General features: G+C 39.3%; 5 protein-coding genes across 19 annotated transcripts in view; 3 read left to right on the top strand and 2 right to left on the bottom strand.

The window, feature by feature from the left end:
* Positions 1-4,785: 4,785 nt before the first annotated feature.
* Positions 4,786-6,618, bottom strand: cldn10e (claudin 10e). Its single transcript, XM_058403758.1, has 5 exons — positions 6,209-6,618; positions 5,895-6,056; positions 5,715-5,793; positions 5,415-5,525; positions 4,786-5,269 (listed from the first exon to the last, which is right to left on the bottom strand). The coding sequence occupies exons 1-5, from the start codon at positions 6,438-6,440 to the stop codon at positions 5,086-5,088; spliced, it is 768 nt and encodes a 255-aa protein (XP_058259741.1). The 5' UTR covers positions 6,441-6,618; the 3' UTR covers positions 4,786-5,085.
* Positions 6,619-18,401: 11,783 nt separating this feature from the next.
* On the bottom strand, positions 18,402-23,812 carry cldn10a (claudin 10a). The gene is made up of 5 exons (XM_058403772.1): positions 23,483-23,812; positions 21,103-21,264; positions 19,599-19,680; positions 19,390-19,494; positions 18,402-19,243 (listed from the first exon to the last, which is right to left on the bottom strand). The coding sequence occupies exons 1-5, from the start codon at positions 23,700-23,702 to the stop codon at positions 19,108-19,110; spliced, it is 705 nt and encodes a 234-aa protein (XP_058259755.1). The 5' UTR covers positions 23,703-23,812; the 3' UTR covers positions 18,402-19,107.
* Positions 23,813-42,900: 19,088 nt separating this feature from the next.
* On the top strand, positions 42,901-102,202 carry LOC131362278 (probable ubiquitin carboxyl-terminal hydrolase FAF-X). 7 transcript variants are annotated; one of them, XM_058404201.1, is made up of 45 exons: positions 42,902-43,494; positions 58,234-58,511; positions 63,772-63,914; positions 66,386-66,465; positions 66,581-66,693; positions 66,850-67,068; positions 67,239-67,354; positions 67,451-67,702; positions 68,188-68,326; positions 69,069-69,221; positions 70,234-70,338; positions 70,914-71,120; positions 71,283-71,419; positions 73,282-73,415; positions 73,546-73,633; positions 75,573-75,915; positions 76,026-76,121; positions 76,197-76,408; positions 82,871-83,111; positions 83,205-83,354; positions 83,772-83,892; positions 84,008-84,138; positions 84,500-84,778; positions 84,879-85,004; positions 85,136-85,261; positions 85,421-85,587; positions 85,830-85,938; positions 87,079-87,225; positions 87,343-87,489; positions 88,235-88,442; positions 88,643-88,863; positions 89,105-89,295; positions 89,388-89,561; positions 89,644-89,785; positions 90,750-91,509; positions 91,624-91,747; positions 91,831-92,056; positions 94,855-94,984; positions 95,087-95,272; positions 95,473-95,693; positions 97,712-97,800; positions 98,503-98,659; positions 98,876-99,088; positions 99,217-99,312; positions 99,545-102,202. In XM_058404201.1, the coding sequence occupies exons 2-45, from the start codon at positions 58,389-58,391 to the stop codon at positions 99,680-99,682; spliced, it is 7,680 nt and encodes a 2,559-aa protein (XP_058260184.1). In that variant the 5' UTR covers positions 42,902-43,494; positions 58,234-58,388; the 3' UTR covers positions 99,683-102,202. The 7 variants fall into 7 exon arrangements, 4 of the variants coding, with proteins under 4 accessions (XP_058260184.1, XP_058260185.1, XP_058260183.1 ...); XM_058404202.1 differs by having other exon boundaries at positions 42,903-43,494; positions 85,124-85,261; positions 89,177-89,295; positions 99,545-102,200; XM_058404200.1 differs by having other exon boundaries at positions 42,903-43,494; positions 85,124-85,261; positions 99,545-102,199.
* Positions 102,203-102,547: 345 nt separating this feature from the next.
* Positions 102,548-116,016, top strand: ddx3xb (DEAD-box helicase 3 X-linked b). 3 transcript variants are annotated; one of them, XM_058404214.1, is made up of 20 exons: positions 102,548-102,680; positions 102,784-102,935; positions 104,691-104,739; positions 105,086-105,133; positions 107,112-107,303; positions 107,431-107,557; positions 107,663-107,770; positions 108,812-108,911; positions 109,025-109,160; positions 109,248-109,345; positions 109,446-109,544; positions 109,642-109,802; positions 109,989-110,133; positions 110,376-110,520; positions 110,784-110,834; positions 112,253-112,434; positions 112,554-112,671; positions 112,792-112,945; positions 113,085-113,215; positions 113,381-116,016. In XM_058404214.1, exons 2-20 carry the CDS (start codon positions 102,891-102,893, stop codon positions 113,452-113,454), a joined length of 2,163 nt encoding a protein of 720 aa, XP_058260197.1. In that variant the 5' UTR covers positions 102,548-102,680; positions 102,784-102,890; the 3' UTR covers positions 113,455-116,016. The 3 variants fall into 3 exon arrangements, with proteins under 3 accessions (XP_058260197.1, XP_058260196.1, XP_058260198.1); XM_058404213.1 differs by having other exon boundaries at positions 102,622-102,935; XM_058404215.1 differs by lacking the exon at positions 110,784-110,834 and having other exon boundaries at positions 102,622-102,935.
* Positions 116,017-122,436: 6,420 nt separating this feature from the next.
* The window catches only part of LOC131362280 (histone demethylase UTY-like), an 87,688-nt gene continuing 86,752 nt past the window's right edge, over positions 122,437-123,372 (top strand). For 3 of the 7 annotated variants that reach the window (XM_058404204.1, XM_058404211.1, XM_058404210.1), the window contains exons 1-2: positions 122,438-122,887; positions 123,022-123,085. In XM_058404204.1, coding sequence (XP_058260187.1) covers positions 122,718-122,887; positions 123,022-123,085 — 234 coding nt within the window. In that variant the 5' untranslated portion in view covers positions 122,438-122,717. Of the gene's footprint in view, positions 122,888-123,021; positions 123,086-123,372 lie in introns of all 7 variants that reach the window. The other 4 variants (XM_058404209.1, XM_058404207.1, XM_058404205.1 and 1 more) reach the window with 3 other exon arrangements.

The raw sequence follows: 123,372 nt of genomic DNA, 5'->3' as shown, positions 1-123,372 counted from the left end.
TGTCCAGTGTCACCCAAATGAGGATGGGTTCCCTTCTGAGCCTGGTTCTGCTCAAGGTTTCTTCTTCATATCATCAGAGGCAGTTTTTCCTTGCCGCCTGCTAGCTCATTAGAGATAAAATAGGGATAAAATAGTTACTTTGCTACAAACTTTATATTTTTTTTTTCCCTATAATAACATCTGTTGTTATAAAGCTGCTTTGAGACAATGTCCATTGTTAAAAGCACTATACAAATAAATTGAATTGAAATATAAGCCATCTAGCTTGCAGATGTCTGGGGATTTGACAAAGAACTGAAAAGACTTTTATGCAGAGTTTGAGAACTTTGTGGTAGTGTTGGGAAAATCAAATGAAGTTAAGGCAGAAAATAAAGGTATAAAATGTCACTCCTCTGTCATGAATGCCTGGGTCTCATGTCAATCATAAATCATAAATCTCTTTTAAATATCACAATGTCTCATAAGATTTCTCAAAGATTCCACAGGATAAACTGAAGATTTTTTGACAAGGGGTACCATTCTGTGTGAAATCTAGAGATTGCTGTATGTGTAAATCCCAGATTAGCATCTGGTAGCATCTTCCCATCTGGTACCAATAGCCATGCCATGTTCAAAGTCACACTTTTTCATCATTCTGGTAAACATTACACAAAACTCTTGGCCTGTATCATTACAATTTTCTATTTAACCTCCCTAAATGTCAATAGATTTTTAAATTATATTTTATTGCCTATTAGCTACTATACTGAAAAAAATTGTCAATCAGAACTCTGCACTGTTTTCCATTTCCGTTTGAAAACTACACCATGAGCATAGCAATATTGAGATGACAGCCTAAGAGGTACTGGGAAAAAAAAATTTTAAACCATTTTTAGGGGGACTTTTATTGAAGGTATTCTATGGTAATGCAATACCTTAAATGATTAAATAGCAAAATTATGCCATCATCACTCTTACCACTGTCTGGAATGCACAGATATGTGCATCAGATTTATCAGCGTAATTGAACCAACCACGTGGTGCTATTTAATAATAACCCCAACATCCAAAATAATTTCTAACTGTACTACTGTTGTAAGGGTCCAGGTGAGGTTGCCCATGATGCACTCACTAAGACATGTGAAACTCTTGACTCTATCCACAATCATCCATTTGATGTGCAGCAGAGACTGGAGTTGTTTTATCAACATTAAAAGATTGCTGTCTCTGCACCAGTCTGCAGGCTACTCCACACCCTGGTGACTTGCCATTTTTGCTATAGAGGCCCACATCAGCAAACAAGGTGATATGGTTTTAGCTGTTATGAGTCAGCAGTTGCAGACTAAGCACAGAGCACTTGGGAGCACCACTGTGCTGGTGCTGGAGATTTGGCCAATCCTGACTGCCTGGGTCTCCCAGTCATGAAAAGAAGTCTAGGATCCAGTTGTGGAGGGAGGTGACCAAACCCAACAAGCTTTTCTGTTGTGGATACTAAATTATTATGCCTATGAACAACATTCTCAAATAAGTGTCCTCTTTGTCCAATGGTCAATGACAAAAATATTATGTCCTTAGTCTGTTTGGCAGGCAAACAGAAATGAATTAATTTTAATTTGGGATAAGAAAATCTAAGGAAACCATTAAATGATCTGTTAATTAAATGGAATATATTTCAGGTATTTTAAATACCTAAAGGTAAAATACCTTTAGTTCCACTCATGAGTGGATTATGCCGTTTTGCTTGTGCCTAATTTTATGCTATGTCATATCATAATATGGACTATATGAAGAAAAGGTAATTTCCTGAATTGCCAGATATTTTTGAACCTTTTAAAGAAAATAATGTACATAGCATCTGAAGATGAAAAAGCTGCTTGAGCCTTTGTAAGTGCAGAGAAATATCTGTCAAATGTATGCAATTTTTTAAGGAGACAGAGCGTTATGTGGTCTTTAATTGTGCTGAAATCCAGCTTTGAAATCCAGAAGAGGGGACATTTTTTCCTTAGAGTTATTTTCATTTAAAAAGCATTGACACGTTTATGTCAGCTAATGATCAGCGCATTTCTTTGTTAAGCTTATTTGTCTTACTGAATATGTGTGCAAGATAGCTGAATATAGTGAGCCTAAACAGAAGCTCTCTTTACAGCAAGCATATTTAATTATTTAAATTTTAACCTATTAGTAATTAATAGGTGGCATACATACTATTTTCAAACCATTTGTCAGAGGTTTTATAACTGTGTCTGTGTTTCAACTGTATTGTTATTGTTGTTGTTTTTTTTAATTAAAACCTTTTTGTCTCGAGACATAAAAGTGGCTCTGCCTAAAATCATTTTAAAAAGCTTCAATTAAAGTACACTTAACATGGCAAACATTCAGCTTGTTCTGTGTGTTGAGTGCAGGATGTTTAGTCATTATTCTTCCATCTTTAGTGAAAGCTTTATTTGTGATATTGTGAACCCTTGAAAAAACTCCTGTTATAGGAGATATAAACATATGGCACATAAAGCTAGGCCTTTAGGAGCACCAACAGTACATATTAGGTGTATACCAGGAGCCAGGGCACAAGACATAGGAGGTAATCTTAGGGTTTTAAGAAAGAATAGGTTTTAAAAGAAGATAGACATCTTTGTCAGTCAGGGGTTACTAAGAGCAAAATTGTAGAGCTGTGTAAATTAGCAAAGATGATGTTTGATAGAGTAATATGCTCTGGCCACATCCCATTGCGAGTCTGGGTCATCACTCAGGTTTCACCATATTGAGACTTTCTCTGTACTTTGATTAACAAAAGTGTGGATTCATAATGCAATTATTTACCTAGTCTAACTGGCAGGAGAAAGTGTTGCTGTTATTAATAATAATATTATAGACAACACACAAAAACCTGGACTTGAAAGGAGGGTAGACCCTCATTTTGCTGAAATAAAGGGTTTAATCCTGTTGTGCTTCATACCACTTTATGGGAAAAGTTTGACTTTGACCTAAGACCTTTGTACAATATGTAGTCTGTGTGTATAAAGGAAGACAGGCAGATTTTCAACAGAGATTTAGGCTCACATTTTTTGTGTTTAAACATTCAATAACCACAAACAAACAGAAACACAACTTAGTAAGGTCATCATGAATGTGTGTGGAGGTTGTTGGTGGGGGTATTCTACAAAGCCTTGATAAGATAGGCTTATTCTGTCAATTTTGGGTCCACAAATTTATGAACATATTATGTGTCTAACTCATTCAAGGCTTGTTCAAATAAACCCAGCCTTTAACACTTTATGGATTGCAACCAGTTTCTCTCTCTCTCTCTCTCTCTCTCTCTCTCTCTCCATCAGTGAGTACATATATAACTCTTCCATCTTTATACACTATATTGCCAAAAGTATTCGCTCACCTGCCTTGACTCGCATATGAACTTAAGTGACATCCCATTCCTAATCCATAGGGTTCAATATGACGTCGGTCCACCCTTTGCAGCTATAACAGCTTCAACTCTCCTGGGAAGGCTGTCCACAAGGTTTAGGAGTGTGTTTATGGGAATTTTTGACCATTCTTCCAGAAGCGCATTTGTGAGGTCACACACTGATGTTGGACGAGAAGGCCTGGCTCTCAGTCTCCGCTCTAATTCATCCCAAAGGTGTTCTATCGGGTTGAGGTCAGGACTCTGTGCAGGCCAGTCAAGTTCATCCACACCAGACACCAGTCATCCATGTCTTTATGGACCTTGCTTTGGTCACTGGTGCACAGTCATGTTGGAAGAGGAAGGGGCCAGCTCCAAACTGTTCCCACAAAGTTGGGAGCATGGAATTGTCCAAAATGTCTTGGTATGCTGAAGCATTCAGAGTTCCTTTCACTGGAACTAAGGGGCCAAGCCCAGCTCCTGAAAAACAACCCCACACCATAATCCCCCCTCCACCAAACTTTACACTTGGCACAATGCAGTCAGACAAGTACCGTTCTCCTGGCAACCGCCAAACCCAGACTCGTCCATCAGATTGCCAGATGGAGAAGCGCGATTCGTCACTCCAGAGAACGCGTCTCCACTGCTCTAGAGTCCAGTGGCGGCATGCTTTACACCACTGCATCCGACGCTTTGCATTGCACTTGGTGATGTATGGCTTGGATGCAGCTGCTCGGCCATGGAAACCCATTCCATGAAGCTCTCTGCGCACTGTTCTTGAGCTAATCTGAAGGCCACATGAAGTTTGGAGGTCTGTAGCGATTGACTCTGCAGAAAGTTGGTGACCTCTTCGCACTATGCGCCTCAGCATCCGCTGACCCCGCTCCGTCAGTTTACGTGGACTACCACTTCGTGGCTGAGTTGCTGTCGTTCCCAAACACTTCCACGTTCTTATAATACAGCTGACAGTTGACTGTGGAATATTTAGGAGCGAGGAAATTTCACGACTGGATTTGTTGCACAGGTGGCATCCTATCACAGTTCCACGCTGGAATTCACTGAGCTCCTGAGAGCGACCCATTCTTTCACAAATGTTTGTAAAAACAGTCTGCATGCCTAGGTGCTTGATTTTATACACCTGTGGCCATGGAAGTGATTGGAACACCACTAAAATAGCAATTATTAAACCCTGAAAAAAAAACCCTGACTCCAAGCTCCCCTTTATCTCCAAGATCCTAGAATAGGTTGGAGTACAGCAATGCTCATACCTATATAAAAAATATCATACAACCATGATTCCACTTTCCTACCACTTTTGGGAAAAGTTTACTTAAGACTTTTGTACAATATACAGAACCTAGTCTGTGTGTATGGAGGAAGACAGACAGATTTTCAACAGAGATATAGGCTCACTTTTATTTGTTCAAACATTCAATAACCACAAAACAAACAGAAACACAACTCAATAAGGTCATCATGAGTGTGTTTTGGGGGTTGTTGGTGGGGGGTATTGTACAAAGCAAATTACCTTGATAAGCCAGGCTTATTCTGTCAATTTTAGTTCCACAAATTTATGAACACATTTAAATTAAGCATTGGATTCAGTAAAATGATTCTATTAATTCAATAAAAGTATAGACATAAGAAAACTGAAACCTCTCTAAAACAATATAAACAAAGTACATTAAATAAATATCTGTGTGAGTAAAGAATCAGGCTTTGGAAAGATGGTGAGACTTATGTGAGACACTAGATGCAGGGGAAGTTGACTTTAAGGAGAGCTCAAATACAGAGGACACTTTGGATCTGGAGGTCGGCTCAGAGGAGATGGAGATATTTGTCGGGATGGAAGGCAGGGCTACAGCTTCTTCAGCAGAAACTATATCCTCACTTGTCCTGTACAGATATTGTTTATTAAGTATCATCTGAATTCTGGGGAAATGCTAAATCAAACAGTTTTGATACATTTGAACAATTCAGTAAGATTCTCTTGCTCTGGTCAGTAGATAGAATGCAATACAGTATCTTAATGTAAACTCACCTCCTGTCGAGAGACCAGAGCTTATAAACTGAAACCATATACAAGAGCCCTCCTGTGAATTGAAATATACACCCAGCCCATCCAACAAACAATGGTGTGCCCAGATCAAACCTGATGTTAGACAGACAAACAAAACAAAACTACATTGTTCTTAAACACATTATATAACAATAGATCACAATTTACAAGACAAAAATTAATTTGAAGGATCATAGTAAAACTTCACTCATGATTCTGATTGTTTGGTCGTTTAAGAGGGGCAGGGCCATAGAACTGCCCAGATGCCTATGGAGTACTTACTTTAATTCAAAATTAGGGTTGAAGAATTCTGCTGTAATGTTGCGAGCATAGACTGCATACCCTGCCGCAGCTAATAAACCTTGAAAATGGACAATTTAGAGCAACAAATGAATACATTTAACTTTTCAGGGACTTACTGTCACTGTCAAAAGTATGTTAATAAAAATGTAATCTTAGTACCACTGGTTGTATGACAGAGGCTTCCAATGAAGATGGCTCTGTTCTTCTCCTTCTGCTTGCCTCCTATGTAAGTGCATTCCATCCCTACTAAGCTCAGAACAAACCCCAGCATGCCAATGGATACTGCACCCATTAGTAGTGCCCTCACAATCTGGACATGATCTGGACATATAGACTTATTACCTTATATAGCTTTCTTCATACAGTGTATGTCATTTTTTGAAAACTTTTCAATAAAGCAGGAAAATATATGTACCACTACAGAAGCAATAACTGGAGTAAGTGTTATTGGACAGACTCTTGCCTGTACTTACTTTCCACCGACCAGAGCATAGGAAAGTCATAGCAGTTGGAGACAGCATTAGAGGCAGTGGAGCAGGTCCGCCACAGACTGGACCAATACCATGTAATGTAGACAACAGAGCTGCCACCCTGGCCACCAACAGCAGCCACTTTCCAGCCCTCCATGGCTAAAGAACAAGCAATGAAAATCCAGCCCAGTGCAGTCAGAAAAAATCCCCAGATCTGTGTTACACGGACCTCCATTTTCAGTTCACTACTCTGCTGTCAGATATTGATTTCAGAACGTTGTGCCTTACTGAAATTAGTCCTTTTAGAAATTTTTAAAAAGCTTTAATTAGTCTGCCCTTGATGCAGTCACAATTAGTCTAAACTGCATTTCTGCTAACACACTGTAAAGAACACACTCAAAAGACAATGTGAGTCTTAGTGTACTTTCTCATGTGAAGACCAGAGAACTGAAAGTGCTTACCTAGGCATGTAGCTCAAATTTCTGCTTCCCTAAACACATTGTACCTGTCTTAGGAAAAGTTTGTGTATCAAGAGTCAAAAGGGATTAAAAATTATTACTCAATCTCTCAATCTGTTCTGATTCAGGAGTAATATAAACAGGAAAACAAAAAAAAACTTTGAAAGGGAAAAAAAATTATTTATTTTTGACAACAGCAGCATCTATGTATTTCACAGGTTTGTTGCACTAATGTAAACTGTCTTCACTTGACAGTTTGTCTATTCCTGACAACTGGAAGATAAGAATTAAGGTAATACCTCAGGGATTATGTAAAATAAGTAAAGAAAAAGCCTGAGAATAATTGCAAACAAGAAAAGTGTCTTTTACAAATAAAAATATTACCAGACTTAAAAAATGTATTGCAGTAATAATTTTAGAATATTTGTGTGTATGGATTTTGGACATGGTTTATTGGCAATAAGGTTTGGTAGGCCAGGTTTTAGTTTATTTTGTATGTAAACTAGTAATATCTTCTCTGCCTTTTCTTGGTTTGATATTTTTACCTTTCCAAACCTACACATGGCAGAAGACTGAGAAGGTTTCTTTTGTTTATAATTTACAGATGAGTATGTATTTTTTTTTTCAAGATAAGATTTCATGTCATAATGCTGCAGAAATTACCCAGATTCAAAAACAAAAAAGAAACAACTTGTAATAGTCATCTTTATGAAATGCTAAAAAAAGAAGAAGAAAGAAATTGGTCTGTAATATTACTTTAGCTTTCAATGTTCAAAATAGCTACATGTACATATTTATATACATTACTAAATAATTGTTTCAGTGGCAGTTTTCCCAAAACAGGATTTTAAAGGAAAATATTTTTAGTAATATTATCATATTAGTTCAATGATATTTATTGAATAAAATTGAATTAAAATATTTGACATCTTCATCAAAAACATATAGTGTGTTTCGGTGACCCAAGATATTTTAATCCCTGTATGACAGAGTGGTCTGAGACTTACTCATATAAACAAGTTATTTTTTAATATAATATATTATTATATATTTTAAGGGTGCAGAAGACTTTCTCTTCCTTATGATAAGTCTTTTTCTCATTTGTGCAGATTGTGGTGAATTTATTAGATTCCATACCATTCGCTAAAAAAAGAAAAAAAAATTACAATAATTATGTTGAAAAATTATTAAACAAGCTGATTTGTTTTTCTTAATGCTAATATAACTGTTCAATTAAATTCAAAGTAACAGAGGAAATTAGTTCATAATACATTTGGACAAGTAGTATAATTTTTCAATTTTAACATTCAACATTTCTTAAACATTGACTCAACATTGGTGCAATATTGTATCTGTATCATCATTTAATGTAGAATATGGTGTTTGAATAAGCAGGCAACAGTCAAGTCAGGAGTGGATGATACTCAGTGGTTCTCACATTAATTGCTAATTTATTTAGATTTTGAAAAAGTTCATTTACAAAATATCATAGGCAAATGCCTAAATAAATGTAAAAGATACATCACTGTGTCTAAGAATTGTGATTTTTAATTTTATCACATTTTATCAAGTGTTACTAATGAAGACAGAAAATGCTCAATTAAGCTTTCAATAATCAATGCAGGCGGAATAAAGGAGCTCAGACAAACTACAAAGTGTGTATTTTTTTGTATGGCTCCTATAAATTACTTTCATCTTACCTTTGTCCAGTTATAACCATGCATTTTACTTGGCAAGAGTGAAGCACAATGGAGGATTGGTTCTTTCATTTAAATATTAAAAAAGCAATACGCTGCTGATTTTTCCTTTAAGAGATAACATGATCTAAGATAAATGCAGTAAAGATTTTGCTTTTCAGTGAGGAAAATATTCTGCATGTCATTAACAAAAAGCAATATTGTTTGCTTGCAGAAAACACAGATTTTCTTCATATTCATATACATACTCTATTTTGATAAATGCCTTCTTGCAATAAACACTACATTGCGAACTTTAAAGTGGAAGCTTTTGCTCTGCTTGTTTGATCTGCATAGAATTTTCATAATTTTATAATTTGCATTCATCCTGGTGTCTTTTTTGTTGTCTGTATAAATTCCTTCTTTATGTTTGGCAACTTTGTATGAATAATATGTCAAAATAGCAGACTGGCAGGGGCTTTTTATGAATGGTCAGGTTTTGATACTTTCCTTGGAAATTCCTTTTTCTTCCCTTTCTTTTTCCATTTCTTCCATTCACTAGCAGCTGCTCTGAATGCTTTCTTTAAGTAACTGTGAAATCTTCAGATTTTACCATTACTCATTGGGTAGTATGATGATACGCGTATGTGTTTAATTCCATGTGTTCAGGAAAGACTCTGTCCTGTTGTCTGTCACAACCTGCAGAGGGTATCCAAATCTAGAATTTTTTAATTATTTAATATATTATTATAGTTACATTATAGTTCTTATGACAGTGTTTGAAGAGATATCTGCTCTGGATTGGTAGCAGAGGTGAATGCAAGTACACATTTATTTACAGTGAAACCAACCAGAAATGAGGAATAGTGAGGCATGGTAACAGCCTGAAGAAAACATGAGTAGGAGACAGTAACAATGACAAAAGCTTGACAATGAGTGCTGTTGAAGACATGAATTCTGCTCTTCGCTTTCTGCCAAAGAAAGGCGTGACAACATTTTCATTTAATTTTATAACATTTTAGCATTTGCTACATCATCATCCAAGAACCACGCTACACCTTCCACCCCTCTAAAAAAATTAATCCATAGCCTTCCAGTAAGCCTTAGTTTAATGAGGAAAGACCAAAGGGGACTTTTCTGAATGCCACCTCACAACTGCAAGACTCACACACTGTATCACTGTATTTGTAGAAGGAACAGATTTGAAGGAATACAGTACAGCAGTCCTGGCCTATATAGTCTTCTGCATCTGAGCCTGTTATAACAAAAAAACATCAAAACATTGCCAACCAGAAGCCATGGCTGGACAGTAAAAGTACAATCTCTTAGCCAGCCATGTGCACCCTGACAGAAAGACTGTGCCACTATGTATCTAGCGGGATTTTACATTTTTGTTTCTCCAAGCTAGGACCTGTTCCGGACTGGACGAAGGGACTTCTTATCTGCTGTTCATGCCCCTTCCCCAACCCATTAGGGACGTCACTCCACTTCTGTTCTGGTCAAGGACATCGCTCCATATTATGGTTCCATGGAGTATGCCACTCAGCCATATGCCCTGTGGAGAATGTTACCCTTTTTATCTGCCCCCTATGGACCTCTGCTTCTGTTATAGCTGAGGATGTCACTCCACCTTCTGGATTTGTGGAGGACACTGATCTGTCACCTGTATTCAGCCCCAAGGCATCGCCACATTTCTCATTCTCTTTGGACTTTCAAGCTGGGTTCCCATCTACCATAATGCTTGTTTTTTTTCAGTGTTTTGAGTTTACTCTGGCCATGTGTTTTTCGTGCCTGTTTATTTGGTCTTGTTTATGATGTTTGTGTTGTGTGTTTGTTTTACTCCCTGCATTTGGGTCCAATTTTTGGCATTTGAGCCTTCCCATGGAAGATTTCCCGGGTTTGATCCAAGCTTCCAGCTCACCTTAAATTTTGATACTATGTGCGATATATACATCTCAATATACATTCAAATAATCAAGGCATTTTACTTATGTTCAAGCTTGTATATATGTATCTAATCCTTCTGAATTTATATTTATTGTTTCTTGTAATTTCTATATTTATGTTTAAATGCCCTTCTTGCTGTATGAGAGTTGACAAACCAAATTTTGTTGTATTTTATACAATGACAATACATTACCTTACCTTCCTATAATAAATGGAAAACAGGGCTATGAGAATAGCTAAAACAATTGTAAATAATCTTAATTGCTAAGTCCTAAACATTTTTAACAGAATTGTTGAAGAATGTGAAATGATAATAGACACACCACAGAAAACAGAATATGTATACATATTCAGATAATTTATCTTTAAAGAGCAGAAACACAAAACTGAAGTCCTCTGAGCATGGCTGTAAGTTAGCAAATGATTACTTATTCAAATTATAGTCTGCCAATTGAATTTGTGCTGCACTACTTATTGGTTGCACAGGACTCATGGCTGTATTGACTGCTTTACTAAGGGCAGGAACAGGATGAATGCCTATATGTAGAAGGGTTGACACACAGGATTATTGACACTCTGGAAAGATATGGCCTTTTAAAGATACAAAAGTAATCTAGTAGATCAGTCTTATGATGGGGCTGTAGTCAGTGGTAAGCATTGTGGTGTACAGACACATATAAAGCAGTTGGCAAATTAAGCTTTTATGTACACTTCAATGCTCACTGCCTCAATCTTGTGCTTGTTGACACAGTAAATGCCATCCCAGAAGCTATTTGCTTCTTTTTCTTGTTACAAATGATATACTGTATGTCTTCAGGTCTGGATGATTAGTGCACCCAAAGTGGCTGAAAAGTCAAGGTGAAATGTAAATGCCACCCAGGTTGGGGAAAATTTTAAGAAAGGTCAGTAGATGCCCAAGGATTTCCATTTCAAACTGACATGGTGTTTATTGCGTTTCTAGTAACATTTAAAACTTTTTTGTTTTATGTCTTGATTTGGCAAATGGAGTAGCCCTAGTGGAGGCACTCATTTACACACTTAAAAATTATTTTTTTTAAAAATAAACAGGTATGATATCTAGACAATGGTTTGGGGAATAACTGAGCAGTGTAATATATGTATGGAAACCATTCCCAAATAAAAGAGGAAACTAAGCTCTAAGCTAGAAACAACCAGTGTCATGCACATAGCAGGAATTCAAGCAGCCCAGAATAGTGTTAAAGAGTGTTCCAGAGCAGGGATATTTTACTAGGTTTTGGACATGATTCTAAATGAGCTTTGGACTAGATTTTCTGAACAATATTGTGATATAATGTATGACATAATGGGCTTTAGCTTTTTGTATGAATGTATAGATCAGACATTATATGGCCCAACACAAAGAAGATTCAGAAATATACATTCTAGCAAATGGAAATAAATCATCCTTTTTACAGAATGTTTCACTAATTTGATTCAGAGCTTATTTCCATTTGCTAGAATGTATATTTCTGAATCTTCTTTGTGTTGGGCCATATAAGGATTTTTCACAAGAATTATTTAGGCTGTGTAAAACTGCAGTTGCAATTCCAGTCAGTACTGCTGCATGTTAGTGTAGCTTCTGTTTCCTGGAGGCCATCAAAAGTCATCTCAGAAGTAGCATACCGGAATATCTGTGGATTTTGAGGATAGAAGCAAAATCTGTGTTTGTGGATATGTTTACCAGAAATCACAAGACTAGCTGTAATAATCTAGAGATATGTAAAATGTTAAAGCCCTTGAGTAAACTGATATTGTTTAGGAATGCAATTATTTGTCATCTCATTTGCACAATACACTTTTTGTCTACCCATAGTTTTGCAAAGACTCAAGGTTCTTACTTTTTGGTGGTAAATAAAGTGAATTTTTTTCACCTGTCATTGTCCAGAGATTTAGAACTGTTATGTGATATTTTTGTTTACAAGCTGACATGAGATTATATGAGTTTATTAATTTATTTATTGGGCATTTGGATGCCTATAAAATTTTTTCTTTGTGTTGTTTTAAAGAATTTGGCTAATGGCCCTAATTTCTAACTCCTAATTTCCTAATTTCTTTTTGTAATGTTACTTGATAGATGTTTGCTGTTTTTAGGGCAAAAGCTTGATTGGTCAAACAAAGGGGAAACAATCCATGAAAAGTTTGTGGAATATATGCATTAAAGGATAGGGAAAGTAGGGAAAGAGTGTCTATTTATGTGTGAATTTGTTTAATCTCATATGTATAATCTCAAAAACATTCATGTATGGCGGGAACCAGACCCAGGAGGGGGTCCAGCTGACTGCTTGTTTGTCCCTGTGCGCGCTAAAGTTCTCCACTGGGGTCACTCTTCCCGTCTAACTTGTCACCCTGGCACTAATCGCACCCTTGAATTTCTCCAAAGAAAGTTCTGGTGGCCAACTATCAAGGAGGATACCAAATCCTTTGTAAGCGCCTGTCCCACATGCAATCAGGGAAAAGTCTCCCATCGTTGTCCTCATGCGTTGTCCTCATGCATCCTCTTCCTATACCTAAAAGACCTTGGTCACCTCTCTCCATGGATTTCATCACCGGGCTCCCGCCATCTCAAGGTAATACTGTCATACTGTATGCCCAGAGAGTTTTCCCATACCATTTTAATGGCTGTTTATATTCCGCCATCCGCGAATGCTGCAAGCGCATGTGACCTCATACACTCGGTCACTGGCAGACTTCAGACTCGACACCCAGACGCCCTGTATCTCATCTCTGGCGACTTCAATCATGCGTCCATCACGAAGACATTTCCCACCTTCACGCAGTATGTTGATTGCCACACCAGAGGTGACAGGACCCTTGACTTGATATATTCAAATGTTAAAGGGGCCTATAGCTCTTCAGCCCTTCCCCCTCTAGGAAGGTCAGACCATAACCTGATTCATCTTCTGCCAGAATACACACCACTGGTTAAGCGGCAACCTGCTAATGTCAGAAAGGTGAGGAAATGGTCTGATGAAGCCAATGCTGCCCTGCAGGAGTGCTTTGAGGCTACAAACTGGGAGGTACTCTGTGAGCCACATGGTGAGGACATTGACAAACTGACAGACTGCATCACGGAATATATCAATTTCTGTGTTGACATCTGCATGCCCCTAAAAACTATCCACTGCTTCCCCAACAACAAACCCTGGGTCACCAAAGACATTAAAGCCGCTCTCAATGATAAAAAGAGGGCTTTTAAGTCTGGAGACAGAGAGGAAGTTAAGAGGGCTCAAAGACTGCTGTCTGTCAAAATAAGGGAGGGAAAAGAGATGTACAGGAGGAAACTGGAAAAGAGTCTGCAGCATAACAACATGAGAGAGGTGTGGAGAGGCATGAGGACAATCACTGGCTACAAGACCAGCAGCCAGGTGATGGAAAGTAATATTGATTATGCAAATAAGCTTAATCTATTCTTCAATATCTGCCCCATTACATGTTCACCAGTTCATCCCCCTCAGGTAGTGGCTACTATTCCAGATTCCTCTGGAACCATCACCATCTCAGTAGATCAAGTGAGAAGGGAACTAAACAGGCTTCACCCCTCAAAGGCTGCGGGCCCAGATGGAATCAGTCTGAGAATACTGAAAGCATGTGCCTTGCAACTTTGTGGAGTACCCCAGAACATCTTCAACTTAAGCCTGCATCTGGGGAGGGTTCCAGTTCTATGGAAAACATCATGCCTAGTACCGGTACCTAAGTTTGCACGGCCCTGTGCCCATAATGATTACAGGCCTGTAGCGCTGACCTCTCATTTGAGAGCTTTTGAGAGACTGATCCTCAGTTCCATGCAACCCCTCGTCAAACCCTTCCTTGATCCCCTACAGTTTGCCTACCAGCCTCAACTCGGAGTGGATGATGCATTATACATCTGCTTCACCTCACCTACACCCACCTAGAGAAAGCGGGGAGCTCTGTAAGGTTTATGTTTTTCGACTTCTCAAGTGCTTTCAACACCATCAGGCCCACCCTACTTGGAGAGAAGTTGAAGAACATGAATGTGTACACTCATCTGGTTTCATGGATTATGGACTACCTCACCGGACGTCCCCAGTACGTCCGAATTCAGAACTGTGTGTCTGACACCGGGATCTGCAGCACTGGTGCTCCTCAGGGAACAGTTCTTTCTCCCTTCCTGTTCACCCTGTATACATCGGATTTCACAACTCGGAATCCTGTCATCTTCAGAATTTTTCTGATGACTCTGTGATTGTCGGACGTATCCAAGGAGGTAACACCTTAGAGTATCAGACAGCAGTGGACAACTTTGTCACCTGGTGTGAACTCAACCATCTACAGCTCAATGTTGGGAAAACAAAGGAACTGGTAGTGGACTTTAGAAAATCCAGAACCCCAGCCTCTCCTTTGTCTGTCCTTGGAGAGAAAGTTGAGATTGTTGAGGATTACAAATACCTGGGAGTCCACATTGACAACAAACTGGACTGGACACTAAACTCAACTGCGCTCTACAAGAAAGGACAGAGTAGGCTGTATTTCCTGAGGAGGCTCAGGTCCTTCAACGTCTGCAACACCATACTGCGGATGTTCTACGAGTCTGTGGTGTCTAGTGTCATTTTCTATGCAGCGGTCTGTTGGGGATGTAACATGAAGGTGGCAGAGAAATAAACTGGACAAACTAATCAGGAGGGCTGGCTCTGTACTTGGCATGGAGCTGGACCCAGTTCACGTTGTTGTTGAGAAAAAAATGCTGTCAAAACTCCATTCAATCCTGGACAACCCTTCTCATCCACTACACAGTGTGCTGGTTAATCAGAAGAGCACATTCAGCCAGAGACTGATCACTGCCAAGTGTAGCACTGAGCGCTTTAGGAAATCTTTCATCCCTGTGGCAATAAAACTGTACAATTCCGCCCTTTAAGTGTTGGGACATTTTCTTATTCATGTGCAATTTTATGCGCAATTGTCAGGAACAGCTGGACAGTTCCCTGCCAGGCCCAGAGAGGGCGCTGGCAGGTGAACCTTGGAAGCCTGCTTCTTTGTGTGTCTTTTGTTATGCCCTTCCTATTGTTCCTATCCTGATTGTGTCACCTGTATCCCATTAGCCCTAATGTCTACCCCTATAAATAGGGATCCTTGTGTTTGTGTCCTTGTCCATGATTGTTATCTGTACCGTGGTTTCTGTTGGGGTTTTGTTTGCTAGGTTCCATGTCCAAGCTAAGGTCTAGGTTTTGTTTTGTTTAGTTAACCACGCCATGTCTAGTGTTACGTTTGTTTCCCTATGTCGCGTCTTAAATGTAATAAAAGCAGTGCTTCGCTGAATCCTGCGCATGGGTCTTATTACACCGTGTGCTGGCGTGCGCACACACACCACGGGCGTCTGGGGTCGAGCCCCGCATAGGGCGGGGGTCCCAGACGTTACAGCAATAGTGCTTTAGTAATTATAGGCCTTTTCATGCACATTACAATTTCACCATTTTTTCCAATAATGTACAAACAACTGTACCATTATCACCTAATTACAATCCTTGTGTGCAATATTACAGCTCTACACTAGTATTTGTACAGAATTTGTATTTATTTATTCTTTTTTTACAGTTTATAAAACAGTGTATATATTTCTTTTTCTCTTATTTTATTTTCATATTTTTATATTTCTTTCTTTTTCTTATATTTTTATTTTCATTAGAGCAACTGTAACAAAGGAATTTCCCCCTGGGATTAATAAAGTTCTTTGAATCTTGAATTATGGTCATTGTTGACAGATTTTCTAAGGCTGCCAGATTCATTCCCTTGCCTAAATTACCCACAGCTAAAGAGACTGCAGAGTTGATCATTAATCATGTTTTTCGAGTGTTTGGCATCCCACAGGACATTGTCTCTGATCGAGGCCCTCAGTTCTCCTCTCGATTCTGGCGAGCATTCTGTCAGCTTTTAGGGGCGACGGTGAGCCTATCCTCTGGATTCCATCCTGAATCGAATGGTCAAACGGAGAGGGTAAATCAGGATCTGGAGACTACCCTGAGGTGCATGACAGCCAATAACCTCAGCCTCCTGGTTGTCCTTCATTATGTGGGCAGAGTATGCCCACAACACCCTACGTTGCTCGGCTACAGGCATGTCTCCCTTCGAATGCCAGTTTGGTTATGCCCCTCCACTGTTCCCAGACCTTGAAGTTGAAGTTCCCTCTGCTCAGCAGTTCGTTCGACGTTGTCATCTGATGTGGAAGAAGGCTTGGTGCAAACTTCGTAGAGCCTCACAGCAATACCAAAGACAGGCGAACCGTAGATGCAGACCTGCTCCATCTCTGTGGCCCGGGCAAAGGGTTTGGCTCTCTACTAAGAACCTGCCTTTATGAGTGGAGTCCTGCAAACTCTCCCAGCGCTTCATTGGTCCCTTCAAAGAGGCAAGGAAAGTTAACCCAGTTACTTACCGTTTGTACTTACCAAGAACCTTGAACATTAATCCCACATTTCATGTCTCTCTTCTAAGACCTATTTTTTTCCCGGCAGGTAATCCCCCTCCTCCTCGCATTATCAGAGGCCAGCCAGCTTACACGGTCCATAGAATGCGCTCGTGAACCCGGTCGTCCCAGGAAGAACGTTAGGAGCCGTTCCTGGGGGGGAGGGGGGGGTCCTGTAAGTATTGTGGACTGTTGTTCCTTTCTTTGACCTCTTGAGATCCTATCTTACACTATGTGCACTCTTGTAATTAGTGTTATTGTGTTCACATGTGTCTGTTTTGAGTAGGTGTTCTTAAGTGGCTTTGTTAAGTTTCTTTGCTTGGTGTTTAGTTGCTCTGGAGCCAGCTGTCCAAGTGAGTCTTTAACTCTATGACTTGTTGTCCCATCACTTTGGATTATTTCTTGTGCTCTGCTTTGTTTTGTGATTTCTTTACCTTGCTGGAGTTTTGCTTTTGAGTACTTTGCACTCTTGGTATATTTCTGAGGACTGCCCATTCAGATTTTCTGTTATTGGAGAGTTTTTGTCCCCTTGATTTTTTTACTCTTTGTGGATTTTGTTGCCTCAACTTTTCATTGAAATAAACTGCATCAAAAACTCTACTGAGTGTGTCACCCTATTGGGTTTGTTATTCCCATGTGGCTCAGCGACTGAGAATCAGGCTCTCACATCGGAGACCTAAGTTCAAGTCCTGGCTCTGACATAGTCAAGGTACAAAAAAAGGAAATGCTAGGAATCAGAAAAGCAGAACTGACTTTTGAAAGAATTTGGTGTCATGGAGGAGTGCTGTAATGTTTCTTATTGCACCTACCTAGTTATTGTAAAGACATGTTATGGGTCGTTTGTATTTAATTTATTAATTTATTGTGATTTTAATATATTAAATATATATTTTAATATTTAGTGTAATTGTAATTTTTTAAAAACAAAATGTATGTATGTATAAATTTGTTCTTTGTTCATTCTTTCGGTCAGCAGTTTAAAATGGATAGTGCTTTTTTGAGGTGCCTTCATGCAAAGAATATTACACAAACTTGGTAAAAAAATGGACAGCATAGTTTGAGGCTTTTATTAATAATTAGTGTTTACTTACAACATACATGACAACTCCCTATTAAATTGCTTGCCTCATATTCAATAGGGAAAGTTTGTGATAAATGACTTTGTGGAGATTAATTCTGCACACCCTCTTACTCACTAACTTTATCCTGATCAGGGTCATGGTGGATCTGCAGTCTATTCCAGTAAAACTGCATAAGTGGGAATACACACATTATATTATAATAACCTAAATCATTTAGAGATTCTAAGACATTTAGGCCTATAATTTAATTATTACAAATAGTAAGCTTCTAAATAATAATAATGACATGAAATCCTAAGATTTCCTTAAAAAGAAATAGATGTTCACAATAATGAATTCAAACACACATGCAACTATGCACATACAGTACATCACATATGGAACTTGTATAACTTTACAAACACTAGCAAATTTTAAGAACATGGGCTAAAAGGAGTAATATAACTTTTAGCAATAACTCTTATGTCTTCTATGTGTTTACAAAATGTCAGAAGTAGAGGTTCTTTTTTATTATAATGTACTTTATTAAATTACATGACAAAACACAACAGCAGTGTATTTAATTAGATTATATAACCAAATTCTAAAAGAAAAAAGAAAAACTACAATCAGTACTGAAAATACCCAACACAGAAACATGTGGTTGGAAAAAATGGCATGCTACCAGCCCAGCAGAGCACTGGAACACTCCAGAAATCTTTGAGAAACAGAGGTCAAAGTCTAGGGTTTCCATTGATCATGAGGTGGAGACAGATGCTAGGTCCTGAAGAATAGGTGACTAGGCTGATCTAATTTCCGTATCTAGACAGCATGTTCCAGAGCCAGAAGTATGCAACAGGAACCAACATCATAAATGTCTGTCATCAGTTCACTTGGTTATCAGGTCTCAATTCAGCAAAGGCCACAACCATTAAAGACAGAAGATTAATTCCATCTTCACTATATGCTGCCATTTATCATCCCTGCTCCCAAAAATGACAAAGAGACCTTCAGTAACTCCAGACCTGGCGAACAATGCAAACATTTAATATTTGTAAACATCTAAAAATATACAGGTATGAGAAGTTAGATAGTTACATAGTACTTAGTAAATTACATCACAGAAAGATTAGTTATAAAATACAACATTTTCACTTTACTTTCTACATGCATTAGCGATGGTCTATGGTCTATCTTTGGTGCTTTGCTTTAGTGATTATGGCTGTGCATAAAGCATGTCCATCTTACAATTAATAATATAGGCATTTGCTCTTATTGGCTATATCAGTGCCAGTTTTGTACACAACTTTCCTGTGGATTTATATTAGACATAGGCATTCCTCCCAAACTGCCTCACAGAGTAGCCCCGATCTGCTGCATCCTTTTCAGAACTTACAGGACTGTTGGTGTTTTTGCTTCGAGTTGTCATGAAAGTGGTGACACCAGTGTAGGTGTATTCTCTTTAAAATTGGAAAAGAGTGACCAATTATCATCTGTAACATAAACTTGCAAAATAATCAGTTGAAAGATACTCATTAATGTTAATAGTTCGTATTTAATTAGACTCATTATATTTAATTAACATTTTACATAAATAGTTATATACCTCATGCTGAAGCCCTCTATCATTGAGAAGCAGAAGATACTACCCCCCAGAAAGCAAAGGACAGAACCTGCCCATCCAATAAACAGTGCAGCACCCAGTTCAAACCTGGGCAGATAACAAGGTTTAGGATGCTATAATCTGGTTATAAGTTTATAATAATTTAGCTTTATAATAATAATAAGTTAAATTGCTTTGCTGTATTTACTTACTTTTGTGCCACAAATAATGGGTCAAAAAACTCAGAGGTTATTTTATGAGCATACAGTGAACATGTTGCCAATGAACAGACACCTGTAAGGCAAAAAACAGTAAGAGATTGGCACAAACAAGTTACAACACACCATGCATCATTAATTACACTCAATATAAATGTGGTAGTGATACTTCAGTACATTACTGGATATTTTGGTAAATAAACATTTTCACATTTTCTTTTTTTTAATCACACATTAAAATATTATACTTTGTAATACACTGCACTCTTTGTAGCTTTTAAACAATTTAAATGAAATCTCAAATCAGGGGATGTGCATAATTTTCTAAAACAGCACAACATATATGACATTAATTATAATATACACAAGGTTTGTAGGGCAGATGTTCCACATAATGTAATCTAAGGAAATAATTACTGTTTATAGTTAGTATAACATAAGTAAGAATAGGAACTAACTTGTTTTATGGATGTTCGGCAACATTAAATGTAAGTATAAACAGTTAAAACTATGATATGCCATTCATTAATAAACTAACAGTTTTCATTGTTGGCAAATCTCTGTGAAATTGTCAGAATAACATACTTCAGGCCAGGCTGTTATGCAAAAATTATTCACGTTAGGGTAGAAATGTTACACGGAGTTGATTATTTTCAAATAGTAGTGTGTAATTTCATAACAACTAGAAGTGACCACTGGGTGGCAGCTGGAGATACTGTATGTATGACACACACTATACGAAAAAAGACCCCTAAAAGGCTTATCGGATAACTGCAGAAGATTGTTATTGATTGCTGACAGCACCCTTACTTTAAAAGTACAACCTCTTGCAGATTGAATAAATTATTAATTTAAAAAGTTAGGAATATAATAGATGTCCTCATGTGATTAATATGGATGCTAGCACAGTTTATTTGCTTGATTTTTTTTTTTTTGCCATTGTCTGATATTGTTACCCGAAATGGGTTAACACAATGTTTTGGAGGTTTTATTAGTTTAATATTTTCTTATTTATTTATTTTATTGAGTGTCATTTACAAAGGGCGAATGACACCCCAGTCACAGAATAACCCAAAATCTCACAACATTTTCCCAACTAGGAAAAACCCTTAACTTAGAATTTCTACCCAATTATATGGCATCATATCAGCTTATCAACATAGGTAGAGGAAGGGACATTTATAATTTTCTTTTAATTTTAGCAACATTCTCATTTGAATTAATTTAGAAAGTAAACATTTTTATCTTTTTTTTATTTTGACATTTTGTAGGCCACACTAATTTTTCAATTTTAGCCCTTTTGTTTTATTTTGTGTTTTATCAAATTTATGGTGTAAAGTAATCTATTGTTGTGCTAGATTAAAAGTTTCTCTGATGTCAATGTAAATGAATATAGTCTATAGTTTAATAGTAGTGAGGAATAGATTCCTGACCATGGATCTACTGACTGTAATAAATACAACAGTAGTATAAAGGTAATAGAGGTCTAGACAATTACCACTGAGGATAAAATGTAGTCCAGAGAGGCAGGTAATCCTGGCCTTGGTAGTCTCAGTGCCACCTATCTTTGTGCATTTCATTCCAACTAGGGCTAGAATGGACCCAATGAAACCCAGGCACACTGCAGAGATCATCAGACCACGACACACCTGGATATAAGCTGCAGAAGCAGAATAGCCGATGCTTAAACTCACTACATAAAGTAATAACTGATCAATACATACATACATATACATCGATCAGCCATAACATTATGACCACTGACAGGTGAAGTGAATAAGACTGATTATCTCCTCATCATGGCACCTGTTAGTGGGTGGGAAATATTAGGTAGCAAGTGAACATTTTGTCCTCAAAGTTGATGTGTTAGAAGCAGGAAAAATGGTCAAGCGTAAGGATTTGAGCGAGTTTGACAAGGGCCAAATTGTGATGACTAGACGACTGGATCAGAGCATCACCAAAACTGCAGCTCTTGTGGGGTGTTCCCGGTCTGCAGTGGTCAGTATCTATCAAAAGTGGTCAAAGGGGCACATGGGTGGCCAAGGCTCAATGATGCGTGGGGGGGGCAAAGGCTGGCCCATGTGATCCAATCCAACAGATGAGCTACTGTTACTCAAATTGCTGAAGAAGTTAATGCTTGTTCTGATAGAAAGGTGTCAGAATACACAGTGCATCACAGTTTGTTGTGTACGGAGCTGCATAGCCGTAGACCAGTCAGGGTGCCCATGATGACTCCTGTGCACCTCCAAAAGTGGCAACAATGGGCATGTGAGCATCAGAACTGGACCACGGAGCAATGGAAGAAGTTGGCCTGGTCTAATGAATCACGTTTTCCTTTTAAATCACATGGCTAGAAGGCACGGGAAGAAGGCAAGCCAGCGGAGACAGTGTCATGCTTTGGGCAATGTTCTGCTGGGAAACCTTGGGTCCTGCCATCCATACCCAAGCTTTGTTGCAGACTATGTACACCCATGTATGCCACATGCTTGCTCATGAGGGATAAAATAGGGATAAAATAGTAACTTTAATTTAAACTTTATATATTTTTTCTTTCTCTGTTTCTCTACTTCTGTAAATCTGCTATTGTTAAAAGTGCTATACAAATAAATTGAACTGAATTGAATTTTATGGAAACGGTATTCCCTGATGGCTGTGGCCTCTTTCTGCAGAATAATGTACCGTGCCACAAAGCAAAAATGGTTCAGGAATGGATTGATGAGCACAACAACGAGTTTGAGGTGTTGACTTGGCCTTGAAATTCCCCAGATCTCAATCCAATCGAGCATCTGTGGGTTGTGATCGACAAACAAGTCCGATCCATGGAGGCCCCACCTCACAACTTACTGGACTTAAAGGATCTACTGCTAACATCTTAGCACACCTTCATAGATCTAGTGGAGTCACACCAATCAGCTGATTTATATATATATATATATATATATATATATATATATAGACTAACCCTCATAAGAAAAGGAGGACCAACACAATAAGTGATCTTAATGTTATGGCTGATAAGTGTATATATACACACACACACATATATATATATATATAAAGGGTTGTGTAATATGTATATATATGTGTAATATATATATATATATATATATATATATATATATATATATATATATATATATATATATATATATATGAGTAAAGATCAATCAAGAACAAATTGAGGCATTTAGAAACTGCTAAGTTATATTGCCAAAAGTATATGGGCACCAGACCCTGACCCATGTCTTACTCAACCACATTGAACATCATTGGTATGAACTGGAATGGCAATGTGCCACAGGACTTCATGCCAAACATCATCGTCCAACTGCATTAATGTACTTGTGGCTGAATGACCATGCTCCATTATTATAATAGTAAAGGGAGATTATATTGTGAATAGAATGTCTAAAAAGCACATGAGTGATAGTCAGGTGTCCACAAACCTTTGGCAATATATATATCATGTTTTCTGAGAGAAATAGTCGACACCATGGACTAGAGTCCTTCATATTTTAAACTAGTGTTAGGGTTACTTTAAGTGCATCTGGCAAAATTTAGGCTTGACACAGTGATGACCCTTTCTAAATGAAGCTTTTTGGCCCTGCTTATTTTACTGGGAAAGGATGTTCCTCAAGCCAAAATCACATTAGAGCTACCTGATACTGCACTTCTCTTTTTCATTAACAAATGTTGTCATTTACTTTTCCTGAGAGAAAAACTTAACAAAATTTAATCTAGTCTATCAAGAGGTTAACATCTTACTACAAGACCATAAATTTAAAGTAATTTTATTTACCCACATTATTATAAACTATCTACAATATCATCTTCTCTAGCAGTCATGAGAAAGGCCATTAAAAGAACAAATAACAAACCATCTAAAGCCAGCATAGAAGGGAAGTCCTTGCAGTTTGAGATTCCAGTCGAATCTGTCACACATGTCTTCCAGAGATTGGACCAAAAGGTTGCTGTAGTGATGACAGTTCCATCTATGGAGGACACTTTCCAGTAGTCAGTGGGAAGCGTGGAGGAGATGAGAACCCAGCCTGATATACTAAGCAGCAAAGCAACAATCTCCATAACCATTTTCCCCATACTTTTCTCACACTGAAAAGTTAGAATATGAACAAAGATCACTTGATGTTAAGTAGTCAGTTACTTGATAGTGCCAATCAAAAGTTATTACAGGAAGCAGTGGTCAGGAATGGCTATGGTCACTAGATGTCAGAATAGTAGTGTTTCCAGAAAGGTCTGTTATGGAGTTGTCTAGCACTGGGTCCTCTTTTGGTTGCATTATATACAACAGGGAGGGCTTTGTTCTCAAACCTTTTCAACAACTGACCAATAGCCTTTTTTTATACATATTAACCATCCATTTCACTACAACACAGTCTCACACACACACACACACACACACACACACATCACTCCACAAGAATGATTTGAGGAGGAAGGGTAAGGTTTTAAAGGTCAACAGATGAGTACATTAGAGGTGGATGTTATTGGAAGGGCCTGAAATGACTATGCTTGCAGTGGATATTAAAAAATGTAATCTTTATATAACAATATACCAATCACATTTTACAAAAAGAATTTGGAGCAATTCAATACTTTGTGGGTCTTCTTGTGAAAGCATTTGTAGGTTAAATTTATATCAGCTGGTAATAATATCAAAAGTGGTCTAACTCTACCATTGTGATTTGTTGTGATCAAAATAGTGTAGCAAGAGTGTAAATGGTTCTGTATTTTGACATTTACATTTATTATCAATTAATCTGCATTTTGCAATATTATTCTCCCATGCATTGATACAGTTATGATAAATAACCGGTGCTACACACCCATTACATCACATCCAAACACTCTTTATTTCAGGATTATTTAAGAATAAAACATAAACAAAAGTTAAGTAAAATAAAAATAAAATAATAACAAAAAGAATGTCTATTATATGGTTGCAGACAATTCCTGATGCCATACGTATGGACGCACATTTGTTAATTGTATTTAAAAAAATCAATTAAGGTGCAACCAAAATGCAACCATTTTCTGCAAAAAAAAATTGGATACTGTTGCAGTGTATCTGTACTGTTACAGTGTCTCAATATTGAGGCTGTTTCTGTTCCCCAAGCTAAACAACGCATGATTAGCATAATGAATGCATAGAAAAATTCTTAAGCAGCACCTTTGTTCTAAAGCTTTGACTGTTACATACTAGGTCTCTTACATCTAAAGTATTTATTGTTAATGACACTACTGATCAGGAGTTAAATGTACTATGTTAAACAACAGAAATGTGGAATAAACCAAATGAATATGTAGCAATAAATTAATCCAGATACATTTATATACATTAGCCTCACCTAACAGGCAGGGGAGGAGATGTTGCACATATTTATGATAATCTAGACAAAAATTAAATGTTTTTGAAGTACTTTATACTAACAAAACATAACAGGAAGACCCTCTTGTCATGTTACCATGCCAAATGTACATTTACATCTGCTACCACAGGGAGGTTTATTAATAGTCTCCCAGAGTTATCATATATGAGTGTGTAGCACGTGCTCTACTGCATAAGCTAGATTTCTTAGCCACAGAATACAGTAAGACATATTACGAAGATGAACTACAATAATACACATTTACAGCAATTTAGACCCCAGTTCCGTATTACTGACAACCATTGCTTATTTAAATCCTAACTATGCAAATTCCTAGGCTAGTCTATCCTATAATCACTGCATTTAATTGATCTCCTCCCTTTACTACATGTAATATTTAAATTACAGCAAAAAAATCAGATAAACTACCTTAAAAATAGCAGAGAAAAGAAAAGGAAGGAGGGAAAGAAAGGAAATCAACAGCACAACCAAAATTAGACAGGAGCCATTAATAACAGCAAATCTTAAATGAAATTTTCAATGACACACATTGAAAATGACCAGTAACTTAATTCAGTAACTCACGAGTAACAGTAGCTCAACTCCTAGTTCACGTCTTGGGACTTATGCAAATGCAATGAAATCCTGTTTATTAACTCTGCTTCATTAGAAAAGTTGCCACTGTTAGGAATCTCAACTCATGAATTTTGGTTAATAACTCGATTTATCTCTCAGCGTTAGCATTTTAACTACTTTTTAACTGCTTTCCCTACACATGCTCAAGTCAAGACTGCTCTTCTTCCTGATACGTGCTTCCAGTGATGCAACAATTACCCTCATGCTCTTCCGGTCCATGGCATTTGCTGTTACGACCACTTCATCAATAATCAAACCATAATATACATTTTATTTTATTTATTTACACTACCAGTCAAAGGTTTGGACACATCTTCTAATTCCATGGTCTTTCCTGATATTTATTTCTTTGTAAAACAATGCTGAAGGTGGCCAAAATACACAATAATGTCCTTTGAACAGTTGATGTTGAGATATGTCTGCTACTGATGCTCTGTAAAGCCTTCATAACGGCTCTAATCTGAGGTGCTGTTAATTGGTGATTTCTGAGGCTGGTAACTCTAAATGAACTTCTCCTCTGCAGCAGAGGTAAATTTTGGTCTTGCTTTACTGGGATGGTCTTCATGTGAGCCAGTTTCATCATGGTGCTTGATGGGTTTTGCAAATGCACTTGACAATACTGTTCTTGCAAGAACTATTCCAGAACACCTGACCTTCGTGTCTTAAAATAACAACTGACTGTTTTTTGTTGTTATTACATATGGATTACTTAAGTCCGTGTGTGTTATTTCATAGTTTTGAAATCTCCAGTATTGTTCTAGAATGTAGAAAATAAATCCCTGAACAAAAAACATTGAATTAAAAGGTGTGTCCAAACTTTTGACTGGTAGTGTATATATTCATTTTTAAAACATGAGTTTTAGCAACCTGGGTTACACCCTCCTCTCCAGAATATATGCATGTCCTGAGGGCAACGTTGTCCTCAGATTCAATGCTCCTTATCTGTTCAGTTTGAATGCCTCCAGTGAGATTTGTTTCATTCTTGGCTAGGCCCATCTCTTCATTCCCTGAGCTGGGACTAAGCGGCACTGTTATAACTATTCGGATACGAGATTTATCCAAGGGCTCAAAGGACCATTCTGGCACTAGTCTTTGATCCACTCAGAGATCTGTCTTCAATACATGTTCCCTCTCTAATGGGCTCATCCAAATTTTCCTCCACAGGTTTCTATTCAGGTAAGAAATCCCTCAGTTCTTCTGAATTATCAGGTTCTTCTGAATTATCATCCAAAGATTTCTGTCCAGGTAAGTTCTCCCCCATAAGATTAAAGACAGGTAAATTGGCTGCAACTCATAGAATACAAGGCAATTGGTCAAGGTCTGCAATAATTTGAGTTTCAAATCCTAATGATCATCAGATTTATGACATGGAATTTGCTCATCCTCAGACTCCAGGCATTGGGAAACAGATTCTGACTCCTGCATCCCCTCCTTACCAGGAGAAACTGTTGTTCGAGGACTTCTAACTACTTTCTGCTTGGGTCTTTCTACAAGTTTGCTTGGCTGCAGAAACCCATAGACCAGCAATAAGTCACGGTGCAACATACGTAGAGGACCACTTTTTCCCTCCAGTTGAACAGTATATACTGCCAGGTCACAACATTTTTTGACAACAACATAAACATCTTGTTCCCGTTTGTCAGGTAGCTTCTGCTTACCTCGTAGTCGCACACTCCTTATGAGAACTCTATCACCCTCCTCCATGGTTGAAGCAGTCACACACTCGTCAAATCTTCTCTTATTACGATCAGCTACTTTTCCAGCAATTTTGATAGGCAGCTCATATTTCTTACAACAGGTAGGCGAGGTTGCCGCCCAAATATGAGTTCACAGGGGGCAAACTCTGTTGAATTGTTATGTGTGCAGTTATATTTACAAACTCATTCCAGCAAGACTTCTTTTCACTTTCCAGCATTCCCAGCATCTGGAGAAATATATAATAAAATTGTTCCACTGGATTACCCCTCTGATAGTAGGGTGTAGTCCTACCCTTATGAATTCCTGCAATCTTACACACCTCCTTTAATTGTGCATGACTCAGTGTCTGCCCCTTGGTTACTATGTAGTTTCTCCAGAAACCAACAGTGCACCAGGAAGTTGTCTCAGAGGTTCTGGGCAATGGTTTGTGCAGTTTGATTTTGAGTAGGTATTGCCACAGCATATTTCATGAAATGATCTGTAAAAACCAGAATGGTCTTGGTGTTGCTTTGGTCTGGTTCCAGGGACAGAAAATCCATGCATACCAACTACTGCTGGTTTGGATGTTCACCAAAGGAGCTGTTCTGTCCAGAGGTGTTTTTCTATGGACACAGTGTTCATGGATTTTTAGCCTGTCTTCCACTGCTTGTGACATTTTTGGCCAAAAGAACCATGACCTGACAAGATCTAGGGTCCTTTCAATGCCTAGGAGACACCTGTCATCATGAAGGCCCCTCAACACCATGCCTCTTAATGCAGTGGGCAGTGCCAACTGATAGCGAGAGGCTTCACAATCCTGGCTCCTCCTATACAACACTCCACATCTCAACTCAAGTTGGTTCCATTCTTTTAACCACAAACCCACTTTGTGGGTTTCAGTTGGTTGGTCTTTCAGGTTGCATGGTTTCAACCCACTATCCACCAATTGTAACTAGTGGCATCGAGCTTTGGTGAAGTTAAAATATATGTCAACTGGTTGCTATCTGTAGCAAGTGTAAATTCTGTGCCATAGAGCAACGGTTCCCAACAGGGGGGTCCCGGCCCACAAGGGGGCCTCAGTGAGCTCTGCGGGGGGCCGTGTCATATTTTGAAAAGTGTTGAGCAGTGAGAATTAAGGAGAACGATCATATTACATTAGCTAATTTTATCCATGGACAAATTTGTAATTTTTTCATCCACAAAAACGACAGAGTCCCACTGATTTGCCTACAGCAGCTGACAGTAATGATTCAGGCATAATGGACCCAGATGAGGAAGCTCCCACCAATTCAGGTTGCAGTGCTAGCAATACTGGAAAGACAAAATGCAGAAAATACCAAGATAGTTACCTGAACTATGGTTTTATTTCATTTTCTCGTAGCAAAGAGTCCCTGCCCCAGCCACAGTGCATTATCTGCGCCAAAGTCCTTGCTAACGATTGCATGAGGCCGTCCAAACTAATAATACATTTTCAGACAACTCATCCCCAATACTGCAACAAACCCAGGGCATTTTTTGAGCGCAAGGCAAAAGAGTTGACACACTCCCAAAATGAGATGAGGGAAATCACAGCTACTGACAAGAAACTTTTAAAAATATCGTATACAGTTGCTGAAAAAATCACCAAAGCAAAGAAAGGGCATACAATTGCAGAAACTGATTTTGCCATGTGCAACAGAGATTGTCAAGGAATTATTTGGAGAGGAAAAGTCAAAACAATTGGATAAGATACCATTATCAAATAAGACCGTTAAACGTCGCATCGCAACAATGTCAGAAGACGTGAGGGGTCAGCTTTCTGCGCGACTTCATGGCAATAACTTCGCACTTCAAATAGAAGAGTCTACTGATATGTCAAAAATGGCACAACTCCTCGCATACTTTCGTTATGAATGGGAAAACAAGATAAAAGAAGATTTTTTGTTTTGTAAAGAGCTCCATACCAAGACTACGGCAAAGGATATTTTTGAAACTTTGGATAATTTCATGAGATCAAATGAGATAAACTGGAGCAACTGTATTGGGATCTGTACTGATGGAGCTGCCGCGATGACTGGCAGGCAGTCCGGGGTAGTTTTGCGTATCAAAGAGGTTGCTCCGCTTGCCATTTCAACGCACTGCTTTCTGCACAGAGAGGCGCTTGCTACAAAAGAAATGGAACCCAGTCTTCATGGAGTTTTAGATGTGGCCATAAAAATTGTAAACTTTGTGAAAGCCAGAGCCATTAACTCCCGGTTATTCACTGCTCTCTGCGAAGAGGGAGGCACTGATTACCATACCCTGCTGATGCAGACTGACGTGAGGTGGCTGTCCAGAGGGTGCTGAGAGGTGCTGACGCGGCTGTTCACCCTGAGAGAGGAGTTGCGTGACTTTCTTGTGGACAAGAGACCAGACCTTGCAGAGTTTTTGGATGATGACAAATGGCTTGCTCAACTCAGCTACCTTTCAGACATATTCGGTGAAATGAACAAGCTTAACAGAGCAATGCAAGGTGCAAACATAAACACTGTGGTGCAGCGTGAACGAGTAGAGGCTTTCAAAAGAAAACTACACGTGGAAAACCCGTGTCTCCTCTGGAATCAGTGACATGTTTGAGCACACCCATGCATTTATTGCAGACAGACACTTGAATTTTAAAATCATTCAAAGTCAAATAATAGTGCATCTATCAAAGGTCCTGGAGAAATTTGATAGTTATTTCCCAGCTCTATCTGAGGAGCAGGCAGCTGATTTTCTGTGGATCAGAAACCTCTTCACTGAGAACATTGAAGCAAAGCTTCCAGCTACTCTGCCATTAAGACTTCTGGAAGAGCTTATTGAAATATCCTCTGATGCCAGCCTGAAAGCCCATTTCAGTGAGGTTCCATTGGAATCATTCTGGTCTGAAATTGCAGAAGAACACCCAGTCTGTCACACAGCTGCAGTGAAGGTGCTGATTCCCCTTTAGCACCACCTACCTTTGTGAAGCTGGGTTTTCAACCATGACAACCCTTAAAACCAAATACAGGGCCAGACTGACCATAGAGGATGATATGCGTCTTGCCCTGTCAAAGATCTCTCCATGCATTGACAAAATTATTACTCACTGCCAGCAGCAGTCCTCACACTGATTGATAAAGCCTCACAAATAACATGCAAGTATTGAGGAGCGAGACAGCAGTCATTTTGTAATAGCCTATATTCATTCTTTTTTTCCTACACACCAGTGAAAATACTGATATTTTTGTTATTGTATTTCACATAGGGCCAATTTATAGGCTACTCCTAGGCTTACGTTTTTAAATTACAAATATATATAGGCTATTATTTGTGCATAAACATATCTGGTTATAGTAATAAACATACTGTTTGTTTGAAAACATATTTTTGTCATCCTTGCTGCAAGCCTACAAGAGTGATAATATCATTAAATGTGAAGGGGGGCCCTAAAATATTTTCTTGGGAAAAGGGGGGGTCTCAGACAAAAAAAGGTTGGGAACCACTGCCATAGAGGGTAGGTTTAATGCACTTTAATGCAAAAACTTCAATTTGTGTGTGCAGAGTACCTACTCTCACCCTTTGTTAATCCTCTGCTGGCAAAGCTTATTACTCCAATGGTTCTTTGGGGCTGAGGTACCCCCCATCCTTCTGACTCTTACTACAGTTCTTCTGAATTGGAGGATATCCTGCTGTAAGGCTGGTGAGAGGTTTCAACCTTCAAGCCTCAACCTTTGCTGAATCAGTCTGTACTCCATTTTGTGACACAATATGACCTAGATACTTCACTGATGTCTGGTGGAACCGGCACTTTTCAGGCAACAGTTTAAGCCCATACTCTTTGAGTCAGTTCAGGTCTTGAAGCAACCAGGATTCTTGCTCTTCTAGGGTCTTGTACTTTCATCATCAATGAAAACCAGTACTTGTTTTCTGTTAAAGTCTCCCATACACTGTTCCATTAGTCTTTAGTAACAAATGACGATTAGTAATATAGGTGAATGGGAATTGATAATCTAACTGAGGGTAAGGTGACTTTAGCCATCCCCCTCCATCCAAATATCTTTTATAACTCCTGGTGGAGAAAATATCTAAAAATCTTTAAAGCGTGGGTGTCACACGCTGTGTGAAATTAAAAAAAAAAATCAGTACTATGTTATTTTGTAGAAGCATCTACCACTGGGAATTACTGCCAATACTCAAAAATGCAAAAAACACAATTGTTATGAGCTTTGTGTCCTTTGTGCAGAACCAAAAGTCCAGGGTTGCATGGAGTCCTGCTTTTCCCACATGAACAAAAACCAAAAATCCCAAAGGTAGAGACAAATAATTGTGTTTCAGGCTAACTAAGTTTATATGGAATAAATAAGGATTGGACTAGATCCTTGCAGCAAGGACTATCTCGGTCTTTTTGGCGGCTTTTGTTTTGGTCCACTTTGTTGTTATATTTTAAAATGGTTTGCCTTAACAAAGGGCATGATAAATTGAGCAATTAGTTCTATATAAAATATGTATAAGTATCATATTTTTTCAAGTGTTTATATTACAATTCTATAAAATTTATTCTACGTGCCAGAAACAAAACCTTATCCTATCTTACACCGAACACACAGAAGTATCATGGAAGTAACTCTAGTCTAAAGCCACATGATTATGCATTTAATTTACTAAGGTTTCAGGTGAAAAAAGATCACACATCTAGGACAACTGGGTCAAAAGATATGAGCAAAAATGTACCCTAGGGTTTGGCCCATTGCTGATGCTGCAGAGAAGGATGGTTTGACAGAAAAAAATAATGCCAGGATACTTTGGACCGTCCTCAATGAATGTTCTGAATTTCATAAAAATCCATGGGCCATCATACACTCCCTGAAGAGAAAGTATAACTGTGAAACAATTTAACAATTACAATAGGTGCCTTGGACCTTTGGTGCTAAATAGAGTGATTAAAGTAGGCATGAGGGATCATAAAATAACAGAAGTTTGTTCAGGTACCGTGGCACTAGACCATTCTGTGCTTCTTAGGTCAGTAGTAGTATTTTATAATCAATGCAAAATTGGACTGGGAGCCAATGCATTATGGATAAAATTATGTGTTAGGTGTTCATATCTTCTAGTTCTAGTTAGTTGCTGCATTCTGTAACTGGAGCTTGCTTATTGCCTACTGGGACATCCAGACAGTAAAGCATTAAAATAATCCAACCTAGAGTTAGCTAACACAAGAATTAGTCTTTCTGCATCATGTAATGACTATATATTTTTTATCTTAGCAATATTTCTGAGATGAAAGAAGTATAAGGCCAAGCAACACCAACAAGACTCAACCTTGATCAGAGGCCAGTATAAGGCCATTTACTACTTTAACCAGTGCTGTCTCTGTGCTATGATGAGGCCTAAATTTTGACTGATACATTTCATGAATGTCATTTCTATGTAAGTATGAACATAACTGCTGTGTTACAGCCGATTCTAGAATATTGGATATGAAAGGGAGATTTCATATTGGCCTATCGTTCGACAGCTGACAGGGGTCAAGTTTGGGTTGTTAATCAGTAGTTTTAAACCGCTAGTTTAAAAGATTTAGGTACATAGTACCCAGTACAAAGGGAAGAATTGATTATTTTTTTAGAAGGGGCTCAGTTGCTACTGGTATTATTTGTTTAAAGAAACATGTAGTTAAGGAATCTATTATGCAAGTTGATGATTTTGAAGAAGAAATTTGTGAAATTAATTTGGTCTCTCAAAAGGGAGTGAAACATTCTAAGAATGGAACAGATACTGCAGTATTATCATCTACAGCTTTAGCTATCTGTAACACTGGGACTCAGGAAACAGAGAGAGAGAGTCCGAATGCCACTTTATTTAACACAGGTAAGCAGAATGCAAAGCGTGACTTAGGCAAAAAAGGCAAACTAGGCAGGCAGGTAATACCTAACTCAGGCAAATCAAACAAGCAGGCAGGCAGACAGAACAGAGGCACGTACTTACGGCACATAAGCCTAATAGTGTTAATACTCACTGCAGACACTGGCGAGTGAGGGCTTTAAATAGGTGCCGGGAAATTGGGTGCAGGTGGTGCGATCAATAAACAGGGGAATGAGAGCGAGGAAGTGCTCCTGGGGCCGGCATGCCCGTTACAGTATCAAATTGTCTGGTTCTTAGATTCATAGTTTGAATTTTTTTGCCTGATATTCTGAATTTTGCTGCTTAAAAGTCATTGCTGCTGCATATTGATGGTGTGTGTTTTCCTACAGTGGTTTTATTCCTAGTCAGCGTTGCTACAGTATTACATAAAAATTTAGGATTTTTTATTATCTTCAATTAGGGTGGAGGTATATACTGATCTAGCAGCAATAAGAGATTTTCTGTAGTTCAGGAGGCTTTACTTCCATCTTATTTGAAATGCTTTAATTTAGACTGACAACATTACTGTCAGTTACATACAATAACACATCCTCCCCTGCCTGTTAGGTGAGGCTGATGTATGCAACTATATCCTGGGGGTCAAGCATCATTTAATGCTACATACTTATTTGGTTTAGTCCATGTTTTGGTTAAACATAGTACATTAAATTCCTGACCAGTAATAGTTTCATTAACAATAAGTTCTTGAAAGAAATCAAATATTTAACAGTCGTAGCTTAAGATCAGATGTGCATTCACACTGATGAAGATGTAGGTTAATCAGGTTACTAAAACAATTTGAGTGTTTGTACATTTCTATTTAGCTCAGGGACCAGACATAGTCTCAATATTGTGAACTCTGGGTGAGAACACATTTGAGCCAACAGGGTGTCATTTTAGCCTGCTTGTCTGCTCCCTGGCCTTGGCTCTGGATTCTCATATATTAAATAGGCCTGTTCTGAGACTGTGTGCTATGCTGCAAGAAATGAGAGCAACACCTTCCTGAGTGGGATAGATGCCATCCCACCCTAAAAGACCAGCTTTGCCATGAAAACAAAACATAACTATAACATGCTGTAAACTACATCGCCATGCCGCATTGGGATGGAGCCAACACGTTACTGCATCTGACATTGCTTTTGCAAATTTTCTCACCTTCAAAGTATTATTCTCAGTAACATTAGACTGAAGCAGGCATATCGTTCAGCTGAGGTAGTTGAGGTCAGAGCGCAGGGGCAACTATGATACAGCAGCCCTGGAGCAGAGACGGTTAAGGGCCTTGCTCAATTGCCCAGCAGTGGCAGCTTGCTGGTGATGGGGCTTGAACCCAGATATTCCAATAAACAATATAATAATAATAATAATAATAATAATAATAATGCTTCTTGCTTCTAAGTATCAAGTATCAAGTTTCAATCCACTCTAATGGCTATACCAATTCTTTCAGGGAGGACCTTGATCGTTGTTTAGGGACAAAATGGCACTTTTGGAGTAGCTGGCATCACCAACTGACATTGCCACAAATTCATGTTCAAAAATGCAGGCCATGAGACAGTTTAGTGCTTTCTCATGTCCTAAGTAGTGCCCAGTCATTAGATTATTTTGAGTCACCTGGAATAACAAATCCTGATGCCTCTATGGGATGTTTGCTGACAATTGATTACTTATTGATATGGCTGAAGCATGCTTCTGAGTCTCTTCATGCAACTGCTCCAAGGAGAAATCCCAGAGGGGAATCCCTGCCAAAAAAAGAGGAGCAAGGTCTTTTCCACTCTCTGTGTCCCCCTGACATGAAGCTGACATTGACAGCCCCAGCATCACATCCACAGCCAATGCTGAGCATATTTCACACAATTGTTCTCTATAGCAGGACCCTTCCACAAATCTTTCTTTTGCTAATACTTGAAACCCTGGCCAATTTGTCCCCAGGGAAGCGAAGACTAACCGTTGCCTCCACTATATGTTTTTGTGGCCAGAAATTAATAATAAGGATATTTGTGAATATTACTGTGTTCACACCTCACCTTTACCAAACTTACATTTCCCAATGCCTCCCCTTGAACCAAGTGTTAGTGCCCAGGTTTTCCCTCAAAGAAAGTAAATGGGACCAGGCCTTGTGCACACATCCAAGGCTGAGAAAGGGAGAGACAGACAAAGGAGAAGGGGAGGTGGCAAAGCACAGGTTTGGGGCACTGGTTATAGGGCCCCCATTTTTGTGATGCAGGGATGAGGAGGGTCAGAAGGAAGAGAGAAAGGACAAGAGGGAGAGAGGGAGTGAAAAGGATAGTGCAGATTGTTTGCCTCTGGATATGCCATTGAGTGGTCTTCTGCCAGCCGACTCATCTCTGTCTGCTCTGGAAATCAAATTACAAACTGTTCCAGCACTACAAGGTCAAGTACTTCTTCGGTGCTGTGCACCTCCACCAGCAGCCAAATTCAGCAGATGTCTCAGAGCTGTTGTGCAAACACAAAAGGGCAGCCCAGCTTGCTGAAAGTCAGCAGAAGGCACTGACAGTGCTGTTGGGAGTAGATTTGGTTTTGAACATTGGGAAGTTCAAGTGAATGAGTATGCTTCCTGAATTTTTTAATTAAATTACTTTTTTTAACATTTTATTTAAATTAAATGGGTTTATAATAATAATAATAATAATAATAATAATAATAATAATAATAATAATAACTGCTTGGCTATATTAGTGTCATTACATATTTTTCTTTGCTTATCTAGCATCCCTCTATCCATCTTCAAATCTATCAATCATCCGCAAAGTATTTATCAATCATTCATCAATCATCAACTTATTGTTTTATTACAACAAATTAAAACAAAGGACATAACAGTCCATATTAATGCACATTGTAACTGATTAGAACTTATACATATCCTTGTGAGATTTTAATAAACCACAGTAGTGCAGGTAAGTTGACATCCTTTTTTGCAAGTCAGCTCTTCTCTGCACAACTGGGGCGAGTTGCCTAGAATCATTTTTAGGATGTTCACATTGGATGTGTCGATTCCATCAAAGCTTCACAAGAATGTTCTGATACCCACAACAAAGTAATAAAAACAACAAAGTAATAAAATAAGAGTGAGCAACTGTCAACAAAGGATGACACAACACAACATCAAGTGTGAACATTCCTGTTTAAAAATTTTTTTTTAAAAATGTTATGAATTTAAATAAAAAATTTGCTGCTATCAACAAACCTCAAATATCGCAAGCCAACAGATCCTGGTTTACTTGGAGGTGCTCACTGCTGCTAAGGATGGCTCCACATGGACTACCTGAAGACACATGGGAATGCTGTGGATAGCACCACTTGGAACTATGGCCGTGGCTTTAAACTGCTGTTGCCATGATTAGATTTGCACTTAGGTCGTCATCGTTGAACATTTGGCTTTGACAGGAATGCATTTATGTTAAATCTATAATTAATTCAGAAATTACACTGATGCTCATAATTATAAGTTGCTCAAAGCTACTGGTTACACAATTCCACTTGACTATATGCAGTTGTAGAAAGGGCATTATTTTTAATTATTAGTTTCCTTTTGAGGTTAATCTCAAGGTTTCTTCCTCATACAGTCTCAGAGTTTTTCCTTGACAGCTTTGCCTCTTGCTTGCTCAACAGGGATATTTTAAACTTTGTAAAATTTATTCAGAATTTTTTTTATTACTGGCAAGATGCTGAATTGAACTGAATTGAAATCTACTAGCAAGATTTTAATTTCAAACTGTAGAAAAATATCTTGCAAATGCAAGTAATCAAATCAAATAATGTTTATAAACAAAAAATTCACTCAATATTACTGTCTTGCAGTTCCTAGGTCATTGCTCTCTGAGTCAGCTGGGAGTTAATCCAGAATCCATTCTGGCTCTCCAGTGTGTTGGTTGTCCATGCTAATACTCTAACATTTGCCCCTGAACTCCCCAATTGCAACTCAGTTTTTATACTGGATGTTGCCACATCTCAGGTGTTCAGTGGTTTCGCATTCACCACCAGGCAAATGAGTAAAAAAGAAAAATGTAGTAAATAAAAATAAAACAAACAACAAAAATTAGGATAAATTTCAATACTTTACATTTGTGGATAAAATATTTTGAAAGGAAAATAATTAACCACAAAGAAAATGCAAATTTTTATTTTATATTTTTATAAATGATAAATCCATATAAAATATCCTTAAAATAAAGCTCACAGTCTTATGTACAATAATCTGGCAAATATCTTACCATATTTTCTAGTATGATCACAATGGCCAAAAATATGCAAAAGAGTCGGTTGTGATTCACAAAAAGTTCATTTCACATATATATTCAATGTAAATCTTACATTGTGAAGTGCAGTGAAGGTTTAAACCAGATAGTACCACCCATATTATGACGGTTTACATGATGTTTTTGCACATTATTCAATTGCTGCTGTTGTTGTTTTGCACATTTCAAACTGCCACTAACTGCTGCTATACAGAGGTTTATATGTTTACAAGAACCCTCTTGTTTACAGTTCTCCTATTTTGCACATTGCACTGCTTATACATGTATACTGGTCAGCACTACTCTGTCTATATTGTGTATTTTGTGTATCTGTCCTGTAGTGTTTTATTTTGTATTCTCTGTTTGTGCTGTCTTTTGTTTTGCACTGTTTGCACCAGGTTGCACACATTGCACCTTATGTACAGTGAGGGAAAAAATTATTTGATCCCATGCTGATTTTGTATGTTTGCCCACTGACAAAGAAATGATCAGTCTGTAATTTTAATGGTAGGTATATTTGAACAGTGAGAGGCAGAATAACAACAAAAAAATCCAGAAAAACGCATTTCAGAAAAGTTCTACATTGATTTGCATTTTAATGAGTGAAATAAGTATTTGATCTTCTATCAGTCAGAAAGATTTCTGGCTCCCAGGTGTCTTTTATACAGGTAACGAGCTGAGATTACAGTAGGAGCACTCTTGGGGAGTGCTCTTAATCTCAGCTTGTTAACTGTATGAAATACACTTGTCCACAGAAGGAAGCAATCAATCAGATTCCAAACTCTCCATCATGGCCAAGACCAAAGAGCTGTCCATGGATGTCAGGGACAAGATTGTAGACCTGCACAAGGCTGGAATGAGCTACAAGACCATCGCCAAGCAGCTTGGTGAGAAGGTGACAACAGTTGGTGCGATTATTCCCAAATGGAAGAAACACAAAAGGACTGTCAATCTTCCTCGGTCTGGGGCTCCATGCAAGATCTCACCTCATGGAGTTTCAATGATCATGAGAACTGTGAGGAATCAGCCCAGAATTACACTGGAGGATTTTGTCAATGATCTCAAGGCAGCTGGGACCATAGTCACCAAGAAAACAATTGGTAACACACTACGCCGTGAAAGACCAAAATCCAGTAGTGCCCTCAAGGTCCCCCTGCTAAAGAAAGCACATGTACAGGCTCATCTGAAGTTTGCCAGTGAACATCTGAATGATTCAGAGGAGAACTGGGTGAAAGTGTTGTGGTCAAATGAGACCATAATCCAGCTCTTTGGCATCAACTCAACTCGCCGTGTTTGGAGGAGGAGGAATGCTGCCTATGACTCCAAGAAGACCATCCCCACCGTCATACATGGAGGTGGAAACATTATGCTTTGGGGGTTTTTCTGCTAAGGGGACAGGACAACCGCACCGCATCAAGGGACGATGGACGGAGCCATGTACCGTGAAATCTTGAGTGAGAACCTCCTTCCCTCAGCCAGGGCATTGAAAATGGGTCGTAGATGGATATTCCAGCCTGACAATGACCCAAAACACACAGCCAAGGCAACAAAGGAGTGGTTCAGAAAGAAGCACATTAAGGTCCTGTAGTGGCCTAGCCAGTCTCCAGACCTTAATCTCATAGAAAATCTGTGGAGGGAGCTGAAGGGTCAGCCACAAAACCTTAATGACTTGGAGAGGATCTGCAAAGAGGAGTGGGCCCAAATTCCTTGAGATGTGAGATGTGTGCAAACCTGGTGGCCAACTACAAGAAATGTCTGACGTCTGTGATTGCCAACAAGGGTGTGCCACCAAGTACTAAGTCATGTTTTGCAAATACTTATTTCACTCAATAAAATGCAAATCAGTGTATAACTTTTTTTGAAATGTGTTTTTCTGGATTTTTTTGTTGTTATTCTGTCTCTCACTGTTCAGATAAACCTACCATTAAAATTACAGACTGATCATTTCTTTGTCAGTGGGCAAATGTACAAAATCAGCAGATTTGGGGATCAAATAATTTTTTCCCTCACTGTAGCTAGGACAACTACTTTCTGTCCTTAGCTCTGTGTTGTTTTCTAGCTCTATGTTGTTATGTTGTTTTATATGGCAACATTGTCTCATTACACTATGTACTGCAATAGCTATACATGGTAGAAATGACAATAAAAACTTCTTGACTTGACTAATAATTTGAGCAAATAGAATTCCGTAGTTGAGCATGTAATGGCATTTACAAAACATGTCAGCGTGTGGGCACTGGTAGCTCAAGTGGTTAAGGCTCTGGGTTGTTTACCAGAAAACTGGGGTTCAAGCCCCAGCACCACCAAGCTGCCACCATTGGGTCCTTGAGCAAGGCCCCCAGCCTACCCTGCTCCAGGGGTGGTATATCATGGCTGACCCTGCACTCTGACCCCAACCTGTAAGGATGGGATATGTGAAGAAAGAATTTCACTGTGCAGTTTTATATATACAGTCTTATGCAAAAGTTTAGGCACCCCTTGATAAATAACAGATTTTGGTGATTTTTTAATTGAAAAGATGTTAACACAGTCTCTCTTGGAAATGGAAAAAATGCACAATATTTTCACCAAACATTGATGCATAGTTACTTCTTATGCCATAAATTGAACAAAAAATAAAAAATAAAAACATTATTATGGCACTGTGCAAAAGTTTGGGCACTCTAAGAGTTCCAGAGTCTCAGATTCTTTTTACAAGGTTTCAGACCTTAATCAGCTCATTAGATCTGATGCATGGCAACAGCTGTCATTAGTAAATGCCAATTTCAAAGCTTTACAAATACTTTAACTCTTCAAACCTTGTGCACACACTTGCGGACACTCAACAACCATGGGTTCCTCTAAGCAGCTGTGTAAGACTCTGAAAACGAAAGTTATTGATGCCCACAATGCAGGAGAAGGCTACAAGAAGATAGCAAAGCGTTGTCAGCTTGCAGTTTCCACAGTGAGAAATGTAATTAAGAGATGGCAGTTCAGGGGAACTGTGGAGGTCAAGATGAGATCTGGAAGACCAAGAAAACTCTCGGAGAGAACTGCTCGTATGCTGGTCAGAAAGACAAATCAAAACGCCCATTTGACTCCAAAAAACATGCAGGAAGATTTAGCAGACTCAGGAGTGGTGGTGCACCGTTCCACTGTGCAGCGATGCTTGCACAGACAAGACCTTCATGGAAGAGTCAGCAGAAGAAAACCTTTCCTGCGTCCCCATCATAAAATCCAACGTCAGAAGTATGCAACAGAACATCTACCGAAGCCTGATGCGTTTTGGAAACAAGTGCTGTGGACTGATGAAGTTAAAATAGAACTCTTTGGCCAGAATCAGCAAAGGCATGTTTGGAGAAAAAAAGGAGCAGCATTTCATGAAAAGAACACCTTGCCAACTATTAAGCATGGGGGTGGATCTATCATGCTTTGGGGTTGTGTTGCAGCCAGTGGCACAGGAAACACTGCACGGGTGGAGGAAAGAATGGATTCCACTAAATACCAGCAAATTCTGGAAGCAAACATCATACCATCTGTAAAAAAGCTGAAGCTGAAAAGAGGATGGCTTCTACAACAGGACAATGATCCTAAACATACCTCGAAATCCACTATGGAATACCTAAAGAGACGCAAGCTGAAGGTTTTGGAATGGCCATCACAGTCCCCTGATTTAAACATCATTAAAAATTTGTGGGTAGATCTTAAAAGAGCTGTGCATGCAAGACGACCAAAGAATATTACAGAACTAGAAGCCTTTTGCAAGGAAGAATGGGAGAAAATCCCAAGTACAAGAATTGAAAGACTTTTAGCTGGCTATACAAAGCGTTTGCAAGCTGTGATATCTGCCAGAGGAGGTGTTACTAAGTACTGATTATGTAGGGTGCCCAAACTTTTGCACAGTGCCACAATAATGTTTTTATTTTTTATCTTTGTTCAATTTATGGCATAAGAAGTAACTATGCATCAATGTTTGCTGAAAATATTGTGCATTTTTTCCATTTCCAAGAGAGACTGTGTTAAAAAATCACCAAAATCTGTTATTTATCAAGGGGTGCCTAAACCTTTGCATAAGACTGTATATATATATATGTGACAAAGACAACTTAACATCTCTTAATTTTCAATTGTCGAATAATGGCTCTTCTCTGAGACAACAGAATTGAACTAATATTGCCCCAATGAAACCTTACTTTCTACTTTCAAAGTTCAAACACAGGTTGGCTTTGAAAATATGACACATGAAAGCAAAGCAAGCAAAAGAAGATAAGCAATCCTATAAAAAAATTTAAGTCTTCCATGTCAGAACAAAACACAAATTTACAGGTCAGAAAAACATACTTAAAATACTGCTAAGTGATTATGATCGAAATAGTATGTAGGATTTATCTGTCCTAGGACCTGTCCTAGTAACTTACCTAAAACCCCACAAGCGTCGATTCTTGGTCAAGTCCTTTTAAAGGACGCCTATATTTTATTATTTTGCTTTTTAAATTCTTGAAGTATTTGCTTTTGTGTTTGGTCTTGGTGGGCGATGACAAAAAAAGAGCAATTCCTGGTGTGTTTTTATACTGAAGGATATAATGTAATCTTTACCAACTTGATCAATACCAACCCAAAAAAAGATATATACATTAATTGTTCACTTTAATAGGAACACCTGTGCATATAGAAAATGTTATCCATAAAATGTGAACTCATATGGAGGATGGGGGAGAAGAAACCAGCATTAATTTAGAGACAATTCTATGGGTAGAAACACCTTGATAAAGAGAGGTCAGAGAAAAATGGCCAGTTTGGTGTGAGCTGTCAGGAAAAAATATAGTACCTCAAATAATCACTCTTTACAAGTATGATGAACAAAAAAACATATAAGCATGCATAAAGCATTGAACCAAGGAAGTGAAATGAAGCATAAAACCAAGGAACGAGTCATGGACACTCACAACTCATTCATGCTTGTGGGGATCTAAGGCAAGCCTGTCTGGTCTGATCACACAGAAGCAGTACTATACACAAATTGCTGAAAAAGCCAATAGTGGTTATGATAAAAAGGTGTAAAAACATACAGTATATTACGATTTGCTGTTTATGGACTGGTCCGAATGTCCATGCTGACCCCTGTGTACTACCAAAAGTGACTACAATGAGAAATGGAAGAAAGTGGCTGGGTCTAATGAATCACCTTCTTTTTTTTTTAAACATCATATGGACAAGCCAGTGTATGCGCATCACTTACCTGGGGCAGAGATGGCACCAGGATGCACTATGGGAAAAAGGCAAACCTGCAGAGTGGGAGAGAGAGAGAGAGAGAGAGAGAGATTGATTGATTGATTGATTGATTGATTGAACTACTAATAATCTAATTACCCGAGCATTGTTTGATGAAGATCGTTCAAAAGAAATCCGATGAAGTTAGTTTGATTCAGTTTCTCACCATTTTCCTATTTGAGCCGATTCACTTTCATTGTATGGAATCAACTGAAGTCGATTCACGAGTCACAAGAATTTGGGAATATACTCCCCTGGTTTTTGTACAAACTAAGACAAAAACTCATTACGTTCAAAGCAGCGGAGGCAAATCGTAAAAGTTCATTATGCTGCGCTTTCTTAATGTCGGTGGAGCCTGCAGTTGGACATTCGAATAGATTAATAAAACAACGGAGTATAAGTAGTTGGGGAAATGGCACTCTCGGCGTTGTCTGCACAGACAAAAAACTTAGAAATGCATGCATCTAAAAAATTCTATACGCTAAAAACAATGTTTTAACGGTTGGTATTGTGTGTTTTGGTACATTTTGGTGTCTGAACATTGCAGACGCCATATTTAGGTATATTGCTGGTGACTGGCTCTTTGGGACTGAATTGTTCGGAGCTCGACTAGTGGTGTTAGCGGGGCTGCTGGTGACGCAGGAACATCACTCACAAGAAATTCAAGGAAGCGAGAGCACATTAAGACCCTAATATATCCCGGGACGTCTTATTAAGGATACGTTATTGATGCTTTGGATTGTGTATTATATGGGACAAAGCAACCAGACTACCGGTCATAAGGAAATCGTATCTTATTTCTGGGTAAGTAATATTTACGTGATGCTAGCCAGCGAGCATGCATAGATTTTAGATTTTAACTGTCGTATATTTGCTGTGTTGAGAGTACAGTGTGGTCGCTAGTTTTGTGTCATGCACGTTTAATATGCAGGCAACACATCAGACAAGGAGGAATGTCGGCGTCATAACACCACGGTTCAGCTCGTGTCAGATCCTGGCAGAATTGATAACAGTAAATAGGTGTAAAAGCCGGTCCGACTGTCTGCTTATTTGTTTATAGCCAAATGGCTGACAATTTATAGACAAATCTGCTCGATACCGACTATACGAAAGAGTGTTATGCCTTCTGAGACAGAGGTCACTGTTAGTTTAAACTGTGTTTGGACGGGGAACAGCTGGCATGTCAGATCTGAGGATGCTAATACATATAAACACAGTAGCTATCAGGCTAGCTAACATCGTTGTGGCCGGCAAGCGAGGACAGCGCCATTAATAAGGTGTAACCTCTTGCATGTTAGCCAGACACATAACTAGGCCGAAAAGACTACACACAACTGTCAAAACAGGCCGCGACTGTGTGTTACCAGCGATGTTAGGTTTTACACTTTGACAAATATAGAGCATAGGTTATTCTTAACAAGATAGCAGTGGGTTTGTATAATGTTTGTGCTGTTTTTAACAGTGAAGTAAAGTTTGTGAACTGTTAACTTAGTTGTGATATTGGTTGATAGTTTACGGGCCAGATTTTCGTGATTAACTCAGGTGCTATAGGTTCCTTATCTATCTGTATCTGCAGCGTCTTATGGGAGTGACATTGATGCTACAGAGCACTTTAAACGAGTGTATATTTGAGTTTTGTTACACCGCACGGAGACATCAGACCCCCGTCTACATGTTGGAGGCGTCGCATGCTAAGAGAGCTCTTTTCTAGACTGTCAGTAAATCCGAGCATGGTGATATGCGGGTTATTGACAATAAAGCAGTATGATCTCTTGTGCTTCAGATTTCGGATACAAGACAGATATCCGAAATGATGCCCCCTCCCTACAAGTAGCGAAGTGATAATAGCGATTCTATCTTCTATAGGCCTTCTGTGTAAATCACATGAATATAATGTATATGTGTTTAACACTCTATTGAATGTTAACATCGATAACCTTCTCTCCGAAATTAGAATAGGAGATTTCATAAAAGTATTTCATAAATATTGCTTTCATAAACACGATCAGCTAATAGAATTTCTTACACAGATTATAATTAATAAGTTTCTTGTTTATCAGATTGTATTGGATACAATCTGCTGTGCAGTGTTAGCAAACTGGGAAGGAATGTTTTTCCATTTCTATTAGCTACACTGTGAGAGCTGCTGGAGTTTACTGAAAAGAAAAGTACATCCTGGTTTATAATATATTGTAACTTTTCCCTATTGTTACGGTGGCATTTTAATCATTTTCAGTCGAACTGTCATTGTGTTGGACAGATTGAAATGAAATTGTGCTTTAAATAATTAAATAAAATTTTTGTCATGGGCCTCATCTTACTGCTATCTGACAGTGATCAGAAATGCACAAGTATGTAATAATTGGCAATTTAATTGTACAAATCAGGAAAAAACAGTCAGGATTTTATTTTGTATATTTGTTTATCCCATTCAAAAAAATTTTTCCTGCCACTGACAGCATAACATGCAGCAAGTTTCTTCTGAATCATTTTTAGACTGGCGTGTGACTTACATCAGGCACAGCTGACAGCCGGCATTTAGTCTGCAGTCATCCCAGTTGCTGTAGAAAATGAAATGCATGTACACTGAATATAAAGAGTCTACTCGGCGCTGTTAAAATGGCATGTATTTTTAATGTAAAATAAATGGAACCGAAATAAAGCTTGTCCAGAACCTTTTCCACCTACAATGTGAAATTACAACGTTTAAAAATAAAGTGAAATTCAGAACACTTTAGAGTTAAAATAGGAAAAATAAAAAAAGTTACAATAACCTGGTTGCAAGTGCACACCCATAAACTAATACATACAGTATATACTACTTGAATAATGCTCTAATACATGAAGCACCATTTGATTTGATTTATTTTCATCTTAACAGCAGACACACAATAGTTTTACACTAAAATTGATTGGTGTTTGTAGCTATTCATGATTCCCTCCGCCTTGATCAATGGCTGTTCCAGTTCCGGCTGAGAAAAGTAGCCTTAAAGCATGATGCTGACACCACCATGCTTCATTCATAAGCTGATAAGCTTTTGGAATTATACATTTGTATACCTCATTAGGTATTGGCCTCATTAGTGTATAACACATTTTGGCAAATGGTTTGGGGTGATTTAGTTAAGCTTGGATGTTTCTTTTGAGAAGGGGCTTCCATCTGAAAGAATGTGAAGAATGAGAGATTGTTGCCATATGCAGACAATAATCAGTATTGTCAGATATTCCTGCAGCTCCTTTAATGTTGCTGTATGTTTCCTTTCAGCCTCCCGGTAAGTTTTATGTTTTTCTTTATAAATATTGTAGGGATGTTCTGTTTTTGTTGATGTTACTATGATGATTGCGTTTATAGTGTTCCATGGTACATCTAATGTTTTGGAAATTCTTTTATACCCAGATACCATGCATTCTTTGTTGCAAACTTCAGACGTCGGATGAAGCCAATAAGATGTGAAGAAAAGCCTACAGAAACAGCTGCTCTTTATTTGGGGTTAATCAGAATAATATAATTGATAACAGCTGTATGATTGTTGCCTTTGAACATAAAATTGAATGTGATTGCCTTTTTTATATGTGGTAATTTCACATTGAGGGTGGAAAAAAGGAATCCTGTCATGTTAACAAGAGTGTGTAAACTTTTTCGTATTCATTGTAGGTACAGCAGTTTAGAGTAACTGCTGATGCTTGTTGGATTTAGTTAAGCATTGTGAGATGTGTTTCACTGTACAATGGCGGTTGCTGTGGTAAAGATCTTCTGTGAATTCTGAAAAGGGCAAAAATATTGGGGAGTAGTGTACTGTGGGTTCAATAGTATATATTTTCCAAATTCATGCAGGCAGATTGAAACAAGGCTGTTGGCAGGCCCCAAGTGTGTACAAGTGTACTTTTTTTATAATAATTTACCAATGATTAAATTTTTTTTAATTAGTAAAATTTTAGATCTTTCTTCAGATTTTACATTTTAAATCTGTTTATCATTACATGTAATATGGAATTTCCAGTAACTTCTTATCATTTAAGTTATAGCAGTGATAAAAAAAAAAAATTATTCCTCTCTGTTCTGCCATAAATGCTAAATTAATCTGCTTCATACCATATGATTTAACATGGCAACAGTTATACTTTTATGAATGATGCTTAAAAAATAATTAATTGTTGTTAGAATTAAATGAATAAATTAAAATTCCTGAGTTGTTCTTTTTTTTACTATAGAAATGCTAACATTAAAACAAACCTAACAATATTTATGTGATCTGTTTAATTAATTTATTTTAGATTTACAGTCAGAGCCATGTATTAAAAAAAAAAAAAATCAACTCCTTCTGACTAGCCAGATTTGAGAAATCCAACAGTGCTGAGATATCGCCCCAGCTGCATGGGTATGCTATGTTGGTATTTTTGGGCAGGCTAATAACTTACAAGCTAATATCTCTATTCATATTCTTTCACCCTATTGGTTTACTTATTTTATAATAATAAAGATTAGTGAGTGCCTAGTAAAATAATATCAAAATTTTATTTTCTTTCACTGTATTTTACTGGTTTGCTGGTTAAATAACACAATATTTCAGTTTGCTAAAATTGTCAGCAAGACAAAAACTCTACTAAAATCATAACTGTAATTATGTTTATTATCTACAAAAATAATTAAAAAAACATCCATGACATTAAAAAACAGTGCTTAAATGATAAAGGATAAATGGTGAAAACACTATAAAACTAATGTGAAAAATGTTGCAGAGCTTAGTTTTTGATATCAGTCTTGAGATTATCAAAATTAGTATGCAGTTTGTTAGAGGACAACATGGTGTCTTTTAGACACTTTTAGCCATAGAACCTACATGCTAACTTTGCAGACAGTAACTGGAGCTCAGGTTTATACAATTTGGGGGAGAATAATGGGGCAGTAATGTATTCAGACATAACTTTGTTTTGTTGTGTTATAGTTGGGGCCTCAGTGGGCTGTGTATATCAGGCTTTTAGTATATTTGTGTTTAAATGTTTGCATGAGCCAAATGTAACTAAAATGTTAACCGGGAAAAGTTTTGGAAATTTTGCATGAAGTGATGCACATAAAACTCTATAAAGTGCAAGATGTTTATGAGCACAAAACAACTGGTCACAGTAAAGGTTGAAAAACACAAGTGGACTTTTGTTTACTGAACAATTAGAAATTAGAATTGTTTTGAGGAACTACTATGGCAGTAAAAATATTTAATGATGATGATGATGATTATTATTATTATTATTATTATTATTATTATTATTATTAAGCACTAAACTTCTCTCAGCTAAGGCATTTGTTTATGCCATTTGACCAGTCTGTCCATTTATACTGCACCATTTCTCTTGTCTTAACTGAATGCTTAGTTTTATTTGTCTTAATTTCTGGGTTATAAAATGAATGCAAGTTTGTATCACTTTTTGAGTTAGGACAACTTCTAAAGAAATAATGTTCAACAAACGAACTATACTGAGAAAAAAACATTTTTTAATGAACACTTAATAATTTGCAGCAAAAACACAAGTATTTAAGTTGATTACTCATAAAAATTAAATTGATCCAACTTTTTTTGCTTACCATAATTATTAATAATGAACTGCAGTTATGTATTTAAACACACAATATTTAAATCTTAAAAAAAAACACACAACAACAAGTTTATTTAAATATATATTTTTTTTATTTATGTTATAAATAAATATAGTGGCCATATTGCCTTGGGAAATTAAGTACTAAGCATTACATTTTGCTGTTACAATTAATCAGTTATTCCATCACAGCAAAGGTCTTTATATAAACCAAATTGCCAAACATATAACATCTGTAAAATATTAACTAGACAATTACAAGTAACAAAAGTGTACAGTAAAAAGCAAATGGTCATTAAATATTAACGTTCAATGGCCAACAATCTTATCATGGTCCTGAAACATAAAACATAAAAGATAAATTTTACAAACACAGCAAATGTGTACAGCTGAGAGTCAGCTAATGGATGTTTGTTCATTTCTCAATAAACTTCTTTGAGTGTTACATGTCAGTTCTAAGGGTAGTACAACATATCCAGTGCAACTTCACAGGAAAACTCAAATCTTAAATGTAGTCTGGTGTTCCCTTTTCTGTGTCACTAACAGTGTTATTGCCTCAAATGGACAAAATAAAAAACAAAATAATTTGAATAAAATCCGATAGTGCTCTGAAACAAGTTGAATCTTCAGAAAATACTGTTCTTGAGATTCGTTACTGTTGCACAGGCTTCCTGTTGCATCAAGTTCAAGGAACAGCTTCTGAAAAACTTCAGAAGTATATTTCAATTCCTGAGATTCAAAGCAATTATTATGCCAATCAGCAAAGCAAAGAACCTTTGGCATATCCATTCTCACCAATATTTTGGCTGCCTTGACCACAATGGTTGCCATCTTGTGGTCAGAACCTGAGGTGGACAAGTCACGGATGATGGCAAAGTGTGTCATTGTAATGCAAATGAAACGACATGCAGTTTAGCATGTTAGGGATAATGAATTGAATAATTATTGCAGACTTTTTAGACTGACACTCTTAGTGAATTTCACTTAATCAATTGAGCCATTATTTGTATTTTAACCCTTATAGGCACACACACACATGCACCTACTTTCACAAATGGCCTTCAATAAGCAACAAACTAAAATTATTGTATCGTAAGATTAAATAAATGCCTAATTTTCTCACAACTTAAACAGCATTTTCTTTATGACCTGCTTTAAATTAGATTTCTAACAGGGTTCTCATTTGCCCATCATGAGGTTAATCCACAGGAAGTTATCTAATGGGAATTTTGGACAAGAATCAGCTAAGATTAAGCAAAAGCCGTTTCTGTATATGGTGTGTATTGAGAGTCACTGCCTGCAACATATTCATTTGAAGATGATAAAACAGCTACTGGTTTGCATTAAAGAAGACTCTGTTTTATTATGGTTTATTTATCTGCAAACCCTGCAACATCAAGAAATTAATCTGAAGCAAATACGCTTTGACATACCATGCTTTCAGTTTAGTTTATATGGCTAACCCAGTATTGCCCCTTTAATAATATACTAACAAACAAATTTTAAGTTTCTTATGACTTTTTTAAATGACTTGTTTTTTGCAGGTTTAATAAAATAATTTAACTTGTTAAAAAAAGAGCAGCAGTCACTGGTCAAGTTTTTCATGAGCCTTTTTACATGCCATTGCTGTCCACATCTATTTATGCTGAACAGACCATTGCTATAATATCATTGATGGTGTGGGCCAGTGTGCGTGGCCAAAATTTGGCTAGTGCAGTATGCCTAAGAACTGTAACAACAGGGAGCAATGCAGGAGCAGGTGTTTACACTATGCCCAGTGTGGAAATATATTTTTTCAAGATGCTCCAAGGTACATAACAAGGCAGTAGAGGGCTGCTTCTCTGCATACTTATATTATATTATATATTTATATTTTACTATTTAAGAAAAAAACATATTTATATATTGTATATTGTATATATTTCATGTTCACCATTAAAATCAAATTTCAATTAAATATGTAGTCATTTGGCTCTCAATTAATCAATATCATGGTTTTAAACTTAAAATTTTATAGACACTTACCTGTATTGGACTAAATAATGTAGGCCAGCAGTCCATTAAGTCCCGGATTGCATAAATGGTTTCTTGCCTCAGAAGAGAGAACATCTTTTCTCAGCATTTTCTCAGCAATCACCTGGCAATTATTCCTTTTTGTCACATCACATAAGAGATCCACTCTCTCTTCCTCCATCGAAAGATGCTGGTTCTCTCCTGGAAACTGACCTCAGCTATATATTCAAGAATGTCTGGAAGTAGTGTGATCTGATCTTTGGTACCAGACAAAAAAAAATAGAATTTTTTATTGCCTGACTAAAGCACAATTTTTGTACTGGAAGATAAATGTGGAATTAGAAATTCTCAGGGCCAACCCTTTGACCACTGGGCTAGGCTTTCATCAGTAATCAGTCCAAGAAAAACAGGCAATGTGTCATGGGAGGACACAGATAAGTAGGCATCATCAGAAGGCTGACAGCTGACAGGAATCAATATTGAACAAGAATTTTTCAATTCAATTTATTTGTATAGCACTTTTAACAATGGACATTGTCTCAAAGCAGCTTTAAAGAAATAGAGAAACAGAGAAGGAAAAAAGTATAACCATCCTCATTTGGGTGACGCTGGACAGTAAATAATGTAACTGTAACTAAATAATGTCTTTTCTACAACAGCAACCAAGGGCTTATGAGGAACTATTAGGTTAATGTAGTTTCTGAGTTCATTATATACACTACTAATTCCTTGCTGTCAAGCTGACAGATCTAACGACAGTTCTGTGACTGTGTGATAGTCCCCAATTGGCTCTGTCCACGGCTGACTCCTGGTCACAGGCTGTCCACACAGATCCATCCACAGCATCAGTGAGCACCACCAAGCGACAAGACTCCAACCAGGGGAAGAGACAGTGGTCACACTGGAAACTCAGAACACTGGGAGCTCAGGATGTACAGCTCAACAGAGAAAGACAGACAGAGAGAGAAAGATATTAAGTATGCTTGTGATCATGTGATGTTTAAAGGCAATGTAGATTATGTGTAAAGTGCAGACGGGGACTCCAGCAAGACTAGCTATGACAGCATAACTAAAAGGGAGAGCCAGAAGGTGACAGACATGAAGGCTTCCTGGGACATAAAGCGTCCAACCACTTCACAGTCAGCAAACCTGAGTGACTTGCAGTGTGGCTATGTGGCTTGCAGTGTGGCTTGCAATGTAGTGTGGCTAAGATAGGAGTGATGTGTTCATATCTTCTGGTTCTAGTTAGGACTCGCTAACTGCCGCGTTCTGGACTAACTGGAGCTTGTTTATGCTCCTACTGGAACATCCAGGCAGTAAGGCATTACAATAATCCAACCTAGAGGTAACAGAAGCATGAACTAGTTTTTCTGCATCATGAAGTAACATCATATTTCTTATCTTAGCAATATTTCTGAGATGAAACAAGGCTACCCTAGTGCTATCTACATGAGCTTCAAACGAAAGAGCAGAGTCAATAATCACACCAAAATCTTTTACTGCTGGACAAGATGAAAAAGAAAGACCATCCACCATTACTCTGTAATCAGAAAGCATACTTCTAGCTGCATGTGGTCCTAGTACAAGCACCTCTGTCTTATCAGAGTTAAGCAGGAGGAAGTTAACAAACTGTCTAATGTCCTTTACACATTCCACAATTATAATAAGCTGGTATCTCTCATCTGACTAGGCTGAAACATATAGCTGTGTGTCATCGGCATAACAGTGGAAGCTAATACCATGTTTAAGAATAATTGCACCAAAGGGTAGCATATATAGGGAGAAAAGCAGTGGGCCTAAGACAGAACACTGAACATTACCTTGGTATGCAAAGAGAAGTCACCATTTAGATCTACAAACTGATAACAATCAATCAAATAAGACCTGAACAAGGAGAGGGCTGTTCCTTTTACACCAACAACATGTTCTAGCCTATCAAGTAGAATAGTGTGGTCAATGGTGTCAAAAGCTGCACTAAGATCGAGTAACACTAGTAATGCCGAGTTGCACTGCATGATTTTAGCCCTGATTTTCAGTCGCCGAGTAGTTTTGCAAAGTCGCCGACAAATGCCCCAAATCACGGCAAATAGAAGCTCGTGGACATGAGTGACAATTGCGCTGTGTGAAATACCAAAAACTCGGTCTGAGCGAGTCGCCGATGACTCAAAATTGTGCAGTGTGAAAGGAGTTCTGACTGAAAAATATAGATACAGGGCAGTGGGCAGTTCGGGGAGGACCCCGTTTTAGACCACAATATCAGCAAGCCCATTTGGGTTGGGAACTTCTTGCGGGGTACCATTTCCAGTCTCGTGCGAGAACTCTGATCTCACGTGTGATCTTGCGTTATTTCCTTATTATTTCTCGCGTAGGTTCAGTTGTAAAATGCAGACCAGACCAGACAGAGCTGTCAGCGATTCTTCCTATTGTGAAGTCTTGCAGTGTAAAACCTGCGAAATACTGAAGAAGCTCAGTTAACTGTTTCAGGTATTCCAGATGGTAATGTCCGGTTCTGGACATCATGCTCTGGAAGCATCACTTTGAGATGGGCTGGTTGCAACATTAATCAACCTGTAAGATGACTATGAAATGTAGTAAAAATAGAATCCAATGTTTCTTTTAAATGAAAATGTGAGAGCCACATAGCTAATAATTGAGGAATCAACCATAATAGCAGACTCTGTTGCTGCACTGTATTTGTGTCTTGTAGGTATATTGGTTCTTGAAGAACCCTGTAAGAACTCTGTAACTGGGAAACTGTCTTTTTGTTCCTGCACTTCTACTCTAGCACTTCCACAGTGCATGCTCAAGGACATAACACCTGAGATGCACCTGACATCAACTGACCAAGCACTCAAGCATTTCACAAAGAATAGGTAATGATGTTTGGGAATTAGTTTTCTTATAATAATAAGCCCTTTTCTTGTAGGCAGAAGAGGGATTGGCATCACAAAGCTCTGTTGCCATGTTTGACACAACAGAGTCCTCAATTTCACATTTGTGATTCTTCAGACAGGACTGTAAAATGTCTTTGATGATAGCACCTGATACTGAATGAAAGATAAAATGTAACCTTTCAACAACCTCAGTACACCTGTTAGATGCATTAAAATGCTCTCTAGTTTTAAGCATACAAAGAATTTTTTTTTTAAAAAGTTATATCTCATCATTATTATCTCAAACATCATTAGTTATAAAATGTTTCCCATCCTGAACATCCACATGACTCTAATCATCTGTGTTTGAAGTACACCTCTTTAGTAGGTCTTCTTTGGTGTCTTGCAGTGAGTATGGAGAATGCCTTCTGTGGGAGGGAAATGTTCCATAAATAATAGTACTGAAATTGCAGTTCTTAAAAACACAGTTGAGATACTGTTCTTGAGTACAAAGCATTTTATGAGCTGCCATATACATTATAGATATTATAATTATAATAAGCAGAAGAAAAAGAAAACATCAAATCATAATAGAATGCTATTGCACCTTTGGGGCTTAGTCCACTAATTAAAATTCAAAATGTTGAATTGATTATAGTTCTCACATAAAATTAAAAATATTTAAAAGTATATATATAATATTAAAAAGTAATAACTACAGCAATGCAATATAATGTTTAATAAAGTAGAATTTATTGAATTTACAGAGAAGAAAGAAGAAACGCCAATAAATTATTTAACTAATAAAAACTTATCCTTAGTATGTGTTTGTGAGTGTGTGTGTGTGTGTGTGTGTGCGTGTGTGCGTGTGTGTGTGTGTGTGTGTGTGAAAGAGAGAGAGAAACGGAGAGAGTAAAATGGAGTAAGCTATGTGTGTGTGTGTGTGTGTGTGTACACTACCAGTCAAAGGTTTGGACACATCTTCTAATTCCATGGTCTTTCCTGATGTTTATTTCTTTCTACATTGTAAAACAATGCTGAAGGCGGCCGAAATACACAATAATCTCGTTTGAACAGTTGATATTGAGATATGTCTGCTACTGATGCTCTGTAAAGCCTTCATAACGGCTCTAATCTGAGGTGCTGTTAATTGGTGATTTCTGAGGCTGGCAACCATAAATGAACTTCTCCTCTGCAGCAGAGGTAAGTTTTGGTCTTGCTTTACTGGGATGGTCTTCATGTGAGCCAGTTTCATCATGGTGCTTGATGGGTTTTGCAAATGCACTTGACAATACTGTTCTTGCAAGAACTATTCCAGAACACCTGACCTTCGTGTCTTAAAATAACAACTGACTGTTGTTTGTTGTCATTACATATGGATTACTTAAGTCCATGTGTGTTATTTCATAGTTTTGAAATCTCCAGTATTGTTCTAGAATGTAGAAAATAAATCCCTAAACAATAAACATTGAATTAAAAGGTGTGTCCAAACTTTTGACTGGTAGTGTATGTACTGAGCATTTGGGCCATTTGTGTATGTGGAACCACAATCTTCTATGGAACTTCTGTATCCATGTACACGTTTATGCCAAGTGAAAGTGAATAAACCCAAACCAAGTTAGATACATGGCTGTTTCCCCTGGCATGCAAAACAAGGTAAAAGTAGGGAGAACTATGGTGGGGATTTTACTTTTAATGTGGTGGATAGCCAGTGATAAAAGTTATGAAAATATGCTATGACAAAATAAGTTCCAAAGCACAGTACCATTAATGTGGATATCATTACAGAAGTGGATCTTATTTTTCCTTAATATAAACAAAGTCGGTAACTGACTGACTGTCGATAAGCACAGAGTTGTATGCTAAAAGAAGAGAAAGAAAGTGGAGATTTATCGAAGTTCATGTAATTCCCATTGTTTAAAGAGTAACTTTAATAAAACAGTTTGTAGTTTCAGCTAGTATTCCTAGTATAGTGGTATTTCTTGGTTTGTTCCATGGATACGCTGTCTGATGCAGTTTGACCTCACGAAGTTCAGGCCATGCAGTGAAGTTGTTTTGATGGCTTATAAATACTATTATGAAGACCAGACCACTGTCAATGAGAGAAAAGCAAGCCATTTTGGAAGCTGAGAAAAGTAGTCAAGTTAATAAGAGTATTGGACATCGGTCTGGGCAATATGGACCAATAATCATACCTCTGTATTTTCAGGCTGAATGGCAATGCACAATATATATATATAGATCATTTTCTACAAAGTGGGCTAAATGTTCAGTTGTAAGATAAAACCATGTGCAAGTTGTAACAAGCACTTTTTTTTTAAAACAGACAGTGATAAAAAAAAAAATGCAAAGACGTGTTTCCTTCCCTGTTGGAAAATATAGAGCTGCACAATATAGCAACATGTAAATGGAAAATCATATTAAATTAATGAAGACAGTGCCTGATCGGCACTGATGTGTGAAGGTTGAATTAGCAGAGCAATAGGACAGCTGCACATAAAATATCTTCATCCTGCACATAAATTATCTTCAATCCACACAACATAATGTGATATATTCTGAATATATCTTGCATGCATTGCCCTGGACTGACTGTGGCCCTGGGCTGACTGTGTGATATCATTTGCTTATGACCTCATCTTATGATTGTGATATTCTTTGTTTTGTCCTAGAAATTCTTTCTGTTCTGATTCTGTTTTGGTGAACATGTGCCGAACACTTGGTGACAGTTTCTTCTTCTGTAATTTAGATAACCTTTAGAAAGCCAGCAACGGAAATCTTGGGCTTGGGACAACATGAAACATATTGTTCTCTGATGAGTTTATCTTCACTGTCTTTCCCACATCCGGGAGAGATATATTGTTAAGTAAGCCCAAAGAAGCTTACCGCCCAGACTGTTGTGTGCCCAGAGTGTAAAACAGCACTGTCTTGCCCAGGCATGGACTCCAGAAGACCTCTGAAGGTGTGCTGGGGTATCTGACATGATGTTAACTGTAAATCCTGTTAGTTGTAGAGGGGGACCTCCATGAATGGGACTTGTTTGTCCAGCACATCCCACAAATGCTGGATTGAGTTGAGATCTGGGTCCTTTCTAGGCCAAGTCCTTGAACTTTTGTCATGTTTCGTGGCCATACCCTCAACTGTGTTTCATATAGCTGAACTTATACTTATAGCAGAACTTATACTTAGAAGCTATATTCTTACAGTTTCTGGTGTGAACAGCTTTCTTCTGGTTATTCTACAGGATCTCTAGGGGTTAAGGTCTAGGCTTTGAAATGACCACTACAAAAGGTGGATTTTCTTTTTTGAAAAGTGCAATTCTGAAGTGCATCTACTTTGATGTTAAGGATCATGGTTTGCTGCATCACCCAACTTCTACTTGCTGTGTAGCCACCCTGATGATATTCTGTAGAATGTTTTGATAAATTTATGAATTCATTTTTTTAACTTGTTGATAACAAGTGGCCCAAGCCCAGATAGAGAAGGACCTTAACCGTCTGAACAATGGACTCTGTTGTGATCAGGGAAGTGCTTCCACACCCTGTGGCACCACTCGTCTGTATTCATTATATTATATTTTATATTTCCTTTATATATATATATTTTTTTTTAGATATATAGTTTACTACCAGCATAGGCATAAATTCTGTTGTATTATAAACATTACCATTTCAAAAACAAGTTAATAAATATAAATTTAAATTTAAGCTTTGTAATTTTTATTCTATATTTTTATATTTATAAATAGAATAGAATTGAATTCTTGTCACTTTTTGGCAATTTGAGGTTTAAATAAAATTGCAGCCTCTTGACATTTCACAGTAATATCATCATGCAGTCAGCCGATTTTGTGCAGGTGTCTGCAGTGCACAGGATATGAACAAGTGAATTCCGCTTTGGTCATTTGCGAAAGTTTTGGAACAATGCCATTATATACTGCAAAATTTTTATAGCAGCAAATGCTGACTAATTTTATCTTCCACTTACTTATCCAAGCCTGAATCATGGAAATGGGCTACTTCAACTTTTCCTTCCATTGCAGTCATCTGTGTCGTGCAGTCTATCATTTGTGTTCCTGTTTCATCAAATTAATATGCAATGACTTTTAGCCTCTAAAATAAAGCTATTTCCTCAACATAGGAAAATGTGGGATGTGCCTTTTAGCTTTCTAATGTCTAATTCTATTCTTTTTTCCCCCATGTATAACAAGTATGGGTTTTGTCTGATAGGTGGAGATGTACATGACATATGTTACCACATCTCGATGCATTAATCATGGAATTCAAACTTGGCAGTTCTTGGAGACAGTTTTCAGAGCTTTTGCCAAGGATCAGTCTGACTTTTTGCTTATGACTTTTAAGTTCTTACATACTACTGTTTTTTGTGGGTATTGCTGGTATGCAAATGCAAACTCTAAAGTAATAACCCCATGCGTTTCTGAATGTGGTCACACGTGCACACCTGAGCACCAACTGTAAAATGGCAAAGGAATTTCCCCCTGGGATTAATAAAGTTCTTTGAATCTTGAATCTTGAATCTTGAATTATGTGCACTCTTGAATATATTCTATTCTGCTATTAGAGCATGTCCTTTTACCACTATGCTAAGGGAATTAACGGATTAAAAACACAGGCTAGCAATGGAATCATAGGTGTTGATGTCTGAATAATGTGTATTAATCTGAAATTGTATGCCTTTTTCCAAGTTGAGTACAATTGGAATTTGAATGTGCTGTGTAAGTTTAGAGCATGTTTCTATTTCATACTCTAAGTTTTGAGATAACGTTAGATTAGAGTTAGATGATCTTGTGTGAATATATGCAAGTTGAGTTTGAGTGTTAATGATTTTGGAGTGTGTTTCTATTTCATACTCATTTTCTGAGGAAAAGTTAGATGAGATCAGCTGACTATGGATAGTTTTGTGTGCTCTGAGATTGAGAGAAAAAAATGAAAGGCAAAAAGAAATCACAAAATATAATAGAATAACGGCAGTAGTTTTGTTGCTGCTATTTGCATTCATTGTCTCTTCATTTACATAAATCCACATATCTGTGCATATTTTGCAGGTTATGCAATGGTCACTGCAACTCAGCCTAAGCTCCAGGTGCTGCTTTCCTCCAGTTTCAGCTTCTGGTTACATAGTACTGCCCTCCAGGCAGTGATTTCTCTTGATTCTGCTACATAAGCAGACAAAATTGCAAAGATCTGCTCTGTGCCCAGCATGACAGCCACCACCCGGGGCTCCCCCATGGGGAGCAGTGAAAATCAGGGACAGAGCCAAGCCCCAGATGGCCAGAGCCAAGCCACAGATGGCCAGAGCCAAGCCCCACTACCCCAGAACCAGGTTAGTATGTTTTTCTGCACAAACTGTGTTGAGTGTGGTGAGACTGTATATGTTAAATACTTTCATATCTAATACTATATTTTCTGGGTAGTATATACTATATGTCAAAAGGTATGACAAACGTAAGTGTTATATTAAACAATTATATCATTATAATTCTAGAATTATCAGCGTAGGAAATATTTTTAATCTGATTGCCTAGTTTTGATGGAAAACTTAAACATTGGAAAGTCTCAGAAAGCAATTATGGTAAAAAGTGGCCAATGTATTGCAAATCCAATGATCTTAGTTTCATTTCTTCACAAGAAGAAATACACAAAATTTGAAAAAATCTGTCAAATCTATTAATGAATTGCTCTGAAATCAAAGAACACTGCACCCAATATGATTTGTTTGAATTTAAGATTATCTTTTTTCTGTAAATAAGCATGATGATTTACTGTTTATTATTTACAGTGCATTCAGAACGTTTTCAGACCCCCTTCACTATTTTCAATTTTGTTATGTTGCAGGTTGATATTACAATTGTTCAATTAATTGTTTTTCTCATTAATCTACACTCAGTACCCCATAATGAAAAAGGGAATACAGAATTCTAGAAATGTTTGCAACTGTATGAAAAATATCACATGTACATGTACGGTTTTGACCCTTTTTGCCTCGTTTCCTCGACTTACGATTATTGCCTGTTGTTTAACTAAAAATCTGCAAATGGATTCTAACACCCCGGTGTCCGACGAGTCCTTACAGGATGCTTCGCCTGACATGAGTCCATGCATGAGGATGAGTCCTCATCCGTGCATATCAGGCGGATGTGGATTCACTGAAAGCCGCAAACCAACTCCAACAACAGCCACAGGACCAAGCAGCTGCCGCAGCACCTGCACTCACACCACGCAGTGAATATCCTCGTTTTGCTCTGCCGGAGAAGTTTGACGCATCCGCCGATTGCTGCCGGGGGTTTCTTCGTCAATGTGATTACTTCGCGCAGCAACCGGAAACATACGGCAACGAGAGAATTAGGTGTGCTTTCATATTATCACTGCTAACCGGCAAAGCGCTAGATTGGGCAGCAGCAGTTTAGGATTCAGACCCTCAAGTCAAATCATCTGCTAATTACTTTGCGAATCTGATCAAAGAGGTGTTTGAATACCCGGCAGGAGGAAAGGACATTTCCGTACAACTGCTCGAGTTGCGTCAGGGGGCGGACACAGCTGCGGATTTTGCCATAAAATTCCGCACGCTGGCAGCTCAATCCGGATGGAATGAGAGAGCTCTCATGGCGGTGTTTTGCGAGGGGCTCAACCCGGAATTGAAAGCTGAAATGGCATGCCACGATACCAACATGACGCTGTCGCAATATATATCTTCACCGCCATCCGGCTAGACAACCTGCGCCGCCAACACAGATCTCCAGCCTCCACCTCACGTTCCATGCCCCGTCGTATGATGGAAGTTCACCATCACAGAGAGGATTTTTCGGAACCCATGCAGCTTGGAAGGGCTCGTGTTACAGAGGAAGAGCGTGAACGACGCATTAAGCTCAACCTCTGCTTCTACTGCGGGAAACCAGGCCACAGAGTGGTCCTATGTCCCGAGAAACCATCCACGTCACAGGTAGAGACTATTAAACCATTGTCCAAAGTTTCTCTTCCGGCTTTCCTGCTCCATGCTAATTCTCACTTCTCTGTCACAGCATTAATTGACTCTGGCTCGGTGGTCAACCTCATTGACTGTAACCTGGTGCAAGAGCTCCACCTTCCCACCATCCCATGCACCCCTCCACTAAGAGTGACCGCCATTAATGATCAGCCCATTGCGGAGGGCCTCATTGCTCATCAAACACCACCTATTGACTTCCAAATCAGATTATTCCATCGAGAAAGACTGTCGTTCTTTGTCATGTCTTCTCCGTCCAACCCCATAGTGCTGGGCCTCCCCTGGCTGCAGCTTCATGACCCAGACATTTCCTGGAGGGACGGTGACATACTAAAGTGGTGCCCTTTCTGTATAAAGAACTGTTTCCAAGACCACACTCCTCGTCCATGCTTTTCTACGGCCATAGAAAGCCCTGAATCGTCCAATCTGATTTCACTCCCTCAGGAATACTATGACCTATGGGAGGTTTTCAGTAAAGAGAAAGCCACAAGACTGCCACCACACAGACCTTTGGATTGTGCCATAGAACTCCTTCCAAACACCGTGCCACCTAAGAATCGAGTTTACCCTCTCTCTATCCCGGAAAAAAAGGCCATGGAGGAGTACATTGAAGAGGCCCTTGCTGCAGGATATAGCCGGTCCTCTACATCTCCGGCCGCGGTGGGTTTCTTCTTTGTGGAAAAAAAGGATGGAGGGCTCCGGCCATGCATAGACTATCGTGGCTTGAACTCTATCACGGTACCGTACTCCTATCCTCTCCCATTAGTCCCAGCCGCTCTCGAACAGCTACAAGGAGCTAAGGTGTTCACGAAACTTGATCTGCGCAGTGCCTATAACCTGATCAGGATAAAGGAGGGAGATGAGTGGAAAAAGGTTTTCACACCACGCATGGACACTGAGTATTCAGTCATGCACTATGGACTCACCAATGCCCCCGCAGTATTCCAGTCTATGACAAATGAAGTGTTCAGAGATATGCTCCACAGTCACGTTATTGCTTATATCGACGACATACTGATCTACTCTGCTGATTTTGAACAACATGTTTCCCATGTTCGAGCTGTTCTCCACCGCCTTGCAGACCACAACCTCTTCGTGAAGTTGGAGAAGTGCGAATTCCACCGCCCTCCGTTACGTTTCTGGGGTACGTGATCTCGCAGAAAGGAGTGGAAATGGACCAGTCCAAAGTATCAGCTATCACGTCCTGGCCGGAGCCCGCTAATATTAAGGGTCTACAATGATTTCTGGGGTTTGCGAACTTTCATCGCCGCTTCATTCGGAACTATAGTACCATAGCCAGCCCATTGACCTCGTTATTAAAAGGTAAACCACAAAAACTAAGATGGATGGACCAAGCCAGGACAGCTTTCCAAAGACTGAAGCAAAGCTTCTCTTCTGCCCCCATACTCTGTCACCCACGACCGGATTTACCATTCAGCGTGGAGGTGGACGCCTCTAACAGCAGTGTAGGTGCGGTACTCTCTCAACGCCAGTCAGAGTCTGGTAAGCTACACCCATGCGCCTTCTCTTCCCGAAAGCTAACGCTGGCAGAATTGAACTATGATGTGGGTAATAAGGAACTCCTCGCGATGAAGGCTGCTCTGGAGGAGTGGAGACATTGGTTGGAGGGGGCCAATCACCCATTTCTGATTCTAACTGATCACCGTAACCTTGCATACCTCTGTGAAGCAAAACACTTTAACCCGCACCAAGCCAGGTAGGCCTTGTTCTTCTCACTTTTCAAGTTCTCCGTCACTTATCGTCCTGGATCCAAGAACGGGAAAGCTGATGCTCTCTCCAGAATTCATGAGGTCATCGAGCCATCTTTACACCCAGAAACCCTTCTTCCACCCTCTGTCCTGGTAGCCCCCATACGTTGGGATATCTTGGGAGAGATTGAACAAGCCTATGCCTCAGAAGCTCCACCCCCAAATTGTCCGCCCTCCAAGCGGTACGCGCCCACAGCACTTCGTCTGAGAGTGATTAGGTGGACCCACGAAAGCCCCAGCACAGGCCACCCAGGCATACATCGAACTACCCAGTTACTGCGCCAGACGTTCTGGTGGCCCTCTCTAAGCCAAGACGTGGAGAGGTTTGTCCGTTCGTGTTCAGTCTGTGCCCAATCTCGGACAGGCCGCCACCTGCCTGAAGGCTTGTTAGAACCACTACCCATACCACACCATCCCTGGTCACACATTTCCATAGACTTTCTCACAGACCTTCCCGAATCTCAGGGCTTCACAATTATGGTAGTTATTGAACGGTTTTCTAAGGCCTGTAAATTAGTCCCCATGAAGGGCTTACCCACGTCCATGGAAACTGCCCAAGCCATCTTTCAAAATGTGTTCCGTAATTATGGCCTTCCTGAGGACATAATCGGGGCACACAGTTTACTTCCAGAGTGTGGCTGGAGTTTTGAAAACAGCTGGGGATTAATGTCAGTCTTAGCTCGGGGTATCCTCCCCAATCCAATGGCCAAGCTGAGCATCTTAAGCAAGAGCTGGGGAGGTTCCTGAGGGTGTATTGCAGCAGGGAACAGCACCGATGGAGTGAGTTTCTCCCGTGGGCCGAATACGCACAGAACTCCTTAATCCACTCCTCAACAGGTTTGACTCCGTTCCAATATGTACTTGGTTATCAGCCACCATTGTTCCCATGGTCCAGAGAACCCTCAGATGTCCCCACAGTGGATGATTGATCTAGGAGAAGCCAAGAGGTCTGGGAGTGAGTCCATGTCCGCCTTCAAAGAGCGATACGAAGACAGGAAATTCAGGCCAATCGCCGGCGGCGCCTTCACCCAGCCTACCAGGTGGGTCAAAAGGTATGGCTTTCCATGCGCAACCTGAAACTTAAGTTACCCTGGCATAAACTCAGCCCCTTTTAAAATTGCCCGTCAGATTAATCCTGTCTCGTACCGCCTGGAGCTGCCCGCATCTTATCGCATATCACCCACTTTTCATGTTTCTTTGCTCAAACCCTATCATGAGCCCCAAACTACTAGCCTCGCTGCCCATGAACCACCCCCTCCCCTGGACATCAACGGTTCCCTCGCCTATCGAGTTCGCATACTTAGTGGACTGGGAGGGGTATGGCCTGGAGGAGCGCTGCTGGGTTAATGCAGCCAACATCCTGGACCCTGCACTCATAGAAGAGTTCCATCAGAGCTTTCCCCACAGACCTGCTCCTCGCCTGAGGGGGCGCCCTCAGCGTCAAACACCTGGAGGTGATTATTGCCTGTTGTTTAAATAAAAATCTGCAAATGGATTCTAACACCCCGGTGTCCGACGAGTCCTTAAAGCTGCCAAAGGTGCTTCAATTAAGTACTGAGTAAAGGGTCTGTATATTTATGCACATGTGGTATTTCAGATTTTTCTTTTTAATTTACAGACATATCTAAAGAATTCTGTTTTCACTTTGTCTTTGCGGGACACTGAGTGTAGATTAATGAGAAAAAAATAGAATTTGAATGATTGTAGTGTCTGGCTGCAACATAACAATTTTGTGAAGGGGGTCTGAATACTTTCTGAATGTATCATATCTATGTCTGTTCTGCTGTCTTGTGTACATCTTTGTGTGTGTTTGTGTGTGTGTGTGTTCATAGAGTTCTCCCAACTCTTCAAATGAAACATCTCCAGTGAGCCCACTAGAGGGACAGGGGCTGGGTGATGCTCAACAGGCACAGGCAGAGGAGGAGCCAGCATTCCCCCATGCAGACCTGGCCAAACTGGATGATATGATCAACCGGTCTGTGTACTTCTGATGTTGAGTAAACGTTAGCTAGTTTTTGAGTACAAAGTCTCATATAGCAAAATGAATGCAATATCAAACGGATAACCAAAATTATGATTATTATGCTTAGTAGTGCATTAATTCAGTCACCATTAGAAGGAACACATATACTCCTTCTTATTTGACTAATTAATCAGCCAATTACAGCGTCCTCTACATTTATTGGCACCTCTGGTTAAGATATGTTCTTAGGCTTCTGATAAATTAATTTTTTTTATTGTAGAAGCATAATCTCACACTAAAAAATTAATGAAAAAATCCATGACTGAAAAATAATTGTTTTTTATAAAATCACCTGTTCCACAATTATTGGCATCCATAACAATTCCTATAAAATAAATGTAATTGAAACATTTTTGTAATTTTTACTGTAGTTTTTAAAGTTGATCAGAGTATCCAGAAACTTTTAATTAATAATTCATTACTTCCTGTTTCCCTGGGGTATAAATATGACATAGCACAGAGGCCTGTTTCTCTTATCCACTCTTCAACATGGGAAAGACAAGAGAACACCCCATTCAAGTAAGGCAGATGTGTGTCGATCTTCAGTCAGGCAATGGCTACAAGAAAATAGCCACTCGCCTAAACCTGCCCAAATCTACAGTCAGAGGAATCATTAAGAAGTTTAGAACAACTGGAACAGTGACAAACAAGGCTGGACAAGGACCCAAGTTTATCTTTACACCATGCACATGAGGAGGGTGGTAAGAGAAGTAAAAAAATCTCCAGAGCTCAATGTCAGAGAACTGCATCAAAGAGTGGCATCTTGGGGTCACAAAGTCTCCATAACAACCATAAGACGCTATCTAAATGCCAACAAGCTGTTTGGGAGGCATGCAAGGAAAAAGCCTTTTCTCACCTACAATCACAAACGCAAACGTCTGGAGTTTGCTAAGCGGTACTGGGACTTCAACTGGGACCGTGTGCTTTGGTCACATGAGACTAAGATAGAGCTTTTTGGCAACAAACACTCTAAGTGGGTCTGGCGTAAAATGAAAGATGAGTATGCGGAAAAGCACCTCATGCTCACTGTGAAGTATGGTGGAGGTTTTGTGATGCTGTGGGCCTGTTTCTCTTCCAAAGGCCCTTGTTAGAGTGCATGGCATCATGAACTATTTGAAATACCAGGACATTTTAAATCACAACCTGATGGCCTCTGTCAGAAAGCTGAAGATGGGTTATCATGGGGTCTTTCAGCAGGATAATGACCCAAAACATGGAGAAATATACACAAAAATGGTTTCAGTAGACACAAAATCAAGCTCCTCCTATGGCCATCTCAGTCCCCTGACCTCAGCTCAATTAAAAACCTGTTAAAGGATGGATTTTTCTCTTTTTTTGCATTGTGGTTCTATATTGTTTAAAAAAATGAATTTATTAGAAGCCTAAGAACACATCTTAACCAGGGGTGCCAATAACTGACTGATTGACTCTAACTGTGGTCAGCAGAAAAGGATCACATAACACAAAATGTCAAACCTTAAGGTTACACGGGCTTCTTCTGGTACAACTGCAGAAGATTATGTAACACCTTTCAGCTTGCTGAAACTATCCTGTTGAAGATAGGAAGATTTCTGTGACATGCAGATGACATGCAGTAAGAATTTGGCATCGGTTAATGAACTTAAAGCATGAGTTAACTGACCTAACCTGCCTTGTGTCAGCAGTACAGGCTGCTAGTGGTGGTGTAATGGTCTAGAGAATGTAGCGCTTTTGCATGCACTGGGTCCATAATACCAATCAAGCATCATATGAATGCCACATCTGAGTATTTTTGCTGACCATGTGCATCTTATATGGCTACTTCCAGCAGGATAATGCTTCATGTCACAAAACATAAAGCTCAAACTGGCTCCACTGAACTTGGCCCAGTCACCAGATATGAACTGAATATAGCACCTTGGGATGTGGTAGAATGGTGTGAATGTGCAGCTGAAAAACCTGCAGCATTTATGTTTTAATTTGGGCCAAAATTTCAAATGAATGTGTCCAAGCTATTTAGAGAGCATAGGGTATCCTACCCAGTATTACCATGGTGTTCCCAATAAAGTGGCTGGTGAATGCATGTTGTTGCCATACGTATGGATTCTTTGGCCACTGTTTATCTGGAATAAAAACTTGCAGCAGCAGCAGTACTTTGGGGATGATGATAATAAATAATTGCTGTATCTTTATAAAGGTCCATTTTGAAAGGTGTAACACACTATATGCTATAAATGATCATAGATTATTTATTTTGGTAATGATAACTGGTCCTGTTCACCAGCACTGACGGACAATTTTCTTTAAATAAAAGTGCAAGGAATAATTCAGAATTTGAATGTATAAAACATATTCTTATATTACAACACATGCACTGAACATTCATTAATGTATAATTATATATGGTCATTTTTTATAATTCTATTTTGTCCTTAATATTTTAGACCTCGCTGGGTGGTTCCAGTCTTGCCAAAGGGGGAACTAGAGGTTCTACTTGAAGCTGCTATAGATCTAAGTAAAAAGGGTAAAAATGAATTCTAGTAATACTATTAATAATAATAAATTCTAACTCTATGAATCTGGCTGTGGTTTTGTGTCTGACATGTATCTGTGCTTGTTTTATTTGTTCTTTTTTTAAGGGCTTGATGTGAAGTGTGAGGCATGTCAGAGGTTTTTTCGAGATGGCTTGACAATCTCGTTCACAAAGATTCTGACAGATGAGGCCGTGAGTGGTTGGAAGTTTGAAATTCATGTAAGTAGCTCCGATAGCTCTTCATGTTACAGCTGCTTTAGGCATTTTAATAGATCACTGAATCATGAGATTCTTGATCTTTCTGCACCTGGACAAAATGGTATTCTAGTAATGATTTTAACTACTTTCTATGCTGAGCTATGCTATGCTCTACAGAGATGTATCATCAATAACACACATCGACTGGTGGAGCTATGTGTGGTCAAGCTGTCTCAAGATTGGTTTCCATTGCTTGAGCTCCTAGCCATGGCAACCAGTCCCCACTGCAAGTTTCACATCTACAATGGAACACGCCCATCGGAGAGCATACCTGCTGGTCCCCAGCTTGCTGATGATGAACTCTTTGCTCGCCCACCAGACCCACGTTCACCTAAAGTAAGTTAAACCATTTGTTTTTCTTTCCTCCTTGAGAGAAACACTTGTAATATGTTTCAGTACTCTGCATGTATAGTATTGAAATTTACAACATTTTGCTCATCTCTGCATTTCTGCTTTTTTTTTTTTTTTTTTTACTCATTTCACTGTTTGTCTTTCTCTCTGCCCAGGGTTGGCTGGTGGACCTTATAAATAAATTTGGCACACTTGGGGGGTTTCAGATCCTGCATGAACGTTTCATGAGTGGACAGACTCTTAATGTGCAGATTATTGCAGCGCTCATAAAGTAAGATATTTATCTTTGCTGAAAGATGTCTTGGTCATCAAAGTATGAAGTAATAGTTTAGTTTGGGGTTTTGTTTTTTTTTTCCATTTTTTACAGGCCATTTGGGCAGTGTTATGAGTTTTTGACGTTGCACACAGTGAAGAAGTTCTTCTTGCCTGTGATAGAATTGGTTCCAAAGTTTCTGGAGAAACTCACAGATGAAGAACTTAAGAAGGAAGCCAAGAATGAGGCCAAAAATGATGCTCTTTCTATGATAATCAAGTCTTTGAAGAACCTAGCTTCACGTTTACCAGGCCAAGAAGAAACTGTTAAGAACTTAGAAATCTTTAGGTTAAAAATGATCCTTAGGTAAGTGACCTTAACAGTCACCAATTGATATTGTAAATGTCTCAGATTGGCAATGACAATTATGATTTACAGTGCCTACAGAAAAATCCTTTTCCAGCTGTATTTACAAATAAATCTCACTGGCTTTATGTCAGGGCTCTCACTTGGCCACTCCAGTACCTTCACCTCGCTATCCTTAAGCCACTGTGTAGTTCTTCTGGCAGTATGTTTAGGATCATTATCATGCTAAAATATGAATGACCTGCCCATCTTCAGCTGTCTAGCAGAGGGATGCAGGTTTTCCTCAAGAATTTGGATGTACTTGGCTACATCCATGGTTATTATATGTACATACAGCTTAAAAAATGTTGGACTTAATTTATTTTATTTACCAGGGTCTAATGTGCCAAAAGGTAAAGATTTTTTCAGGGTATTATGACTTTCTGTGGGCACTGTATTATTCTTTTTATAATTCCCTTATAAATGCATATTTTTGGCAATTTCAGGTTATTGCAAATTTCTTCTTTTAATGGAAAAATGAATGCACTAAATGAAGTAAACAAGGTGATCTCGAGTGTTTCATATTACACCCATCGCCATGGCAACCCAGAGGCAGAGGAATGGCTCACTGCTGAACGGATGGCGGTAAGAGAATATTTCATGAATATTATTTATGAATATTATACATTCTGTTGTACATTCTGGTATAATATGGTATAATATAATATTTTCTGACTGTGTAATATAATTAATGTACATATTGTCCATTTCATAGATTACACCTAGTTTTTTTTGTCTATCTGTTTATATACATTTATATATACTATATTTATACATACTATATACTCATACATATAGATAATACTATATTATCTGTATATACACTGTATATTATCTGTTACTGTTGTACATACATTGTACATAATGCACACATTCTTAGCACAATTATAATTACACCTGTCACTTTATCTGCTGTAAATACTACCTGCACATACTTTTCTATGCACACTCTAACATAGCCTTATTATCAATGTACATATATCTGCACTTGTTCATTTGCACAATTTCTACTATTTGCACTTCTGGTAGATGCTAAACAGCATTTCGTTGCTATGTTCCTGTACTTTGCAATGAAAATAAAGTTCTATCTATCTATCTATCTATCTATCTATCTATCTATCTATCTATCTATCTATCTATCTATCTATCTATCTATCTATCTATCTTGACAGTGACAATATCTAAATAAAAAGATATTTACTGTGGTAAATGATGAGGGGATGTGCTCTGCTTATTCTTTTATTTATTTATTTTTGCTAGCATTGGCCTTAATTGAGTATTGTTTTTATTCTGAATGACCTTCTCTTTCTTCATCCCTCATTATTAGGAATGGATTCAGCAGAATAACATTCTCTCTATTGTTCTGAGGGACAGCCTTCACCAACCTCAGTATGTGGAGAAACTAGAGAAGATATTACGCTTTGTAATAAAAGAAAAAGCACTTACTTTACAAGACCTGGACAACATCTGGGCTGCACAGGTATTTCAACTATAATGACTTGAATTTAGCCCAATTACAACAAAAATAACACAGTGTGTCTCATTTACCAAGCTGGATATGAATATATGTCATGCAACCTATATGAAATCTTGGAAAAAATGCTAATATCCAGCTTTTGGTATTGAGTGTGTGTAAATTTGTGCATAAGATGAATAACTTACATAATGTTTGGCTACAAATCTTATAAATTGTGATACGTTACTACACTTTAATAGGTGTATCATACTGTTAAGTTTATATAGCTTTGTGAGGTAGCGTTAGAATTTAGTTATAGAATTTTATGAAATTTGATTTTTTATGAAAACCCATTGTTTTACATAGCACAATGTAAATGGCACAAATAAGACAAGTAATTCAATTATGAATGCTGCTTTATAAAAGGAGGATGGACCTAGGCAGTGTGTAAGTCTGTTCTGTTTGTTGTGGAATCTTCTTTTAATGCTCAACACTTCATTAGAGACAGCACTAGGTGACCAATCTGGTATGTATTGAGCTGTAAAGGCATACTCCCTTGTGTGCTGTGAGCTATTTGCTTCCTTTGGACTCTTTGTAACATTGAATCAAGAGGTTGCGAAGGCTTTCTGGCACAGAGTTGCACAGACACTTCACTTTTTATATTGATTTTGGGCTTTAAAATATATAGTATATTTTTACTGGCATAGATCTGAGTCAAATTACCTTTCAAGTCTACTTTAGAAAAAGTCTTTGTTTTGCCTTTCAGTTGTCAATTTCAGCTGGATGAGCTTTGCATTTTATGGAGTTTTGTGGTCATCACCAAATGCAAATGAAGTGATGTGCATGTTCCTGGTAATTTATGGGTGATAAGTATCCATCAACATACACAGTTCGAAGGAAATCAGTGTTACCAAAGCAAATCTGGCTAAATATTTTGGGGCTTATGCAAACATTTACACACAACTTTACTAAAAGATTGATAAATGAGGCCCAGAATTTGAGTGCTTAATTCACAAGTTTTTATCTCTAATTTCAGGCTGGAAAGCATGAGGCCATTGTGAAGAATGTTCATGACCTGTTGGCTAAATTGGCTTGGGATTTTTCACCAGAGCAGCTTGACTACCTTTTTGACTGCTTCAAGGTCAGAAACGCTGAATATAAAATTCAAATGTTAGATCATTTCAGTGTGTAGATAATGTCTATAAAAAAGCCAAATGTGAGAAAAGGAAACTGAAGATGGCTGTATCACATGGGCTTCAACTACATCAAATATTTCATGAAAGGTTGCACATAAGAATGCACATAAGAAGGACAGCCATCTTTGCAACACTACACAAATCAGGCCATAATTTTCAACATAACAATAACCCAGAACACATGGACAAGGCATTAAAGAAAAGGATTCTGGAAGAGTCTGTGAATATCTTTAAGTGGGCATTGCTTGAATAACTTGAGGGGTACCTGAAATCTGCTGATATACCATGAGAGATTCTGAATGGACGAATGGTACAAGATCCTGAAATCCAGTTCAAGCTTGTAGTAGCATTATATCCACCAAGAGAAAGTTTTTTCGTAATTTTTTTATGCATTTCCACAGAAAGAACTCAATTTTTATGCTTCACTGTAAACTGATTAAGAAATATTATTTTGCTTATTTATTAGGTGGGGTTAAGTTTGTGCACTGTAAGCAGCAAATCCTGTTGTCTTTATTGACAGGCAAGTTGGACAAATGCAAGTAAGAAGCAGAGGGAGAAGCTGCTGGAGTTGATCCGTCGGCTGGCAGAGGATGACAAGGATGGTGTGATGGCTCACAAGGTGCTTAATCTGTTGTGGAACCTGGCACACAGTGATGATGTCCCAGTCGACATTATGGATCAGGCCCTAAGTGCCCATGTTAAGATTTTGGATTACAGTTGTTCCCAGGTATCTTCTTAAATTATTTAAATGCACTACTATTTTCTATTTGACAGCTAACTAATAACACTCTCCTTTATGTGTGATATCACCCCCCCTATTAGCCCCCTTTTATTATGTTTTTGTTATTTGTTAACAGTGACACCATACTTTTCTTTTGCATCTCTGTAGGACCGGGACACACAGAAGATTCAGTGGATAGACCGTTTCATTGAAGAGCTACGAACCAATGATAAGTGGGTGATCCCAGCTTTAAAACAAATCAGAGAGATCTGCAGTCTGTTTGGAGAGGCTCCTCAGAATCTCAGGTCAGTCAGCAGCATTTAATAATACCTCTGCTATAAAGGATAATTCAGTAGTATTAGATTTTACTTTGTAACCTAAATTGTGTATGTTGTTAAAAGCATAATTTGTTTTATTAGGTAGACTTACCATGTCAGATGCTTTTATTTGTTAACGTTCATCAATGAATGTAAAATATGTTTTCAAGTAGTGTTTTGGATGAAATTTACATAAGAATGGAGTAGGCCCCACCTGAATCCAGTTTTCTTAATAGCCCTTAGGCTAAATCTGAATTCAGAAAACCTGAAAATGTGTGATCTAAATTTCCAGTTATGGAAAACATGAAAAATCCTCTGCTATCCTGGAATATTAGGTGGCTTTTAAATGGTCAAAAATATTTCTTGTTATTCCCATCAACTGGGACTAATTTTTTACGAGCTGGTCTTACTCCAGCGTGCCCTGAGCCTACCTCACTATTGTGGTTATTGTGCATCATTAATGCACCTTGCTGTGAGCATAGATATAGCTTGCAGCTAAGTTTGTGGTTCAATAAGAATACATATCTACAATTTAATTTTAAATATATTAAGGATGAATTCTAGATTGCTTCATTAATTAAAGTTATTATTTAAAGTTATGCCAATTATCATTGTTATTTTTAATTAACAAATACAATACTTATCAAAATAAGAATTTAGAAAACATGAATTAGCATTCTGCTAGCCATAACAGAGTAGCTGTTAGATATCTGTCTTGAATTAGCATTCTGACTAGTCAGATAGGCATGGGAGATCATGTGCAATATGGCATCATCTAATCATACCCCCCAAAACTATTAATGATTGTGCTTATTTAAGCACTTATGAAAATGCTTATTTCACTATAGACTTGTCCACTTGTTCCTGGAGACATTTAAGTCATCCAAATTGATCACCATCATGATAGTTGGAATCTATTGACAATTCCTGGAGCTTCAAACACAATTATGTTTTATAAAGAACAGGGAACCCTGTAAATGTTATATGGATACAGAATTCTTTGGAATTTCTTGTCACTTCTGTTTACTCTGCTTTTATCCACCCTTTTCCTAAGACTTTGTGAGAATTATGAGAGTAACTGTTAAGTCATAAACCTTTCAGGGTATTAATAGTCATTCATTCATAGTAAGATGTGGAATCAAACTCTGACAGAGCTTATCAAAGACCTTAGCAAACGTGCCCTTCCTTCACAGAGGAATGGAATACTGATTTAAAAAGTGGCTGGGGGTAACTTACTGTAGCATTTTTAGCTATTTTGATGATTCAGTTGCTCAGTGGCATACTAGTACCTTCGCAGTAATAAAGTCATTTGTGTGTTACTTAAGGTTGTGGGAAAAGTTTTAGTGTACTTAATAGCTTATGTAGTGCAGAGTCAAAAACCTGAACATGTCATACCAGAAAGCTAGCCAGTTAGTAGTAGTAGTAGATATAGTCTAGTAGTGCAACTAGTGTTTTGCAGCTACAGCCCTAGGGAGATATGTTAATAGTGTAAGAAAAACTGTTGTTTCTTCTTTAGTTTCTCTTAGTTTTTTCTTCTTTCAATAGGTGATGAAAACTGTACAGTCACTCACGAGAGCAGTCTGCAAACCTTAGGTGTGTGTATGTAGCACTCTTCTTTAAGCTGCAGATTAGATAAGTTTCATCTAGTTGTAGGTCCAGCCACAAGCAGCACATTTTGTTCCTGAGCTTTGTAATGACATTTTAATGAACTCCCACATGAAGCAACAAACACCTAGATGAATTACAACAATACCTACTTATACCCATAATCGTTTCAGTGGTGCCCTTAGGAAAAAGGTGGATAGAGTGTTCTTCACAGAGTTTCTGCATGTTTGTGTTTACATTGTTAGCCAGACACAGCGGAGTCCTCATGTGTTCTACCGACATGACTTGATCAACCAGCTGCAGCACAACCATGCACTGGTCACATTAGTTGCAGAAAACCTGTCTGCTTACATGGAAAATATGCGACAATTCTATAAAGGCAAGTCTAATGACTATTAAAAAATAAATACATCAAATATAGTGTGTGCATGTGTTCATGTGCATGTGTGTGCATGCGTGTGTCACTTCCATAACAATACTTTGATTCTAAAACTGTGTGTGGTCTACAGAGAATCCAGGATTTGACCCTCAGACAGTCTGCATAGGCAGCCGCTACAGCCATGTGCAAGAAGTCCAGGAGAGACTCAACTTCCTGAGGTCAGAAATGGTCTCTTCCATACTTAAGTTGAAATAAGTGAATTTATACAGGTCGTATATAGTTCTACTGAAAGGAACTATTAATGCTTCAGCATACTAAGACATTTTGGACAATTTCATGCTCCTAACTTTGTGGGAACAGTTTGGGGATGGCCCCTTCCATTGAAATGAAATTGTCCAAAATGTCTTGGTATGCTGAAGCATTAAGAGTTCCACATGGATGGCAGGACCCAATGTTTCCTAGCAGAATATTGCCCAAAGCATGACACTGTCTCCGCCGGCTTGCCTTCTTTCCATAGTGCATCCTGGTGCCATGTGTTCCCTAGGTAAGCAACGCACACTCACCCCGTCATCCACATGCTGTAAAAGAAAATGTGATTTATCAGACGAGGCCACCTTCTTCCATTGCTCCTTGGTTCAGTTCTGATGCTCACGTGCCCCTTGTTGGTGCTTTCGGTGGTGCACAGGGGTCAGCATGGGTACCCTGACTGGTCTGCAGCTATGCAGCCCCATACACAACAAACTGTGATGCGCTGTGTATTCTGACACCTTTCTATCAGAATCAGCATTAACATTTTTAGCAATCTAAGCAACAGTAGCTCGTCTGTTTGATTGGACCACACGGGCCACACTTCACTCCCCTCGTGCATCAGTGAGCCTTGGCCACCCATGACCCTGTCACCTCTTCACCACTGTTCCTTGGACCACTTTTGATAGATACTGATCACTGCAGACCAGGAACACCCCACAAGAGCTGCAGTTTTGGAGATGCTCCGATCCAGTCGTCTAGCCATCACAATTCGGCCCTTGTCAAACTCGCTCAAATCCTTACTCTTGCACACTTTCCTGCTTCTAACACATAAACTTTGAGGACAAAATGTTCACCCGCTGCCTAATATATCCCACCCACTAACAGGTGCCATGATGAGGAGATAATCAGTGTTATTCATTTCACCTGTTCAGCTCATAATGTTATGGCTGATTGGTGTATATATTGACTTGTGTCAATTCAGCCCTAAAAGCATTAAGTCAGTTACTAACGTCAGTCAAGAGAACCTGTCTTCCATTTCATTCCAAAGGTGTTCTATGGGTTTGAGGTCTGGTCTCTGCGCAGGCCACTCAATTTCTTCCACACCAACCTTGGGAAAACATTACATTTATAGCATTTGGAAGACACCCTTATCCAGAGGGTTACAGTTATTTATTTATTCAACTGAACAGTTAAGGGTTAAGTGGCTTGTTCAAGGCCCAAAAGTGGCACTTGGTGGTCCTGAGATTTGACCTCACAACCTTCGGTCAGTAATCCATCACCATAACCAATGAGTTAGCACTTCCCATTCTGTTCTAGAACATACAAATATATTTACATTTACAGCATTTGACGGAAACCTTATCCAGAGTGACGTGCATAAGTGGTATGAAGTCTTAAAAGAATTGTTTAGCTGTGTGCTTTTATTACCTCCCAAAAGAGTTTAATAAAGAAAGTGCTAATTAATTTACAGTTGTGTGCTTCCCACTTTGGGGAAGGCTCAATCTATATGTAGGTGTGAGGTTCAGGGGTCCATAGCAAGTCAAGTCTTAATATTTTTTATATCGTACTTCATTTATTTCATTTATTTCAGTTTTACTGGTTATTTTACTGAACTTTGCATTAATGCATGAACATTGATTATGGACTGCAATTCAATTTTTTATTTTTTATTTTGCTATTTATGCTCTGTAGTCTTCATTGTGAATATTTTTTCCTTACAGTGCACTGCATGGATTGTTTGCTTAGACTTCTCAAACTTATATACCATGTGTCTAGAAGTTTGGTCAAAATTAATGTTGTATTGTGGTATGTTTTAATAATGTCTTAATAATAAGTTTACATAATGTATCAGTATGCTGTAGTGTGTAATTGAATCATGAATTGAAAACATTACCTACCTGTTTGCAGATTTCTGTTGAAGGATGGGCAGTTATGGCTGTGCGCTCCTCAAGCTAAGCAGATATGGAAGTGCCTGGCAGAAAATGCAGTCTTCCTCTGTGATCGTGAGGGTTGTTTCAAATGGTACTCCAAACTCATGGGTGATGAGCCTGACCTTGATCCTGACATCAACAAGGACTTTTTTGAGAACAATGTGCTGCAGCTGGACCCCTCACTACTGACAGAAAATGGGATGAAGTGCTTTGAGCGCTTCTTTAAGGCAGTGAATTGCAGAGAAGGCAAGCTTGTAGCCAAGCGCAGGGCTTATATGATGGATGATCTGGAGCTCATAGGCCTTGACTACCTCTGGAGAGTAAGTTCAGGCATGTTTTGTATTTCCGAAGAAAGCAGCAGAGCATTATCATGTTGCTAACAATGCTTGACCACCTTTGGTAAGAGATAACCAGTTAATGTGATCCACAGGTCGTGATTCAAGGAAGTGATGACATTGCCAATCGGGCAATAGATCTGCTAAAAGAGATTTACACAAACCTTGGACCAAAATTACAAGTCAATCAGGTAAAGGCTTAGACTTTTCCCAGTCTGCATAAAGTGCTGAATTGATGAATACTTATGGCATTGTGTGATCTACAGGTAGAGATCCATGAAGACTTCATCCAATCTTGCTTTGACCGCCTGAAGGCCTCGTATGACACACTTTGTGTGCTAGACGGGGATAAGGACAGCATAAATTGTGCTCGACAGGAGGCCATTCGTATGGTCAGAGTGTTGACGGTGCTTAAAGAATATATTAATGAATGTGACAGTGACTTTCATGAGGAGAGAACCATTCTTCCCATGTCGCGGTAAGCTCTGTTCAGGTCTCATTTTCCTTTTTATTACGATGTTTCCTATAACACTTATGAACATTTTATACCATGCTAGCAGTTAAAAAATTGCTAATACAGGGGTTGGACAGTGAAACCAAAACACTGGCCAGTATAATGTGGAGGGTTCCTTGCCTATATATGGGTGGCCTAGTGGCCAATCTTCACTGATTTCACATTCCCTAAGTAAGAGCAGAGTGTGAATGATAAATTAGCAGAGTAATAGCACAACTGTACAGAAAATATTGCAATCCACACAACATAATGGGGGACATATCAGAGGACCACAAGTCTTTGTGGTGTTTTGAGAGCCATGGTCTCCAGGGCACTGTCAGCAGACCACCATTATGATATCCAACATCTGGGAGAGGTCAAGAGTCAATAAGCTTTTATTGTCATTCCAACCACATATTGCTGACACAGTACATAGTGAAATGAGACAACGTTTCTCCAGGACCCTGGTGATACATAGACAACATAACATATAGCTACAGAACAAAAACAACACAGAGCTTTTGTCCCAGCTACAGGACATGTAAATACAATGTGTGCAACCAGGTGAAAAATACAAAACCAACAAAAACACAAAATACAAAAACAACACATAGCGCCAAAAAAATGTACAAACTAGAGAAACTGTAAACCAGTGGTGTCTTATAACATATATTTGTAAACATATATATAGCAGCAGTAGGTGACAGATTGAAGTGTGCAAAGATAGCAGTAGCAGCAATTGAATAAGTGTGCAATACAAAATGTAAAAATTTATAGTGTGGGTGGAGTTATAGATGTATGTGTTGAATCTCACACAGTTGACACAGGTCAGTTCACACAGTTGAGTGAGTGTGTGTGTGTGTGTGCGTGTGTGTGTGTGTCCGTGTCCAGGTGGGTGAGGGCCAGATGGAGGGTTGTGATGATGTAGTTTGTGGAGTGGTTAGGATGATACACAAACTGCATGGTGTCCAGTGAGGGTGGTAACTGGGTCTTGATGTGCCTCATGATGAACCTCTCGAAGCATTTCATCACGATGCGTGTGAGTGCGAAGGGACGATAGTTACTGAGGTCTTCCCCACGGCTACATTGTTCTGTACCTCGAACCGAGGATAGAAGTCGTTTAGCGCATCTGGGTGGGAGGCGTCACTATCACAGGCAGGTGATGTGGTTTTGTAGTTTGTTATCACCTGTATGCCCTGCTACATGCGCCCAGGAGTCTCTGCTGTCCTGAAAGTGCAAGTGGATTCTCTGGGCGTGTGTGTGCTTTGCCTCTCTGATGTCTCGGGACAGTTTTTAAGGCGGAGTCTCTAGACTTCAGCAGTGAACACACTTTTGTGGTCATCTACGCCTCCTGGTTGGGGCGTGTGATGATGGTCTTGGAGATGGTCACATCATCAATGCACTTGCCGATGTAGCTGGTCACTGATGCCGTGTACTCCTCCAAATTGATAGAGTCACTTTCAGCCTTCCTGAACATATGCCAGTCAGTGCACTCAAAACAGTTCTGAAGAGCAGAGGTGGCTCCTGCTGGCCAGGATTTAACCTGTTTCAGAACTGGTTTAGAGTGTCTGACGAGTGGCCTGTGCTGGAATTAGCATAACATGGCTCTGCACGCATGGCTCTGCACGGGAATGTTTGTGTCCAGCCTGTTCGCCCCTCTCGTTGCAAAGTCCACATGCTGGTGGAAGTTAGGGAGCACTGTTTTGAGATTTGCATGATTGAAATCTCTGGCTATAATAAACAGACCGATGGGGTAAGCATTATGCAGATCGCTAATAACCCCACAGAGTTCACATAGTGCCTCCTTAGCATTAGCGCTGGGGGGAATGTACACTCCAAAAATGAAAGCAGTGGTGAATTCACGTGGTAAATAAAATGGCCTGCATCCAACAGTCATGAACTCCACTAGCAATGAACAGTAACTAGAAACAAGCACAGAGTTCTTGCACAATTCCGTGTTGATGTAAACACAAATACCACCACCGCAAGTCTTACCACACAAAGCTGCGTTTCTGTCAGCATGAAACGGGGTGAGCCCGGCTAGCTGAATGGCGGTGTGTGTGTGTGTGTGTGTTTGTGTGAGTTAATACAGTTTCAGTTCTGGATGTTGAGGAGCCTGATGGCTTGAAGAAAGAGACTGCTACACAGTCTGGTTGTGAGGGCCCAAAATGCTTTGGTACCTCTTTCCAGATGGCAGGAGGGTGAAGAGTGTGTGTGTTTGTGTGTGTGTTGTGGGGGGGGGGGGTCATCCACAATGCTGTTTACTTTGCAGATGCAGCGTGTGGTGTAAATGTCTGTGATAAAGGGCTGAGAGACTACAATGATCTTTTCAGCTGTCCTCACTATCCATGGTAGGGTCTTGCGATCCGAGACGGTGCAATTCCCAAACCAGGCAGTGATGCAGCTGCTCAGGATGCTCTCGATGGTCCTTCTGTAGAACACAGTCAGGATGGGGGGAGGAAGGATGGGCTTTCCTCAGCCTCCGTGGGAAATAGAGACGCTGCTGGGCTTTCTTGGTGTTGGAGCTGGTGTTGAGTGACCAAGTGAAGTTCTCCACCGGTGGTGTTGGAGATGCTGTTCCCGTCATTTTGGATCTACCATGTTAAAAAGATTAAAGAAACATCTGTAATGGTTTGGGCTGCAATATTATGGCATTCCCTAGGCCCAGTACTTGTGCTACATGGGTGTGTCACTGCCAAGGACTACTGAAACATTCTGGAAGACCATGTGCACGCAGTTGGTGCCCACACATTCCACCCAGCGCTAATGCTAAGGAGGCTCTGTGTGAGCTGTACGGAGCTATTAGCGAGCTGCAGAATGCTCACCCCGACGGACTGTTTATCATCGCCGGAGATTTCAATCATGCAAATCTCAGGACAGTGCTCCCTAAATTCCATCAGTATGTGGACTTTGCTATGAGAGGGGCGAACACGCTGGATGTTGTTTATTCAAACATTCCCGGCGCGTATCGTGCGGAGCCCCGCCCCCACCTCGGCTACTCAGACCACATCTCTGTTATGTTGATTCCAGCATACAGACCACTCGTCAGACGCTCTAAACCAGTTCTGAAACAGGTTAAGACCTGGCCAGCAGGAGCCATCTCTGCTCTTCAAGACTGTTTTGAGTGCACTGACTGGGACATGTTTAGGAAGGCTGCAACCAACGGCGACTCTATTGACTTGGAGGAGTACACGGCATCAGTGACCGGCTACATCGGGAAATGCATCGATTACGTGACTGTCTCCAAGACCATCACAACACGCTCCAACCAGAAGCTGTGGATGACTGCGAAATTGCGTGCTCTCCTGAAGTCGAGAGACTCTGCCTTCAGATCAGGGGACAGGGCGGCCTTAAAAAAGCAAGGGCCAAACTGTCCCGAGCCATCAGAGAGGCGAAGCGTGCACACGCCCAGAGAATCCACGGCCACTTCCAGAACAGCAGAGACTCCCGGCGCATGTGGCAGGGCATTCAGGCGATCACCAACTACAGGACAACTTCACCTTCCTGTGACAGTGATGCCTCCCTTCCAGATGCGCTGAACGACTTCTACACTCGGTTTGAGGCACAGAACAACACAACAGCGAGGAAGACCATCCCTCCTCCTAATGACCCACTGCTCTGTCTCACCACGGCTGACAGAGGAGATAGAGGAGAACTCTATGCAGAGTTAACCCACAGAAGTCTGCTGGACCAGACAACATTCCTGGCAGAGTTCTCAGGGAGTGTGCAGAGCAGCTAGCAGATGTCTTCACTGACATCTTCAACATCTCGCTGAGCAGGTCCATCATCCCTACGTGCCTCAAGACAACGACCATCGTCCCTGTGCCAAAGAAGTCCACGGTTTCCTGCCTCAATGACTACCGTCCCGTTGCACTCACACCAATCGTGATGAAATGCTTCGAGAGGCTCATCATGAGGCACATCAAGTCACAGCTACCACCCTCGCTGGACCCCTTGCAGTTTGCGTATCGTCCTAACTGTTCCACGGGCGACGCCATCACCACAACCCTCCATCTGGCCCTCACACACCTGGACTGCAAAGACTCCTACGTTCGAATGCTGTTCATAGATTTCAGTTCAGCATTCAACACAATCATCCCTCAGCAGCTGATTAAGAAGCTGAGTCTCCTGGGCCTGAACACCTCTCTCTGCAACTGGATCCTGGATTTCCTGACTGGGAGACCTCAGTCAGTCCGGATCGGGAGCAGTATCTCCAGCATCACCACACTGAGCACTGGAGCGCCTCAGGGCTGTGTGCTCAGTCCATTGCTGTTCACTCTGCTGACTCATGACTGTGCAGCAATGCACAGCTCCAACCACATCGTCAAGTTCGCAGATGACACGACCGTGGTGGGTCTCATCAGCAAGAACGACGAGTCAGCATACAGAGAGGAGGTGCAACATCTAACAGCCTGGTGCAGAGCCAACAACCTCTCCCTGAACGTCGACAAGACCAAAGAGATGGTTGTTGACTTCAGGAGAGCACAGTGTGACCATTCTCCGCTGTCCATCGATGGCTCCTCTGTGGAGATCGTCAAGAGCATCAAATTCCTTGGTGTCCATCTGGCAGAGAACTTCACCTGGTCACTCAACACCAGCTCCATCACCAAGAAAGCCCAGCAGCACCTCTACTTCCTGAGGAGGCTGAGGAAAGCCCATCTCCCTTACCCCATCCTGACTGTGTTCTACAGAGGGACCATCGAGAGCGTCCTGAGCAGCTGCATCACTGCCTGGTTTGGGAACTGCACCGTCTCAGATCGCAAGACCCTTCAGCGGATAGTGAGGACAGCTGAGAAGATCATCGGAGTCTCTCTCCCCTCTATCACAGACATTTACACCGCACGCTGCATCCGCAAAGCCAACAGCATTGTGGCTGACCCCACACACCCCTCACACACACTCTTCACCCTCCTGCCATCTGGAAAGAGGTACCGGAGCATTCGGGCCCTCACAACCAGACTGTGTAACAGTTTCTTTCCTCAAGCCATCAGGCTCCTCAACACCCAGGACTGAACTGTTCTACACTCTCACACACACTCTCACTCAGGACTGAACTGTTCTACACTCTCACTCACACACACACACACACACACTCTCACTCAGGACTGAACTGTATATTAACTCTCTGTCTCTCTCACACACAGACCCACAGACACTATCAGCACAAAAATACACACTGTCCTTACCCACCTGGAAAAAAAGGCTATTTACTCATTATAGCTCAGCATTCAACAAACTGATACCATCAAAGCTCACCAACAAGCTTTACAATCTTGGTGTGCCACCTACCCTCTGCAACAGGGTTCTGGACTTTCTAATGGGCAGACCTCAGTCTGTTAGAATTGGGAATCACACATATAGGTCAATAACCCAGGAGCTCCACAGGGTTGCATGCAGGTTGGCATGCAGGAGGGAAGTGGCTGACCTAGTGAAGTGGTGCCAGGACAACAATCTCTCCCAGAATGTCAACAAAAAGGAGATGAATGTTAATCCACAAAGAAGAAGGGAGAAGCACTCAGCATTGCATATTTGTGAGGCAGAGGTGGAGAGAGATTTTACCTATAACCCTACATATCTGATCAAGAATGACTTTGGCATGCCAAACCAAATCCAGAGAAGCTTCTACAGGTGTTCAATTGAAATCATCCTCACCAGCTTTATTACAGTCTGGTTTGGAAGTTGCACACCAAAGGATTGTAAGGCTCAACAGCTGCCCAAATCATTTTTACAGTCTACCTAACTTGCGCAAACACATATACCCCTTCACAAATTTGAATAACAACATGGACCCAGTCTACTTCTGCAGGACTTCACACTTGTTTAGACTGCACATTGTACACTGCACACTGTACTTGCACATAATTTTGTTTCTTGCTTTTTGCACTATTAATAATTTTGTAATTTACATCTGGTGTCCTTTTTTTCTTTGTTTCTTGTAACAACAAGAAAATTTCTGTGTTCTTATAATATATGTCATAGACTACTGGGAGGATTCTCAGAGTAAGAATTGCATTGTGTGGTGTAACAGACTGTTTCATATACATGTGACAATAAACTCTTGAACCCTGAAATATTGTACCCAAACATTGGTGGTACCATGTATCAGGATGATAATGCACTAATACACATAGCAAGAATGGTGATGGAGTGGTTTGATGAACATGAAAGTGAAACATCTCTCATTGCCCAGTCACCAGATCTAAGTAATATTGAGCCACTTTTGGGTGTTTTAGAGGAGAGTGAGTAGGGAAACATTTCCCTCCATCAGCATCACACAGTGACTTGGCCTGAAGGAATCGCTCAAGCTCCCTCTGGGCACTGTGCAGGACTTCCTTTTAATCTCAATCAAACAGTATTCATTCAGTAAGACAATCAATAGTAAGAGAGGAGCAGAAGAGAGAGTTTGAATATTCAACTTCTAGTATGCCTTTGCTTGTTGTCTTTCAGGGCGTTTCGTGGAAAGCACGTTACCCTGGTGGTGAGATTTCCTAACCAAGGTCGGCAGGTAGATGACCTGGACATCTGGTCTCATACTAATGACACCATTGGCTCAGTACGACGCTGCATACTGAACCGAATCAAAGCCAACAGTACACATACCAAAATTGAACTTTTCATTGGAGGAGAGATTGTGGACCCAGCTGATGACCGCAAGCTAATTGGGCAGCTCAATCTTAAAGACAAAACTGTGAGCACAGTGTTTTTGTACACACGCTAGAACAAGTTTATAGATTTTTGGTAATGATTATTTTTATTATTCTTCACGGTTCTTTTTTTGCAGTTGATAACTGCAAAGTTGACCCAAGTCAGCTCCCACATGCCCTCCAGTCCTGACAGCTCCTCAGACTCATCCACAGGCTCACCTGGCAACCATGGCAACCACTACAGTGAGGGGCCAAACCCAGAGGTGGAGAGCTGCCTGCCAGGAGTGGTGAGCCACCATTATGGTTTTGTGAATAATGAAATATTCTACATTTTAAGAAACTCTAGTACTACAATACTTATTCACACCATCACACTTAAAATGTGTAGAAATAGAGTGTAATTCCAGAGTGGCAACAGAAATGCATTCTCGTTATTATTAGATCACAGCCCCCCTTATTAACCAATCATAGGTTTCTATGCATCCATGTATGCAGACAGCAGGCAGTTAGCATTTTTCGCCAATTGTGTTATGCTGCCCTGTGATGATGCAGTTAGCCGGTTTCAAGTGTCTCAAAGGAAGCATGAGTTCATCCACTTTGGTCTGTAGCTTTGGCATGATAGAGCAGAGCTGTATAGTAGGTATGCATGATAGATGAAGTTGGAGAAAAAAGGGAAGTAATGTGCTTATATCTTCCCTTCTCAGATCATGTCACTGCATCTGCGGTATATTTCATTCCTGTGGCAAGTTGCTGATTTGGGCTGCACTTTAAATATGCCTTTACTGCGGGATGGAGCCAGGGTCCTTATGAAGCTCATACCTCCAGGTTTCTGTTTAATATAGCAATGGCTGTATTAAGATCATCTTATCATATGCCCTTTTACTTATGGTGTATGGTGAATGCAGCTGAAAATTAAAAAATTATATTTGTGTGTATCTAGACAACACTACAGTAGAGAACCTGCGCGCAACCTGTTTGGATCATGCTAAGCTGGGAGAGAACAGTCTCAGTCCCACCTTAGATTCTCGCTTCTTTGGCCCATCACCCTCACAAGTTCTCTATCTTACTGAGGTATTCATGCATTTTAACTGTATGTTTCTAATTGTTGTTTGTATATGTCAATATTTGTTTATGAGATTGTTTCATTTGTGGGTGAATGGAGAAAGGTTTTTACATTCAATAAAAGATAAAAAAGATTCACATTTTTCTAAATGAATGGCATATACAGTGTAAATTACAGTCTCAATGGCTAGATCCCAATCTGCACACTGTCATGATAAATAGTATGTCAGATACAAACACAACAATCTTACACTACATGCTGTTTTTGTATGTAGCAGTGGTAAGTAACAAGGTAAAAGAAAAAAGTGCTAGCCAAAAATGTGATAAAAGAATTTTTTGTGCAACCCTAACTAGACTTTCCAATTGCTAGGTTGTGTATGCCCTTCTAATGCCAGCCAGTGGCACAATGGGTGAAGATGCTAGTGATTTCCAGTACAACTTCCTCAAAAGTGGTGGTCTCCCATTGGTACTGGGCATGCTCACTAGGAATAATTTCCTGCCGAACACCGACAGGGAGACGCGTCGTGGTGCCTACCTAAATGCATTGAAAATTGGCAAGCTCTTGCTCACTGCCATTGGGTTTGGACATGTTAAAGCTGTGGCAGAGGCTTGCCAGCCTGTGGTGGAGGGCACCAACCCAACATCACCAGTAAGGAGCATCAAGGACTGAATTGGATATATTATGCGCTGAATATGTTTTTCTTATGTAAGGATTTGTGTATGTATCTAACTATTAATTTGTCAAATAGATAAATCAGGCAACTCATGACCAGGCCCTGGTGCTTCAGAATGCTCTCCAGAACATTCCTAACCCTGCCTCAGAATGTATGTTGCGCAATGTGGCTATCCGACTGGCCCAGCAGATCTTTGAGGAGGTACCATACTTTCACATGCAAATCACAACGCATATCAAACAAACATGCACTTATGTCACTTTTCAGGATTTTAAATGTAAACCACTCTTAACACATTAAAAATTTCTCACTATCCTCAGAATTTCTTTCAGGCATCAAAGTACATCCCAGACATCAGTGTGATACGAGCAGTGCAGAAAATTGTATGGGCTTCAGGCTGTGGAAGCATTCAGCTAGTCTTCAGCTCCAGTGAGGAGATCAGCAAGATATTTGAGAAGGTAAAAGTGCCCAAAATTCAAGGCAAAAGAGCAACTCTCTTCCCATGTTTTTCATTCAACTTCATAATTGCTCATGTCCTCACAGCAGGGCTGTTCAATTTACTTGCTTTATCTCATAGCTGAGCAGTCAGACATGCTCTAACCACTAGTTATTTACAGACTAATGCAGGTAATGAGCCAGATTCGGAGGATGAGCAGGTGTGCTGTGAGGCTCTGGAAACCATGACACTCTGTTTTGCTCTCATGCCAATGGCACTGGATACACTCAGCAAAGAGAAGACTTGGCAGACCTTCATCATTGATCTGCTATTGCACTGCCAGAGCAAGTTAGTACCAAGTACACACCAACAGATGAAGTGCATTTATATACATATATTTCCTATCCATCTAATTTTCTGGCTGGTTTTATTGCTGTAGAATAACATCTTGAATCTTGGTTTCAAAATGTAACATTTTGAGCAGTATTTGTGCTGCAGTTGTGTCCTGCATGTTTGACACACCACAGCAAAGGTAAATACTTTTTTCAAGAAGCTTGCTATTATAGTGCTGCACTCTGTAATTTATCCAGGTCAGTGCGTCAGATGGTTCAGGAGCAATTTTTCTTCATGGCCACCAGATGTTGTATGGGCCACCGACCCCTCCTTTTTTTTATCACCCTCCTCTTCACTGTTCTCGGAGTGAGTACAAAATATGATTAAGAAAAAGATTGTAATGTGTAGTGTTATTATTTTCATTATTAATGTCTTATTTTTATTTGATTTCTTGGCTGTTTTTACATCATTCTTTTTAAGCAATTTGGTCGTCTGTCACTTCCCCCCTACCAGCCAGCTCTTCCTGTAATATTACCTGCTGGGTAGGGTAAAGGCTAAGACATAATTCCTCTGAGACATGAGGCCAGCCAACAGCATAATGTAGCACACATGAAAGGAAAGCGCTATCTGCCTTCTTCAGCATACATAAGTACACAAACCCCTGTAGCTGTGATGGGTAGGGAGGGAAACACCCTGATAGAACATGGTCAGTTTTGCTCCCTTGGTTCCTGGCCGTGGAATGCTGTGACAAATTCATAGGGTGAATGCTTTTCTGTTGTGTCACTTCAGGGTCATATAATTGTTGTTTTTGTTTTTTTGTTGTTGTTGTTCTTATTCTTGTTCTTTTTTGGGGTCCAAAGAAGGAGCTGCTCACACTGAATACAATTTTTCCTGGTTAAAAAACAATGGATTGACATGCAAACTTAGGTGTCACCATAAAACGGATATATGTGATAAATACTGTGTTTTCCACAGTAACCATATAAAATAACAATAAAATATTTTTTTAATAAATGCCCAAACACAGTATGTCAGGGGTCCTTTGCCCAACTGTTTGCATTTAAAATGTAAAAAAAAACAACTAAAGTAATCCAAACTTTCTTGTATTTGTGGTATATAAGAAATAGAAGGAGTAGAGGCACAGTGTACAGTGGATGCAAACATATATATATATATATATATATATATATATATATATATATATGTAAAATGTATGTATGCTATAGTTGTTTTTGTTATCATTATTATTATTATTGTTATTATTATTATTAAAGTTTATAAAGATTGCATATTTAATCAAGTAGTCTTGTTACAGTAATGGTAATGCCATGAGAACATTGCTATTCATTAACATAATATTTTTTATTTTTGGACCACTGAAGCAATCTTCTGTATGATGGGAATTAAAACTTGATAGGCAATACAATGAGGAAAATGTTACAAATAGCTTGTGCTACAGTGATGCAAGTCATAAGCTCTTCTGCTTTTTTGCATGTTTTTTTTCAGAGCACGGCAAAGGAAAGGGCAAAACATGCTGGTGATTACTTCACCCTCTTGAGGCATTTACTTAACTATGCATACAATAGCAACATAAACCTGCCTAATGCAGAAATCCTACTTAACAATGAAATTGACTGGTTGAAAAGAATCAAGGTCAGTTCACTTTAATTGCTCATACCCTGACCACACAAAGCATGGGAGCTATTTCCCTGCATCTTTCATATTTTTTCTGTTCATATTAAGTATATTTAAAGTTTATACTTTCACTAGGATGAAGTAAAGAGAACAGGAGAGACTGGGGTGGAAGAGATAATTCTAGAAGGTCACCTTGGAGTCACCAAGGAGCTTTTAGCATTCCAGACCCCTGAGAAGAAATTCTACATTGGCTGTGAAAAGGGTGGGGCGAACCTTATCAAGGTAAGCAGCATGATGATATTGCAATATTACATGTCCAATCAATGTTTTATTTGTTTATTTTTGATATATCTATATTTATCTACATTTATTTAGTCTGTTTTCGGGTCACCCATATCTCAAGAACAAGTGGTTGAAATTTTGTGGTTGAATTTTTGTAGGATTTATATGGACTTAATCAGCAGATTAGATTCTGGAATTAATTCAAATAGGGTGAAGTTCATAGCTAGGTTAGATGTTTGAAACAGATTTGCTTCCATAGCTTCTTGAGCCCTTCACATACACAGATGTTACTTACACTTTCATGTTCAGGATGGTTTTTCAGTAGGAAGTTCTTGCTAGTACAATATCCCAAAAATAAGTGGTTAATTGTAGGATTTGTGTGGACTTATCTTTGATACCCCAGATAACTGATTTTGCTATTAATCTAAACATGGTCAAGCTAGAGTATTTTAAGGGTAGGTGAAGCAATAGTAAAAAAGAAGATATAATTGCTGTAATAATTCTCATAGTTGTTATAATAATAATAATAATAATAATAATAATAATAATAATAATATAGTACAAGTTAAAGTAAATTTTACCAAATTTAGCTCAAAATATCCTAAAAACTAAGCCAGTTTGTTTGATTATTTTTAAAATTTATTCTAGTAATTAATGCTGTAGTTTATCTAATGTTTACATTGTATATATTTTTATGAATTTTATATATTGGTCTTCAGTAATTTCTCACTCTCCCCATATACAGGAGCTGATAGATGATTTCATCTTCCCAGCATCTAATGTGTTCCTACAGTATATCAAGACTGGGGAGTTCCCTTCTGAGCAGGCAATCCCAGTATGCAGCAGTCCTGCCTCCATTAATGCTGGCTTTGAACTACTTGTGGCCCTTGCTGTGGGATGTGTACGCAATCTTAAGCAGATTGTTGTCACTCTCACAGAAATGTACTATCAAGGCATGTCAACCTTTGATACTTAAGTTACTTTTTTATATAAATAGTGGAATGACTAGCTTCAGTAAGATTCAGAATTTAGCGTTTATTGACCAGTGTTTCTATTCAAACATCAAGTAATTTAAGCTGATAAACTACAAATTGAAAATGTGTATATTACTTTTTGTAGGTTCTAAAACTTAATTCTAAAACTTCCCTTTCAGGCTGTGAGGCTCTACTAGAGTGGGAATATTTCCCACCTGTGGGGCCACGACCAAATAAAGGATTTGTAGGTCTAAAGAATGCTGGAGCCACATGCTATATGAACTCTGTTATCCAGCAGTTGTACATGATTCCCTCCATCCGAAATGGCATTCTGGCCATAGAAGGTGCTGGGAGTGATGTGGATGATGATATGTCTGGAGATGAAAAGCAGGACAGTGAGGTAAAAGACAGATATGCACAACTAACACTGTCTTAATCACAGTTTTGTCTTAATGTGTTTTATCAGGCAAATGGAAATTAGTTGAATTTTTTTTTAACACCCTGGATTAATTACAGTCCTAATTTAATATGCTTGACAAGGCATGTGGCAGATTATCATCTTGGCAATTTTAATTTTTTGCCACCTTCCAATTAAAGGCAGCAAACCCATTGTCCAAGCATAACCTATCACTGTGCTACAGAGTAATGTGGACCCCAGGGATGAAGTGTTCAATTATCATCAGCAATTTGATGATAAGCCCTCTCTCAATAAGGCAGAAGATCGCAAGGAGTACAATATTGGAGTGCTTCGCCAACTGCAAGTCATATTTGGCCATCTTGCTGCATCACGGCTACAGTACTATGTACCTAGAGGGTTCTGGAAACAGTTCAGGTAACATTACTTGAATATCCTCCTCCAAGGGAGAATTGCCTTTATGTCAGTTGTACTGTGCTCTAATCTAATAACAAAAATTTGGTTTACAGATTATGGGGGGAGCCAGTCAATCTAAGGGAACAGCATGATGCTCTGGAGTTTTTTAACTCTCTGGTTGACAGCCTGGATGAAGCACTGAAGGCTCTTGGGCAACCCAGCATGCTTAGCAGGGTCCTGGGTGGCTCATTTGCAGACCAGAAAATCTGCCAGGGCTGTCCCCACAGGTAAGGGTAATGTCTGTGATCCTCTCTGTCTATTTTTAGAAGCTTTGGAGGGGATGAAACTGTCATATTAATGTTTTGGTAGATATGAGTGTGAAGAATCCTTTACAACCCTGAATGTAGACATCAGAAACCATCAAAACCTCCTTGATTCTTTGGAACAGTATGTCAAGGGGGACCTGTTGGAAGGAGCCAATGCTTATCATTGTGAGAAGTGCAATAAGAAGGTACTCCAAAAAATATTTTTTCAGATTTTTTGTACACTTTCACTTTTTTAAATATTAAAGTTATCTAGAAATGTATTGTGTTATGTAGAAACAAAAGCAGAATTGTGGATACAAAATTATATGAATGAGTGTGCATCTAATTTATGAAACTGTCAAAACAAGCTGTGATTTGAGTGCGAATAAAAGCACCTGAGAATGCACAACATGTCAAAACCTGAGGCAGATGGGATACATTTGAAGACCATGTTTGGTGTGTCCCTTTGTAGCCACAATTTACCCATCTTCTACAGACTACATCTAGCAAGCTAATGGACCATGTCACAAAGGAAGAATCCATTCCAACTGGTTCCTTGAACACGGCAACAGTGTTCTTCAGTAGCCTTCCCAGTCACTCGATCTTAGGAATTATGAAATGCAATGGGGGCCCTGTGCAGTATTAATATAGTGTATAACACAGGTGTAGTATCAGCTTAAAGCATGATCTAATGTTCATCTTTTGCAACATTTTATTTTATCTTCAAACATATCCACAAAGGGCTGGTATTGCTGCAGGCAATACCAGACACATTGGAGTAATACTTGATAGCTGATTGTAGACCTATTTCAATTCTAGGTTTTTATTTATCAGGGCCTAAACAACAATTGTATGGTCACCTCTATAAACAAACACATAACTTCAGGTGACAACAAAAGAATGAACAGATTTTAATATGTTGTTTCTTTTCCCAAAAAGCAAATCAACAGTCAGAAAAAAGGTTGGGGGAAAACATATGTCTATAATTCAATAACATGTAGAAATACTTCAAGCAACAATAACTAAAATTAAATGTCATGGCAAATCAGCCTCTTACATTGCAAAAACTAGTCTGGAACCACTGAGATCAGAAAAAAAAAGACTGGATTGGTAAAGTGTTTATTTTTATATTGTATGTCTGATTATTTTTCTGTGTGTCTTCTTCCACAGGTCGATACCGTGAAGCGCCTCCTAATTAAGACGCTTCCTCCAGTACTGGCCATTCACCTCAAGCGTTTTGACTATGACTGGGAGCGTGAGTGTGCCATAAAGTTTAATGATTACTTTGAGTTCCCACGTGAGTTAGACATGGAGCCATACACTGTGGCAGGAGTGGCCAAGCTGGAGAGCAATGAGGTTTCTTCAGACAGTGAAGTCATCCACCAGAATAGACCCTTCAAGCCAGAGTTGGGTGGAAGCTCCCGTTACCGTTTAGTAGGAGTGCTAGTGCACTCAGGGCAGGCCAGCGGCGGCCATTACTACTCCTACATTGTCCAGAGACATAGTAACAGTGTTGATGGCCAGCGAGATCGCTGGTACAAATTTGATGATGGTGATGTCACTGAGTGCAAGATGGATGATGATGAGGAGATGAAGAACCAGTGCTTTGGTGGAGAATACATGGGTGAGGTATTTGACCATATGATGAAGCGCATGTCATACCGGCGCCAGAAGCGCTGGTGGAATGCTTATATCCTCTTCTATGAGCGCATGGATGCAGTCAGAGTTGATTGTGAGCTGCTGAAGCACATAGCAGAGATGACATTGGTGCCAAAGCCTCACCATCTCAAGATGCCCTCGGCCATCGAGTGTGGTGTGCGCAAGCAGAATGTGCAGTTCATGCATAGCCGTATGCAGTACAGCCTTGAGTACTTCCAGTTTGTCAAAAAGCTGCTCACCTGCAATAGTGTCTACCTGAACCCACCCCCAGGTGTGCAATTTTACAAGTAGCAGTCTAATAGTGTAGTGTATTCAGATTTAATCACTGGAGATTTGTTGTATTGGAATGCGTACAATGGCTAATGGCTTTTTTTGTTTTGACAAGGTCAAGATTACCTGCTACCTGAAGCTGAAGAAATAGCTATGATAAGTATTCAGCTTGCTGCTAGATTCCTGTTCACTACAGGATTCCATACCAAAAAAGGAATCAGAGGTTCTGCTAGTGACTGGTAAGTATATATATAATATATATGATATGTTATTTCTGTTTTTAATCTTTCAGTATCTCATCTGTTTTCTGTTTGTTGTCAAGGTATGATGCCTTGTGCATCCTACTGCGTCACAGTAAGAATGTCCGCAGCTGGTTAGCACACAATGCCTTGTTTGCATTCCCCACGCGCTTCTCTGAATATCTGTTGGAGTGCCCAAGTGCAGAGGTTCGTGGAGCCTTCTCCAAGCTCATAGTCTTCATTGCACATTTCTCACTGCAGGATGGCCCATGCCCTGCCCCAGTCACTTCACCAGGCTCCTCCACACAGGTTAGTATGACTGTTAACAAGAGTTTAAGCTATTAGCTAATAAATTGTCTAAGCTATAAAATCATGTACACTACTGTGTAAAAGTTTTAGGCAGGTGTAGAAAAAAAATACTATTGTAATGCTTTACAATAGAAGTGTTAATAGTTTATTTTTGTCAATTAACAAAGTAAATGAAAAGAAAAGAAATCCAAACCAAATCAAATGACCACCCTTTGCCTGCAAAATTGCATCAATTCTTTTAGGTACACTTGCACACAGTTTTTGAAGGAACTCGACAGGTAGGTTGTTCCAAACATCTTGGGGAACTAACCACACATCTTCTGTCAATGTTGGCTGCTGCAATTCCTTCTGTCTCTTCATGTAACCACAGACAGACTTGATGATGTTGAGATCAGGGCTCTTTGAGGGCCAAATCATTACTTCCAGGATTCCTTGTTCTTTTCTATGTTGAAGATAGTTCTTAATGACATATATACACTATATTGCCAAAAGTATTCGCTCACCCATCCAAATAATCAGAATCAGGTGTTCCAATCACTTCCATGGCCACAGGTGTATAAAATCAAGCACCTAGGCATGCAGACTGTTTTTACAAACATTTGTGAAAGAGTGGGTCGCTCTCAGGAGCTCAGTGAATTCCAGCATGGAACTGTGATAGGATGCCGCCTGTGCAACAAATCCAGTCGTGAAATTTCCTCGCTCCTAATATTCCACAGTCAACTGTCAGCTGTATTATAAGAACGTGGAAGTGTTTGGGAACGACAGCAACTCAGCCACGAAGTGGTAGGCCACGTAAACTGATGGAGCGGGGTCAGCGGATGCTGAGGCGCATAGTGCGAAGAGGTCGCCAACTTTCTGCAGAGTCAATCGCTACAGACCTCCAAACTTCATGGGGCCTTCAGATTAGCTCAAGAACAGTGCGCAGAGAGCTTCATGGAATGGGTTTCCATGGCCGAGCAGCTGCATCCAAGCCATACATCACCAAGTGCAATGCAAAGCGTCGGATGCAGTGGTGTAAAGCACGCCGCCACTGGACTCTAGAGCAGTGGAGACGCGTTCTCTGGAGTGACGAATCGCACTTCTCCATCTGGCAATCTGATGGACGAGTCTGGGTTTGGCGGTTGCCAGGAGAACGGTACTTGTCTGACTGCATTGTGCCAAGTGTAAAGTTTGGTGGAGGGGGGATTATGGTGTGGGGTTGTTTTTCAGGAGCTGGGCTTGGCCCCTTAGTTCCAGTGAAAGGAACTCTGAATGCTTCAGCATACCAAGACATTTTGGACAATTCCATGCTCCCAACTTTGTGGGAACAGTTTGGAGCTGGCCCCTTCCTCTTCCAACATGACTGTGCACCAGTGCACAAAGCAAGGTCCATAAAGACATGGATGACTGGTGTCTGGTGTGGATGAACTTGACTGGCCTGCACAGAGTCCTGACCTCAACCCGATAGAACACCTTTGGGATGAATTAGAGCGGAGACTGAGAGCCAGGCCTTCTCATCCAACATCAGTGTGTGACCTCACAAATGCGCTTCTGGAAGAATGGTCAAAAATTCCCATAAACACACTCCTAAACCTTGTGGACAGCCTTCCCAGAAGAGTTGAAGCTGTTATAGCTGCAAAGGGTGGACCGACGTCATATTGAACCCTATGGATTAGGAATGGGATGTCACTTAAGTTCATATGCGAGTCAAGGCAGGTGAGCGAATACTTTTGGCAATATAGTGTATATGATTGGGGTTGTTGTTCTGCTGCAGAATAAATTTGGGACCAATTAGTTGCCTCTCTCATGGTATTGCATAATGGATAAATAACTGCCTGTATTTCTCAGTATAAATTTTGGGCAACATTAATCTTGACCAAATCTCCAACTTCATTGAGCTACTTAGCCTTTTTTTCTACGTCAGAAGTATGGCTTTTTAGCTGCAATTTTTCCATGAACACCACTTTTGGCCAGACTTCTCTGGACAGTAGATGGGTGTACCTGGTTCCCACTGGTTACCACCAGTTCTTTGCTGAAGACACTGTTAGACATCATCTGATGTCTGAGGGAAGTAAGCATGATGTGTCTTTCATAGGCTGCATTAAATTTCCTTGGCCACTTGTAGACAGCATCTACGGTCCACAACAATGCCTGTTTCTTGTGCTTCTTCAAAATAGCTTGAATAGCACATCTTGAAACCCTAGTCTGCCTTGAAATCTTTGCCTTGCTTCTGAGACCTTGCTTCTGCAGTATAACTACCTTTACCTTTAGTCTTGCCATGGTGTATGACCTGTGACATAAAACTGTCTTCCACAACCTCACTTGAGTAGAGTTTGGCTTTTTGTCACCCAATTTTAAGCCTCTTTTACAGCTCCTTCTGTTTCAGTTAATGATTGTGTTTCAACCTATATATGAAATTGATGACGATTGGCACCTGTTTGGTATAATTGGTTAATCATATACCTGACTCTGATCCTACAAAATCTCTGACTTTGTGCAAGTGTACAAAGTGTGCAAGTAGAATTGATGCTGGTTTGAAGACAGCAGGGTAGTCACACCAAATATTGATTTGATTTAGATTTTTCTTCTGTTCGCTAACTTGCCATTTTTTAAATTGATAAAAATAAACAATTAAAATATATATTTTTTAATGTATTTTATAATTTACAGCATACCTAAACTATTTGCACAGTGCTGTACAGGGAGACCTAAGGTGGTTTAATCTGTTCTAAACAAACAGTCTGTAAGATGAAGACATTGCTGGATTGAGATTTTTAGTTTATTTTATTATTGTTTTTAATAAATATTCCTCATTACAGGCTTGTGACAGTATAACACTGAGTGATCACCTCTTGCGGGCTGTGCTTAACCTGCTGAAGAGGGAGGTATCCGAGCATGGCCGACATCTTCAGCAGTACTTCAACCTTTTTGTCATGTATGCCAATCTTGGTAAGCTTTTAACAATTCGTCATCTTGCCCATTCCAGGAAAATAGAACCCTATTTTAGCATACTTAGCTCAATCTGTATGATGTGCTTTTTGGGATCTGTAGGTTTAGCAGAAAAGACACAGCTGCTGAAGTTGAGTGTACCAGCTACTTTCATGCTGGTGGCTTTGGATGAGGGTCCTGGCCCGCCTATCAAGTACCAATATGCAGACCTGGGCAAGCTTTATACAGTAGTGTCTCAGCTGCTGAGATGTTGTGATGTATCATCACGTATGCAGTCCTCAATTAACGGTGAATGTTTATTAACAGGCACTAGCTTACTCTCAGAAAACCAAAATATATGCTGTGTAATAGCAGTATGTTTTATCAAATCCATGCGAAATAAATTATAATCTACTTCGATTTTTCAAGTGCATAATCCATTCCAAAAAGACACTGGTTTACAATTTATGCTTATGACTGACATTTTATTCCCCCCCTCCTTCTATTAGGTAATCCATCTTTACCAAACCCATATAGTGACTCCAATCTTACAGCTCCCATCATGCCACTACAGCAACTTGTGGCAGAGATATTGTTTGTGCGAACCAGCTATGTGAAGAAAATCATTGAGGACTGTAGTAATTCTGAGGAGACAGTTAAACTGCTGCGATTCTGCTGCTGGGAGAACCCTCAATTCTCATCCACTGTACTCAGTGAGCTGCTCTGGCAGGTATGTCAGATACTTACATTAAAGGAAAATCTCCGCACAAAACTAACATTTAATATATAATTTGTCGTTGTATATAGTAGTCTGTATCACTGTATTGCTTACTGTCTGCGTTTTCAACAGAAATCATGATTTTATAAGGTTTTCCTGTGTTCACCCCAAAGCAACAATACCCGAATGCAGTAAAGGTATACATTATTCAACCACAGGGAATGTCTACTGTGATTGACCAGTCTGGATTTCAGAGTGAGACATGTCACTCTAACATTCTTATGCAATTAGCAGAAGAAAAAAAACAGCAAAAAATCACAGTAGTATTTTTGTGACATTGTGGTAATTCAGTTTAAACATAGTGACATCTCAGTGATATTTAAACGCAAGCTAGAATATGGATTATGGTTTTTGTGCATACTATTGAAACAGACATGTTTTCAAGCAGACACAAGTTTTTACTGGCAGTTTTGGGGGATAATTCTGGGTAGAGAACCTCGGTCTTTGCAGCGCTGATAAACATCTCAGATAAGAAGCTAACTATCATGTTTGTAAAAAGAGCATGGTAACTAAGAATTTAACATGACAATCAAACAATAATCCATTTAGCTATCAAACTTTATTCAGATTACAAAAAGAAATTTTTTTTTTTATTTAACCCCCCATGCCAAGCTATTTGCAAGGCATGGGTGCTTGGTGAGGCATGGCACTTACCCATTACAGGAGAGACCACTTGCAAAAAGAGATTGTTATAGGTTATAGAATCTTGATGGGCAGTGCCTTGGCCTTCAGTGTAACAATGTCCCCAATTTTGTAATCATAAAACAAAATGTATTGTTCCCACAACCAGCATTGTAAGCACCAAAAGACCTGCATGTCTTTGCAGGTTTTGGCTTTGTGGGGTGAACATGCCAAGCCATAAGGATCTTTCAGTGTTACTATCATTTAATAGTGTTTATTTAGCCAAATAGCACTCCCTGTCTTTTAGTGCTAATCAAAAGAATATGTGGATAAATTTTTAGCTAATATCAATCCAATTTCTAAATCATTTCTCAATAGAAACCTCAGTCAGATGATAACCAAGTAGCCCATTTGTTATGATGTTTGTCTTTCTAACCAGGAATAGATATCTCTTTTTGTTTACAGATACAAAAGTGGTATGAAAAATAATAGATATTTACAAGTATACAGGTAGTACAAAAACAAAAGAGGACAATAAAAAAAATATTTAAAAGTGGGGTTACTGCGTCTTCTACAGAAAATGCTCAAGGAAATGGCAAATCTGTCTGTATTTAGTACAATAGAGATGCCCCTTGCTCAAAAAACAAAATAGCTAAACTGAGTTAGAAAAACTAGCTAATCTCCACTAGCAAATGCTTGTCTTTACCCATATGTCTACTATTAACATGGCTAGCAATATTTCTAACCCAAAGGTGAATACGCATGTAACATTGCTAACTACTTGTGTTGTAGCTTACTTCAGTTATTATTATTTATTTATTTATTTTAGGTCAGTGTAGTTTTGCTACCTGTTACATTTATGATTAGGTGTCACTGTGCAATAGTACCTTTAAACAAAATGCTCATTTTATGAGCTGTTTTTTTTAAAGCTTTATTTCTGTTGCTTAAGTAATATGTTCACTCCACTGCAATACTTTACTTACAAAGCAAAGTGATTGTTTATTAGCAGTAGCTAGCTAGCGAGCTGTCTTTCCTGAACACACTATTTTGTGAATAACTGCCCCATTCCTCTCCCAGCCAAATATTAGTCATAACCATTGCAAATTTTGCACCCACCGACAAAATATGTAATCAGAAGGGGATTCTCTTGTTATTCAAACTAGGAACTCTTGCTATAGAGCCTTATCATTGATATAAGCCAACAGGCTGTTGATGTATTGAGGGTTACATTTTAAAATTTGCCTGGAGTTTCCTGCCTAAATCAGTTTTTGGCAGATTGCCACAGACCAGTCAGAACACTTGACTTCTGTTTTCTTTGTGTGACTTTAAGACAGTTTTGATTTCATTAGGTGGCATACTCCTATACTTATGAGCTAAGGCCTTATCTGGACCTGCTACTCCAGATTCTGTTGATTGAGGACTCATGGCAGACACACAGGTGATGTTTTTATGTATTTCTGTATGTATGTATATTTATCTATAGATAGATAGATAGATAGATAGATAGATAGATAGATATATAGATAGATATATAGATAGATAGATAGATAGATAGATAGATAGATAGATAGATAGATAGATAGATAGAATGTTTATATGATTCACTTAAGACAGCTGTCAGCTGAAACCTGTTTGGTCCTTTGTCATTCTCCTCTGATCTCACACATCCAGAAGATGTTTTAGCCTGTAGACCCTCCACTTACATAATGTTATTGTTTTGGGGCGTTTTATTTTGTTTTTTTTGCACTATTTTGTGTACTCTAGAGTCTGTTGTGTGACACTCCCAGGAGAGCAGCAGTTTCTGAAATACTCAAATCAGCCCTTCTGGCACCAACAATCATGCCATGGTCGAAATCCCCTTTTCCCTATTACATACAACATCTGCTTTATTTGTTTTTTCATTGATCTGCTGACATATGATTAGCTGATAATTGCATGATTGTACACGTGTTCCTAATAATGTGGTGATAGTGTTTGTATGAATGTATTTTTTTAGTTGATGGTGCTATTAGAAATCAATAGTAAATACTGATTTAGATCTTGAATTATACAATCATTGAACAAGATGTGTTTCACATTTTTTTACTTACTTTTTTTACTTTTACTTAATCATTTTTTCAAACTTTTTCTGTATCTACAGAATCCACAATGTGTTAAAAGGTATTCCTGATGACCGGGATGGGCTATTTGATACCATCCAGCGTTCCAAGAATCACTACCAGAAAAGGGCTTATCAGTGCATTAAGTGCATGGTAGCTCTCTTTAGCAATTGTTCTGTGGCCTACCAGATTCTACAGGTGAGAGAAAGCAGCCTATAAAATATTTTTAGGCTTAGGCCATTGTTTGCTCATATATTGCCAGTTCAAAACATTGAGTTGGTGAGAGTCTTAATTTGAAGACTTTGTTGACACACATAGGCAGAACAGAGGTACATATGAAGAAAAATAGTTGTTTGGAAAAGTTCATGTGCTGTTAACTATAATAAAATTATATTGTTCCTGTGTGGCCTGCAGAGTAATGGTGACTTGAAAAGGAAATGGACATGGGCAGTGGAATGGTTGGGCGATGAGCTAGAGAGGAGGCCATACACAGGAAACCCACAATACAGTTACAACAACTGGTCTCCTCCAGTGCAGAGTAATGAAACCTCTAATGGCTACTTTCTGGAACGTTCACACAGTGCCAGAATGACACTGGCCAAAGCATGTGAACTGTGTCCTGAGGAGGTGAGCTGTCAGGAAATGTTGTCCTTATTATGATAATGTTTATTTTTACTCTATAATACACTATTTATATTTGATTTTTATAACTCTTTATGCTGGAATAACTGTCCATTGATTAATGTGATTGACAGGAGCCTGATGAACAGGAAGCTCCTGATGACCATGAATCTTCCCCTCCAGAGGACACAGCACTCTACTCTCACTCACCTGGGGCACAGTATCCGCAGGTCAGTGCCCGCAGAACACAAAGGCAAACATACAAAAACACATGATACCTTACTGTACAATAAAGTGTAAACTATATTGACTACAGTTAATTAAACTGAAATTGGAACTTCTCCTTTTTCTGGAACATTTTTCCAGTGGTACATTTGTTAGCCAGTTTTAGACAAGTAGCTTATAAATTCTTTAATATCTACAGAATATGTTTTAAAATTTTGTCTTCTTTTCTGTGCATAGCCAAACAACCACACCCATGGCTCTCCATACACTGGTCCAGCTGCCCAACACATGAACAACCCTCAGCATGCCCCGCAGAGGCCTCAGGACAGCTGGGAGTGCACAGATGAATTGCTCCCTGTCCCAACAAAAGAGTAGCCATTTTAATCAAGCTTTGTCTCACAATTCAGATGGCCATTTTGGCGCATACCCATGCCTTAGAAGCACCAGTTCTCCAGGATAAAACAACCTTTGATTTGATTCACTTCACCCACGAGCTGTTACCATTGTACCCCCACCAACCTGCCACCCAACATCCCCTATCCATGAGTATCAAGATTCAGCTCAAAACCAGAATGGATTTAAGTCTCAAGACTTATTGGCCCTGCTGAGCATCGGTACTCAAATATATGACCGGAACAAACACATTCTCATGCACACATTTACATGCTGCCTATGTACTCTCTGTGTAAAAATCTGTCACCTGTAAGGTGTGTTTGTCAGAGAATGGAGATTGTGTAGATAGTGTGTATAAATTTGGACATTAAAGTAACCACTATCTGTAATAGTGACTGCCAAAATATGAATATATTATGTGGAGGATGTGGATTCATGCCTCTGATTGTACGGGAAAATCAGAGTCAGGAGAAAACTGGTCACACTGAAACAAGACCAATAAAATTAGATGCCCTTCAGTAACTCTTTGTGGGGTCTTTTAAGGTTTAAAGCTGTATAAAGTCTAAAGCTGTGCTGTCTAGGGTTGTCTACAGGGGGTCAATGTAGGTGCACATTCTCATTTGGGGCACACCTAATTTTAGATCAGTTCTCTTGATCATGATTATTTAGATGTAGGTGGAATTTTGAGCATCTCTCTGGGATTAATTAACACTACTGCTGCAGTACTGCCTCAGTTACTGTTTTCCCTTCCCCTGCATACTCCACTGACCAAGGTGTCAGCTGGAGCCATCATAAGGTGAAATGCCATAATTTGTCTATTGCTTCAGCACTTCAACTAAAGGTACAGTAACACAGATAGTGGTACACTTTGGCAGTACCTTTTAATAAAAAAATGTCTAGATTTGGCAAGTTGTGACTTAACCTCTAGAACATTTACCACTTGTCCAGTGATTATACAGTGAATTAGTAGCCAAAGACCTATACCTTTATGTTGAAGGAATTTTGTTGATGCTGGAGTGTTTATTATCCATGAGATGCTATGACAAGCATTCTGCAGGATAGCTCAGTGTCTAAACATACTATACTACATTATTTCATGAGTAACATAATGTAATTATGAAATAATGATATTTATGCTATTGTTTGACGTACCAAAAAATAGCTTGTAAAAGATGGAAGCGAGCCCAAAATATTATATTTAGCTTTTCTTCTTTTATAAAGGTTATTTCTGAGTTTGCAAAGCAAGGGTGTTTGATTTCAATGGAAAAAGATCTGCATTTTTTATTTTTACAAAAATATATTTACAGAAAAAAAGTTGGGCTTTTAATGTTTTGCTTTTTGTTTATATTCATGAGGGTTCTAGAGCATTGATAGCCATGCAAGGTTTTTATACTTTTTCTCAGCACAAAAGAATTCAATAACATTTATTGATCTACAAGTAATAATGAAGATCAACATATAAATGTAGTGCAAACTTTATTAGCTTTCTGATGCTTCACTTGTGGAACATTTTGTAAATACCTATTGCACGAAAAGGGGAAAGATATATCTAAGTTTAAGGCTTTCATGGTAATGAAATAAGTTGTGTACTGGTGACTGCATCACTGTTTCAAGACTACTTTAGAAAAAAACATGGATTTCCTGAAGACTGCCCACAAATACCTGCTATAACCAAACCAGTAGCTTGCAGAATTACCGTCATAACCTGACACAATACTGAGTCTCTGTGATTCTTTGGTAATATGTTGCGTCATAATGCTCTACACCTTGCTAGAGCTGGACAAGATCCTCACCAATTTGTGGTGGATGGGAAATACCATATTAAACCAGGTGATCAGTTTAATCATCACTACAGCTCATCCTGCTTTTAGCCACTCAGTTCATGTTTCCTCCTAGACAGACCCAAAATGGTTTTTTTTCTTTTCTTCTTTTTATTCTCTATTTTGGTTTCATAAAGGTTTGTTCATGTTCAGATTTGCTTTTGGGTTGTCTTTTTTGTTTTGGATGTTCTAAAGCTCATTTTGTGAAACCTGCATGGATAATATTGATTTGCCTTAGAGAACTGTACAAACCCAGCACACTGTAAAATTACTTTAAAAATAAAAAAAAAAGGTATTTAAATGTTTAGTCTGTGCAATGTGTTATATAGAACATACCTGTGACAAAAAGATTCAAATGATATTCTGTATATTCTGATATTAATAGTGAACTAAATATTGTTTTGCAACAGTTTTTACATATTCTGAATTCCATCTAAATGTTCTTTAAGAACTTTTATATCTATTTGTCTCTCTACAACTGCCTCTAACCTTTTCTACCTACTCAACTTTTTGGCTCCTCAGTTACAGTACATGACATCCTGTAACACATTCTTCTTGACGTGTTAAAAGTGCACCAGATGCCATACACTCTCTTCTTAACGTGAGGTTTGAAGGAAGTCACGGGGAAAAACATTAACAGAATTTTACTGCTTTATATGAGTTTAATTTTTTTTTGCGTGATACAATCACATTAAGTAAGGTTACGCTATTTTTGTCGATAAATAAAATAAAGGTAAAAAAAAGTTTCTTTTCGACTTAAAAAAACATGAAGTGTGGTTTTTAATCATTGTTCTTCATATTGCTTATCACTAGCTTCTTCCAGTCTCAGTGTTATACTGACAGTTTCTTCATTTTGATAAGATGCTGTATGGAATCAAGGTAAACACCTTTAATAAAATGAAGCGTGCTTACTCTGGGGGAAAAAAAGCCTCGTCATGCACTAAGACATTTTGAGAGAAAGAAGAATTGTTTTTCAATCGAGAGTTTCTGCCCTTCAACAAAACAGCGAAAGCGTCAAGTATGCTTTCGATGCATGATGTCGCGAGATTCTAACGCAATGACGCCATTCTACTCTGGCCAATAAAATTACGAGCTTTCGCCTCCGGTCTTATTCCATTACGGACACAAGCTAGGTCGAGCTTAGACCCGGTTGAGACGAGGTAACCATAGTTTTATATATTAAAACAGTAATGAAAGTCTAGTGTTTGTTGTCTTATAAGTGATAAAGATATTTTTGAGCAAGTTTATAATTCTCTTCGAAAGTTGATAGGAAACGTGTCGATAAAATCACACAAGGAGGGCAGAAGATACCATACCGGCAAACAAAGAAACCCTTTCTCAGAGAAACACATCCTCAACACCCTTTAGTTATGAGTCATGTGGCCGTTGAAAATGCACACGGTCTAGACCAGCAGGTAAGTCCGAATAGTTTAACTTGTATTTTTTTATATTTAACGTGGGATCTTTGGGGGAGTTGGAGGTGAAGTAAATGTTACTTTTGTCTGTTAGCCGGTGCTAACCCGGGCCATAACTGCATGTCGTAATTTGCTGGCTAAAATGGAGGCTGTGTAGATTTGGGTAATGGTGGTGATGGCGGCGAAACGGCATACTTCAGTGCGTCGCTTATTTTGCCAACAGTTACTGGTTACTCTTGCTGCATATTTTTTAAACTAATTGTGAAAGCTAAACGCGAACATGGTGATCTTCTGTCGTCGTTTATTTTTCAGTTGATTGCTACAGATTAACACTGAAGCAGCGGCGTCACACAGCTTTTCGCTAGCACAGCTAGCTTCAGGTTAACGTGGCACGCTGCTCTTTAACAGCTCACTGACGTTTAAAGTAAAGCCAGAATTAGTGTTTGTTAGATAATTACACGTGCTTATACTTCATGCGTTCTATGTAATTATTTTGTTACAAATACCTGTAACATTGTAACCTATATATTTTATATGAAATTGTAAAACTTACTAACTGGGGCAAAGTGCTAAAAGAAGAGACAAGAAATGTTAAATAACTTCACCCCATGTAAACTTGGATACGTTTCTCTTAATGAAGCACATTTTTAATCCTTTTGTCATTAGTCTTCAGCTGTATGAAGCTTTTGCCATACAAGTTCCTTCGGAAACCATAAAGTAAAAAAGCACATTAATCTATGACCTGGGGTTACAGTTACAATCGTCGATATTGTCATGGTCATGATATTATAGCCACTGCATTCAATGTCTTCTGACCATTTAGAATTGAGAAATCGCCTGCACTGCAGTATAAGATCCACAGGGTTGCTCAAGGGTATTTATGTATTTTATTTATTGATTTTTTTTTTAATTTAACACAACTAAGTCAACAAACCAAACATTTAGGTTGTATCAGTTAATTGCCTTTAAAGAATCTGGGATACAGTCACCAACCGAGTGAGCTTTTTAATGTGAACTAACTTGCTAAAAAAAATCTCGTGATGGTGCCCAAACATTTTTGGCAAATGATGCCAAATGGACGTTGTGAATTTTTGGGGACTCGAAGTCTTTCAGATTTATAATGCAGGACTGCTTTAACTTTTGTATTTAAAAAAAAAAAATGTTAATGTAGTGGTTAAAAAAAGTGTACTCCTTACCCTTCATTTGAGAGATGTTGTGGTGTGCTAGGAAAATCCATGTCCAGGGTGCTTTGATATGGCTCAATTTGCAGAAGAATAGCCTAGGTTATATTTGGCAGATCACTTTGCATGCATGTGCAGAAGCTGGGACCATGCGAGTGCCATTGTTCACACACCAGCCTGCGTATTTTATATACACATGAGGACATGAATGTGATCATTATATGGTATGTCTGATGCAAACCCCTCACTGTCAGGTTTTAAAGTTGAACTGTAAAATGCAAGCTTACTTATAATGTTGCTGCTGTCATGGTGTGCTGCATCTCAAATTGAGATTAGTTCAATGAAGCATTGAATCTTGACCCAATTTGTAAATCAGGTGACCCCAAACATGCACATAGTTTGGGATTCCCTGCCCTAGTGCTTTAGAAGTTTTATGGCTATTGGATGCTGTTGTAGTGAAAAAATTGCTAAACTTACAAGCTGGGTGAGGTAGCCAATTCTTTGCCAGTGTCTGTCATTACTACTGTTTAATTTCTTCATGTGTCTGATTGCACAAACAAATTTCCATTTTCAGATTGCTGCCCTAGACTTGAAATCTGATGGCCATGGAGGAGGCACTGGCAGTGAGTATTCATTTCTGACTGGTTAGTTTGTGATACTTAAATAACCAGGAATTTTATGTTTGAGGACAACTGGTCAGCCAATGTATTTGCTCAAAACACGCTTGGAGCTTGATCACAGCTCCTTGTCCTGCACATTTTGGTGCTTTCCTTTGCAGTCACACCTACTTTGATTCAGGGAAAGCTGTTATTCAAGTCAGGTGTTCTGGGAACAGAGAAAACCACCAAATTGTGCAGAGTGTTCTACATGACAAGAGTTAGGAATGTGCATTAGACAGTAGAGTCAACAATAAGCTTTTTCAGCAGATTTCTTTATTTTCTCCATTCTAACAAAGTTGTCTGTCACCAGGGCGGTACATTCCACCTCATTTAAGGAACAAGGAGGCCTCCAAGAATGGTAAGTGATATTCCTCTTTACTGTTTCTCACCCCTTTATGGAGCATAAGAGGTGGTGCCTTGTATGTCAGGAGTTGTGACCTGTGACTGTGGAGAAAGCGGTCCTGGTACTTAAGTAATGTGGTCTGCTACAGCTATCGCAAGTTTGACAAGGGCCAAACTGTGATGGCTAGATGACTGGATCAGAGCATCTCCATAACTGTAGCTTTTGCGGGGTGTTCCTGGTATGCAGTGGTCAGTATCTATCAAACGTGTTCCATGGAGGGACAAGTGGTGACCTGCCGATAGACTCATGGGTGGCCAAGGCTCATTGATTCACTTGAGGAGCGAAGGCTGGCCCATGTGATCCCATCCAACAGACAAGCTACTGTTGCTCAAATTGCTGAAACCGTTAATGCTGGTTCTGATAGAAAGGTGTCAGAATACACAGTGAATGCTGGCTCAGGGCTGTTTTGCCAGCAAAAAGGGGACCAACACAATATTATGCAGGTGGTCATAATGTTATGCCTGGTTGGTGTATATGTATATATACACTATGTATGTATAGTTCAGGCCAAAATTATGTATACCCAGGTCAAATATTGAGGTAAAGTAAATTTTTAATTGACACGGGCATCTTCTGGCTGGAAATGACAAAGTTGTTAGATATTGGCTTTTTTTGCTGTTTTGCCAATAACTCTGGCATGTCCAGAGTTCTTAATACTCTTTATCAATAATCAATGCTAATGCCTTTATCTTTCATCAAAGTTGTCAAATGGTTTTTTTTTTTATTTGCACATTTCCCCTTGGATGTTGGACCACTCCTCTTTTGCATAAATTTCCAGGTCCTTGAGGTTAGGTTTTCTTGCCAACACTTTTAGTTCTCCTTTCAGTTCTCTTCACAAATTCTGGATTTTGGAATCAGGTTTGGCCACTCTTGAACATTGATATTGTTGTCTGCTAACCACTTATTGTTATTTTGTTGGAAGGTTCACTGCATCCCCAAGGCCAATTTTTTCCCTGCAGGATGATATTTTGCTCTAGAATCTTAATGTAGTTGTCTTTTTCATGACACTAGCTTTTACAAGATTGCGTGGCCCATTGGTTGAAAAACACTCCCAAAGTATTATGTTCCAACCACCATGCTTGACCACAGGGATGGTGTTTTTGGGGTTGAATGCTTCTCCTTTTTTCTCTAATTAAGTCTCATTCTTGTGTATAAACAATCCTTTTAGATTTTTTTTAGTGTGAAACTCCTTGAACTTTTTGATAATGCTTTGCACAGCAATCACTGGTACTTAAACATTTGGGAAAACCTTTGTGGCCTTTCCCTTTCTTGTAAGCATCCACAATGTGATGTGCAACCACTAAGCTCTTTGGTTTAATCAATGACTTGCAGTTGACCAGAAACTGACTAACAAACCAGTTTATCAGCAGATTATAATATTTCATTTATAGAATAGAATTTATAGTGAATTAGTGTAGAATTTATAGTAAATTAGAATGCTTTAGAACACAAATTAACAGGAGCATTTAGAATGGTGCAGAAGATTGCATTTCCCGAGAATTGTGTTAAGATCTGGTATATGAATAATTTTGGACTGTAACATTTTGTAAAACAAAAAAAAACATTTTTCATTAATACCTCTAACACAGTGTCTTGCAGTATTTGCCCACTTGTCATTTCCTGTCAGAAGACACCCATTTATAAAAAAAAAAAAAATCATAAGGACTGCAAACCATTTAAGTGTGCAGCTTTTGGCTGTGTAATATTATAATAGGAGAACTGCATTAACCAAATAAGGAAGATGCAAAAACTCTTACTCAAAACGGTCAGCATCCTATTTGCTTATTTGGTGAGTTCTCATCTCAGAATATTAAATGGTCACATTATTTTATTTTAGAGCAGAAAGTATCTTGTATATGTGACTATCGTGTATAGTTTTTTCCCCTTGATTATTTTGTATGAATAATGCGTTGTGAATTATTCTTATATTAAGAGTCTCCAGGTGGATGGGATGTTGGACGCAATGGATTTGTCAATGGTTACCACGATGGCCGTGACAACTACATGAACGGGAGCAACACTTTTGGTAACCGTGGGCCCATGCGTAATGATCGTGGAGGCAGAGGAGGTGGTTACAGAGGCAGGGGTAATGGTTCCTATGTCATCCAACCAGTGCAAAATGCAGGTGAATATAAAGCTAATGAATTTCAGTGTTGAAGCAGGGAAATACAGGAGTAATTGGCTACATTTAGACTATGGACTTTTTTTTCAGGTTGTCTTTAATGTACTTAAGTGAATGTTTTTGGTGATAGGGTTTGGCTGTGATAAAGATGGAAGTGGATGGAATGCCCCAAAAGATAATGCCTATAATAGCTTTGGTGGACGTTCTGACAGGAACAAGTCTTCCTTCTACAATGATCGTGGAGCTTCCAGGGGAAGGTAAAGTATTTTCTGGGAGCATCTGAACATTAGAGTCTTTTATGCTGTTATTGATTGCTTTTTACAGGGGTGAGAGGTGTCTAAACTTTTGACTGTATTATGTAGGTATGAGCGTGGAGGTTTCTGCGGTGGTGGAAACAGTCGGTGGGTAGATGATTCCAGAGATGATGAGGACTGGTCCAAACCCCTCACTCCCAATGAAAGGCTGGAACAGTGAGTCACTGAACTTATACACAAGCACACAAAACAATTGGCCAAAAAGTCAGTTCTTGAAGTTGACGATAAAAGCAGGAAAAATGTGTATGGCCAAATGCTACTTTGACACAGGTCAAATTGTGATGGCTAGACAATTGGGTCAGTGCATCTCAAAAATGGCAGGTCTTGGTGGGTGTTTCCAGTATGCAGTTGGTCCTGAGTGCCCAACGTTCACTGGTGCACAGGGGAAGTGAAGGCAAGTCAATCTGGTTCGATCCCATAGAAGAGGTACTGTAGCAGAAATTGCTGAAAAAAGGTAATGTTGGCAGTAATAGATGGGTGTCTGAACAGTCTATTGCTTCTTGCTGTGTATGGGGATGTGTAGCTGCAGAACAGAATGCCTTTGCTGACCCTTGTCCACCATGAAAAGCAACTTTGATTGGTATGTGAGCTTCAGAAATGGATCATGGAGCAGTTGAAGGTAGCCTGGTGTAATGAATCATGTTTTTTTTTTTTTTTTACATCATGTGGATGGCCAGGTGTGTATATTGCTTTCCAAGTGATGGCACCAGGAGGCACTATGGGATAAAGGCAAGCTGGTGGATAATAGTTTACTGGAAAACCTTTGGTTCTGTCATTCACGCTGATGTAATGATGCATACCAAGTATACCCCTTAGTATTCCCTAATAACTGATCCTTGAGTCAAATGGTCTTGCATTTGCTGCATTGCTGGATGCGGTCATGATGAAAGGTAAACCATCATCTAATTGTGAGGTCAGGTATTCAATGATGTCTTGGCATTTAGCTCCATTCATCTTTCTGGTTGGTCTCTCATCTCAGCAGAGAACTTGTGATCTGAAGGTCAGTTGGTATGGCCACTGGGTTATTTTCACATTCCCTGCCAAATGATTGGCTGATTAGATACCTGTTTGTATGTGCAGTTGTACAGTAGTTCTTAAAATGCTCACTGACACAGAACATTTAAACACAGGTACTTCATGAACTGTACAGTGTCAAGTGTTTCATGTATATGACTGACTGTATTTTGGTCTTCATAGTGAGCTGTTTTCTGGAAGCAACACTGGGATCAACTTTGAAAAATATGATGACATTCCTGTTGAAGCCACTGGACACAACTGCCCTCAGCACATTGAGAGTGTGAGTATCTTAATCCAGCAGAATCTCCCTTGCCTTAACCCTCTTTAAGATTAACTCTGCCTTTAGTGGATCGTGTTAAGTTCTTAATCTGAAATGTGAATTTTCTTATGCAGTTCCATGATGTGGATATGGGTGAGATTATTATGGGAAACATCACCCTGAGTCGCTACTCACGCCCCACTCCAGTACAGAAATACGCCATTCCAATTATCAAATCGAAAAGAGACCTGATGGCATGTGCACAGACAGGTTAGACACCAGTTTAACATGACCTGAGCAATGGTTGGTGTGTGTGGGTTGTAGACTCCATGTTAACTTTGTGTTCCCCCCTCTTAGGCTCTGGTAAGACTGCAGCATTCTTACTGCCAGTGCTGAGTCAGATATACACAGATGGACCAGGAGAGGCCTTACAGGCTGCAAAGAACAATGTCCAGGTAAGTTTGTGTGTGCGCCTGTGATTTGCATTCGGCCATTTCTGTATGATGATTTATTGTTCATTGGTATATGCCCAAGCTGATTTATTCGCTGTTGTAGGAAAATGGCAGATATGGCCGCCGTAAGCAGTATCCTCTTTCTCTGGTTTTGGCTCCAACTAGAGAACTGGCTCTCCAGATCTATGATGAGGCTAGGAAGGTAAATATGAAAGTTCAGATCAGTGAACATAATTTTGTACCTGGTAATCCTAAATCTCAATTCCATTATTTTCCCCTTGACTTTACATTCTTTGTAGTTTGCATATCGTTCTCGGGTACGCCCGTGTGTAGTATATGGAGGAGCTGACATTGGCCAACAGATTCGTGACTTGGAGCGGGGTTGCCATCTGCTAGTTGCCACACCTGGTCGTCTGGTTGACATGATGGAGCGGGGCAAGATTGGTTTGGATTACTGCAAGTGAGTAGGTCTCAGTGTCACATGAGTTAGATAAATGCCGTCTGGTGTAGAGCAACAAAACTTGCTTTGTAAATACATGCTCTGGAGTAAACCTTTCCCTTGGACTGAAATATTGGCCACTATCTTGAGGCAAGAGTCAGTTTCACTCATTGCTTACTACTTGCTGAGACTTTCTTCATGTTACAGCTACTTGGTCCTGGATGAAGCTGACAGGATGCTGGATATGGGTTTTGAACCACAGATCCGACGTATTGTGGAGCAGGACACTATGCCTCCTAAAGGTTTGCGCCAAACTATGATGTTTAGTGCAACCTTCCCTAAGGAGATCCAGGTACAAAAATTGCTCATGGAGTTAACATTGTAAATAGATTTATTCTGTAGGGGAAAATTACAATCCTAATTGTAATCCCTCATTGTCCTGTTTGGTTAAGATTTGCCTTTTGCTTATTTGCTGCTTGAACTTTTATTCATTAAACATTGATAATACATTAAAGTGGATTTCAGTGAGTTAAAGTAAATTAGCCCTTTTTGGTATTGACCAAACCTGTTATTTATTTAAAAAAATTTTTATAGATATTGGCACGTGACTTTCTGGAAGATTACATATTCTTGGCTGTGGGCCGGGTGGGCTCCACCTCTGAGAACATTACCCAGAAAGTGGTTTGGGTTGAGGAGAGTGATAAAAGATCTTTCTTGCTTGACCTTCTGAATGCCACAGGTGATTGAAATATTTCTAATTACATAATTGTCTCTTTACAGAATTAAGTCAACACGTCATTGAGATCAGAACAGCTCCATACATCAACATCTTTTGTCATGATGTGTACAAAAATTTTTAAATAGTTGAAATTGATTAATCTAGGAGTGTTATTTCTTTGTCCATTTTCCCAAGCATGTAATCATCTATAGTATAAATCAAAAAAACTGTTCAGGGTTATAGGAATGCATAAAGCTTATCGTGAGATCTGGTTTTATCCAAAGTCATACCAGGCGAGGTTCAGGACAGTAATGGGGAAAACAGTGACAAACCTGGTAAGTTGAGTGTTATTTACCTACCCCATCCTTGTCCCCAGTGTCACTGCAAGTATCATTACAAATTTGTTTTGATAAATTGCCCAAATGTGTTTTTTGTGTGGTGTGTGTGTGGGTTTTCTTTTTTTTTTTTTTTCCCCTCCCCCCAACATTGTGCATGATTTTAAAAAAAAATTTTTTTTGTTACTATATACACTGCCTGGCTTTTGTTTAGATTATGGCACGCATTCGCTGTGGCATAATTTTTGATAAGCTCATGCAATGTCACAACATTTCTGTCAGGAGTTGCATTAATTTTGTGCCAATATCTTGTATTGATGTGTGTTATATTGGTGATGTGCTGAGAACTTTACATCTTAAAGATCCTCAAGGTCTGGACTCTGTGGTGGCCAATCCATGATTGAAAATGATGTATCATGCATCCTAAACCATTCTTTTGTAATTTGAGTTTGAATTTTGGCATTGTCATCTTGGAATATGCCTGTGCCATCAAGGAAATAATGTTCCTGAACCTAGACCTGAGCAACTGAAGCCAGCTAAGATCATAATATTGCCCTTACAGGTTTGTGTGGTAGGCACTAGGCATGATGGATCTGCCTCTCTTCTTACCCTGATGAGCTATCATTATAAAACAGGGTAGATCTGGACTCAGACCACACAACCTTTTTCCATTCTTTATGCTCTGAAGAAAATTGAAGACCCACCTTCACCCCCCACAATTAGCCTCACTGATGAGCGGTTTTCTTAAGGCTACACAGCTGTTTAGTGCCAATCCCTTATGTTCTCTTCACATTGTGTGTGTGGAAATACTTACTTTCACTGTTAAACTTCTGTTTTTATTTATTTAAAATCCTTCAAGATTTTTTCTCAACCACATTTCTTCCTATAAGATTTCATCACCATCTGTCCATAAGGTGTTGGACAGCAATCTGCTTAATTTTTTTTTTTTAATGCAAGCCAGTAATTTGGCTCTTCTGAAATGGTGACCACAGCTAATATCCTCCAACCTGTTTGTTTAAGAACAGAAAAGCTACTCATTGAATCAGTTGGGGTTAAATGAACTGTTGCCAGTTTGAACATATTAATCAATGCAGTAACTATCTAATGGAAGGCTCGTACCAATTTGCTTAGTTAGATGCCCCCCCCTTTCCTGGTCAGGCAGTGTGTTATGTATTTATTTTATATAATTTTCCAATTTGCATGTGATACTTCATCCATTTCCTTTTTGTTTGTGTTGATTGATCAAATATTGGTCACAGAGTAACTCCCCTTACCAATGTGTTTTCCCCTCATCATACATCATTAAGGTATATGTTTAAGGCTGCTTAATTGTGCCAAAGTGTCCAATTACCATTGCACACAGACTCTTGTGATTAAGATCACAAATGGATTCAAAGTTTTTCTGCCACCCCTCATAGGAAAAGACTCTTTGACTCTTGTGTTCGTGGAAACCAAGAAGGGCGCTGATGCACTTGAGGACTTTCTGTATCGTGAAGGCTATGCCTGCACCAGCATCCATGGTGATCGTTCACAGAGAGACCGTGAGGAGGCACTACATCAGTTCCGCTCTGGAAGATGCCCAATCCTGGTTGCCACTGCTGTATGCTCTCTTTTTACTCAATTGCATTCACACTTTATTGCATTTATCATCTTAATGTGAAAGCATGTTGTTGTTGTTGTTGTTGTTTCTATTTCTGAGCCATTTTATTTGTCGCACAGGTAGCTGCACGTGGTCTAGACATCTGCAATGTGAAACATGTAATCAACTTTGACCTGCCCAGTGACATTGAGGAGTATGTTCATCGCATAGGCCGTACGGGTCGTGTGGGAAATCTTGGTAATGACTTGCCTGAATGTTCTGGGTGTAATGTTATTTAGCTTGTGTTACTCTGCAATACACTGATTTTGTTTCCTGTGTAAGGATTGTTGTTGTGTCCTAAAATCATGTTTTCCCCAGGACTTGCCACCTCATTTTTTAATGACAAGAATGGCAACATTACAAAAGACCTCCTGGACATCCTGGTGGAGGCCAAACAGGAAGTGCCATCATGGCTGGAAAGCCTGGCTTATGAGCACCAGCACAAGGGTAGCAACCGTGGCCGCTCAAAGAGGTGACACATTTGTTTCTGGTTTCTGTTTGATAAATGGATTGACACAGGGCAGTGGAGCTCATCTGGTTATATAATAGTAAATCCAAGTATAGATTTACAATTGTCATGTTTTGCTAACATTTTTATTTTCTTTTGTTAGGTTTTCTGGGGGGTTTGGAGCCAGGGATTACCGGCAAACCAACAGCAGCACCACTAGTGGGGGTTTTGGGAATCGAGGCAGTCGTAATGCTGGTGGCCATGGCGGCAGCCGTGGATTTGGTGGTGCTAAGGGTTAGTTGCACTCGCTCATTGGGGAGGAGCTTAATTTTTCTTTCTTTTCTTTTTTTAAATAATGTCTACCAGGTCACGAAATATTTTGTGTATATAAGTGGGTATGTACTGGTAGTTTTTAATTTTCTATGTTACTTTCTCTAATCTGAGATTCTATGCCCACAGGGGGATTTGGAAACTTCTACAACAATGATGGTTATGGTGGAAACTACTCTCAGGTGGACTGGTGGGGAAACTAATTTCCTAGCCACACATGCACCTTTCCACTCCCCATGATCAGTGGGCCTCCACACCAAACTCACTGAATGGAAACCACATGTTATTAAGCCAGGCTATAAACCCTGTGTAGCATTCAAGAACTCTACAGTACATTAACACCTGTGATTCTCTGACCACATCCTGGAATAATACAGGAGATGGGAGACATTGGCCATAAGAGGAAACTGTCTCCAGACTTGCTCGTCTGTAGAAAGACAAGGAAGTAAAGTGGAAATGTTACTTGTTTTGGCTCTTTTATTTTTATTATAAACTCCACATTATATTGCTTTCCTTTGTAGTAAAGGAGAATCATTTGTGCATCAATGTACTGTGCCTTTGAATTTGGACTTTTTGTCTTGTTACTTTTTTAAACATCAGATGGCTGACAATTGGCCACAATTGTTTTTTGTTTTGTTTTTTTTGTTCAGTTTGTTGTCAAAAACTTTTGGTTTTTGAAGGCACAAATTAAGAATAATCAAACCTTGGCAAACTACAGGAAGGTTTGGCTCTGCAGTCAAAACCTTGGTCTGAATATCAAATTTATCACAGGGTCACCAGGCTCATTTAAAAAATGTACCTGCCCCTCCTTACATTGGAAGATCTTAATGAAAATGTTAATCTTGCTCACTCTATCCTGGAGAGGTACCTCTAAGGGATATGGTAGTCATCTGAAAAAAGATTTAGCCGGCCATTCCAGTTTATTATACTTAACCTTGAAGTGAGCAGTTTGTACCTCCATTCACATCAGTGTTTGGATGCACCACACTTGTATACTTTTGACTCAACTTTTTTGGCAGCTAGTTCAGTAACAGGCTAGCTGTTTGGAGGTGTGCAATTTCTTCATTCTGTTCCTTACTTGAACTTTTGTGGAGTGGCAGTTGTGTTTTATACATTTTGAAATGGACAAACCAGTGGATTACCACATTAGTGAAAATTTCAGGTTCCAATATTGGGACTGGTGTTGGAGTGGACAGGTCAAAAATGCCTAGCCCTCCTACAGCAATTCAAATGGCAGGTGTTCTTGTTTTTTTTTTTGGTCAAGGAGATAATCCAACAAATTTCTGAAGCAGGCTTTCCTTTTTGTCACAAAGGATATCAAGGAGATTTTCATTTCCACTCTTTCCCCAAATGGCTCTGAATTTCAGAATGCCCTCTGGTCTAGAGAGACCACTTCTCTCTAAGACCTCTGAAAGATGTGGGGGAGGAAGGTTGGTGGAGGGAAATCTGGAATGTACACAGGAAGAGGAATTGCACAGGAGGTAGCAAAGTCTAGTGGCGTTTGGAGTTTTTGCTGATGCACCTTTGTAATAGCTGGTGTTTTCTTGGTCTCTTGGCTAATGTACTGGCTATTGTCACCTTTCCCTCCCTCAAGTTAATTAAGGTATAATATGGATAGTATGGAGACAAGATCAACAGTCACTCATTCAACTGGCAGTGATTTCCACTCCCTTTAAGCACTTGAGTTGTGCAGGAGGGGGCATGATACTATTTTTCCTGAAGTGCAATAGATTTCTTCAAGCATGTTGTGCCTTTTTGATGTTTGTTAGGTGAATGTGGTTAACTGAAGTGGATGCACTTGACCAGTATCATGGTAACTCGAGACAAGTGGTGCTATTTAGGTTTAGGCCCATCAAGTTTTACAAAAAATTTATTTTGATGCTCATCAAGAGTTTTATATGAAAGTCTTCAATGTGTGTGTCTTTAAGCTTCCAATATTCTGTGTAAAGACTGTAAAAATGCAGCTTGTTTACAAAATGGAAGGGTTCTCAGTATTTAACCAGGATTCATTTGGGACCAGGGAATCAGCAGTGGGGGAATTTAGCTACTTGCACACAGATTACTAGATTCTACTTTTTGCTGCTAGTTTGTGTAATTTATTAAGCTGTTTTGAGAAATATTTATTTTTATAAACCTAAAAGTGATTGTTTCGTGTTAACTTGACCAAAAGACCGTACAAAAACACTGGTACTTGAATGTTGAATGCCACCTGTATGCGTGAAACTTCTATTTTTCGGGGTAGTGTGAGCTTTTTAATGTTTAAGGTCATTTTGAAATCATTCAAGATCCTCACTTATAGACGTCTGGCCAAATATTCCTCCTATTAAACAAATTAATTGGCAGCCAAAATTCAACAGCATGCCAAGGTTTGGACAACAGATCAAAATAAATTTCTAATAATATTCATGCGAATTGTCCCAGGGTTTTTTTAAATAAATGATTTAATTTTGCCCCAGTGAGTGTCTGGCTGATGGCAATCTTGGGGGGGAAAAACATGTGGTCCTTTTGTTGGATTTACAGAAATTTTACATTTGGAAACCTTATTCTCTGGTTTGGTGCGAAATTCAGCTAGTCTTAATTACAAAGCTGTTGAATATAAGTAATGTGCATTGGACAGGACTGAGGCTTTTGATTCACCAACCCATGACCAAGAACATCAGTGGAGCCCTTCAATTGAAAATATGCTTTCTGTAACTAGTTTAAATGTTGTTCTCTATGTTCATTGTATGATTTTATGAAAATAAAGTTAGAAACGGCAAAGTGCATTGTGTTGTAACCTGCGAGTTTATCTGATAAAATACTACATGCTAAATACTACTAAATCATTTCTCAAGACAGGCGTTTATTGTTTGTTAAAATATTGTATCCTTTGCAAACTCTTGTAGCCAAAAGTTCAACAAAAGGTAAGGACAGAAATGACCCCACTGTGCTGTTCAGTTTATGTAAAGCTTATTTCATTATTAATTTCACCTTCGCACAAAGATTACCAATCAAACTGAGTGCATGTTTGCCAAAAACTGCAAGCTCAGTAGGAGGATATTTAGGTTTGTGACTGTTTGTTTTAAGAAGTAAGATACAAAAGGGAAAATGCATTCCTTATAGATGCTCCTTTAAAAACTGAACCTCTGACAAATATAGATTCTGTTTTTAATACAGTTGTACATGGTAACTAGAGGCAGATGCAATGCAAATAAGTAGAATTTACAGGGCACACCTGCCTCACCTGTTTCAGACTACTCAACTGAATAATTTCAACATAGAATTATATAACAATGGCAAAGTGTACCTGTTGTAGACTGAAGTGAGCATGCTTCAGGACTGAGATCCTAAAACTGACGACTCCTACCTTTTATTGTTTCACCATCAGATGGCGTACTTGAACATGGGTGGAATTTTATGATTTGTCTGTGCGGCAGATGTTAGTAAGATAGTAGCTAGAATAATGACCATGGATTAATACAATAACAAATAAATAAACTGTCAGGTGCATTTGTTTGTAAACAACATTCATTTTATTTTCCTCACTCTCTGAAAAAATGTCACGTACATGAGAGGATATAGTGGACCAAATGCATGATCCAGGAATCAGTGGGAAAATCAGGTAATCAGTCTCAAACTGCCTAACCTTATGAGGTAATAATATATTTCACAATACATAAGTAAACAAAGATTCAAACTCTAATTGCTCTTGTACAAACAACAGTATTATGTATTGTTATGAATCAATATAATATATTCGTATTAATATGTGCATGCACTTACAGTGCTCAGTGTAAATGAGTACACCCCCTTTAAAAAATAACATTTAAACAATATCTCAATGAACACAATTTCCCAAATGTTGACAAGACTAACTTGAATATAACATCTGTTCAACTTAACATGAAAGTAAGGTTAATAATATAACTTAGATTACACATTTTTCAGTTTTACTCAAATTAGGGTGATGCAAAAATGAGTACATCTAGTACTTTTTATGGCCACCATGATTTTTAATGACAGCACCAAGTCTTCTAGGGATGGAATGAACAAGTTATTGACATTTTGCAACATCTATCTTTTTCCATTCTTTAATAATAACCTCTTTTAGAGACTGGATGCTGGATGGAGAGTGATGCTCAACTTGTCTCTTCAGAATTCCCCATAGGTGTTCGATTGGGTTCAGATCAGGAGACATACTTGGCCACTGTATCACTTTTACCCTGTTCTTCTTCAGAAATCCAACAGTGGCCTTAGATGTGTGTTTAGGATCATTGTCGGGTTGTAAAAGTGCACGGCGACCAAGGGCACGGAGTGATGGTAGTATCTTCTCTTTCAGTATAGAGCAGTACATCTATGAATTCATGACACCATCACAGATTTTTATTTGGAACATAACTAATTTTTTTTGCAGGTTTTCCCGGTATATCGCGGTATCCGTAAACCTTACAGTGAATTGTTTTTATGTTGAAATAATGTAATAAATAAAAATGAAGTAAAATGTTAATAAAAACACATAATGTTGTTTCGGAAAGCGCGGTGTGGAAATACTGAAAATCAAAATACAATACGGCTGGAGGAACGAGTCTGGCCAATCGGAATGCCCCATTCATTTAATCATGGTTGTGATTGGCTGCTGGCTATGCGTGCAGTTGGGGAAAGGGCGTCCGTGTATTGCGGATTTTCAGTAATGGGTGATTATAAATGGGGGATTACTGTATAACTGGCAATTCAGTGTAGCCAATCCACCTACTGGGATTCAGGAATTCATTTTAGGAATTCAGAGTTCTTTACTTTATGCATTGTGAAATGGTTTTGAAAACAATGGGCGTCTTCTGAAAGCTGGCCATCTGGCCAATAGCGTTAAGGGGACTGCTCATCATTCAAGATTCAAGATTCAAGAAGCTTTTATTGTCATTTCAACCACATATAGCTGGCGCAGTACATAGTGAAATGAAACAACGTTTCTCCAGGACCTGGTGCTACATAAACATACAACTACTAGTACAATACAAAACAACAAACAACACCACAGAGCTAGGACAGAAGTTTGTCTTAGCCACGTAAAGTGCACAGTGTGCAGCTAGGTGCAAACAGAGCATAGACAAGACAGTGCAAAAAGACAATAAATACAATAAAGACAACACAAAAGAACACAGGACACTTAGCGCTGAAAGGAAATAAAAGAATGTGTACTGGAATGTAAGTGAAATAAAATAGATAAAGTGAAATGATGTAGAAAAAAAAGTATTGTGCAAAAATATTGTGCAAAAATACACAGCAGCGGTTGAGGTAGTGCAAATAGAATAAACATAAATATAACTATAGCAGCGGATGACAGGTAGAGGTAGTGCAGTAAGTAATGAACAGTATAAATTATGTGTGTGTGTGTGCGCGTCCACACAGTCAAGAGAGAGTGTGTGTATCTGTGTGTGAGAGAGACAGAGAGTTAGTATACAGTTCAGTCCTGAGTGAGTGTGTGTGTGTGTGTGAGAGAGTGTAGAACAGTTCAGTCCTGAGTGAGAGTGTGTGTGAGAGTGTAGAACAGTTCAGTCCTGAGTGAGAGTGTGTGTGAGAGTGTAGAACAGTTCAGTCCTGAGTGAGAGTGTGTGTGAGAGTGTAGAACAGTTCAGTCCCAGGTGTTGAGGAGCCTAATGGCTTGAGGAAAGAAACTGTTACACAGTCTGGTTGTGAGGGCCCGAATGCTCCAGTACCTCTTTCCAGATGGCAGGAGGGTGAAGAGTGTGTGTGAGGGGTGTGTGGGGTCAGCCACAATGCTGATGGCTTTGCGGATGCAGCGTGCGGTGTAAATGTCTGTGATAGAGGGGAGAGAGACTCCGATGATCTTCTCAGCTGTCCTCACTATCCGCTGAAGGGTCTTGCGATCTGAGACGGTGCAGTTCCCAAACCAGGCAGTGATGCAGCTGCTCAGGACGCTCTCGATGGTCCCTCTGCAGAACACAGACAGGATGGGGGGAGGGAGATGGGCTTTACTCAGCCTCCTCAGGAAGTAGAGGCGCTGCTGGGCTTTCTTGGTGATGGAGCTGGTGTTGAGTGACCAGGTGAATTCTCCGCCAGATGGACACCAAGGAATTTGATGCTCTTGACGATCTCCACAGAGGAGCCATCGATGGACAGCAGAGAATGGTCACACTGTGCTCTCCTGAAGTCAACAACCATCTCTTTGGTCTTGTCGACGTTCAGGGAGAGGTTGTTGGCTCTGCACCAGGCTGTTAGATGTTGCACCTCCTCTCTGTATCATCGGGCTGTTATCAACCCTAATGTGAAGTATTGAAGTGGGTTCTCTTTCCACCGCTATGCCAATGACACTCAACCCATTCTCCTTCCCTCTCTCAGATAGCACAACTTCTGCTCGGATCTCAGTAAGTCGGGCAGACATTTCATCATGGATGACGAAACTCAATCCCAGCAAAACTGAACTGCTGGTCATCCCAAGTGATTTATTCCCAGGCCAGGATCTGGTGATATCCCTGAATAACTCTATGGTATCCCCTTCAGCCACTGCTCGCAACCTTGGGGTGACCATGGACAATCAACTGTCCTTTTCCCCCTATGTAGCTAATGTCACACACTCATGTTGCTTTCTTCTGTACAATCCCAGAAGGATTTGGCCATTTTTATTCACACAGGCTGCTCAGGTGCTTGTTCAATCTTTTGAAACCAAGAATGGACCAACACCCTCTTACCTCAAAGCTCTTATTACTCCTTGCACTGCACCACGCTCCCGCTGATCTACTAGCACTGCTCAACTGGTCCCACCATCTCTCAGGGTACAAGCGTGCAACGGATGGAGACCTACCTTTTCCTGAAACACTTAAACTAGCTCTTATTTTCCCTGTTTGTTTTATGTTGTAAAAAAATCCTCCCAAACAGTTTTTAGGCTGATGGTATCCTGTCTGTGACCTATTGAACAAGTGTTAATGTATTTAGACTTCAGAGCACTTTTTGTGTATTGCTCTGGATAAGGGCATCTGCCAAATGCCAGAAATGTAAATGAAATGTAAGTATGCTGGTGGCAGTGTCCTTGTGTGGGGGATTCCTCTCAGCAGCAGGGAAAGGGAAACAGTTAGAATAAATAAATGAAAGATGAATAGTGCCAGAGTACACATTACCTCAGACTGGGGTCAAATTTCACCTTGCAGTATGACAAAGAACCCGATCATACAGCCAAGACAATGCTGAATGGGCTTGAGTGGGACAACCAAAGCCCTGACTCCTCATCTGTGAAGAGACTTATTGGTAATTCAAAGATTATTTCTGTCCAATCTGAATTAGTATGAGAAGATCTGGCAGGACAAATGGGAGATTAAATTCAAACCTGTAAGGATTAACCCAAGAAGACTCAAAGCTATAATTGCTGTCGAAGGTGCTTCTACAAAGTACTGAATAAAGGGTCTGAATACTTATCTAAATGAGATAAATTTGTAAGTTTTACAAATCCATAAATCTAAAATTTGAAAGCATGCATTAACTTTGAAATGATGGATTATTGTATGCAAAAAAGTTTTGCATACAAAGGCGAAGGCTGGCCCGTGTGATCCCATCCAACAGATGAGCTACTGTTGCTCAAATTACTGAAGAAGTTAATGCTGGTTTTGATAGAAAGGCATCAGAATACACAGTGCATCTCAGTTTGTTGCGTATGGGACTGCACAGCTGCAGACCAGTCAGGGTGCCCATGCTGACCCCATTGCACCGCTAAAAGTGCCAACAATAGGCACGTGAGCATCTGTGGGATGTGCTGAACAAACAAGTCTGATCCATGGAGGCCCCACCTCACAACTTTTAAAAGGATTTAAAAGATCTATCCATCCATCCATCCATCCATCTGATCCCCTGCCTCCTACCCATGGTTTAGTGTTACAATGGTTTCCACTACCATCAAATATATATACTAATTGAAAATGGTCAGAGGCATCGCAAAAGCAGCCTGAAAGGGTAAAAGAAAAAATTCTAATTACACACCTGGGTGTTGTTCATTTTAAATTTAGATTTTCTGTGAATCTGTATATCTGAAATATTTAGGAATATTATATGCAAACTAGCCATACAAAATACTGGAATGTCTGGAATCCAAACTACAAACTATAACTTGGATTTAAAAGGGCTGTACGGGATACTAAAGCAAATTAACAGACATTTGCCTTCTTTCAGTCTACCACCATTAAAAAATGATTTGCAAACCATTCTGCTTCTTGTACAGCTGAGATACATGGTCCAAGTGAGAGCCTGCGCTTCCAAAGTGTATGGAGAAAAGATCAAACTTATGAAACTATGGCTGGGTTTAGTAATGTGCTACGCAGCTAACTCGTTATCCAGCTAACCTGGTTCCTTTCTCAGGGCCAAAATGCTATCTGGCTGAAATGGCACCTGACAGTGGGATCATCGAATAAATGCACAAATGCACACAACAAAAAATCTTACACGTTAACAGATTTACACTCACACTGACATCCCAGGTGTTCTTCCGCCATTATGGACATCTCAAAATGGTTACATCACCAGGTTAGATGATGTCGACAGCTGTGACTGTAGCGCACCGCCTACACACTGTGTGATGCTGCGCCACGTCAATGTCTCAAATATTAGGGTATGTCCGAGTTGCTGACAATAACATACAACGAATTCATTTTCAGCATGCATGAATTGCCTGGCATGCAAAATTGTCGATTAAAATGTAGTTCAATGCCAAGTTGATAACATCTCGCGCAGGAATACATTGGGTACTTTTATACACGTGGTGGGTATAAATCACTGGATAGCGGGCACAATAATCCAAGACAGAACTTTATAGTAATGGTGGCCAAACGCTGACTGAATTAAAACTGCCTTCATAGTTTTAACTCCTTCTTTAACTAATTTAGATTTTGCCCGCAATGTGCGAGCGATTATTGTGTCTCTGATAAATGAAAAACTTTTTTGTTTGGAAAATGCTTCCAATGCATCCAAATGTGTATAGTGTTATCATTAAAAATGTTTCTGTAAAAATACAAAAGAATTTTTCTTATCTGCGACTAAATAAACACATGGACCATAAAACGTCCAAAAACGGGGATGTGGAATCAAAAACCATTTCAGAAGAATTTCAAGACAGGAGCCCGGTCATATGATTACCTCTTACACCTACTATTGGCTGCTTCACCGAGAGTGGGCGTGGTAAAGGCAGCGGCGTGGGTTTGCCTGTGTGCTACAATTCTAACAATTTTAATCTGGTGGCCAATAAAAGTTTGAACATATTTGAAGTAATTCATCACCGTCATTTTGCACGAGTGGCTTAATGCATTGAACTTGATTTAATCCATCACGCTCATGATTTTAAGAATGTGAGAGGAAGGACCAACTGGAAGATAACTCATTTCCCGCAAGGATATACGGGCTGATTTTGTCCAGTGTCCAATTTTTAGCGCGTTTCGTGTGGCCTTTTGGACCTCGTGGATTTTGCGCTTCGTGTGCTCGGTGCAATTCCATGCAATCGTGCCGAGTGTCGCTCGCCGTAGCTGCCTGCGCTGCTGCTCGACGCCTCGGCGCTACTGGTGATGAGGAAAAGAAAATGGCGGCGGGAAAAGCGAGTGAGAACGAGGAGGACTTTCCTAGGCTGACAGCGCAGGAGAGGGACAGTTTAGCTGGGATTGACAGGTTAGAAACGCTGTCTAAACAGTCTTCATAGTTACTGGTGTCGGCTAAAATATTCTCCTCTGCGAGAGCTAGCCAAATAATACTAAACGACATCAACTGATACCGAGCCTTCTGTGTTGTCTTCTCGCTTGCAGCTCACTGTTTGGATTTCTGAGGCTTCATGAAGATGGCGCCAGAACGAAGGCCTTGCTTTTAAAGGTAGCTAGCAAGTTGTGTAAACTGCCTAAGCAGTTCTAATGCAGTTCTTCACGCAACGTGTACACACCAGTTGTTTTGTGCTGTAGCTTTGAATGGAACCTGTACATTTCACACATTTTCAGCATCGTGAATGGAGAACTTTTATCCGATACGCGCACACAAGTGAAAGCGTTTAGCAGCCCTGTAGCTGCGCAACGTATTTTTCCCCAAGGCTGGCTACATAGCTAACCTGATAGCTACTTCAGCACAATTAGGGAGGTAACTTAAGGACCAAAAAATCTGCTCTT

This window comes from Hemibagrus wyckioides, linkage group LG11, assembly GCF_019097595.1.
Source record: "Hemibagrus wyckioides isolate EC202008001 linkage group LG11, SWU_Hwy_1.0, whole genome shotgun sequence".
NCBI classification, from domain to species: domain Eukaryota; kingdom Metazoa; phylum Chordata; class Actinopteri; order Siluriformes; family Bagridae; genus Hemibagrus; species Hemibagrus wyckioides.
Note: the sequence above shows the minus strand (reverse complement) of the source record. Positions and strands in the feature narration are given on the sequence as shown.

What these genes read in the sequence shown, in the direction of transcription:
- cldn10e (XM_058403758.1), bottom strand. Translation starts at nt 6,440, where the DNA reads ATGGAGGTCCGTGTAACACAGATCTGGGGATTTTTTCTGACTGCACTG. An exon ending in TATGCTCTGGTCGGTGGAAA is followed by an intron (nt 6,057 to 6,208) that starts GTAAGTACAGGC and finishes CTATATGTCCAG; the next exon opens with ATCATGTCCAGATTGTGAGG. An exon ending in CTCTGGTCTCTCGACAGGAG is followed by an intron (nt 5,270 to 5,414) that starts GTGAGTTTACAT and finishes ATATCTGTACAG; the next exon opens with GACAAGTGAGGATATAGTTT.
- cldn10a (XM_058403772.1), bottom strand. Translation starts at nt 23,702, where the DNA reads ATGGGGAAAATGGTTATGGAGATTGTTGCTTTGCTGCTTAGTATATCA. An exon ending in CCATTATTTGTGGCACAAAA is followed by an intron (nt 19,495 to 19,598) that starts GTAAGTAAATAC and finishes TTATCTGCCCAG; the next exon opens with GTTTGAACTGGGTGCTGCAC. An exon ending in ATAGAGGGCTTCAGCATGAG is followed by an intron (nt 19,244 to 19,389) that starts GTATATAACTAT and finishes CCAATTTTAAAG; the next exon opens with AGAATACACCTACACTGGTG.
- LOC131362278 (XM_058404200.1), top strand. Translation starts at nt 58,389, where the DNA reads ATGACAGCCACCACCCGGGGCTCCCCCATGGGGAGCAGTGAAAATCAG. An exon ending in CAAAATTACAAGTCAATCAG is followed by an intron (nt 76,122 to 76,196) that starts GTAAAGGCTTAG and finishes TGTGATCTACAG; the next exon opens with GTAGAGATCCATGAAGACTT. An exon ending in TCAGTGAGCTGCTCTGGCAG is followed by an intron (nt 95,694 to 97,711) that starts GTATGTCAGATA and finishes TGATTTCATTAG; the next exon opens with GTGGCATACTCCTATACTTA.
- ddx3xb (XM_058404214.1), top strand. Translation starts at nt 102,891, where the DNA reads ATGAGTCATGTGGCCGTTGAAAATGCACACGGTCTAGACCAGCAG. An exon ending in CAAGGAGGCCTCCAAGAATG is followed by an intron (nt 105,134 to 107,111) that starts GTAAGTGATATT and finishes TCTTATATTAAG; the next exon opens with AGTCTCCAGGTGGATGGGAT. An exon ending in GATGGCATGTGCACAGACAG is followed by an intron (nt 109,161 to 109,247) that starts GTTAGACACCAG and finishes CCCCCCTCTTAG; the next exon opens with GCTCTGGTAAGACTGCAGCA.